The 144179-nt window shown below is 43.0% G+C and overlaps 7 protein-coding genes across 9 annotated transcripts in view; 3 read left to right on the forward strand and 4 right to left on the reverse strand.

Annotated features, from left to right (window-relative positions):
• gpt (glutamic--pyruvic transaminase) overlaps positions 1-636 on the forward strand; it is a 14295-nt gene extending 13659 nt beyond the window's left edge. For all 3 annotated transcript variants that reach the window (XM_063219697.1, XM_063219696.1, XM_063219695.1), the window contains one exon: positions 1-636. This exon is cut by the window's left edge and continues 60 nt beyond it. In XM_063219697.1, the coding sequence (XP_063075767.1) occupies positions 1-31 (31 nt within the window). In that variant the 3' untranslated portion in view covers positions 32-636.
• Positions 637-7964: 7328 nt separating this feature from the next.
• c1ql3b (complement component 1, q subcomponent-like 3b) lies at positions 7965-10081 on the forward strand. Its single transcript, XM_063219700.1, has 2 exons — positions 7965-8974; positions 9166-10081. Exons 1-2 carry the CDS (start codon positions 8366-8368, stop codon positions 9343-9345), a joined length of 789 nt encoding a protein of 262 aa, XP_063075770.1. The 5' UTR covers positions 7965-8365; the 3' UTR covers positions 9346-10081.
• Positions 10082-10418: 337 nt separating this feature from the next.
• Positions 10419-15365, reverse strand: pter (phosphotriesterase related). The gene is made up of 5 exons (XM_063219698.1): positions 15252-15365; positions 13838-14274; positions 13172-13437; positions 11970-12110; positions 10419-11649 (listed from the first exon to the last, which is right to left on the reverse strand). Exons 2-5 carry the CDS (start codon positions 14267-14269, stop codon positions 11439-11441), a joined length of 1050 nt encoding a protein of 349 aa, XP_063075768.1. The 5' UTR covers positions 14270-14274; positions 15252-15365; the 3' UTR covers positions 10419-11438.
• Positions 15366-19955: 4590 nt separating this feature from the next.
• LOC134466104 (voltage-dependent R-type calcium channel subunit alpha-1E-like) lies at positions 19956-89272 on the reverse strand. The gene is given in 50 exon segments (XM_063220001.1): positions 19956-22625; positions 23019-23194; positions 23743-23875; positions 25101-25202; positions 26650-26655; positions 27666-27759; positions 28073-28185; positions 29118-29218; positions 29813-29920; positions 30284-30389; positions 30821-30917; positions 33463-33590; positions 34162-34336; positions 34647-34738; positions 35386-35451; positions 35787-35906; positions 36082-36162; positions 36303-36413; positions 36978-37142; positions 38255-38456; positions 39790-39927; positions 40267-40427; positions 42058-42154; positions 42680-42691; positions 43082-43188; positions 43403-43462; positions 43552-43681; positions 44113-44251; positions 46475-46767; positions 47163-47805; positions 47884-47981; positions 51157-51221; positions 51577-51644; positions 52212-52329; positions 53592-53661; positions 54090-54221; positions 54612-54724; positions 54990-55102; positions 55809-56018; positions 57571-57654; positions 58732-58785; positions 62679-62794; positions 63482-63585; positions 64724-64914; positions 66309-66467; positions 67472-67575; positions 78054-78193; positions 79159-79264; positions 81550-81804; positions 88866-89272. Coding segments are annotated over 50 exon segments (7263 nt in total). The 3' UTR covers positions 19956-22025.
• Positions 89273-98577: 9305 nt separating this feature from the next.
• Positions 98578-114588, reverse strand: abcd4 (ATP-binding cassette, sub-family D (ALD), member 4). The gene is made up of 20 exons (XM_063219701.1): positions 114193-114588; positions 113955-114067; positions 112268-112395; positions 111613-111752; positions 111160-111276; positions 110820-110945; positions 107921-107971; positions 107700-107794; positions 106859-106980; positions 106597-106688; positions 106409-106498; positions 105693-105746; positions 104803-105014; positions 104522-104613; positions 103674-103710; positions 103382-103431; positions 103131-103183; positions 102167-102243; positions 100299-100414; positions 98578-98741 (listed from the first exon to the last, which is right to left on the reverse strand). Exons 1-20 carry the CDS (start codon positions 114228-114230, stop codon positions 98676-98678), a joined length of 1869 nt encoding a protein of 622 aa, XP_063075771.1. The 5' UTR covers positions 114231-114588; the 3' UTR covers positions 98578-98675.
• A 237-nt stretch (positions 114589-114825) lies between these two features.
• Positions 114826-118328, forward strand: pak1ip1 (PAK1 interacting protein 1). Its single transcript, XM_063219702.1, has 10 exons — positions 114826-115085; positions 115327-115489; positions 115617-115737; positions 115859-115933; positions 116733-116785; positions 116940-117085; positions 117242-117339; positions 117429-117528; positions 117637-117769; positions 118184-118328. The coding sequence occupies exons 1-10, from the start codon at positions 115008-115010 to the stop codon at positions 118306-118308; spliced, it is 1092 nt and encodes a 363-aa protein (XP_063075772.1). The 5' UTR covers positions 114826-115007; the 3' UTR covers positions 118309-118328.
• Positions 118329-122068: 3740 nt separating this feature from the next.
• Positions 122069-137899, reverse strand: klhl14 (kelch-like family member 14). The gene is made up of 8 exons (XM_063220504.1): positions 137004-137899; positions 132497-132618; positions 125403-125492; positions 124880-124958; positions 124468-124658; positions 123856-124014; positions 123574-123731; positions 122069-122379 (listed from the first exon to the last, which is right to left on the reverse strand). Exons 1-8 carry the CDS (start codon positions 137879-137881, stop codon positions 122239-122241), a joined length of 1818 nt encoding a protein of 605 aa, XP_063076574.1. The 5' UTR covers positions 137882-137899; the 3' UTR covers positions 122069-122238.
• Between the last annotated feature and the right edge of the window lie 6280 nt (positions 137900-144179).

A 144179-nucleotide genomic window follows, 5' to 3' on the forward strand; every position in this document is an offset into this window, starting at 1 on the left:
CCACCAGAAATTTACCCAGCAGTACTCCTAATACGAATTAGGGCTCACTGAGATCCCCTTTACCGGATGTTTCCGATCATACCCGGCCTTCTTAACTGACATGACTTGACCTGTCGCAAGTGCCACAATCATTAACTCACCAAGTGCCTGGCAGTGGTAATAGTTGTAATAAATGAGTCTAGATTTCTTATCAGCCATTAGCCTTTGGGTGAATATGCATATGAGGTGGTGTCTTTGTTCAGCAATGATAGTCAAAGATACATATTTCTATTTCTTAACATATCAAGACAGAACTGACTGATTACATGAAGTAGCATAGGAAGCCTATGCCAAGAATTGCACCAACGTACTTACAAAAGCTTAAGTGTGAGGTGTGTGTGAGTGTGTTTGTTTGTTTGTTTGTTGTGTGTGTATGTGTGTGTGAGGGAGAGACTTGTGATGGCATTCTTTTGGTACTGTGATGAGGTATGTGAAGAGTAGCCTCTATTCCATGAAGAGATTAACAGTAGGGCCTAAGCAGATGGCTGTGGAAGATAGTGTTAACATAGAAAATACTATTGTGGCATTATTTTATTGTCCAAATGTGCCTTCTATAGTCATTTTGTACATTTTTGTGATTAAAAATGTATGACTGTACTATCTCTCTGGGCTTGTACTTCCTTTTTTAATTTATGAAAGAAGAATACAAAAAGTGATCCTTCAAATGTAGAGAGATGCTGTTATGTCTTTCTGCCACTAGGAGTCAGCCTAGTCACAGCCTAGCCAGCTGCTGTCAAGAATCCAATGCGCCCACTCTGGAATAAGCTTTGTATTTATTTATCACTAATCCTTTCAGATCTTATTCAGAAATTGGGTTCTCTCTGGTCCCTTTGAGTGAATTTGTAATTGTTTTGACATCCTCTGAACAGTGAGTGCACCTCTCAAATGTGGACAAAGGAGCATCCAACCACAGCTTACCTGCAAAAGGAAATAAAAATGGAGTTCACATTACAAAGTTACTTTCTGTTTCTACATTAATATGTTGACAGATAATATCCAATGCTTTTACAGAAAAGAAAACGATATAATGGATATACCAGAGCATTTGGGGAACCACTTTTTGAGCTTGATGTGCACGAGTGACATTGTTGGGAAGGCTGAGTGGATAATTTAGTGCAGAACTATCTATTCTGATCTGATAAATGTCACAAGAAAAAACTGTAACAACAACACAGCATTTCCCTTCCCCTGGAAGACAAGTGTGGAGAAGCAGGCAGGCGTGCATTCTCAAAAAGCAAATGAGTGCAACCAGTGGTGTAGTCTACTTTTTTATGGTGGGTATACTGTATATTTGAGATTTTTTTTAAGTGGGTATACTGTATATATTTGTGCCATTCAAAACAATGGATCAATCAATTTTAAGTGGGTATACTGAAATCCCTGAAATTTAGAAGTGGGTATACTCCGTATACCCGCGTTCTACGTAGACTACACCACTGAGTGCAACATTTTATTAAGGAACATCATTGCCACACATCTCCCGATGTATAGGCTGTTTCACCAGAGAGACAGAGGGTATATAAGATTATATATATTAGCACATGCTTCATTTGGACTTGCCCACACAAGTCTGTGACCTCTGCCAGCGCTGATTAGTGTTGCTGGGGCAGAACCCATCACTTTAATTAGCCAGCAGCTTGTTCTGGCCCCCTGCTGCATGCACCTTTGTGCTCAGCATTAAAAGTCAATTTTTTTCTGTCTTTTTTTGTGGGAAAACTTCTCAAAACTGATTGTATGGGTTGTGCCAAAGATAATGAACATGCCTTGAGATTTCAGTCAGTAATAGTTTGATTGCTGCAATCACGTGTGTACAATTAATAATTAATGAATTAATAATAAGACCCGCCCCCCCTCCCCCAACTGCTGTATTTTTACATGAGGCAGAAAGCTCAATTGTTCAGAGGGAACCTAGAACAATATATCAGTCGTCACGAGTCTATTAGAGAATACCATGGTATGTTCATAACTACTTTCCTAAAACCAATGCACATTTTGTTTCAGTCGGTAGAACATCTGTCGTGATCCTCAGTCTATCAGGTATACACTCAATCAAGAAAAGAAAACAAGTCTTGTAGGGCCACTGCGGTTTACCGGGCTAAGGTGTCAGTAGCAGGACAATTCCTGACCCTTCCCCATCTCTCTCCCCACTTGTTTCCTGTAAACTATACTAAAGGTGTAAAAGCCCAAAAGATATCTGAAAAACTGTCTAACCAATAAGCAGCAATCAACAAAATGTTCTGATACTGGCTCTGAAAAACAGAAGGAGGCCAATTGGCTCAGCTGAACTCCTATTTTAAATCAGTCAGAGGAATAATTTGATTTGATTCAATGTGGAGATCAAATATCAGCAATCAAATATCCTCTGCCCAGAACATAGACCACCTAGTCCTGTGGCTTTAACTTCCTTGTTTATTGTTCCAGATATAAAAAACAAATGAGACTTTCTGTATTGCATTTGTTCTACTACATGCTTGATTACTCTGGTTGAGATCCCATGTTCTCTGCCTGTCTCTGTCTCTGTCTCTGTCTCTGTCTCTGTCTCTGTCTCTGTGTCTGTGTCTGTCTCTGTCTCTGTCTCTGTCTCTCTCTCTCTCTCTCTCTCTCTCTCTCTCTCTCTCTCTCTCTCTCTCTCTCTCTCTCTCTCTCTCTCTCTCTCTCACACACACACACACACACATGTACCCACACACGGAAGGACAGACGCATGTACACACACACGAGCACGCACAGACACACACACTTAAACTCACTATATTGTCAAATCTCCCTACAATTAAGCCAAGGCATCTATAAAGCTTTCATACGGTGTATCTTTGGGAACAATCAGGACGCCTATTGTTCTCGCTGCCTTTTATGTTTCACTATATCCAATAGGTGTGTTTTCAATCCAGTCCTGAGTAGCAATTTCAACATGCGCTTATCACTTAGGAGTCGTAAACCAGTGATGCAGCCCAAACTAGTTTCTCCCTGATTGCATTGCTTACAACATCCATTTGTCTGTGGCTGTGTCTGGAAGCTCTGGGATGATTTCCCCCCTCTCAACCTTGATGGGCAGACATATTTGTACAATCACATTTGTGACTAAAAACTGTGAAGTGTGTGTGTGCGTGTGTGCATGTGTGTGTGTGTATGTGCGCGTGTGTGCGTATGTGTGTGCGTGCACGTGTGTGTGCGTGTGTTTCTGCGATTCTGTGTGTGTGTGTGTGTGTGTGTGTGTGTGTGTGTGTGTGTGTGTGTGTGTGTGTGTGCGCGCGCGCATGCGTGCGTGTGTGCGCGCATGCGTGCGTGTGTGCGTGTGTGTGTGTAACATAGGGACCCTAGACAAAACCTTATACAACTGTTTTCCTGTGTGTCATTTTTTATAAACAGCATGTTTCAGTAAAGTTGTGTGCAGCCCTGTGCATCATGTCCCAGCGCCTCCACATGCTGAGCTATACATCACTCCTATAGCAGCAGCCCCAGTGGTGATCCTCATGGTGCTTCTCCTTTCTTTCTCCTCTGCAACCCCCTCCACTCCTCTCTCTCTCTCTCCCCCTTCTCTCCCTCTCTCTCTCTCTCTCTCTCTCTCTCTCTCTCTCCCCACACAAACAAGCAAACAAGAAACACACACGCACACACGTGTGCGCGCACGCACACACACACACACACAGACACACACACAGACACACACACACACACACACACACACACACACACACACACACACACACACACACACACACACACACACACACACACACACACACACACACTGCACAGCACAGCACAGCACACACACTTCACAACACAGCACAGCACACAACACACTGTTAGTGGTAGATTAGTAATGCCTCCCCTCTGTCAGTGACTGGTGCTTCTCCAGAAGGAGAGAGACATGGCGAGCAGGCCTGCCAGCCCTGAGCCGCTCTCTGGCTCCGCGGGGCTCCGGATCCTCTTCATACATTACATAATGCCTGGGACAGAACGGCACGGTGGGGAGCACGCGCGGGCGGCAATGCCCCCGTCCACCCAGGTGTTGAGGCACGACTGCAGCGCAGTAATTAAAGCAGGAAGGTTAACGTTCCTCCCGTTTCCCTCATCAGCCTGTCATTGAAGTACGTCCCAGCACTGGACTGATACATTACAGGGGTGCACGCTGGTAGATGGGAGACTTACAGTGTACTTCCCTGTCCGGAACGGTCCTGAAAGTGTTGTGTAATACAGGGCCGGTGATAGGTATAGGCATTTGGTGCCTAAGGTGCCAAATGTCATGGGGACAGAATTATGTCAAGTGAAATAAAACATTAACATTTACCTTGTCACTGATTATTCAATGGCACTCAGCATATGTATATGATCATCAGCTGTGCTCAGATGTACGATACTACAGTATATCACGAAAGTGAGTACACGCTCACAGTTTTTGCAGATTTGTAAGTAGGCTATATCTTTTCATAGGAAAGCATTACAGAAATTTCACTTTGACACAATGATTAGTGACCTTTTAACAACATATTTAACCACTTACATTTCTTGTTCACTCAGAAAAAAACTAAATACAGCCATTAAACCATGTCAGTCCCATACCATGCTTGGCTATTGAATAGAACTTTTTTGTAAAACTCACTTGTTTACCACCGCACATGCTTGACACCATCTAAAGTAAATGTGTTTATCTTGGTCTCTTCAGATCACACGACATGGTTCCAGTGATCCATATCCTTGGTCTGTTCATCTCTCTTGAGATAAACAAATTTGCTTTAGATGGTGTCAAGCATGTGTGGTGGTGTAGTGGGACTGACATGGTTTGGGGATGCATGAATGCTGTCAACATTGGCAATCTGAAATACACCTACAAGAAACATGCATGTCAACATGCACTGTGACTACTGAAGCAGATCATTGATATTCTCCATAGGATTGCATTCAAATCTCACACCAATCTTTTTAAGCCAGGTGCACACTCAAATGTAAAAGTTCAATGCAAAGAAAGGTTGAAACGCACACTGATGACCTCCCTTTTAATCCCTTTTCATTTCGAGACGATTCGAGCCAACACAGCCCCTTCTACGGATTTTAATCTGGGGTGTACTCACGTTTGTGAGTACATGTTCAAACATGAATGGCTGTATTTTGTTTTTTTCTGAGTGAACAAGAAATTTAAGCGGTTAAATTTGTTGTTAAAAGGTCACTACTTATTGTGTCAAAGTGAAATTTCTGTAATGCTTTCCTATGAAAAGATATACTCACAAATCTGCAAAAACTGTGAGGGTGTACTCACTTTCGTGATATACTGTATGTTTACAGATGGCAATTTGGAAATGCACAAAAAGGAAAGGGGTTGTTTGCCTAGGGCACTAAATTGACTAGAACCGGCCCTGGTGCAACATTCTAGCTATGAAGAAGACTAAGATTGAACAGTGCAGACACCATATCATAACAGTGTTTCATAGAGCAGAGTAGAGAGAAATATTTCGTGGAGTTAGAGAAGCTTCACAATCTGTCATATCATGATTTAACTGAGTATTGGCAGAATATGACAATAGTCGTCATGTTGAAGCCAGTTTGATTAATTAGAGTAGATGGACTCTCTGGACAACTTATTGGCACAGATACAGGTCTGAAGTATTGGGTCCCACGAAGGATCCTGTAGAGTAGAGTAGCGCCAACCTTTTGTCATACCCATTGATCATTTACCCTGAAGGCAGTCCACACAACAAGTGATGAATCCTGCGTTTTTTGTGAAGTGTGAAGTGAACAAAAATGTGACGAACACCCATGGCTCTGAATCGGGGCTCTTTTCTTGGATCAGGAGGATTGTTTAAGTGTCTGTAACTCATAGCTCGGCAGGACACGCTTTGAGGGGGAGGTGTGGTTGCACCTTCTCTTCCTATCTGCTGGGTTCATCTGTGAAGGCTCTATTCTGGCATGGCCCTCTGCCTCTATCCAACAGGGTGAGAAAATGTACAAAGACTTCAATAGAAATGCTGCCTGTCTCAATGGGAGCAGAAGGCACAGAAATTAATAGACATCTGATCCATCTTGGACCAAGTATTGCCATTCAAGAGTAAAGAAGCTTTTGTTTTGTTCAAAACAACGACACTGATGTCCTATTGAAGATGTGTTCATAATTACACTCTGTACCATGGATGACAGTAGAAAACAACTGAGTTTCCAAGTGATATTTTTATTTATATTTTTTGTGTGGTGTACATACATGTGTATACAGTATGTGTGCATACTTGTTTATGCAATGGGAATCAATCAAAATGATTAAAATGCTTTGACGGAGACAAATTAATGACAGAAGTTAAGTGGTTTCTTTACCATTTCCCAAAACGACTTGCTTTGAGTTGGATGACGCAGAGCAAAAATGATGTTGGCTGTTCAGTTTGAGGTAGGGCCTACAATCATCCATATTTCATAGAGTGATCCTTAAAGCTGACAGCAGGGCTGGGAGCTGATTAGGGCCGGGCTGCTTAGCATATTAACATGTAGGCTAGTACTCCAGTCAATGGCTGCCCTAGCATGTATAATTCATGTGTTCTCCTCTCCGGTTTGCTCATCCACTTGTCAAAACCGAGTCAGAGCTCAGCTTTCGGTCATGGACATGGACAATGTAAAAAGTGACAACAGAACAAAAATAATTCCCCTGAAATATAACCCTCCTGTTTTGATTTAATTAAATAAATATATCAGTGTCTCCTTGAAAGTAATGGTTTTGACAGAATGGTGTACACAACTGACACATATACACAAGGTTCCCTTGGGGTGCAGCTGAACTGTATGGTTGCGATTGGATGCCAAGGGTCTGTTCTTGGCTAGGGGCTGAGATGAAACAAAGATAGCCGAGTGGTGTATGGCAGATATGCTGTCAATCAATTGTCAATCAAAACCTCATGGTAGGCCTATTCCGACGTTCAAGCCTGCCCACGCCTCCCCATTACAGAAAGATTCTCAAGACTGTCTGCACACCTTAGAAAGACAGTAAACAGCACAACATAAAACAAACAAAACAAACAAACATGTAAATAACAAAGTAGCCATTGACACTCTCTTTCCAATCCAGACTTAGTAGTCGTTAGGTGGTAGCACAAGTGAGAGAAAGTTTGAAATGGCACAGACAGTGTCAGCATGGTTTCTGTTGTGCAGCTGAGGAGGCCATGTGACTCATGATCAAGAGGATGGGCCAATAGAGCTGACTCAGCCATGGCCTGTGCTGTGCTGTGTGCCAGCCTCACTGGTCCAGTCTGTGCACACTGAGTCACTCACCATACATACAGTACAGGCACGTGTGGAGCTGTGGCCATTCAATGGTATGGTGGATGGCAGGCACACCGACATGGGGGGACAAAGGGGTATATTGCCCCGGGCCCAGGGAGAAAGGGGGCCCAGATTTGGGTCCCCATTACATTATCTATAGTGGGTAGGGGGCCCTTTCAGATGATTTTGTCCTGGGCCCATCAAAAGCTGTCAGCGTCCCTGGTGGCTGGTGTAATGCGCAGGGCACCTTTTCCCCTAAGTTTGCAAACACCATTATGCAGCGACATCAGACTGGTCTCATTAAAATGTGTGGTCAGGTGACACTGCTCTGTTGAGATGTTTCTAAAGGTATTGTAGTGGCAGCTGGAAGGAATAATATAGCATTCAGAGGAGTTTGTAGTTGAAGGACTATGCACACGGCATAGAATTATGCCACAATATCCCCAAGAATAAACCATTGTTGATCTCCTCTTGAATTCCACAGGGGAGACTGAACTGGCTGTAATAAAAGCCAATTACTGTATCTAAATATTGCACAGGAAATGCTTGAGTTTGTACAATGCAATAGGTGCAGGCGGTTTAATACAATATGCATGAGTTTCTCTGGCAAATCCTTCAAAATTAACATATACTCAAAAATCAGTTTTCATGCTAATGCAACCTGATTCAAAATGACTATTAACAATAGAGACTTAATTGCATGGACCCCGAGTCTCTTTCCTCTGCCCCTCCTTCTCTCTCCCCCTCCCTCCTTCTCCCACAGAGTCAGAGGCAATGTGATCAACTTGTTTTCTGAAAATATTTAATCGACGCGCCTGCTCTCACCTCTCTTAAATACGGACTTATTTTGTGAAAATTGCTCAGTGCGTTTCTGGATCTCTGTGACGCACACGCGGACCTCAAGTTTGACTTCTTATCAGGCTGAAGACCTTTACCACTGTTAACGTGGTTGGTTCAACACATCGTTTAATAACTCTTTGGATTGTTTTTCATTCAATCTGGGAAACAGCAAGAAAGCAAAATTTCGCGCAAAACCATTCAGGGGGAGCGCCCCGCTCTTACAAGACTGGCCAACAGGGCGCGAATGATAACGACCGGAGTTTTCGGCGTTGTCATGGTACTTGTGCTAGTGATTTTAATACCATTCCTGGTAAACTCAGCTGGGACCTCCTCAAGTTATGAGATGCTCGGTGCCTGTCGGATGGTGTGTGATCCTTACGGAACTAAGTCTCCATCACCTGCCACCGCCAACACTGGGCGGGACAATCACTTGATCCAGTCTCCACCGCCGTATGTCAGGGGCCCCAAGGGCGAGGCAGGACGCTTAGGAAGGGCTGGCCCCAGAGGTCAGCCGGGTCCACCGGGTCCACCAGGACCACCGGGGGAAATGGGACAACCAGGACCCCCCGGATTGCCGGGACCACCGGGAGAAATCGCTGCAACTAATGGCATTAGCGCAGCAACTTACAGCACTGTGCCCAAAATCGCCTTTTACGCGGGGCTTAAGAAGCAACACGAGGGTTACGAAGTGCTAAAATTCGATGACGTGGTGACCAACCTCGGAAACCACTACGATCCAACTACTGGCAAGTTCACCTGTTCAATTCCTGGAATCTATTTCTTTGTGTACCACGTACTGATGCGCGGGGGTGACGGAACCAGCATGTGGGCAGATCTCTGCAAAAACAACCAGGTGAGTGCGCGCGGCGAGGACCGGCATCACCAAACAGTCCTTTGGAGAGCATAATTAGAAAATCAGTTTAAACCAATACTAATAATGTTCTTAGCATTGTTATTCAGCTTTAAAACACCTCATCTGATTGTTCTAAAAGTGAATCCCGACGGACAAAATGATGAAACAAAATGATTTTTGGTGTTTTCCAGGTTCGGGCGAGCGCAATAGCGCAAGATGCTGACCAGAATTACGATTATGCCAGCAATAGTGTCATTCTTCACCTCGAACCTGGTGACGAGATTTACATTAAGTTGGACGGCGGCAAAGCTCATGGTGGCAACAACAACAAGTACAGCACCTTCTCTGGTTTTATGATATATGCCGATTAAAGGACATTCTTTCATTGCTTAGTACCTTCTTGTGCAGCGGTGGGAAATAAAAGCTATATCAAGTAGCTGTATCGACACAGGCACCATGCCCTGATCACTGACCTTCGTCACTGGAACTTCATTGTTCCAAACTGATTGCACATCACGGTCAACAGATCTAACATATTTATAGTGCTATTCAGATGGGGTTAACAGTGTACATTCCAGTTTTCTTTATGTCAAATGATACTGTATAACCTACAAGAGTAATTCTCCTTTCAGTGAAAAGCATATGCACCTTCATATGTACCCTGGCCATTGGGCCCAGCATACAGGTATATATTGCTAATGTCAGATGATTCCACTTACAGGTTTGACAGAGTCTGTGGTATTCCAATGGCCATGGCATACTTTTAAACATGTTATTTTAAATGCCTATGGAGTCAACCGAATATTGTCATGCTTGTCAACAAGACAGCATAAAGGGAATGGTAGTTCCATTGGCCGTTATTGTTCTTTCATTCTGTTTCTCATGAAATGTAGCTGAAAGTATTAGATTACATACTGTGTGCGTACCAGTTAGGGCATTGATCAATGGACTTGTGTACATTTCTATGAACCTTTCATGGTGAGGTTTTACTTTCTATGCACAGTACTATGGTGTTAACATAAAAAAAAATCCATGTGTTGCAATTGGTGACTTGTTCCATTGGTTTGTTTTTACTGATAAATGGACATAACTTGTTCTATGTGTGCATTGCAACAAGCCATTCTGTATGCCCACTGAGTGAACATGATTTCCCAGCCTTTTCCACTCTGCAACCTTCAGCCAGTTTGAAAATATCCCCATCGAATATATTTCCACTACTTGTGGTGTAAGTAGGTGCATAACAAGTGCTTTGTTTGGAACTGGCAGAGACACTATTTGTTGCTGTCATCAAGAGGCGTTGTGGACCGCTCTGCCAAACTGATGACTGCAGCCCTCCACCGGTTATATTTGAGGACTCACTGATGAAATCACTGTCAATGAATGGAGTATGACAAACGATGTTATGTAATACTGAATTCATAATAAACACACATACACAAACAGATTATATCAGAATTGTTTGTTTATCATTTCTTGTCAGTAAAACCATCTTTTCTAATGATTATTCGTTTTATGGGTAAAAAGTGAAACTTTATATAAACTGCAAATTTAGACATAACTCAAACTACTCTCTTACCCTCTTGGCTTTGTCTTAATGCACAGGAGGATTACATAGTGCATGTATTTTTTTTTTGGTGTAGTGCAAAAATCATGATCCCTCATCATGATGCCAGCCAATACAAATACAAATAAAATGGTTGAAAATAATACATTACATTTAATAGACAGTTTAGGAGAAAACAACAAAGCTACAATTGGATGGCATTTAAAAGAAGTGCAGTCTCGGTTCAACTAGAAGAATTAATGTTAGAAGGTCATGATGACCAGGTGGGTGTAGTTTTGGGCTGAACATTTTGGGATGGTGTGAGACAGTAAGGTCTATCAGAGGACGCTTTTAACCTTTCTTTAAAAAAAATGAAAAAAAGAATATCCTCTCTGTTCTCTGAGAAACTGGTAACCCCTACATGAGAACAGTCTGAAGCGCTTGACTGGCTCAGATGATGTCCCTGAGCATGGCAAATAGCCATTATGATTGAATTCAGATACATTACTTAAGATCACTAATGATTTGTAATTAGCGTAATTTAAAGAGAATTAATAATCAAAAGAGAGACGTGCCTCTTTGGGTTGATTTAATATGAAAGTGCCACGGTGCGGACCACACTCGATGCGACATCTACAACGAGTAAGCTAGACCAGCTAAATGTACAAACAATTTCAGAGAATTATGTCTTGAGCTGGAACCCACTCAGGTTAAGTTTGACTATTACATAACACAGATTGAAATAGATTGAAAAAATTACTGGTCATCATCAATCATGATTAATTTGTAACCTTGACTGAAAATGTGTGATTTAGGTTGATATTGTGACAAGCTGGACAGAATGACAACCTGGAATAACTCTGTCTGCAATTTTACTTCCAATTTCACTTCTGTTACAATTTGATTTCAGATGACTTCAGTTCATTTGAAAGTCAGCCAGTGCTTGGGGTTATCAATCAGAATCTTGTCCACCTGGTTCTGTGAGATGCCTCTGGACAGCATCTTGGGGACGATGTTCTTCAGGATGTGTGAGTAGCCATGCCCCCCGTACTTGGTCAGCCGGTTCTTCGTGTGAATGTCATGAGCAACTAGAATCTTGTCCTCATATCCCTCCTTCACAAGGAAGGATAACCTGAAATAATACAAGCCCATGTGAATAATCAGCCCGTGTTGACAAGTACGTAAGATTATCACGAGAAAAATATTTAAAAGCAATGTAAATAATGTAACCATTGTACAACAAAAGTCAACAGAGGTGACATGTTCAACAATAACAAATACTTGACATCTGAGCCACCAGTGGTTGAACCTACGAAGTGACAGATATTTTAACACACACTGGCACAATGTGACATATGTTAAGGAGTGAAAACAGATGTGCAGACTACGGTTAAGGCTCTACCCACCCACCCCGCCTCATCCCCCAAATAGACGGAACTCCACATTACTCACATCTGCACCCTCTGACAGTCACTGGGCATGTCGATCTCCAGGTTGAAGGGGTAGTCCAGCATCTCCGTGCCAAACAGGTCATACTCCAGGTAGCTGCCCAGCTTGGCGAACTCCAGCAGCTCGCCGGTGTCAAAGATGGTCCTGAGGAGGAGAGGCAGGAGCAGTAATGAATGGGTTACAGCAGTGGTTCCCAACATTTTTTTGGGCCACGGGACCCCATTTTCACGGTTCAAATTTCTGGAGACCTCATAAAAAAAAAATTGCCACCAAAAACATTACTGAGCTAACTTGCTGGCTATTACGTAAACCAATAGATTCTTTTATATTATATTAATTACTAATATTTATTGGTATGTTTTTTTCTTCAGACTTAGACATTTCAGGGGACCCCATTTGAATTACAGGTGACCCCATATGGGGTCCCGACCATAGTGTTGAGAAACACTGGAAGAGAGAAGAAGAGAGGCAGGAGCAGTAACGAACGTGTTATTACAGCCTGATTGGTGATAGTAAAGAGCAGGTAGAGAGTAGGGGGAGGCTCCAATTAACACTTTACTGCTTCCACTGCCAGAGTTACTTAGCCTGGTCCTGACCATCCCATAATACTACCATTTCATTTCGTATTTATGGTCTGGCATTTCTTTATTCTGAAGCGATTGTAGGAAGCAGGACGTTTGCACTCAGTTATGGTTTGAATACCTCTCACCCAATCGCTGGCAGTTACTCAACAACAACATAGCGCAGACCTATGGCTCTGGCGCAGATGTGTACGTCATTGTCACGAGCGTCCTCCCCCTTTCGCCCCCACGTGGGGGGCGTATTCGTTTATTGGCTGTTTTCTGGTTGGGCGTTGCGATCAAAATTCTACTGCTCCAGGCACTCCACAGAGAAGCACGGCCAGACTACAGTAGTGGAGCCAATCCTTTGGCGGAAGTACGTAGGATGGCTCGCGAGGCTAAGAGTTACTACCATTGGCTGCGATAATGAGTTCCAGGGAACAGCTGTCAGTCTTGAGCATTTCCTTAACATATAAGTCTTTTATCATGTCTGTATTTTTCCATTGATTTCGTACCTGCTTAAGGGCCGTTTACGTTTCACTGTTCATAGTACGACCCTTGAAGGACTTATATACGAACCTTAGAGGAATTTGAAGTGTCCCCTCGAATGAAAAAGGTTCCCCACCCCTGCCATACAAAACTTGCCTGTCCAGGTGTGACATCACTGTTTTGGAGATGTCTCCGCCGGCCTCCTGCAGGATGCGCACCACCTCGGTGGGGGCTGTGGGATGCCGGCCGGGGTGGATGATGACGGGGCAGCCCAGCTCAGACTGGGCATGTGCGGTGGCCCGCAGCACCTTCTTCTCGCTGTCTGTGATTGGCCAGCAGGTGCCGATCTCGCCGATGACGCCACAGCGGATGTCTGTGCCGTCCGCACCGTGAAGCACTTCACTCACCATGATGTCAGTCAGCTTTAAATAAAGGGAAAGTTTGAATGTGGATGTTTGTGCGTTGACAAATATGTGTTGACTGGTATGAGCATCATCATTAACAATGAAAAATGGGCAACATAAAGGTATTAGGCCTATGATCACGATCACATAACCAGTCTCTACAGAGACTTATTTTCTTCTTAGAATCAGCAGTGATAGTCCCTGCCGTGGCCAATCGGTAGGGCACTCGTCTACAATGTGGCCGACCGGGGTTCGATTCCCGGCCCGGGTCATTTGCCGACCTCTCCCCATCTCTCTCCCAATTCGCTTCCTGTCTATCTCTCTATCTCTCATACTGTCCTGTTATCAATAAAGTAAAAAAGACCAAAAAAAGTGATAAGTGGTCTAACAATCAAACACACTCATTATTTCCACACACCTTCTCCACAGTCATTTTCCTTGTCTCGTCCGTATGAGTCACGTCGACGTAATACCCGGCCCCCGCTATGATGTGAACACCCGTGTCCTTGGCCAGCTGCTTGAGTGTGGGCAGCTGCCGGGCGATGCCCGTGGTGGTGTTCTCCACAATGGTGCCCCCTCCTGCCTGCCGGTAGAGCTGCAGCTCCTCCCGCACGGCGCTGATCTCCTGGCAGAGCAGCAGGTTCTCCTGGCTGCTGTAGGGGTTCTGCTGCAACCAGTGCAGGTTCCGCATCTCGATGGGCGCCTCGGACAGCGCCTTGTCTTCGGGTCGAGGAGGGACGTAGCAGCACTGGAAGTTCAAGGTCAGGTGCTCGTGGGTCATGGTGCGACCCAGCATGCCCGGGTCCATCACCCCAAGCACCGTCTGGACCTTGCCACTGAGGGCGGCCATCTTGCCTGTGGTGGAGCAGGGGGTATGTCATTAAGTTGGAATTCTCATCAGTGTGCAGTGTGTGCACACCTTAGTATCACTGTTTTCGAAATGAAGGAGAGAAAACTCTAAGGAGTATTGTATGCAAAACCTAAGTTTCGAAAAAGTGAGACTATAGTTCCGTCGAGTTTACATTGAACTTTCATTTAATAATGAACTGTGAAGTGTTAAATGACGTTTTCAAAGCAGAATGGCGCTTTATTCAGAATTAAATTGAGCTGTAAATGTAACGAGGCCATTGATAAGCCTAGGCAACATGACTTCTCAATGCTTTTTATTCTTTAAATAATGAAATCTCATATGACATTTAATTGCTAGTGGGGTGGGACATTAACCTCCCTTGTAGGGATATATTGAAATTTAGGCCCCACCTGGAACAGTCAGGTGATGATATATTGATCATGGCACTGATTGTGATTGATTTGCAAGCTTGACCAGTGCTCACTCCTGTGCTATTTAATCATTCACCAGCTGTATACGATTCACGAGACAAACAGGGCACACTGGGGGTCAAAGGGTAGGATACTAGGCTACTCTGCAATGCATTTGAATATCAGTTTGCCTTCTCACCAACGGTGTCGCTGTTTAAGCGCAACGTGTCCGACGTAGGGTAAATTACTGTAACACAGTAGCTAAATAATACCATTACTTTCAGCGTACACTGAAACTGCTTTTGTGCTGTTTAAGTCACACGCTCTGTTTTTAAATAACACTTATTTATACCAAAGTAACCTAGCCAGCAACCCCGTATCAATGATGAGAGACACTTTGATTTCTATGACAGACTAATGACTAAACCAAACCAAGGGTGTGCAAGAGGAGCAGCAGGAGCAGTTTCACGCTTGATAAATGCACATTGCATAGCGCAGCGATCTAGTAATTAAGACAAATATACACGTGCAAAGCTTCCAAAAGTTGCAGGATATACAGCACTAATACCAACCTGCAAGAGATTCCTTTGTTGGACTGCACAAATCGAAACACTGCACCGTCCTTGTTGCAGAAGCAACAAGTTTGGCGCACGGAACGTAGGGCTAATGCAAACGGAGATATCGCGAGAGAAGGCTGACACCCATGGGTGGCCACAAGGAGCTAGAGCTCAATATCCACTTTCTGTTACACTGTGGTCCATTAGGTTTGTAGGCCTACTGTGGAGTGGCATGACTTTAGAAATGACAAAATATACGCTATTTAGCGTTTGTTTTTCACCTAAATGGATATCCATGTTCTGCAAGGCACCATAACTCAGTGCGTAAAAAGTAGTAGGAGTCAGCGCTATGGACATAAAACGTTATAAAGCTGCTATGTATATAAATATATAAATAGCTGTTATAAAACGTCTGTGGCCAATCATTTCTGTAGTAGCCTATTAGGTGTAGTATTTGCAATTTTAGGCAGTGAGTGCAACATTTTGGACATGTAGGCTACATATATTGTTAACATATTGCAAAATGGGAAAAGCACTAGCTGGGTTGCAGTTTTGTTAAGAGGGAATAGTAGGGTGACCAGACGTCCCGGTTTGACCGGGACAGTCCCGGTTTGGAGTTGTGTGTCCCATGTCCCGAGCAAACTCTCTCGGGACACAAATATGTCCCGGTTTTGGCCACCCACTACATTACGCCATGTCTATCATGATAAATATATGGAAAAGATTACATGTTTACCTGCCACAATTAATGGCAGCCAGCGCTTGTATAGAAAGTCTGAAGGAGTCAGTTGCAATTTGTCATTCCGACCTCTAAAATTGCTTAGAATGCAGGAAATTGCATCTAAAAAATACACATTTTCCTGGGGGAGGACCCCCAGACCCGCCCGCCAAATATTGTCCTTCAGTCACGCACGAAGTGTCCCGGTTTTAGACTACAAAAATCTGGTCACCCTAGGAAATGGGGATAATAGTTGGGGCCCTTTGGACCTGTGGGCAGCGGGCCCTAAGCCTGGGCTGCTAGGCCTTTTTATTAATCTATTGCAGTGTTTCTCAAACTTTTTCAGATCGAGGACCACTTTGTCCCCCCAAAAATGTTCAGGGACCACCAGTCAACTGAATTGACAGTTGACTGGTGCTAATTTTGATGCAGATCACTTACTACTTATTCACATTTACAAGCCTGATTTATTGTGGTGAAATGAGACTTCAGCTATGGTTAGCTTTGTAATTATCTTACAAATATTGTCTACTGCTAGCTTGTCTTGGAAAAGTAGAAATCCCCTCGCGGACCACCTGAGCTCTGTCGCGGACCACTAGTGGTCCCCGGACCACACTTTGAGAATCACTGATCTATTGGTTCAGCCTCAGTATTAGGGGCTCCATATACTGTACATATAAGGCCTTTCTTTAATTATGCAGCTGGATTATACCATCAGGAAAATGGGCCTAGGCCTACTCTCAGCTCCAAATCTCTGTTCTTTTTCACTTGCTATCATATGATGAAGCCCAGAATATATTCGTGAGTGAAAGAGTGAAGGTCTCAAATGACATGATTAACACTAAGAATGCCTAATATAAACTGCTTTGTGCACTCAATCTTGTTACAAATCAAACACACCGGTGACAGTCACCACAATCCATACCCTACCCGCTTTGTTTGAATCATTTATCTAGCAAGGTCTCTTTTGCAGTCTTAAGGTCATGCATGTATCATCGCAACAGATTTACTTTAAACCTGGTGCATAGATTACAACCATGGGAATTGACAAGTCTTAATTGTTTCTGTTTGTCACGAGGCATCTTTAGCTATTGCCGAATACCGTCCTGAAAACATTTGGTGTCACAGATGGATACATGAGGTCCAGATGGCGGCAGAGCACGGTGATTGACACTGAGCCGGTCTTTCCCCTGTCCATCCATTACTCTTGTGGAGACTGAGAGAGACAGCTAGGCCTACCACAGTATACACTATACAGTACATGTTCACGAGATGCAATAATATGAGCCATGATGGAAAATGAAAGACGAGACATTATTTTTGTTTTATGGTCCTTGTTTAATCATTTAATATTCATATATTTTCATTTGTTTGTCTCAAATCATTCTTTGGAAAAAATGGAAGTTTTAGTATCCAATAATTTCTCTACTCTACACAGTATAGGTTTGTTCTATTCTATTTATGAGATATCCATTGGTGAAGGAGCCCTTTTCACATGCTTGGCCTCTGCTTCAATTGAGGATATACTGTCTGTAAAGTGCTGCATAGCAACATGCCCTGCCACTTGATGACTTGTTGCATCTCATTGGTTGGTTATAGGCCGTTACAATAAGTGAACTGACTACTTGCAGGATGCTATGGATAAAGCACAAACCCTACTTAACTTTTACTGTGGTCATTATTATACAAAATTATTGAACCTCTGAATATTCAAGAGTCCCCCTCAGTCAATGCAATATAATCGCAATATAATCAGCAATATTACATTACATTGCATTTGGCAGATATAGCAATATAATAATGGTCTTACTTTTCACATTTCACAAAGTCCTCTCAACCCATTATCACCTCAACTTTTTCGAAACAGTCATAAAAGTGCTCCTCGCTGCTTCTCGGGGTTGAAGCAAGCTGTGTTCCAGTACCCTCTAATCCCACTGGTTATACATTTATACATTTTTTGGCCCAGCTGGACCTTGCCCTGGGGGTCTCATTTGCCCTGTGTGTTCATCAGTCACTGTGAAATGTTTTCAGCAAGACTAAGGAGAACCGCAGCAGCGAGGATCCGAAGCCAAAAAAAAGAGATAGCTTATCCATGCTGTGTGGTCCCACCAGTACTGAGGTCTCTGTTGGTATAAAGCAACTATCAATCACAAACAACTCTTCTCTACTGAGCAGTGTTATCAGTCATTACTTTAATAGGGGTGTGAAATGTAACTCTACATACGGGATGGGACATGGCACAGTTAAGGGGGAATATTCCACTTCTGAATTGATGTACTGGCATTTCCTTCACGTTGCATGCATATGCATATGCATATAGCTATGTACAGGGAAGATGACAGGGATGGATCAGTTGTCCCGTGCCCAGGGAGAAAGGGGGCCCAGAATTGGGCCCATATTATATTGTATGTATTGGGCAGGGGGCCCTTTCAGATGACTTTGTCCTGGTCCAAGCCAAAACTGTCAGATACAGTACAGCATCTAACAAGCCCAACTTCCTACTCTAATCTCATCTTATGCAGTGCTATCGTTTGATGTGTGTGCCAATGTCTGGTGTTTTATTTTTTGTCTGTCCGTATGTCTTCTGGCAGCCCTTTGCATATTGGTCGGTGCTCCACCAGTTTTAAACGTTTGTTCAGATTCAGTGAGATTTCAGACAAATGAATCCAGGTAAAATAAAGATGTAGTCTATTGTTTGGGCTCTACTTGTGTATTTTTGACTGGGTTCAGATGCACGTGTGTGTGTTTGGGTGAAAGGGAGGGAGGGAGCTCCCAAAAAAGCCACCCCAAATCTGGAACCCTATGAACCAACCAAATAACAGTAACAGGAGACAGGCATCACTCTAATCTCATCAGACAGACAGGACAGGAGCAGCAAAGGGTACTACGGCTGCTGCTGTACTGTAGTGGTATCATATGTGTTGTCAATTGTACCCCGATAAGCCCCAAGGGCAGAGCAGGTCTATTTAAATGGAGATGATATATATAAATATATATATAATATCTGTTCCACATCCAGTCATGTCCGTCCCACTGACAGGCAGAGGCTGTAGGCTGTGTGGGATGGTGGGGCTCAGGCACCGAGAGGCAGCTGCAGCTGGGGGAGGACACGGCACCCACACTGACACGAGCAGGGCAGCATCCAGGGACTGGAGCGGGGTCACAGTAGGCCATGCTGGCACACACTGGGCCTGGTGATGGGGGTGGGGTGTAATTGGAGTTCACACGAATCTGCCTAAACCAGTGATTATCAGCTGTTGATGACACGGCGTATAAAATGCACTAATGCCACACTCTGTTTTTATTAGTCAGAGCCTTTGCAGATTATGCATTGTGCCATATCACCTAATACAAAAGTTGTTCAATTTCTCTGTTTAATACTTTTCTGACTTTGCCCAGCCCACTTGACCATGTACGTATATGATGTTTGCTTTAGTAAGCTATATGTGTGTAATTTGCATGCTTCCAAAAATTATATAAAATGTATATATTTTATATAAAGAATAAAAAAATATATATTTTAATATTTTGTATTTGCTTGGTGTATCTTGGTCAATTTGTTACAATGTCCATATAGGCCTATAAACTGTTACTAACGTACACATGCTTTTGCAACAGTAAAGGAGCCTAGACTAAGGCACATGCAACAAGATGTTTGAAGTTGATCATGGTTGCGTTTCCCAAACCTCTTAAGTAGTACTTAAGCCTAAGTAGTCCTCAAGTATGAGGGGCCGCCTAGGCAATATATCAGAAATAGGTCTCACATCATCACTAAAAGTTTCTACAGACACTATTTTACTTCGCACATGCACTTGACGCAACCATTTTATTTGCATGTGTGAGAAAAAAAAATGTATGTAGACTTATAAAATGATTGTATGCATAAACTTGGTGACGTGGTATATTGCCTAAGCAACCCAGAGCAAGAGTGTCTCCACATCCAATAAACAGCAGTCTCTGCAACAGGCAGGGCTTCCACTTTTTTTTTTTTTATTACCGGGCATCAATTCACTTAGTTGGTCCTTTACAATGAAAACTGAAACACAGAATCACCACAGAAACATATTTCTAAATTTGCACTGCACAATCCCATTCCTTCAAGGTCACAGTGTCTTCTAGCTTTTTTTTATTGGCCAGCGCACTTGATGGACCATTCCAACATCAACAGTCAGTCAAATAACAGAATTGCATTGTTCTTCCATGCGTCCTGTGAACGACTGGGCGGAAAAAGTAAGCAAGGGACTGAGTTCTTGTCCAGCTGGAGCGGATGCTCCATCTGTCCATGGGTGCGTTGCAATATGCGACCTTGCGTCCTCCACTTGTGCTTGTGGCCTTGTACCAAGAAGTAATATGTCAGGATGACATCACTGACAACAACATTATATTTCATTATCTCGCAAAGTCATTTTCTCATTTGCAAACTGAATGATGAATGAAGAATAGTCCCCAAAAAATGTTTTGGCTAGACTGACAGCTGGAAAACTATATTGTTTTCTTCATGGAGGTGGGGCCAGGAGGTGGGTTGAGGCCACAAGCACAAGTGGAGGACGCAAGGTTGCATATTGGACTGCACCCCTTGTCACAGATTAAAAACAAGCATGTAATATCTCTATATAGGATGAGGTGAGCAGCTGAAGCTATCCCTTAAAGAGCCCTGTATTTTTTTTAACGAACCCCTCCGACAATAAGCTCTGATACCTGGCGGTATAACCAGGACACAGGAAGCTGTTGATTGTGCAAGTTTGTACAGAAGAGAGAACCAAAATGTCAGAATAGTCAACAAGCAAAAGTCTTTCACTTAGCTTTTATACATACATAGGGGAGCTGTCAATTTAAGTGGTCACACATAAAGATACGAAAGTATGTGATACTGTACAAATAGGTCAATAGGGGACCAGTGGACAGCAATACCTCTGTTTATTTAACAACAAGAAAATATGGACAAAATGGAGTTAAAGCACGTATTTACAAGGTGCCGCTCAAACTCGAGCTGATAAAGGCTATTGCAGGTTTGGTCCGACTTCACCACTGGACACATCCATAGATAAATCGAGAGCCATTCATGAACGTATCCACCTTGTATTGGTTACTCTAGCTTTTCAAATAAAAAAAGATATATTTTAGAGGCAGTGCTCACACTTTTTTTTGATCTTGTCTACGTGTCTAATCAGAGTGGAGACTGGATGGGGATGTGTCCCAGTGTAGACCATTGCTATGTATGGAGATTGCTGATCGAATCAGGTAGATGGCTTGCAAACATCTAGTCTATATAAATAATATCCATGGCTTTTAGTCTTTAATTCCCTTTATGTGGTGTATTACACAATACACATTCACACTCTCCTTTTGTCTCAGAAATGTACACAAATGTACACTCTCTCTCTCCGGCACATTCTCTCTCACACACATACACAGACACACACACGCGCAGACGCAAACACACACACAATATCTGCACATTAACCCTGAAGCAGAATATTACATGAATACCTTCAGAATTTAATTGCAATGTATAATAATAATAATAATAATAAATATACTTCATCTAATGCAACACCGCACTTCATTCTATCCAGCATCTACATCTATGTCACCTGTTGATACTATTCATTGGATGGGCATTCAATGCATTTTGTGCAATGCCATGTTCCAAAATAAAGTTTTCTAGTTTTATTAAATTTCCTCTCAAACAGCTTTAGCCATTGGAGTCCAAGGCCGTGGGCTGCAGCCTCTTCACATAAAAAAAACAGCAATATTGCACGACATACATTTACACGTCTCATGCCTCATGCCAACAGACACTATTGCCTCTCTTCTCCATATCTCCCTCCAAACCAAACATTGGTTTTGCATTGATGCTTTGTGTGAACATGACAGGTGAGTTTAGTGTTGGTGGTTCAGTTCTCTTATATGATAATATGCTATGTATACATGGCATCTTCTCCGAGTCTGACTGCCAATTTGATTTTGTGGGTGTGCTATGCTTCTCGCGCCCCCTCTCTTTGATTCTCTCGCTCTCTCCTATTCTCTCTTTCTGTGCCCCTCTTTTCTGTCATCCCCCCATCCCCTCTCTATAATTTGTCATCCTCCTCCGTGTCGCTGAGGGCTCCGCAGCTGGCGGTGGAGGCGCTCTGGGCCAGCCGCTTCCGGAAGTGTCCGTTGGGTATCTGCCAGCCCATGCGAGAGCGCGTGCGCACCGAGGCGCTGACCGTATTGGAGCGGCCGAGGCTGGTCGCCATGGCCGCCTCGAAGGTGAGTGTCTCCATGGGAGCCGAGGGGTCTGGCTCGTCGTCCTGCAGCGCCAGGTAGGGTTCCGAGGGGCAGCGCCGCGGGGCCCGCGAGCACAGGTACTCATCGCTGTCCCTGTCTGTGTCCCCCCCCCTGCCGCCCATTGCCGTCTCCTCTTCCTCCTCCTCCTCCTCCTCCTCCTCCTCCCCTCCTGCGTCCCAGGAAGCCTCCCTGAGTCGAACCTCAGGCCGCTGCGCGGCCCTCTCATCCTCGTCGTCGTCATCGTCGCCGCCGTCTGCCATTGACGAGGCCTGCGTGCGGCACACCAGGGGCGAGTAGGAGATGTGGGGCCGCGAGCGCGTGGGGGTCTGGGACGTGGGCCTTCTTACACTTGGGGTGCTGGACTCAGACGTGGAAGGGACCGGGCTGTCGGAGCTGTTGCCCTGTGAGCACAGACAGAAAAAAACCACAACAGATATATCGTACAGCAATACAGCCTTGTTTTTAGATGCAAATTGTGTGGTAATTGTTTTTATTTATATAGACTTTATATATTGACCTTTTTTTGCAGATACTGATCAAAAGAAGTAATTCTGTGAGACAGTTAAGTACTGCTGTATTACTGTGGAAACCAAATGAATACCAACAAGAAACTCAACCATCAATCAATTAACACAACAAACTACAGTATGGTGACTAAAAAAACAAAAATTCTCAACTGAACTACTTGACAGTGGGAGGTAGAAAAATAAAGCAGGTTTGGGGGGTGTGCAGCTCTGGTGTGACAGCAGCCAGCAGCCGTGCGGGTGTGTGCATGCGTGCGGTGCCCAGCCCACCTGTCTGTTGCCGGGCCGCGGCGGCCTCTCGGCGCTGGGGGAGCGCGATCGGGGCTGGGGGCTGCGCTCCTCCGAGTTGCAGCGGGAGGCGTCTGGGGAGAGCAGATGGCGGCGCTCCTTGGAACGCCCGCGCTCCCGCTCCCGCTCGCCCTGCTGCCACGGGTCCGAACGGGACACTGCGGGACGCGGCGGCAGCAGCAGCGTCACGGGCACAGGAGGGACAACAACAACAACAACAACAAGCAAATAACGGCGTTAGACACGAAAGGACGTTTGCACCTCATGAGGTGCCTTCAGCACAGTGGTCATTCATACAGGCTCCCAGCATGTCTGTCTGAGGGAAATATTGCAACATGGACTGTAGACACCATACTCCAGCTTCTAGCCAGAGGGATGCTTCTGCTACTGCCACAACGTCATCTGGCTCGAAGAAATCACTGGAGAATGGTGGTGTGAAACTGAAAATTTCTAAAAACTAAATGTTTAAAAGGACAGTGAGCATATATTTCTCGATAATCATCTGTCTACACAAAGTCGAAACACAAAAAGGTATTTTACAAAATGTCTAAAAACTAAACATCTAATAGGACAGTGCGCAGATATTTCTCGATAATCATAAAACATTTTCAGCCTCAATAGATAGCTTAGAAAAACGATTGTCATTGCAGTGTGACATGAATCACTATTTTCCCACCACAGTGTCTTCAACAAGAGTGCAGCCCACCTGCAGCCTTGTAGCTTTTGTGTCGCGGACGGTAGACGCGCTCAGGGGAGGAGCCCTCCCGCCACAAGCCGTTCACTCCCTGCTCCCCCACCGTGGAGGAGGAACGCTTCATCACCCCGCTGTCAAGGTCCACCTGAGCCACGGAGAGAGCCACACGGAGAGGGTGATGGAAGACAAGAAAAGAGAAGAAAATGAGATGCGGAGATAGAGATAGAGAGAGAGAGAGAGAGAGAGAGACAGAGATAGAGAGAGAGAGAGAGAGAGAGAGAGAGAGAGAGAGAGAGAGAGAGAGAGCGTTGTTTCCATTTACTGTATATCTGCTGTGTTTCTCTAACAAGCTGGGAAAGTAATTGAGGCACCTGAAATGGTGTGTAGCTCAGTCATGCATGTCTACATCAAAACAAGGTCAGTTTTTAACATGTCCTGTTTAAGATTTGATATAAAAAGAAAAAAAAAACATTTTGTGCTTATACCTTCCTGACAACCTACTCGATTTAGGCGGTCATGTTCCACACAGCAGAAATGTCCACTTCTAGACCAAGCCTTTGGTTTGGTATAATAGACGCACACCGAGTGATGTGCACACGGCGGTCAAGTTAACTTAGTAGGAAAGCAATTGTCGTCGCACACTCAGAACTTCATGCAATGTTTTTTTAACGAGACCAACGTTTCGGCTTACGCCTTCATCAGGGTCACGATGACCTCTAGACCAACCCATCAGACCGACCCAACACCCGTGACTCAGCACATAGTCCAGAACGGCACTTTCAACTCCCGACACTCAGATGTCATTAATCACGGGCAGAATCACCCACAAACCGTACAGGTGTGGGTAATACTCTATCTGAGGTACAGCACGGAGAGGAGCAGCGTGGTATAGTAGTACTGTACTCATTGAGAGTAAATAGAATGGAGGCCAAAATTCTATTTCATTGTTGAAGCCAAGTTGGAGCCAAGGTTGGACCCAAAAAGACCAAAAAATGGCCAAATCCCATTCATTCCTATGAGAGACATAAAACCCTGTATCTCCCTTAAATGCCACTCCAGGGGGATAATTTTTCGCTCAACTAGTAGGTCCCCTTGCTCTCCAACTTACCAGGGTGGTGATTTTTTGAGGTGATGTTTTGTTTTAGAGAGATATTAAAAGTTAAATTGACCAATGAGCATCAGAACATGGTTTGATTGACCGTTAGAAGTCTTGTTGTTGTCCAATCAGCACCTGCGTTTGGCGTTGCTAAGGTGGAATGTAAGTTGGAATGTTCCCAAATCTGGCTTCAAAGCGTTGAATGGCAAATAGCGTTGATTTGGCGTCCATTCTATTTACTGTCAATGACTGTACTGTATGTCGTAGGCTCTACCTGTGCGGCTACGGCCAGGCGGGGCATGGAGGACGCCCGCATAAACAGCCCCCGTCCGGGGAGGGCCAGGGCCGCACCCACAAACCCACTGTACTCTCCCACCTGAATGGGCAGATACAGAGAGAGAGGCGGGTTGAGGGAAGAGGGGGAGAGACATGTCATGAGAGAACAGGAACCTGAATTGTGACTGGCAACCATCAGACAGTGGGACTGCCTGTGCTCTGACAAGTCTCGCGGTCAGTTTAGTGGAGGGCAGCATTCCAAAGGTAAAGCAGAGACTAGATACAGCATCACCAGGGACTGGCAGTGGAAGTTAGTGCACCCCAACACCACAGCAACCTCAGCCATTCCAATCCAGTCAGAACATAAGCCATTCCAGCAGAGAGACAGACAGAGAGGGAGGGAGAAAGAGGGAAATACAGAGATAGAGAAAGGTTGAGAGATAGAAAGGAGAAGGAAAGCACGGCAAGGGCCAAGGGCAAAGAAAGTGTGGTGGTTTTTTGAGAAATGTATAGCTCAATATAACCAAAAGCATGCTTTCACACAATGAAAGTCAAATAAAGAAAACTAAATCTGACATGAAAACTGATATCAAGGCTAAAAGGGAAATAATATTTGCACCAATAAGTACAAAGTTAGTAAAAACTAGTATATAATGCAATATACTTGTATATCACATGTATGACATGATATTTGTATGTTGCCACAATGTTGTTACTAACAGTAGGTAATAACATACCTGTAATAACAGTTCAATTTATGAAGCAACTAAAATGAAAAAGAATAAAAAAGTACAGAATGTAAATAATTTAAAAAAAAATCTGGTGAGTGACCAAAAATGACTAATGGCAGGTCATAACGTGGCATACACTTCCACTTTAAAGGTGGGGTTGCAGGTTAACCATTCTAAGAAAATGTACTATTATGACATCACGTTGGGGGTTCCGAAGGCTCATAGGAGTATGTAGAAACTTAGAATCCTGGGGCAGTTCCCCCAATGTGATGTCATACCTGCAACCCCATCTTTAAACCACCACCCCTTCATGTCCTTCCCACCCTTGGTGCTCAATGACCCTCCAGGACAGCACTGTGCTCCAGCCCAAGAAAAAAAAACAGGATATGACATCAGACAAGCGCAGTCAGCGGCCAATAGGAGTTCAGAGGGGTCATCACCACTAAGACCTGTCCGCCATAAAAGACATCCCAAAAATGTAGTCATGCATACTCAAGCTCCTCCGCATACACACATACACACACATAAAAGCCATACTGAAGTGCCCACAAGCCAAACCCTAAATGTGCCTTTCAACAACAGAGTGCAGCATAACAGGGAGAGAAAATGATGGACGAAGACCTCAAACCCAGTCATAGGCAAGAATGGACTTCAGGACATACTATAAAAAACACCATAATTGCAGCTTGATTTCTATTAAACAAGACTTCCCCCTGAACAGACATCACCCATGACAAAACAGTGACGCCCCCAGTCAATCAGGGCTGAGATGCAAATATCAAAACACATCTGGAGGCAGTGCTTCAAGTGCTTCACAACATTCTCCCCCTTAACAAGCACACTCAACATACAGTAGGACATGTCAAGAGGTGGTTATGCTTCATGTGAGATAAACTGAACATGCAGAACATCCTTGACTAAAATGTGTTAATGTGCAATTATAACACAGAGTGGAGAAGGGAAAGCAACACTGATATGTGTAGAGAAATAATGATCAGTCAGCTGAAAATGATACAGTACAGTATTGATATTTAAAATCAATGTGTCTGTGGGGGAAATACTTACTCAAGATTCAGACATTATGAGGCACTGTTCGTCTTAGAAAACAATTGCATAGTTGTTACTAGTGAGCTTCCAGGGATAAACTGTGCGAAAGCTACGTTGGGCAAAAGCACTATATACACTGTGAAAATGTGTTCCTTAATGAACCTTTCATTTCTGTGTATGAACCCCTTTAAATTCTCTGAGGAATCTAGAGGTCCCCAGAGGGAACTGTATGTTCTGGGAAGAACCCTGAGCTTTTCATGAATATACTCAGAGGACGGAGAAATCCAAAGGCTCTTTGAGGAACTTCAGTTGTGGAAGAACCCATAAAAGGTTCTCTATGGAACTTCAGGGTTCTTCAGAGAATGTTTAGGTTCTCCCATGATCCAACAGCAAGTTCTATGAGTAACCTTCACATTTGCACTTGTTGTGTACTGTGTTGGATGCTACATAACAAGTTATTAATCCACACATGTAGTGTACTTGCACTGTGAGAGAGCCCCAAAACCGAATGTACATGGTACACAATATACATTGTGTATATTTACATTCAGGGTTCTAAATTAACTTTTTTTCACCGCCAGCCAAAATGGCTGGTAGATGTAAATCTTACTAGCCAAACACAGACTAACTAATGGGTAAAAGGGGCTAGTAAGATTGCTCTTTACCAGCATTTGGCCGGTTGTCTGGTGTTAATTTAGAGCCCTGTTTACATTGTATACACCCTTTTTGTTTTAATGACAGTGAAGAGTAAGGCAGGTGGGAGCATGGCAGGTGCTTCATCTTACTAGAGAGTGGCTCTCTTCCATGTTTTGAGCTATGGGCTGCATGAAGAGCTCCTGTGGCGATATAGGGCTCAATGCCACAAAACCTCCTCTTGTCCTGGACACACAAACAGAGATAGACAGGCAGTGGCGGATAGTGAGGGACATAGAGAAAGCAAAGTTTCATTGCAATAATTTAGCTAAACACTCAGACATCTGAGACACACACACACACACACACACACACACACACACACACACACACACACACACACACACACACACACACACACACACACACACACACACACACACACACACACACACACACACACACACACACACGTACATACACACACATTCATGCACGCACGCACGCTCACGCGCGCACACACACGCTCAGACACACACAATAAGAAAACAAAACTCACAAGGCTGAGCCTGCACTGTGTGTGATGAGAGGCAGAGTTGGGCTGCTGTTGCTGTTCTTCTGCAAAAGACAGAAGAGGGACAGTTGCATCGCTATAATATCGAGGGCTTAGAGCTAGAGGGGCGTAAGTGGCATTTGACCAACTTTACAGGAGAGCCAAAACAAAATTTTGACCACTATTTAATCAACTATATTTATTTACCTTTAACCACAACATCATAGCCATGAACATACTTAAATGAGGCAGTCATGGATTCAAAATATGATGTCATATTGACATACTGAACATGTTCTCAAATTTAGAAAATTGCTAAAAATACAGAAAAATATGGCCAAAAATGCACGATACGCCTTTTGGGCACCAAATATTTTGAATGTTAAGAGAGGGAAAAGGACGTATCTGCTCATTCTTAGTTAAAAATAATGTGGTGAATAAGTCTTGATTTCTTCCTTTTATTTCAGATACTGTATACAACAAAGACATTCTGATGTGTCAGTACCTCCACTTCTCAATTTAGTGTAAATGCAATGTACCCTGGCCATTTCCATCCTATTCAAGTACACAATCCAATGCTCACCCCTGTTTTCGCATCAATTTAGTGCTTCAATCTCATTTATTACTTCCCATTCATGTTTTTAATTTCAAACACTTGAACAGTGTAACATTTGCTGTACTTACAAGCAGTTCAATGTCAATTCTATAGTTTGTATGCACTTCACTTTAGCATAGAGGCCTTCTGAGCCTATCTAGCCATTGGTGTGAATGGAGATACGCCCTTTTGCCTCCAACACAGATGCCCACTTCTGTGTTAGGTCTTAAATGTTTTGCTCTTTTATTCAATATAGGTTGGGTTCTGATATGTATTTTTGGTACAGTTAGATAGAGCTCATCAAGACCTTTAATTTGATATATATAACTCATTTTTGTCAAAAATGCCACTTACGCCCCTCTGGCTCTAAGCCCTCGATATGCATCCGTCTGATTACGGTCACACTAAAAGACATTGTCACACTGTTCGTATCTCAGCTACTGCGTCTGTCTGTACCTTTGCCTCCACCAGAGCCTTGAGCTTCTTGGCTTTGCTCTGTTTGAAGTAGTCCATGATCATCATAGAGGCGTAGATCTTCCCGACTGTCATGTCTGTGTCTGTGCACGCATCCAGCCATCCGGCACAGGCAACCAAGCATACAACACATGATGGCATCTCACAACCAACAGCAATAACAACAACGACAAGCAGAAGAAACATACACCCACAGGGGGTGCTCAGGACATTATACAAATACACAGTGTTGTAATTAGAACACACGCAGGAACAACTAATGGAGTTCGTGTAGACAAGTTTAAAAACCTTTTAAAAAGTAACTTTGGGAGAGGATACAGGGCAGCAGGATTTAGACTGTCAGCATAGTGCCTGATGTGGCTCTATTACTGGGATGCAGGTAAACACATCATGCAAATGAACTGCCTTGTAAATGACCTCCTGTCATTACAGAGGGTTGTATGGTAAATCTCGACAAAACAGTAGCTGGGGATCAAATAGACAGACAGACAGACAGACAGACAGACAGACAGACAGACAGACGGATAGATAGATAGATAGATAGATAGATAGATAGATAGATAGATAGATAGATAGATAGATAGATAGATAGATAGATAGATAGATAGATAGATAGATAGATAGATAGATAGATAGATAGATAGACTAACAAAGAAAATCAAACATTTTTGTCAGACCTTTGTTGATGGGTACCAGCAAGTCGAGTGTCTTCTGAGAGAGGTGTGGCCAGATGATGCTGATCTCCTTCTGGAGCTCTGTGTCCAGCTGCACGCGGTCCTCACCTCCTGCATCAGCACCACCACACAGGTCATCGCCATGGAATACACGCCATACAGTACATCACATACCACATACACCACATGTAAGGCCCTTTTCCACTGCCGGTTTTCTGGAAGGCCTACAGTGCGCATCGGCCGCCACTTTTTGTTTTTCGATTGGGGCTCAATCGTAAAGCAAAAAGTGGAGGCCGAGTCGCGCTGTGTCAAGCTGTGGGCCTTCCAGAAAACCGGCAGTGGAAAAGAGCCTATAGACCACACACACGCAGCACACCTCACACTTATGGGAGCACCAATGCTCAAAGGAAAATAATTTCACTGGGATCTTAAATGTGTAACAATAATGTAGCTGTACACACACAGAGTACACACCTCGGGCTATTTTGATCTCCAGAGCCGTCCGTATGAGAGACATGAGGGTGGAGGTGAAGTGTACGGTCATGTCTTCATCCACAGGCATGTTCATCAGGACAAGCCTCTGCGCTCAAACACACATAACAAAATGAGAAGATGTCCATACAGACTTATTCTTTCTTCGTCAAATGAAAAGACCAGGCTTCATTTACCAGAAATGGTTGGATTAAGTCCATCATCAATTCCAAAGTATCTGTCAATCTGGGTTAATTTCCTATTCACTGTATACCAATTTCAGTGATAACCTCACTACCCCAACCTTTTCCAACTTGGAGCCTACTTGACATTTTCACAAATGTCCGGGGCCCACCCACCTCTGACCCAATAACAACAAAACAATAAAACTTACATAAATAGCCAAAATAATCAATAAAACTGTAACAAATTAACAACAACACATACAAAAATATGTTTTTGATTTTTACTAAATGATTTCAAGGCCCACTTGGAATACCTTCAGGGCCCACCACCACAGTTTGAGAATCACTGCTCTACCTTGTAGGCCACTTTGGCGGGACACTTCTTCCCCAGGCCCAGTGGAGGGGACATATGGGTCAGCATCTCATACATGGCCGTGTAGTGAATGCGGCCGCTGCAGTAACAACACAGGAGAGGAGAGGAGAGGAGAGGAGAGGAGGACAGGACAGGAGAGGAGAGGAGAGAGAGGAGAACACAGAGGAGCAGGAGAGAGAGGAGAGGAGAGAGAGGAGAGGAGAGGACAGGAGAGGAGAGGAGAGGAGCAGGAGAGAAGAGGAGCAGGAGAGGAGAGGAGAGGAGAGCAGAGCAGAGCAGAGGAGAGGAGAGGGGAGGAGAGGAGAGGAGAGGAGAGGAGAGGAGAGGAGAGGAGAGGAGAGCAGAGGAGAGGAGAGGAGAGGAGAAGAGCAGGAGAGGAGAGAGGAGAGGAGAGGAGGAGAGGAGAGGAGAGGGAAGAGGAGAGGAGAGGAGAGGAGAGGAGAGGAGAGGAGAGGGAAGAGGAGAGGAGAGGAGAGGAGAGGAGAGGAGAGCAGCAGGAGAGGAGAGGCGAGGAGAGGCGAGGAGAGGAGAGGAGAGGAGAGGAGAGGAGAGGAGAGGAGAGGAGAGGAGAGGAGAGGAGAGGAGAGGAGCAGGAGAGGAGAGGAGAGGAGAGGAGGAGAGGAGAGGAGAGGAGAGAGAGCAGAGGAGAGGAGAGGAGAGCAGAGCAGAGCAGAGCAGAGCAGCAGGAGAGGAGAGGAGCAGGAGAGAGGAGAGGAGAGGAGCAGGAGAGAGGAGAGGAGAGCAGAGGAGCAGGAGAGAGGAGAGGAGCAGGAGAGGAGAGGAGAGCAGGGGAAAGGAGAGGAGAGGAGAGGAGAGGGAAAGAGGAGAGGAGAGGAGCAGGAGAGGAGCAGGAGAGGAGAGGCGAGGAGAGGAGAGGAGAGGAGGAGAGGAGAGGAGAGGAGACGGCAGAGGAGCAACAGAGGAGCAGGAGAGAGAGGAGAGGAGAGGAGAGGAGAGGAGGAGGAGAGGAGCAGGAGAGAGAGGAGACGACAGAGGAGCAGTAGCACTATGAGAGGAGAGGAGAGGAGAGGAGAGGAGGAGAGAGAGGAGAGGAGAGGAGAGGAGAGGAGAGGAGCAGGAGAGGAGAGGAGAGGAGAGGAGAGGAGAGGAGAGGAGAGGAGAGGAGTGGAGTGGAGAGGAGCAGGCAACGGGCTCATGTTGGCATCAGCGTTGAGAAAGATAGGTGGAGCAAGGGAGATGCAAAAAGGAAAATGTGTGGTTTAGTGATTTAGAGTCAAATCATGTAAGCTCCTAAACAATGAGCCAATCAACGAAGCCCTCTTGCATTGTGAGACAAAATGCTACTGCTTTATTGCCATTGCTGGGTTATACGCAGAGGTGTATGTATCATATGAGGTACAATACTGCTCTCTTCTGGAGGATTAGAGTATAGCATCCCTCCTGTTTGCAAACACAAACATTTCTTCATTCTTCATTTCAAGATTTTACCAAATGTGCCAGTGAGCAGCTGATGCAGGAGGGCTTGATCATCCAGTGGCCCAATCTGAGGTCAGAGTTACCTCTCAGGCCCACATTTGCATCTGCCAATCCATGATGGTGGACATCACACAGAGGCATAGCAAAAAAGGACTGTGGGGATCTATCGAAGTTACATCAACATCAAAGTCCATCAACATTTGTCTCATTTTTGATGGAGTCAATGTATTCCACATCACACAGCCAGTAGAATCACATTTCGGTGCACCAGTAAGTGTTTTAAACCACTGCAAAGTGTTAAAACGCAACATGATCTCCAAAAATTCCGTGCTCCTGGACTCGGATGTTAAGGACACGAAATCCGTGTCCAGGTGCACGGATTTTGCCAAAATTCCGTGCTTTTGGACACGTAATTATTTCCTGTGATGGACACACAGAAGTGCTCTCTCTATACTCCCACAGTTCTATGTTTCCACAGTCTCGTGTTTTCTTGTGTTTTCAAATATTTTTTCTCAAGAGAACATTTCTTACTGACAGGTTAGGGTTAGGGGATGTTTTGGTCTGGGCACAGCTAGTATTCTTTCATTCATTATAATAAGTTGATAGCCTATCAACCAACTGGAAAAGGTATTTCTCAAAAATATGTCTTGAATGACAGGATAAGGTTAGGTAATGTTTTGGTCAGGCACAACTTAAATTGCTATAGCATTATTTTGTTTAGGATTAGCATTTGGTATGTATTTTCTAATGATAGAGTTAACACAGTGCTGTGGGAATATAGAAAGCACTTCCGTGTGCCCATCACGGAAAACAATTCCGTGTCCAGGAGCACAGAATTTTGGCAAAATCCGTGTACGGTTTTCGTGTCCTTAACATCCGTGTCCAGGAGCACGGAATTTTTGGAGATCAAGCTGGTCACAACACAAGAGCATACCAGAGAGAGTAGAGAGAGAGAGGTTCCATTGGCCCATTGTTTCCTGGTTCTATTATGGCCCCCCTTAGGCAGACCTAGGCAGACCTAAGGACTGTTCTATTCATTGTAGGAGCATTATGACACGGCCCTTTAGGCAGACCGGAACCTGGTCGCGTTAGGTGCCCATAGAAACCTATTATGTTGGCATATCTCTATATACTTAAAGAATCTCTGAGAATACTGTATGATTCCGATCTTAGTGCTTCTCACTCACCATGCGGCGCGGTCATACTCGCCCCAGATGCGCACAAACTCATCCAGGTGGTGAGGCCCCAGGATGGACGAGTCCCGTGTCAGATACTCAAAGTTGTCCATGATCACAGCGACAAACAGATTCAGCATCTTCATTAAAAAACACAAGGTGTAATAGGACTGAGTGAGCAAGATAAAGGAGATTCAACATTTACATGACATTACCCGGAACAGACATTGACGTCTCTCATTTAGCATTTCCATTCACTTTTCCTTTAAGCCATTGACGCCTAAAGCACCTGCACAAAAGGCTCCTGAATGCCTAAGACATTTTTAAGAAAAGCTGCCCTCAGCCTATAAAAACCTAAATATCTCAGCCTCTGAAGCACATAAAAACATGCAATGAGTTGCATTTAAATGCCAAGACTCTCATCTTGCATTACAATGTGTTCCTTCGGGTCTACCATAGCAAGATTTTTAGATAAAATTGTGTCAAATCTCATGAGCCTGAATGTTGTGTCATGCAGCTCCAGGCGCCAGGGCCAATGTTGTGCAACGCAACATCCAGCATCAATGGGTTAACACACAGTCTGGATGGAGTTGACTGATGTTGTGAATGACATTAATACAGAACCACAGGGTTAGATGTGTGTATTTCTATTAGCTTATTGCTGTCCATCCAAACGGTGTGTAAAAAAAGCTTCTCTGCGATTGTAGTTACCAGGAATGAGCTGAAGAATATGAAGGACACAAAGTAGAAGTAGGCGAAGTCTGTGCCACAGCCCCCCAGGTGGTCGGGGGAGGTCAGGTGGGGGGCGATGGAGGGGTCCGGCTCACACCCCTTCCCTGCCAGACACGACAGCATGATCTCCTGCCACGACTCACCGGTGGCACTCCTGCACAAACCAGAATAGAAACAAATACAATCATCTTCAATTAAACACTAATTAGGGACTTGTAAACACTCCCCTGGCAGTGCTCCATTATCATCATCTGTCATGGAGTAAACACAGCTCCAACACAACACACAAATACACAACAGCAAAAGCAGGAGCAACAATTTAAAAAGCAGCAGCAGCAGCAGCAGCAACCGCAGTAACAACAACAACAACAACAACAACAACAATGACAACAACAACAGCAACGACAGCAACAGATTATGTCAACATTAATTAAGTAATTATGGAATGGGAAGGCAAGACGCACCTGAAGAGCAGCATCAGTGCACTGAAGAAGGTCTTGAAGTTGTTGTGTTGGTTGATGTGGCTCTCATCATTCAGTTTGATGTTTCCAAACACCTACAGCACACAGACCAACTCCTAGCCATTACTTACATCAAACCTTACAGTACAAGCAGTAACACTTCACCTCGCCTATGTGTGACAAGATTCAAAGGACAACAACCCTTTCATGTTTATTACCCACTAGCTAAACAAGTAATATAATCATTGTTGTGAAAACTGATTTATTTCACACCAAACTATGGCTAAACTATTAAAAAAAAATATTGAAATTGCGATTTATCTGACAGATATTGCTATTTCAATCTCCACCACGATTTTTTCCCTTTCTTTAAATCAAGTTTCATTTAGTGCACGGGGCTCTGTTCTCATGCTCCACAAAAGTTGCACCAGTTCAAGAGACTGTCTTTGCTAGTGAGTGACCTGTTGACACGCAGCATGGCCGTTCTGTCAGAGCTACTGTACAGTATCTGTTGTTTTCTACACCACGCACCAGGGGCAATAGGCAGAGCATACATGAGTGCACTTATAGACAAAGCAAAACATGGATCTGTTTAGGAGCACGTTTTTTCTGGATTTGACGATCTCAAACTCGGGTTGTCTGAGATTGCGATTTTCGGTCTAAAACTAGATCTTTCAGCCCTACACCAAACTGAATTGGGCATTCACTTCCCAAGTGCATCTTGTAATCTGTGACTGCTTACCTGCATTCCAATGATGGCATAGATGAAGAACAGCATGGCAATGAGCAAACACACGTACGGCAGTGCCTACAAATAAACAGCACAGATAAGAGGGAATTACATGGAGCAGTTCAACAGTGGTACTTAAGGCTACACTAAAACACTTTGTTGCCATGGTGCTATACTAGCAAATATTGGGTGACTAATACACTAATACACAATTTCGGGTGACTAATAAATGAATTGGTGCGTGTGTGATTACTGACCTGCAGTTTTTAAGTAACCACACACACACTTAGCTGAGCCTAAAATTAGACAGCACTGAATACATTGAATACAAAAAGGAGTTCAAAAGCAACAGTATATTTGCTCATGCATTCAGCTACCGTGGCAAATGACCAGAGTGGGCCAGCCAAGCTTACCTTGAAGGACTGTACAAAGGTCCAGAGGAGAATGCGGATGGTGTATCCCTGACGCAAGAGTTTTATTAGTCGAGCTGTTCGAAACAGCTTTAGGAAACTCATGTTGAAGCCATTGAATGACTGAAAAACAAGATGAAGATGTGTGAAAACGTGCAATAAAATGTGTGAAAGGCAAAACAAACATATTCAAAACAAACGCCTTCAGTTTATAAAAGAACGCTACTAGACTTGAATTGGACACACGTATACGTATCTCTAAGAAGAATTCTGTTACCTGCAAATCCACGACAAATACCTGCAAATCCACTACAATCTCTGTTATGCTTCCCAACACGGTGATGAAGTCAAAGATGTTCCATGTGTCATGAAAATAGTTCTGAAAAAAGGAGAGTAAGTTGTCAACAATCCTTCCTCTTCCTCTTCCAATATCTTAAGACATTGTTGACAAGTTATTGCTAGATCATGCTGCCATGACTGTCCAAAGTAAGTAAGGTAATGCCAGGATGGCAGACTCACTATGAAACCAAAGGCCATGATCTTGAGGATGCACTCTAAAGAGAAGAGTACAGTGAAGGCTGTGTTGAGGTGCTTCAGGACCGTGTCATAGGCAGGGGGAGCAGAGTGGTACTGCACAGGGGAGGCAGAAGAGAAACCACAAAATCAGAATCAGGTAGACAAAAAAACACAATATTGGGTGACTAATAAATGAATTGGTGCATGTGTGCTTGTTGACCTTCAGTTTTTAAGCAACCAAACACACACACAGCTGAGCCTAACTAACAGTATTGATTGAATACAAAAAGCAGTTCAAAAGCGACAGTATATTTGCAAAAAAAACACATAGACATAGTAATCATGAGGTTTTGGTATGAGAACCCTTTCTACCCCTTAGTCATTGCATCTTTGTTGATCATGACATGTTTGCATCCCAGTAATGAAATAATTAATTATCCCAGCTTTTTATTATTGGGTCATCAAGAGAAACCTTCATCGGCCCTGCTGTGGGGCACTGGCTTACTGTGCAGGCAGCCTGGGTTCGGTTCTGGCCCGGGTCATTTGCCGATCTTTCCCAGTCTCTCTCCCCACACTCAATTCCTGTCATAATCTTCTCACTTTCCTATCAATGCAGGCACAAAAGCCCCCTAAAAATATCTTTAAAAAAAAGAGAGAAATCTTCATCTTCATCTTCACCTTCATCATGAGCACCACTGTGTTGAGGGCGATCATCACCAGCACAGTGTTCTCAAACGAGGGCGACACCACAAAGTGCCAGAGGCGGTACTGGAAGGTCTGCCGGTTCTGGGGCATGTAGCGGGTCAGGGGCTTGGCACTGATGGTAAAGTCAATGCAGGCTCTCTGTGTGCAGCAGAAGGACAGCAGTAAGCAGAGATACGAGAAGGCAACAGACAGTGGTGGACAAAGTAAAAGTAAAAGTACTTTTGTGCTGTAATTACAACAGTAGCACGTGATATTACATAGCTGTTACACCGTTTGCTCCATTGTACCTACCTATTGAGATAGACTGTGTTATTACTGAAAAACAATGCAAACCTAACAAGGATCCACCACAAACTCACTCTAACCTGTGCAGAATCAGCTTATCGTAAGAGACAAGTACATTGGTCTACTTTTTACTCAGATAAGTTACCTGTGTTGGAAAGAAACTGAGTTTCTTTTTTTACTTTTACTTTTACTTTGTCCACCACTAGCAACAGAAATCCACATGTGTGAGACACAGGGAAGGGTACACTATATAGATAAGTCAAGTCAAGTCAAGTCAAGTCAAGTTTATTGTCAATTTCTTTACATGCACTGGTCATACAAAGAATTTGAAATTGCGTTTCTTGCTCTCCCATGCAGACATAGACTAATCTAGGTAAGGACATAGACAGTATAGACATAGACAGTACTCATACATGGACATAGACAGTATGGACGTAGACATTGCTCATACAGACATTTAAAGTGCAAGACTGGACAACAGAAGACTTGTAGAGAAGTCTTCTGTTGTCCTGTCCATAAACAGCCTCACAATCACAGAGATCGATGGACTAAAAAAAGGAAAGAGATTAAGACAGAAAAGGGACTTCTTAGATCAGTCTTTCCCAACCAGGGGTACGTGTACCACTAGGGGTACGCAAGCACACTGCAGGGGGTACTAATTAAAAAATGTATGGAGCATAGTCACATTGGGATATAGAGCATGAGTGAGGGGGTACTCATGGTATGACAAAAAGGCTTAGGGGGGTACGTAAGACAAAAAAGGTTGGGAAACACTGTCTTAGATGACAAGTGAATCAATAGATTATGGAGACAGGGAGGGAAGAAGCACAGTTGGGGGGGGGGGGGGGTGGGGGGTGGAGGCAAGCTGCATATGATCCATCGTCAAAACAAGCAGAGCAGAAGTGCTGACAGTAGGCAGAAATAAGACGGATGAGCTAGAGCAGGCAGGGAGAAGGGGCTGACACCTCGTTCTTCTCCAGGCTGCACTCCTCCATCATTTTGTCTCCTTGCTCCTGGAAGGTGATGATGATGAGAGCTACGAAGATGTTGACGAAGAAGAAGGGGAAGACCACGAAGTAGACCACGTAGAAGATGGACATCTCCATCCGGTTGCCGCGACTGGGCCCATGATCCTCCTCCGTCACGTCCACCGAGTGCTGCAGGACTCTGAGAGGCGATAGATGACGAAGACGCACGCACGCACGCACGCACGCACGCACGGACGCACGCACAGGCACAGGCACAGGCACAGGCACCGGCACCGGCACAGGCACACGCACACACGTGATAAATATCGAGAGAAGAGTGTGACAAACACAACCTCACACACAGATAAAACAGTCCATCTGGTCTTAACGCTCTTTTTTCTTTTCTCTCTTCTCGCACGCTTGCCATCACTCCTATGCACACTGTCTGGCAACATGTTTTATGACTTGACTGTGATCTCAAGTCTGGTCAAGTGCTACGTTAACACTATTCCACACACTGAATTAATTGAATGTCATCATTAGTGAAGAAGATGGAAATGAGAGGCTTAAATATGGCACAGATCATATGTGTAGAGTACACTGATTTGGCTACTGAAACAGTAGCTCCATTGCAGAGTTGTATAAAGTAGAAGTAGAAGTGCTCTTAAGGCACAAATAGACCAAGCGCGACATGAGCGACTCCTGCCACGGAAGTAATTGACTTTGTATTGAGTCGCGCGACAAAGGCGATTAGGGCGACTAGAGGTAATTCGTGCGACTTGAGCGACAGTTTGCGGTTGGACTTGAGCTAATATTCTGCAAATTAGCTATGAGCCGGTTCGGCGACAGCCGCCACAGCCAATGGGAATGTTGGAATGCTTGCATTCTGCTTTTAACGGACATACTCTGTGGCTTCTATTGCTTGTATCGCTCTTGCTGCACGGTGCAGCGATTTTCTGTCGCTTGATCTTCTCGCCGACAGTGTATTCGCCCGGTTACAGATGTAATCACAACACTAGTGGTATGATTTTACATGGTTTCAAATTTGCACTAGCATACCACTAGTGTTGTTATTACATCTGTAAGAGTGCTTCTACTTCTACTTTATACACCTTTGCTTTAGTGTTAGTAAAGAGAACATGACTTTCAGCAAAGTAGTTACACTTTCAGTTGTGATTCAAACAAACACTACTAGTCTTCAGTAAACCCCTAAACCAACTGCTACATTTAAACACATTGTTGTCATGCCGTTATCCTAATTAAGTGGAGTTTTGATCTGTGTCTTTGTAGCACTCAACAGTCATTGGGGGGGGGGGGGGGGGTCACGAAACATGTGTATGCATGCATGTGTTCAGAGAGCTACAAAGCAGTGCAGGACCCCGTTTCTCAAAAGCGTCATTGCTAACCAGTTAGCAACTAAGTAGGTTGCCAATGGGAAATTGCATTGCAACAAAGTAAGTTGCTAACTTGGTTAGCAACGACACATCGAGAAATGCACCCCAAGTCTGGCGTGGATGTTGCTGTGTACTCACTCAGGCCAGCCCTCCCCGGTGGACACGGTGAAGAGGGTCAGCAGTCCCCACATGACGTTGTCGAAGTGGAACTCATGTCTCTTCCACTCGCGCCTCTTCACCTCCTTCCTGTCCCGCGAGTAGTCAATGTAGTAGCCCCTGTGGAGATGCAGCGGGGTGGCACAGGGACAAAACCAGCGTTATAGCAGAACTGTGTGTGTGTGTGTGTAGGTGTGTAGGTGTGTGTGTGTGTGTGTGTAGGTGTGTGTGTGTGTGTGTGTGTGTGTGTAATGCCTGTTTTCCACTGACGGTTTTCTGGTAGGCCTACAGCTCGACACAAAGCCACTCGGCCACCACTCTTTGCTTTTCAATTTGGCAGAACACAGCTCAATTGTAAGTCAAAAAGCGGCGGCTGAGTTGCGCTGTGTCTAGCTGTAGGCCTACCAGACAACCAGCAGTGGAAAAAGCGGCACAAGTGCACTTGAATATCTAACTTACTGGCATTCTTTTTGTGTGTTCATAGACCCATCAGTGCAGTAGAAGAACTTCCCCTTGAAGAGTTGCACGGCGATGACGGCGAAGATGAACATGAAGAGCTTGTAGACGATCAGGATGTTGAAGACGTTCTTCAGGGAGGTCACCACACAGTCAAACACCGCCTGCACCACACAAGCATGCCACACGAGGGCAGACTAATGAGTCACTTAATCACTCATGGGCAGAGCATCAACAGCAAGATAATGCTCTACACTACACTATACCATGAAGGGTAAGGAATGGGCAACTTTCCTGATGAAGAGGGCCATATTTTTTCATCTGCAACATCGGAGGGCCATATGACCACGGATCTGACTAACTCTGAGTTTGAGGTGAAATTGGTTGCTCACTGGCTGCCGATATTCTTTGGAGGGAATGGGAGTGGGGTTCTGTATCGAACATAATTATAATTACAGTGGATTAATTCAGTAGGGATTTAAAAAAAAAATCTGGTCTTTATTGTTATTTTTTAAAATGATGTTTTAGCTACGGGCCGCACTGAGCGAGGAGGTGGGCCACATGTTGTCCCCGGGATGTGGTGGGCCACATGTTGTCCTCCAGTTGCCAATCCCTGATGTAGGGTAAGGAAAGAACTGCACACCGATGAGCTACCTTTTCAACTATTTCTATTTCTGTGACTGAGAGAGCTATGGTGGCCCGAAACGTCACGGAAATAAAAATTGATTAAAAGGGAGCTAATCGGTGTGCGGTTCTTTCCTTACCCTACAGGAACTTTACGTTTTGACCCTGCACCCTGTAAAAAAAAAAATAGGGTGTGTGTGAGATCTGACTGGGAATGCACTATACCATAGCATACATGCGCATGATCAAAGATGCCCACGGATGCCTTCCACTGGTGAGAGACAATTGTTAAGGTGTGCCTAATCATTGTGGAAAAGTATGCATCGTGCAAGTATTGGTCTTAGGGGGATAGGGGATCTTCTAACATTATAACACATTTTTTGACAACAGAAAAGGATTCCACGGGACATTGAGATATCTTAATGGAATGACTAGTAAAAGGACACTGGTGTTAGATTACCAGATGTAATACACATACTCATTTCAGCTCCTGTACTCAACAGCTTTAAAGCAATGTGGCATTCTCCATGAAGCATTCAGGCATAAACTGAAGTGGCATATTGACCATGAGAAGACTCTCAAGAGCTACGCATGAGTAGAATGAAAACACACTTTTGTCTATGAAAACTCACTTGCATCAAAAACCCAACATCCCTTTAGAGAGCAGTGATGGACAAAATGGATTCATTAGTCGCAATCTAGTGCCATATATTCCAAATGACACTCTGTAACTGTACAGTTCAACCAGAGATTCTTTAAGTATATAGAGATATGCCACTGTAATAGGTTGCTATGGGCACCTAACATGACCAGGTTCCGGTCTGCCTAAAGGCGCGTGTCATAATACTCCTAGCATTGAATAGAACAGTCCTTAGGTCTGCTTAGGTCTGCCTAAAGGGGGATTTCCCTGGGCGTCAACACATAGCTTCTGGTTCACCAGGAAAGGATTTCCCCCCCTCCCCCTTGCAATAATAGAACTCGGAAACAATGGGCCAATGGAACCTCTCTCTCTCTACTCTCTCTGGTTCAACCAGATGACCATTCAACCAGCCAATCACCTGACTGAATCGGACAGGTAAAACCAAGTCGTTTGGAATATGTGGCACTGGATTGTAACTAATGAATGCATGTTACCCATCACTGTTAGACAGACACAGGGGGCACAGGTACCTTCAGTTTGGGGAGTCTCTTAATGGTCTTGAGGGGACGCAGGACTCTGAGAACTCGTAGGGACTTGATGGTCTTGATGTCCCTCCCCTTGTTGTTCCTGCAGGATCAGACACATCTATAACTATACTGTAGACTATACAAAGAAAACACTGACTTATAGATAGATATAGATATATACACAATGCACATGCCCACATGCAAACTAAAATGCTTGTGGGGAATAACTTGTGTGTGTGTCTGTGAGACACACACACACACACACACACACACACACACACACACACACACACACACACACACACACACACACACACACACACACACACACACACACACACACACACACACACACACACACACACACACACACACACTGTATATGTGCATAGTGTATAATAAACAATGAGAAATCAAGAGGTAAAAAAAGTTTGCTAATTTTCTGTGCAAGTTGTCATTAAGTGAGTGGGCATTGCAACAGTTCATTCTCGATGCAAATGTCTAATTACTGTGAAAATGGATATTAAAAAGTAGCATTGCATACAGCACAAGGGAATGAAGCCGTGAAGTTAACCACAAACAGAGATGGATGAGGTATTACGCCATATGAAAAGGAACAGTTTACCCCATCACATTGCTGTCATCCCCACAGTGACACAATCCACAGGAACGACAGACGAGAGAAAGAAGCATTGAAGAAGAGAGGGAACATTTATATTCAAGAAAGAGACAACAGAGAGTCAGAGGGAGAAGAAGAAACATTTATATTGACAGTAAGACTTTAGAGCGAGACATCCTTGGTAACATCCTCCACAACATTTCCCATTGCTCATTTCTCTTCAGAGGTAAAACTGAACCTACAGCAGCATCAACAGAATACACAACATCTGTCTTATATACACTGGACCAGCTATGTAACAGACTGACACACAAAGAGGGTTTAGAGTGAAAGCACCATTCAGGAAATTGTACAAAGGTAACAACCTCGGCTGAGTGAAGGTTAGTTTACCCAACAAAGGTGGCTTACGTCAGAGCGAAGGCTATCAGTGCCCCCACTACCACAATGAAGTCCAAGAAGTTCCATGGGTCACGAAAGTACGAGCCGTCATGGAGAATCAGGCCCTGGTCGATCATCTTTAAGACAGGAAACAGACTAACATTAGAGAAAAAAACATGGCAACAATACAGAAAAATACAACCCCCCCCCAAGAACATACAGTGCTCACAGAGAAATCCTAGGGTGAGAAATCCACCATACTTACACAGAAAATATTGAAATTTGATTGTACATGCAGATAAACATTAACGCACACATGCACAGAGGAGCATATCAGATAGAAATACATACCTTAATTATCATCTCAAATGTGAAGACACCAGTGAAGACGTAGTCAAAATATCTCAGAACCTGGAAAAAATATGCAGGTAATTGATAAAGTAAAGGAATCACACATCTCAGTATTTTGACAGAGATCACGCCGCATATGAAGATCTCACTTTGTTCCTGTCTGAGTTTGTGCAGACCGGGTCCTCTGCTGCCAGAGCAATGCTGCTCGCCACAATCACCAACAGGATGGTGATCTCAAAGTAGCGCAGGGTCACCACATAGTGGCATATCCTTCTTAGCCTAAAAGTACAAAAGAACATCCACAAATAAATATCATTGACATAAAAAGAGAGCTCAGCTTGTCGAAGGAGGAGGAAAACTTTGCTTTTGGAAGACCCTGGTTGCGTTCCAATATGCGACCTTGCGTCCTCCACTTGTGCTTGTGGCCTCACGTTTTGCTGACGCCCCGCCTCAGTGGACAAAACAAGTAAGTTTACCTGCTGTCAGCCTAGCTACAACAATTTTTGGGGGACTATTCTACATTCATCATCCAGTTTGCAAATGAGAAAATGACTTCACAATTGAGCTTTTGCAAGATATTGAAATATAATGCTGTTGTCAGTGATGTCATCACGATGCATTACCTCCTGGTACGAGGCCACAAGCACAAGTGGAGGACGCAAGGTTGCATATTGGAATGCAGCCCAAGAGGAAGTGTTGTTTGTCCTTACGGGTTGGAGGCCTTGAAGATGAACATGCTGTCTGGCGCCACTGGTTTGGGAGGGCTCGGAGCCTCCTCTTCCTCCTCGCCATCCTCTTCCGTTCTCTCACTCCGGTCCGAGTGGGAAGCCTCCATCTCTTTGAAGTTCACTGTTGTGAACAAGACGGTCATAGTGAACATAACATAACATGGAGGTAAATATTGTATGTCCAGATGGCTCAGGAGCATGCTTGCTTCCCTACTATTTCCGGGTTGTATGTAATGCATGTCTGTATTAGTGGTGTCAACAATGATCGAGTTGGCGATCCGAATCGATGCGGGGCATGGACGATCCATAATCGATCCGGCAAGCTGCAGAATCGATCCGGCAATTTATTTAAGTTTCAATTACTTCCATGGATATTTCGGGAGCAAATGAATGTTAAATTAAATAAAAGCACTTAAAAACATTGCAAGACTGATACAGACTGATACAGAAAACAGCCAATAAATTGTTGCTCAGTATCTGACTACTTGTATTGCCTCATCATGACTGAGTAGCCTGCAGATGGGGTCGCCGGCGGGCCTTTTCACTATTTGTTGAACATACTCAATTACATCATAACAACATTGCTATGACAGTGCCGAGAGCCTTAAGTAACAGATTAAGACATAGACATTACAATTTTGGTGACAGTAAGGTTATAACATAGGTGCTGCGCTAAGGGGTTAAACATTTGCTTTGCTTTCAGTAGAAATGTAATGCATTGCAATGCATTGTAGAATTGGATCAGATCGGATCGGATCGGATCGGATCGTATAGAATCGAATCGAATCGAATCGCTACCTCACGAATCGTGATCGAATCGGATCGTGAGGACAGTGCCGATCCACACCACTAGTCTGTATATAGGCCAGTGTCCTCTGTTTTTGTCAGTTGTGCAATAGTCTTGTGATGTGATGTTATGTGTATGTCCTGTCTGAAACCAGTCTTGCTCAGGGATGCAAAATGAATTTCAGTGTAAACTGACAATAAAGTATAATCGTATCGTATCGTATCGGTTAGTATTCCCAATCAAAGACAGGCCTGGGATGGAGAGGGACGATCAAGAGTACTGGAGGATCTCAAGTGAATGAATGGCCATGTGCTGCGGAACAACATGGGCTGTTAATGACAGATATTCATTCAATGTTGTTAGCTTCTTCAAGAGAAAAATACGCTTCCAGCGCCTTCATTGAGTGAAATTTCAAGACATTAATATATTTTCCTCTCATGTATCTCTTTCAATATAATCAGAGTACATTTAATTCTGAGGAAAACGGAGTGCATTCAGACTCACAAAGCCTTGTAATTACAACAGATTTCTATTTCACAGGAAATTGTGCCAATCACATAATTTCTAAGGCAGGCGTTTTTCTTATTGGCCTTAGATAACCATCAACAACCTTACCTTCAATAATCTAACATATCATTTGAGTAAATTATTTTACTCTCATATCATTCATTACATGAACAGAACCATCTGCTGTAATTTCAAGGATCCTCACAGACTCTTCTAGTGTCTAGTGTAGTTCATGCGGTTGTATGAGACAGGGGATATACAGTATACATCTCTCAGGCAGGTACGGTTGATGTGGTTGGACCCAGTGGTGTAGTCTACTTTTTTCTGGTGGGTATACTGTATATTTGAGCATTTTTTGAAGTGGGTATACTTATATTTGTGCTATTCTATATAATGGATCAATCAATTTTAAGTGGATATACTGAAATCCCTGAAATGTTGAGGTGGGTATACTGCGTACACCTGCGTTCTACGTAGACCACACCACTGCACCACTGGACCATGCATTGGGAAGCTGCTGAAGGTGTCTACCTCTCTGGTGTCTCTGGGCTAAGGCTTTTCTGGGATGACCCACTGTGCATAAGGTGAGTTACAAACACACAAAATGGAAAAAAATAAAGCAAGTACTACAGATCTATTCATCATATACAACATTTCAATTTATTTGTTTAGGGGGATAGCCCGTTGAGATAGGATATCTCGTTTTCGAGGGGGTCCCCCCCTAAACCCTAAAGCCCAGTCAAGCGGCTTTGAGTACCTAGAAAAGCACCATATAAAACTGATCTATTATTATTATTATTATTATTATTATTTGACAGATTTATAAAATTCCATTTGTAAAAAAGTACAATAACTATGCCAAAACAGTGCTATTGTCCTTACACACATTGACAAGTCATCTCTCATGCCTCCATTTACTATGATGATTATCCAGAAACATTTCCACTCGTAGCCACTCAGAGTGCATTCCTGGCCTGCCTGGATGAATGGGCCTTGTCACTGCTGAAAGGCACTTAGGTGCATTAAATCATACAAAATGTGTCACATTACCAGTCATGGGGGCGAGCTCCAGCAATGGCTGGGCTCCAGACATCTCAATGACCACACTGTTGTCAGCAGGGGGTTCCTCCTGGTTCAGATAAGCACTAGTGTTCTCCTGTGTGTCCCTGGTGCTGCCGGTCAGGTAGGCCAGCTCCACCCCTTCCTCTGGCCCCTGCTGCTGGTCTAGAGGGGCCTCCCCGCCACCCTCCTGCCTGGCCTGGTGGCCCTCCATCAGGGGCTGGGCCTCCGCACTCTCAGCCGATGGCTGCACATCACCCACCACGTCGGGTAATGGTTCACTGCTGCTGTCGCAAGGGTACACACATGGGGAATTTGATAACTTGTGAATTAAAGAATATTATGGGATATTTGTGACAAGCCTATCAGGTTATATTAAGGTACCTAAAGGAGCAAAAGTGAAGATGGTGTAAATATTTGGCAATGTATGCTAGTTTTTTTTTTTTGTATGACAACGATGAACGCAGTGTTGCTGCCCAAAGCACACATGATTTCCATAATCAAATTCAGAGGACCACTTATCTAAGGGTGTAAGTGACCGTTTCCCAATGTCTAGTGTGCGCCCTTCGAAGTGTGTTCCTTAGTGAACTCTGCAGAGTATCCAATCATTAGGCGTTTCACGCACTCCCAAGGCTTAGAACACTTGACATTGGGAAATGGTAAGTGTCTTGTTGCCTACCTGTGGCCATCTCCATCCCTGGCTCCTGCCTGGCTGCTGGCTCCCTCCTCAGGCTGCCTGCCCTCCTCAGCACCACAGGCCTCTGGGGTCTTCCTGTCCGCGCCGCCCTCCGCCTGCGTGGGCGAATCTCTGTGTCGCCCCTCGCGATGCCGGTGGTGCTTCCTGTGCCGCCCTCCCTCCCCTGCCGTCCCTTCCATCCCGGCCACCATGGCCGCCGCGCGGAACTTCCTGGCCACGCGGTGCCTCCGCTCGGTGTTGGACCGGTGGCTGGTCGCTCCTCCCCCGCCACCTCCAGACCCCGTCCTCTCCTCCGTCACGCAGCTCAGCAGGGGCAGAGGCTCCGACTCGGGAGGCTCAGGGATGGACATGGGCGGCTCCGGCATTTCCATGCCCACGGACATGGGCGACTCAGGCAGGTGCCCCGGGCTGGTCTCGGGGGAGAGGGAGGGCGCGTGGGGCAGGTGGTGGCCGCCGCCAGTGGGCGTGTCCATGTTGTCCTCGGTGGGGCTGCCGAACAGCTCCTCGCGGCTGGCCATCTGCCGCCGCTTGCGCAGCTGGTTGGCCCGCTGCTCCCACACGGACATGCTTGTCTTCTTGCGGCGATCGCGTCGGTTGGAGAAGGCCGAGTTGACGGGCTGCTCATCTCCGTCGTCACCGCCGTCATCACCGCCGGCGGCGGCACCGCCACGGCCGCCACGGCCGGCGCCGCGCCTGGCCCGACCTCGGGGCGGGGGTGGTTCATCCTCCTCCTCCTCGCCAGGAGCTGGCCTACCGCGGTGGATGGCTCGCTTCCTGTACAGGTATGGCCTTCGTCTCCTTCTGCAGAGGAGGTGACAAGAGGATATCAGCAGAGGGCAGCAGAGAGCCTTCTGTCTTCACAGAAGAACAGCAGCATCACTGGGTACCAGGCAACCACAGAACATGATACAGAGGTACTGGATTGCCCAGGCCAGGTATTTGTATTAACGGTCTCCCGCTGCTCTTGATAAACTGAGTCTTTTTGAGCAACAACAACTGTTCCATAGGAGAGACCCAGACATCAAAGGTTCCATCAAAGGACATGTCAAAGGCTCCCTGACACCAAATCAGGCAAGCAATATTACAGAATCAGAGATGGGACTAAAACCACAACTGAAAATATAACGGTTTCAACTGGCTTAAAAAAAAACCAAAACAAAAAACAAAATCTGACCAAAAGAATACCCAAGAGATGACGTGAAGTCAAAAACCCAAAATTAATAAACATACCTGGGAGGAAATGCCACATAACAACAGGCCATGACAACCAAAGGAAAAAAATAAGGGGAGGGGAGAGGTAAAAAGGCAAATATGTGTCAAAATATCAAATAATGCACATTTCCTTCAGAGCAAGAGGAGGGATGGGACAGAGTAGGCGGGTGGGTCAGAGGGATGAGACATGACAGAGAGGAGGGCAAGGAGGAGTAGAGATAGACTGCTATTTACTTACACGAAGCCACAGTCTTGTGACATCCATGTGATAAATGAGCGAAAACAAGACATTAGTGTATTCAACTCACAACAGAAGGACAAAACAGCTGGCATTACTACGTACACAGTCCAAAATTAATTATCACACAGATCAGTAAATGTGAACGGCTCCTTAAGAAAAGCTTGAGCCCAACTGGAAATAACATATGGTGTTGTATGCTGTTATTTTGAGGAATCCATAAAAATCCTCTGAAGTTGTTATACACTGAGAGACATATTTTGGTTATTTTTCTACATATCATTTATTTTTAATTCTCAGCATTTGTCTTGTTAATTAGCTATTCAGATGACCACACAGTGTTTGGTCTGTGCACCATAGGTGAAGTACTGTATACTAACTCAACAGCATGATGGGAGCACCGTTACTGTACATTAGCGTAACACTGGCTTGAGCCTTGTGTCTGATCTTGACAGTCCAGCGGGGGTCCTAAATATCAAACAGACACATATATCAGACACACAGTCAAAAGCACACATGACATAATGAAACATGTATATATGATTGTATGCATACGGTTATCAAAACAATCAGTCTGCACTGCGACAATGTCTTGCTAGGCTAATTGCTGTTAATCACAGCAATAACAAAGTACTACGAAGCTTCTGATGCATGCTTATGGAATAAGCTGGTGTATGTTTGATTTGCTCTGAGCACAACATGTATCAAGATGTACAGCTGAAGGTATAATGTTGAAGGAGGCTCTACGCTGCTCTTGTGTGCATATGTGACAGAAGGGAATAATTCAGTTCTAAACGTCCGTCTAGGTTGTACCAGTAAATGACAACATTCAGTGAAATAAGTTTACCACTGCATTAATCACTTTCGTACCAAGCCGATCTTGCTTTTCTTCCCACACAGGTGGAACATATTTTCATGCCATGCATCCATCAAACTGAGGCCTGCTGAAGCCTCACATACACTGAGCCTCATGCCTGATTTCTCATTTTCACATCATGCGACATCGTGCAAGTTGGAAACGTTTGTTTGAGTCATTGTCTGGTAGGCAGTAGCAGTGGACTACACTGGTGCAAACACTCATACACCTTCAACAAGAGAGTCACTCTGCTCACGGTTGAAAAGCATTCATCCATGCACCACTTCAAACTCAAATACATAAAACGTAATCATAAAACATCACCCAAGGTATCATACAAACACAAAAAATAATTACCAAAACACTGTCAAAACACAGGTGTAACAAAATGCTATATGCAATGCGCAATGCTGGACAGAGCTTTCCATACGGAACTTACTGTCGCATAGACTGCACCAGAGGACAATGAGGAACTGTGCACAGAAGCAGCAAAGTTCTATAAAACAGCATTCGTATTGCTAAAGAAAGGCAACGTCCAACCAAGCGGGCGGCCTGCGGGAATCTGAGTCAGCCCTGGGTTGAGTTCCTCTAGCCCTGATCAGCATGTGTTGCAGGGCCAGGAGGTGTAACTAACGTGCGAGGGAAGCTGGCTCGGAGCATAGCAGGACATTCGCATTCGCACTCTCAGAGCAGAGCGAGCATTTTTTCCACCTCACAGGCGAACCGTGCCACAGTTCGCAACAGTTCGGCTGATGCATTTCCATCTGAAAGTGGCGTCTTGACCCACTGCCAGAGTGAAGACAAAACTGCCAGGTCATGCCAGGCCAAGCGTCTGTACTGTACATGCTCACCATACAGGGCCGGATCAAAATGGACTGGGGCCCCTACAGTAGGCTACAGGCTGCTGTGGGCCCCAACAGAACGGAATTTCACAACAAATTTACATAGACAATGTCGTAATTACGAGCAAGAATTACAATTTTATTATTCTTAACTTTTGGCTAATCAGGGGGGCCCCTGGTAGGTGGGGGCCCCTAGGCTGAAGTCATGTCTAGCCTGTGCGTTAATCCGGCCCTGTCACCATAGCATTCACATCGCCTCAGCCACAATGCAGTAATGAGTCCTGGGTAATATTGTTTTCTGCCCCTCTAGTGGATAGGAGACAGTCTGGCCATTTGATTGTTACATAAACAACATTGCGTAAACAATATTATTTAGGTGCAAGGCAAACAACTGCTTATGCAATCAAAATAATTTCTGTTACATTCAAATAGCTCTATAAAATACCTGGTAATTACTTCTGTACAAGTCCTTATGTGTTAGCCCTAACTTGCGTATCATTGGTTTATTATGCAATGATATTACTGTCGAGACAAAAATATTAAATACCTTTATATGGCTAAAAATAACTAAGCATAAAAAATGCTCAAGGAGAATCCGATAAACATACATTGCATACTGGAGCAACTTGATACCTTTTAGCACATAAGAAGCCATACATATTTTGTTTCTATAAACAGAAAAGACCATAAATACGTGTCCTAGCTTGTTGTATACGGTATGGTATTAAAATAATCCCAAAGTAAATTTTGCTTACAGAGCTTTGAAAACAACCCTGAAATAAAGTGTTACCAAAGCAGCATTTATGGGGTTATACATGAGTGACTTACTCTGATAGGCCAAACTCTCTGCCTTTGAACCTCTGGTTGAAGAACTCCTCTTCCTCCTCTTCATCCTGCCGCATGCAAGAAAATAGCAAAATTCTGCTCAGATACACTCAGACACATTTTACTATACAGCATTTTTGAAGACATCTATTGCTGAATATGAAAAGTTCATGAAACACCGCACACTGGATACTGTTCTTTTTTTCTCTTTATTTTTTGGAGCTCCAAAAAATAAAGAGACAAAAAGAACAGTATCCAGTGTGCAGTGATTAATTAACTTTTCATATTGATCACTTTTTCCCGCCTTACACCTGCACCTGGACAGCTGAAGGGTTGTGCACAAGGACTTTCATGCACTTACATCTATTGCTAAACTTGTAGTTAAAGAATCGGTTGACCACACAATGGTTTATACTATAGTACCTTTGTTAATTCCTGTGCGTTGGCAAGATTGTCCACAGCGATAGCCAAGAAGACATTCAGCAGTGTGTCTGAAGCATAGTCAAGGCACAGTATAAATTCATTAGCTGACACACAAAAATGACACACATACTCCTCCATAGCACTGCTGCTGGTGAACAGCATGGTCCTGTCCCTGGGCAGTTTCCACGGCGATGTACTGAACATGAAGCACAAAACCATCTCACACATGGAGGAAAACATCTGACCCAGAGGTAGGCCTTAATCAACACCTCACTTTTAATTAAAGCAGGCGTTCCATTGACCTGGTGGTCCAGGGCTCTAAAAGTAATTAATTATATATTCCATTGAGTGCTGCAATGGCCTTCTCTGGAAGAGGAGGGTGGAGAGGGCTGGAGGGTGGAGAGAAGGCTGAAGGATACAGCTTCCGGGGGGCGCTGTGGTGCAGCGCACTAAGCCCCCCACATTTGGGCTTGCATGCCCACGGGGACCCCGGTTCGAGTCCGACCGGGGTCATATTGCGATCCCACCCCGTCTCTCTGTCCCACTCGCTTCCTGTCACCATCTCAGACTGTCACTGTCCTATCAAATAAAGCCATACAAGCCCCTAAAACCATATTTTAAAAAAAGAAGGATACAGTTTCCAAACAGAGTGAGGATGATGAAGTAGATGGAGGACCACATGCCGTACTGCACGCCCCCCTGGGACCGGATGCCGTTGTACATCACGTCGTTCCAGTCCTCTCCAGTCAGGATCTGAGGCAATGGAGTAGGCAGAAGATATGAGATAAGCATTACACAGTCACACTCGCATACTGTACTGCACGCACCCATGCATGTGCGCACACACGTACGCACGCGCACAGACATACACACACGCACACACAGCAATGCGCTAGAGATGGTCAGTCACAAACTATTTAAAACCAAATCCATAAGTGCTAAAATTACAGTTGACTCCGTGACCTTGTTCATGTAATAGTACGCATCGCTCCCCAGTGCCACCTATAAAGAGCTCTGTGTTCTCTCTCTCCCTCTACTACAGTACACGGCACGCAGTAGATGTAGTATCTAGGGCTGTGCAATACATCGAATTTATATCGTGATACCAATATTGCTGTCAAACAATATTACATTTCATAATATCGAGTTAAATTAATATTTGTCAATACTGCCAAAAGGTAGGCTACGCTAAGCGCAAATTACATTCCCCTCCATTTGAGCCATTGCGAGCACAGAGCAGAATTGCTATCCAACACTCATGCAGAGCACCACTGTGTGTTTCTCTATGGCCCTCCACTCACACTGCTGAAGGGAGGGAAGATTGGGAATTGTTTTGCGCAATTATTTGTCTTTAAAAGAAATATCGTCTGGGGGGCGCTGTGGCGCAGCATGCTAACCCCCCCACATTTGGGCTTACATGGTCCACGAGGACCCCAGTTGCGGGGTCATTTCACAACCCTGCCCCATCTCTCTCTCCCAGTCATTTCCTGTCTACTCTCACACGGTCCTATGATAATAAAGGCCAAAAAGCTCCCAAAAAATATTTAAAAGAAATATCGTCTAAAAAAATCATGATCTCAATATTGACTGAAATAATCGTGACATTGATTTTTCTCATAATCGAGCAGCCCTAGATATTATATCCATCAGATAGTGCAGACTGCACAACACCAGCTGACACAGACAGAAAAGGTATGCTAAATTAAAGTGTATAATTAGCCACATCTACAGTGTGATGCCAGAGAAAGCGAGGGGGTTGAGTCATTTCTCACGGATACGAATGTTCCGCATAATATGCATTTGACTCAGTGAGATGAGAGGGAGCTGGTGGGTGGAGCAGCGTTCACCCGATCCTTTGCCAGAGGCCGTGTGCATCCCACCCTCAAGCACACACACACGCACACACATACGCATACGCACACCTACATGGACGCACGCACACACACACACACACACACACACACACACACACCGCAAGAGACGAGGAGGCCTGTCATTGATTATGGGTGCCAGACCTGAAAGACTGTCATGATGGCTGCCGGAAATGTGTCAAAGTTGGTGGGGGTGTAATCTTCAAAGATGAACCTGCAGAGGGGGATGAAAGAGATACCAATAAATAAACTCCTTTTCTCTTTCTCTTTGTCTCTTCTTGCTTATTTTCTCTGCCTCTCTCTCTCTCTCTCTGTATGTGAAGGTGTGCCTGTGTGTTTAATAGGCGGTAGGGTGCTTTGTTTTACTGATTAGTACACTTCTTACAAACAATACATTCTAGCCATTTAATAGTATGATGTCCATTTCCCAGACTGTATCACCTAGACCCAAAGTAAAATTCTATTTATAATTTGCTGTACATACAGTTCAGTCATACTTGAAAGACTGTTGGACCAACACATGGTGACTCACAAGATACATATCTTATTTCATTCATTTTACTCACAAGATAAATTTTTCATCGGATCAGCTTTGGGAAATACGCAGATACATACAAGGGATAATAATTAAAAAAGACAGACCTGCCGCCAAACAGCTGCATGCCTAAGAGAGCGAACACAACGATGAAGAGGAAGAGGAGGAAGAGCAGGCTGATGATAGACTTCATGGAGCTCATGAGAGACACCACCAGGTTCCTCAGGGATGCCCAGTACCTGAGCACACACACACACACACACACACACACACACACACACACACACACACACACACACACACACACACACACACACACACACACACACACACACACACACACACACACACACACACACACACACACACACACACACACACACACACACACAAGGCAGCGCAAAACAGCATGCTAGTTTATGGATGAAGATCCAAAGTACATAACACTCCTCCAAAGGTTCCTGTTGGTGGGGTGCGGGGGGATGGTTGGGGAAGGGTGGTTGTTCAGATATTATACATGTATCCATCATTAGTACAAAATAAAAAAATGTACAATAGCCTTTTGTTTGCTGAACTCTCAAATGACGGCGGTGTGGAATTGTGGGGGATGCAAAGCCAGCAGCACCTACTTTGTTATCTTGAAGATCCTCAGCAGTCGGAGTGCCCTGAGAACACTGATGCCAAAGGACACACCTGGGCGGAAGAATCCCCACACTACTTCAAAGATGCTGCCAACAATCACCTGCACAGGACGCAGCAGTTACGTACACATCCGGACCTGAGACAGGTGAGCTTCAACATCCAAGAAATAATGCTGTCCGCATCAGAGTACTGTAGTAGTAGTGTCATTCACTAGAAGGAGTCACTGAACTCTGCATGCAAAGTAAGTCATTAGCAAACATCCACACTCACCTCACGGTCTATGCAAATAACATAACATAGTTCAGTCATACTATGTTGGCAATCATGTTATTTTAGACATCGTTGCTTGTAGTTTGGCTACTTACCCCGCAGTCAAAACAGTTGAAGGATGAGTGGAAATAGAGTCTGAACCCCAGGCCGTACATCTTCAGGAACATCTCCGCAAGAAACAGCCCCAGAAACACAAACTCAGCATAGTCTATAAGCACAGCACACAGGATCCTTAGTGCAATAGCCCGGCTACAACAACACATGTGTCAAGTTGCTATAGAGGGGCCAAGAGGCTGCTACACCCCAACACACAGTATACTTTAGCAGAGCCATCCTTATGACACTTAGGTACAGGTGAAGAGTAGTAGCGTAAAGATTCATCTATTACCCCAAAGTAAATTCGGGAATAGTAACATTAAGATTCATCTCACATAACATAACGCACGTGTGCACCTGAATTTGAGCATTTAGGAACACCTCTGTTACTCTGCTCACCTGGCTGTACCAACCCAAGCAGTCACACATCTTAGTCATCCATGAACTGTAAACACTAACTGGCAACAGGTCAGCTACTCTCCATGCAGGTGTCGTCACACATAACATAATTTCCTCTCCCACACTATCTTAACTATCTCAGCACTTGAAATACAACCCTGCCAACAACAAAACTATGTAGAGCCAGACCAACAAAACAGCACAAAACCAGTGACCACAACAAGCAAAGCTCGACATTGACAGACTACCTCAATCAATCAAAAACACATTTCCAGACAACCGCAATCAATCACAAAACACCACAGACAACCAACAGGAAGCAAACTTGCTACCAGCAGGACAATATTGGTATTAAAGCAAAGACCCAGCAAAACAAAAACCCTGACACACTGCTCCATACACAGACACATCCGACTTACACAGAAATATGGTGAGCCAGTCGGGCTGATTGTGGTGGACGATGGCTACACAGATGGTGTTGAGAGCCACCAGGCTGAGCACCACCCAGTAGAAGGAGTCCGTCTTTACCATACGCCGGATCGAGATGCGCAGCATGCGCTCCTTGCGCCTCAGGTACGCGGCCGGGCCGCGACGCGCCGTGCGGATGCCCACCCGTGGTCGGGGACCACCTGAGGTATAGGTGAGAGGAGAGGTGGACACGGGGGGTGTGTTAAAGAATGGCATGTGTCACATCTGGGCAGGAGGAATTGTGTATTGCATTTTGGGATAACAGTGTATCCATGGTAGCCTAGTTCGCACGCAGACCCTCGTGCATTTTCGCCCAACTTGGTGAGCTCGCACGACCATCGCGTGAAACCAGGTTATATCCTCTGAGGACCCCCTCGAAAACGAGATATCCTATCTCAAGGGGCTATCCCCCTAAACAAATAAATTGAAATTGAAATCCATGGTAGTTATAACACAGTTTCCTGAAAATTAAAATAATTGATGAGAACCCTTTAACACAGGTGTGTCAAACTCAAATCAACTGAGGGCCAAAATCAAAATCTGGAACAAAGTCGTGGGCCGAACTCAATATTTATTTTAATAAATTGACTAAAATTGTGTGTGCGTGCACTTAATGCTCATAGTTAATTTCACAAACACTGTCCCATCATAAATGGTTATTCAAATGTGCCTGCACATATTGTGTTGCATACAGTATGAGTGTGAGCTGTTTCACTGGCCTGGGCCCACTCATTTTCCTCTGATACACCGAATTTCATGTTCAAGTCTTGTATGTGGGACAACTGCAATAGAACTTTGAAATGGTCTCGCGGGCCAAAACAAACGGCTCCACGGGCCAAATTTGGCCCCCGGGCCTGTGTTTGATATCCCTACTTTAACACATGAACAACTGGCCCAGTCGTGTCTCTAACAGCTGGGCACTGGACCACTACGGCGGCGAGCCGGGTTTGATTCCGCCCCAGGTCCTTTGTCGATCCTTCCCATCATTCTCCCCCAACTCACTTCCTGTCTCTCCTCCACTGTCCTATTAAGAAAAATAATAAAAAGGCTTCAAAAAATCCCCAAAATACTACTTGTAGACTGTACACCAGATTGGTCCATTCCATTAGTTCTCGATTTAAACCACTTTTCCCAACTTGCTGGAAAGTAGAAAAGTATGACTTTTGTTCTTCACCAGCTAATTAATCATTGAGACCAAGCATGAGCCATGTCGTTGGTAGCTCCCAGACATACGAACTCCAAACTCTGCCCTGGACAGCTCATGCATTCCCTAATATAGGCTGTCTAGCAGGGCGGTAGTCAACTTTTCACCTGAATTCCATTAAGACATGTGCCTCAGCAAAGATCCCACACTACTGTCTATGTTCCTAGACTATGTTTGTGTTCACAAATATCCTGCTCATGATGTGAGGGCAATTTGTGATGTGGAGTGAAGTAATTATGTGTTCTGTGTACAAATCGTCTGCAAACTGGCTGCGTTGTCTGTGTTTGCATTACTGTCACTGGCTGCAAACAGGCCCGTCGACAGGGGTGGGACAAAGGGGTACGTTGCCCAGGGCCATGGGAGATAGGGGGCCCAGAATTGGGTCCCAATTACATTGCATATATTGGCCAGGGGCCCTTCCAGATCACTTTGTCCTGGGCCCAGCAAAAGCTGTCAGGGGTCCTGGGTGCAAGGATGACTAGCAGACAGGAAAGGGCACCTTTACTGACCGACTGTGGAGATCTCAGAGTACTTGGAGTCCTCTCCAGGCCCGCGGCGCCTTGCGTTCTTCTTGCTGGTGGCTCGTTTTAGAACTGCATGCAAACGGAAAGTGGGAGAGAGGAGACATTATTTCAAATGTACAGTAGAAATCATGGATTGTAATGGGCAGGTGATGAAACACACGTAGCACTGTGAAACCACCATCTGAACAATGTGTAGTCTGGTCCCTGTGAACCTGTTGGATTCCGTGCTGAGGGAAAGTGGAGACTAAATTACCGTGGATTAAACCTCTGCGTTCATTACTTTTCAGTGTCAGAGGGAGGCCGAACCAATTTAATGTAGCACTTCTGATCCCATTAAAACTGACACTGTTCTGTTGGGACAGTTGGGCTATTACAGCAACATGTTCTGCACATGCTGGCTATTTCCCAGTACACTCAAAGCAGTTCAAACAGTTACACTGTCTGGTGTAAGTCTCAATCAATCAGCAAAGAGTTGGAATCCCACAGTAAGAGTGATACATCTCTGTCTACATCTCAGAGTGCAATATTGTAATTTTGGCAGTTTCTATGCACGCCATTGCAGGTGACATGCTATTACTGAAGGGAACTGTGGCACAAGGGCATATGTTCTCATGAGGCACATGGAATGGAAATATTTGCAAGTGCAGTACATTAAATGGATAACTATTAACATTGATCATATATGAAGATTGAGAGCTGATGTTAAACAAATGAAACAAAACTTGAAAACGAGAGCGGAGGAAAGAAAACCACAGAACGAATGACCAACAGCTAGAAGACGATACAACAGTGGTCATGTGTACATAAAAAAAAGAACTATTCACTTCACAGTTACCATGGCAATGATGATGGATGTACTCAGCAAGCGGGGTGAACATGCTTGTCATCCCCTCATCCTCTGAAGCACATGATGGCCCCTGGTTGCCATTTTGAATTCTCTGCCAGCTCCTTTTTTAATGGAGGTCAGTTAGACTGCCATAGTTCCTTCTCACTGTGTTTTGCACAGTACTCGCAGAGCAAAGGAGGGGGAAAGAACAGACGTAGAAGGACAACATCAGAGTGAAAGAGAGGTGAGTGACAGGATTGACAGGATGGGGCCATGGTCTGTTTGAGTTAGGTCACTTTGCGGATAGGAGGAAATCATACCATCTAAAGCTGACCTCCCTGAGTTCTTATTCTCCTCGGCGAGCATCACTTCCTCTGCACACAAATGGAGAGAATCAGAGTGTTAAGAAAGAGTATGCAACAATGTCCCACTCTCTGAATGTGTGTACTGTAATACAAAATAGATAATGGATGCTGGTATCTTCATAATGGGCAGTCATTCAAAGGACACACAGACACACACTTACTTATTGCTCATGTACTTCTTTGCACTGTATTGCCACGTTAGAGTGGTCAAGGTCGAACCACTGTGCAATATATTACCAGTAGGGCTCTAAAGATATTGTATCGAACTGAATTGTGATACACAGAGTTACGATACTGTATCGTGATGCAAGAAGGCAGTATCGTGATACACCTTTTCAAAGTACTGTTACCCTTCAGTCCAGAAAACAACCACATGATATGATGTGATAGTGCTACAAACCTACAAAGGATCATCAAAAAGATACATTTAAAAACCGGTGGGTGTATCGAACTGTAGGGCAAAAATCGTGATATGAACCGAATCATTTTAGTGTATCGTTACAGCCCTAATTACCAGTGTTTCAAATGAATTGCATGGCCAGTACATGACAGATAGCTGGACACTGAGCATTTTAAATTTGATGGTACTGTATCCTCTATTTAATGAAATGACATACAGTATATGATGTATGAAAGCTGTTCAATTGCCTGACACATAGTCTTCCTAATAACATTCTTTGATGTCTTGTTTTCATGAAAAAGTTGATAAAACACACATGATTTTCATTCCTGTTACAACAGTCAAGTCAGGAAAGCTGATTAAACAATGTCAATGAATTTTGTCTGGTTGGTATAAAAAAAAGAGAAAAAAAACTGCATGGCATTTTTCCTTGCAGTTACCATGGACACGGCAGTGGAGAATTACAATAGGGAGCCTAGTCTGACCTTAGAAGCAAGTAGAGTTCTGAATAAAAAAGCATTTTAACATTTAGAAGGGGGGGTGGAGGTGCAAATGATATGTTTGGCACTTGTGTAGCAATTTGTGTGAGTCAGCAAGAGTTACACACAAGAGGGCTCAAAACTGATGTGAATGACTCCCTAATATTTGTAGGCCTGTTGCCATTGCAAAATAGGCAATTACCTGTAGCTCACAATGACACAGCTTAATTGACAACAAGTGGTTAAGCATTTAATAATAACAATGGCTAAGGTGTCTACGGTCTTCTAATATGGTTTGTAATTGTGAATTCTAAAGCATGAAGAAGTTGAAGAAGTTCATACAGCAGCGTAGTTAGTGTTTCTAACCTGACTGCACCCATTTTTTTCAAAAGCATCTGAACATACATACTTCAAAAATATCATACCAAAAGTTACTGCTGTGTTGTAAAGCGTCTGCAGACATTTGACAGCCCCCTCCCCCCATCATCAAACCTCCATACAAATTATGTCGGTATGATACCACACTATGTTTCAATAAAATTAATGACTGTGAAAATCATTTACAATCACTCCATGGGTAGCCCTAGTACAATGCATTTTGGTTGGTTCTATTATGCCTCTTTTCCACTGGCGATTTTCTGGTAGACCTACAGTTCAACAATGCGCGACTCGACTGCCACTTTTTGCTTTTCGATTGGTTATGACACAGCTCAATCGAAGAGCAAAAAGTGGCGGCTGAGTCGCGCTGCGTCTAGCTGTGGGCCTACCAGAAAACCCCCAGTGGAAAAGAGGCATTAGACATCCAAGGGGAGAGAGTTAATGACCCTTCCACGTTTTGTGTGCGACTCAGTCAGTATTAATAGTCTCCAGTATTTGAAGAGTTCAGATGCAAAACCCCCTAAGTGCCTTTTCAGAAAATAATCTTAATTCATTTTTATTTAATACAAAGCTATCAAAATTGCATATTTTTTATTTTATTTATGTAATAGAACTATTTATATGTATTATCAAGTACATGAATGCAAACCAAACCAACAACAGGGTTCTCTAAAAATATAGAAGTGCAGGTCTTCAGAAATGGAGTTAGGGGGTTTTGCATCTGAACTCTTCATTTCTTTTATGGATCTGAAGTGCTAAGCTTGAGATGGAAGCCAGAGAGAGTAGAGAGAGAGAGAGGTTCCATTGGCCCATTGTTTCCGGGTTCTATTATTGGGGGGGAAATCCCCCTTTAGGCAGACCTAGGCAGACCTGAGGACTGTTCTATTCAATGCTAGGAGCATTATGACACGCCCCTTTGGGCAGACCGGAACCTGGTCACGTTAGGTGCCCATAGAAACCTATTACGTTGGCATATCTCTATACTTAAAGAATCTCTGTGGAAGCGCCTCAGTCAGAAAGACTAATTATTTCCATTGTTTGGTGTGCCACTCTTCTATGCAGTGGCTTGCTCTGAAAAAAAGAACTCTTTGTAATTGACTGTATGCCTGTGTTGTGAAAACATGCACAACCATATATTCTCTTTCCCTCTCTCTCCCTCCCATCCTCCCTCCCTCCCTCCCTCATTCGCTCGCTCCGCTCGTCTTTCCACTCTTTCTGCAAACACATACATTTTTGTCAGTGAGTCAGCTCACCTTCTTGACCCAGAACTGTGTGGGAGTCAGAGAGAGCGAAAGAGAGAGGAAGAGAGAGATCTTTCCATGTGGGGTTGAAACTTCATGGAGCTATACAGCACCTGAATGCTCGTTTTTTCTCTCTATTTCTCTCTCTATTTCTCTCTCTATTTCTCTCTCTCTCTCTCTCTCTCTCTCTCTCTGTGCGTGTGTGTGTGTGTGTGTGTGTGTGTGTGTGTGTGTGTGTGTGTGTGTGTGTGTGTGTGTGTGTGTGTGTGTGTGTGTGTGTGTGTGTGTGTGTGTGTGTGTGTGTGTGTGTGTGTGTGTTAGGGGGTGGCATTCACTGGGGACTTGGCAGGTTCTGAAGCTGAAAAGGGGAATGTAGCCAATCTGTACAGTACACCAACCCATATATTTAAACTTTAACGACGACAGATTGTCATTATGCCAAACAGTATAATTTACTGTATATCTTCAAAGTCACTGCGTTGAGAACATCACCTCCATATTCATAACAAACAGCCCTTCCACAAGTTTTACACCTCAGATGCATCCTTTACTTGAACCTCACAGCTAAAATATCCAAACATCTAGTGCCCACTCAGAGGAGGCGAGCCACAGCGTCACAATATTTTGATTGCATGATTTGGTGGTAATTACTTTTTCACACTGGTCACAAAATAGCCAAAGACACTACCAATTAAATTGTATCCATTAATTGCTAAGTGTTTACTTCTATTGACATGCCCACAGCTTACATAACGGTACAGTAAATGGCACTCCAGTTTGCATTCATAAAATAAGTTGCAAATAGATAGCTATTTGGTTCATGATTCGCTTGTAACGTCAACTCATTCAGGATGTGCTTCCCCACAACCTAATCCCCACACCACCTTCATCTCTCTATGCACTTAAGCTGTACATCCCTACTCCATTCAAAAAGTCAGAGAATGAGCACACATCAATAGGACAGGTGCTCTTCTGCTTTTAACAGACATACTCTGTCGCTTCTATTGCTTACATCGCTCATATCAGTCCAGCGATTATCTGTCGCTTGATCTTGTCACAGCCGGTGTATTCGTTCGGTCAGAGAATGCGAGCGCATCAGCAGTACAGGTGCTGGACCAAACAGAAGATCACTGTGATTTAGGATTGAGAGTCTGAGACGTCGTGCCATTAACCCCTTAAGACGCGGCTTTATACATTTGTTGTTACCAGTATGGTAATGACCAAGTTGTGGTGCATTACTAAAGGCCCTGTGTTGTGTCATAGTATTGTAGTGCTAAGGTAGTTACATTTCAATGACTATTACAGCGTGCCACTGGAGGTACGGCGCGCATTAAGGGGCTACACTTTGTCTGGGAGCCTCTAACAATGTTACGAACCTATATTTTATAGGTTCTACAGCATTACCTGCTCGGTCTATCCAGGCACGGTATCCATTGAGCTCCCTCTCCACCTGCTGCTGCCGCCGGAGTTTCATGAAGGCTCGCCGGTTCTCCACACGCTCCCTCTCCTTAGCAAACTCTCTGCAGACAACACAGCAGGCCTCAGAGGTGATTACAAATACCAAAGAGCAAACGTAAAAACACACCTTTATGTCTTCCAGCTATGGGTCATGACACGGGTGTAAATATGGTGAAGAGCCCTCAGCTTACTGTGTGGATAGGCTTCGTCATGCAGTAGCTCTGTGTTGTTCAGAATGTGTCAGTGGTAGGGTTTTTAAATCACAGCCTCCATAACGATACGATTCAATATCAATTTCTTAAGGCAGTGATTTGATTATTTTCGATACTTATGAAAGCCCAACGATATGATACGATTCGATTCGATTCATAGGATTGATGCATCAATACATATCGACTATTATTTACAACCCTAGTCAGTGGACAACAGCCGCCTGCCACACATAAACCCTTCCTCCCCGTCTCTGTGGAATCAAACACAGGGCCATCCTGTACTGGTGCCCAGGCAACGCTAACAGAGAGAGTAGAGAGAGAGAGGTTCCATTGGCCCATTGTTTCCTGGTTCTATTATGGCCCCCCTTAGGCAGACCTAGGCAGACCTAAGGACTGTTCTATTCATTGTAGGAGCATTATGACACGCCCCTTTAGGCAGACCGGAACCTGGTCGCGTTAGGTGCCCATAGAAACCTATTATGTTGGTATATCTCTATACTTAAAGAATCTCTGACGCTAAGGGTCAGTCTCACTCACCCGGACAGCACTCCCAGAACCAGGTTCAGCACAAAGAACGATCCGATAATAATGAGGGGAATGAAGTACATCCAGTTCCATGTTACTCCCAGTGCATCATTAGTCTGGGAGAAAGAAGGGGAGAAAAAAAAAACAGATTTCAGAACAAACCACTTCTGGATATTTTGTCTACTCTAACGGGTCATAATGTAAATTGGAGGCACAAGAAAAGGTATACTGTGCAGATTTTTTTAGATTAGAGGAACTTGTGCTCCTTTTGGTAGCCTGGGGGTTGACGTGAACCACAAGAGAGATGATGTCCATAATCTAGTTTTTATCCAGTGATTCTTGCACTGCTGGGAAAAGAGATTTGCATGCATGTCCTTCTCACATTTATATATCTTTTGATTTATATATTTTTATATATTTATATCTTTTGAGCTGCAAACTAAGTTCAGCCAGAGATCTAGGACACTAAGCCAAGCCCTAGATATATATTCCACACACACACACACACACAGACACACACAGACACACACACAGACACACACACACACACACACACACACACACACACACACACACACACACACACACACACACACACACACACACACACACACACACACACACACACACACACACACACACACACACACACACACACACACACTCACACACACACACATGTTCATGCTGAATTGCCTGCTTCTGTTTTGCCCTCATTCAAGTTTGTGTGTTACGCGTGGAGACGGGAGGACTGAACTCGCTAAACATGCCTGCAGAAAGCTTGCCAAAAATACTTCCCCAGTGAAACGAATCTTACTGGAGCATGAACATGAGGGATGAACTACCCATGCATTGACTATGGACATTCAAAACAAAGACTGGCATACATAGCTAAAAAAAACCTACAGTACGGCCCAGCCGTGGCCAAATGGTAGGGCACTAGGTTACTAAGCCGGCGACCCGGGTTCTATTCCAACCCGGGTCATTTGCCGATCCTTCCCTGTCTCTCTCTCCCCACTTATTTCCTGTCAAAAATAATGGCAAAAAGCCTTTAAAATGTATATATATAAAAACCCTATAGTACAACAATGAAGTGCACTATTGCAGTAGGACATTTATTCATGCTCTCGTGTAAACCATTTTACTTTTCACAGCAATCTCTTGTCTCGTGTGGGTGAGATGATACGAGTTTTCTCTTTTTCCACGGCACGACACACACTCTCTGACACTGTGGGAGGAGGGCCAGTGACTCACGTTGTAGAGGACGGCCGTCCAGCCCTCCATGGTGATGCACTGGAACACAGTGAGCACGGCGAATAGGATGTTGTCGAACTGCGTGATGCCGTCGTTGGGGCCGATCCAGGTGCCGTTGCAATCGTACTTGTCAGGGCACTTCCTCACCCCACAGGCGAACTCCACCTCCGATGAGTCCACCGTTTCGTTCTCTGAGAGAGAGAGAGAGAGAGAGAGAGAGAGAGAGAGAGAGACAGAGAGAGAGAGGGAGAACGAGAGAAAGAAAGAAAGAGAGAGAAAGAGAGAGAGAGACAGAGAGCGAGAGACAGAGAGAGAGAGAGAGAGAGGGAGATCGAGAGAAAGAAAGAAAGAAAGAAAGAAAGAGAGAGAGAGCGAAAGAGAGAGAGAGAGAGAGAGAGAGAGAGAGAGAGAGAGAGAGAGAGAGAGAGAGAGAGAGAGAGAGAGAGAGAGAGAGAGAGAGAAACAGCAGCAGTGACACACATGTAGAGTGTGGGAATGGAAAGTGGGGCATTATTCTGGCTGTGGCCTGAAATCAGTTGCTGCTCGTTTGTGCCGACTACAAGCAATATTAGCAGTTGCTACTACTTGTTGAAAGGGGAAAACATTGCAATCAACTCGGGGACAAGGGCTCTCTGAAGCATTCGGGAGGCAAATCCATAGAGTCTAATACACACTTACAATGCCATAGGTCCATAGCGCTACAGAAGCTCTCTTCCAACAGTGCATTTCACCTCTCTAGTTCACAAGCTGTCCAAGACTAATGTGATAATGGAAAATGTCCTCCACAACCCTTTGCCATTTTGGCTGGTGGCAGGTCCAAAGGGAACCTTTAGAGTGCTAATTTGAAGAAAAAAAAAAACAACACCCCTATAACTGTATAATAAACAGGCTTCAACCATACTGCAAGAGGACACGTTGACTAAACATACAGGAGCCAGAGGACAAGTCGACTAAACATATAGGAGCCACTTTTTCCCCCCTTCCACGTGCATACCATGACACTTCCAAAGTATTTCGAGCTGGAACTTGCAAGGAGAAATGATGGCGCAGTCAGGAACATATGGTACAAAAGCAGTGGCTGCTGTTATATACATGTCATAACACCCATATATTACTGATGTGGAGATCCCTATTAATACTGCTGCTAATTCTGGCAGTTCTTTCCTTTGCTGAACTACATATGTAGTGCTATGCTCCACTTATTCCGTTGGGAAAATCCAGTCCAAATGAATAAAAGAATATCTTATTCATATCAGCACTCACAGGGTTATTTATGAAACAGTCATTGCACCTCATGGCGGTCGTCTCATGTTGACATGTCAGTAAACAGAGAGGCATGTGCATTGCCCGGTGGAATGTAAAACCCACATGTAAAATTGGCTAATTGGTGCCTTCGTTGCCACTGATGCCATTGTCTAGGACTAAATCACAGTGGTGAGCAGAGAAGTGTAGGAGGATGTTTGGACGGCTCTGTCTCAGTGCATCCACAGGCATGTTTCAGGCCTTTTGTTTTTGTTTACTTAAGGGTGCTGCCTGCCTGTGAGTGCACAAAAGACAGCTTTGCCTGCTTTGCTTGCTGGCTCACCGAGGATGTCTGGCACTGGCAGGCAGGTGTGGTGGAGCTTGCCGCTGTAGAACTCCAGACCGATGATGGCAAACATGAGGATGGCGAAGAACAACAGCAGGCCGATCTGCAGCAGGGGCACCATGGCCTTGATGATGGACTTCAGCACGATCTGAAGACCTTCAGGCAGACAAGAGACGGGGGCATAGGGGGATGCTTTTAGTTAAACTGCACATTGGAGACTGATCAAACGCAATTTCAAACTTCTATGCTAACCCTGTTACATAGTTTTTTGACAATAAAGTACACTTGGCTTGATTGATGCTGACAGGCCTTTCTAGTACTGGGGCAAAAGACAGTTTCATTGCGCTCGCCAACCAAGATGGAACTGTAGGCTACAGCATGGACTTGGCTCTCAAATCAATGTGACAATTTTGCAGAATGAAAGAAAGAAGAAAACTTGTCTGAGCAATCGATCAATTACATTTGAACAATCCAGTGATCTTCTCAATTACCAATTTTTTGACTGTAGCAAATGGCAAATTGATCAATAGCAAATTGATGGTTTGCTATAATGCAAAAGACGACCAAGTGTGTGAAGAGTACTCAATTATTGCATTCAAGGGTAGTCTGCGCTGAAATCCTACAACAAAGAAATAAAAATATCTATCCTGCATTGAGATGCCAAATCCCACAACAAGCATACAGCTCTTAAGATGATTAAAAAAAAAACGTGATTTTTTACGCAAGGGATAGTATACTATCTCAGTACAGAGTCTCCATGCCAGTGAGTACTGGCAAAGCTCAGTATACACACTATACACATACACAATGGTATATTTATCAGGGGATATCGGTGGATGCTTTTGACTCATATGCTTCATCATTGATGACGTAGAGATAGAGATGAGTTGCCTCAGTAACATTCTCAGGCGACATCTCTGTGTCGTGCTGGTCCTATATCGACCTCAAAATATGCACAGTGCCACTGAATATCAAGTCACTTCAATTTGAAGTCTGACCATAAGTTCAAATACAAAATCAAATACAAGCTTGACTTCACTTGGAGATTGGACAAGCTTCACTTGCATATTGGAGACTGGTCAAACGCAATTTCAAACTTCTGTGCTAACCCCGTTACCCTGTTAGATTTTTGACAATAAAGTACACTTGACTTGACTTACTGGGGATGCCAGACACCAGCTTGAGGGGTCTCAGCACCCGTACAGCCCTAAGCGTCCGCAGGTCCACTGGGATATTCATGTGAGCGCCAGCTGTGGCTAAAATCCTGTACATGCAGAGAGGGAGGGGGAGAGGGAGAGAGAGAGAGAGAGAGAGAGAGAGAGAGAGAGAGAGAGAGATTGGACACCCATTTATTTTGAATCGTGACACTACCGTAGTTAAAAGGGTACATTACACATTACACTCCACAGAAATTGACACCTTGCAGTGAGTCTACTACCATCATGAACTGCCCAGAGTCCCTTGTCAACACACCTCCCTGGTCAACACATCTATCTTCAAACATTGAGAGAGAGAGAGAGAGAGAGAGAGAGAGAGAGAGAGAGAGAGAGAGAGAGAGAGAGAGAGAGAGAGAGAAGAGAGAGGGGGGTGGAGAGAGAGAGAGAGAGAGAGAGAGAGAGAGAGAGAGTGAGAGAGAGAGAGAGAGAGAGATAAAGGTGGATGAAGAGGAAGAGAGTGAGGGGGGGGCACAAACAGAGACAGAGACAGGGGCAGAAGTAGTTATAGGCTGTTTGGTTTGTTATATGCTTACCATTGCCATCCTTTAAATGTTTTGAGAAAACTTAAGATAATGAGGAATGAATTCAGTGCACACATATAAGAAATGAGCTAAGAGATGTTAGGCTGTATTTTTTTCCAATTCTTTTCACACACAAATCCACATTCACAACAGCATTTAATGGATATGGGTGCTTTGCATCCTGAATAACTAACCACAAAAGGACTCAAGTCTTAGACCAACCTGAAGCGCCCACACAGACCACAACACAATCTGCTGTACAGTGTGAGCATAAGAAAACAATTAAGATAACCACAGCTGTTTATTGTGACTGCAACAGAAGTACATTTCTCATGCATTTCAATGATTTTTGCTGTTTGGTTTGCAGGAACACGATGCCACGTGACGGAGGCTGAGGCTGGCGGAATGGAGTGGCCTCGCTGCCTTGAGCTGAGTGGATGTGCCCTTGGGGTGGGAGTGCTGGTGGGCGTGCAGGCAGAAAAGCAAACGGCAGGAGCTCGAGAGCCAGCCCACGCAAAATGCACACAGCATCACAGGAGCAAAGACCAGAGGGAGAGCGAGGGAGTCAGAGAGAGAGAGAGAGAGAGAGAGAGAGAGAGAGAGAGAGAGAGAGAGAGAGAGAAAGGGATAAAGGTGAAAGAAAGGGAAGAGAGAAAGAGAACGAGAAAGAAAAAGAGAAAGAAAGAGAGAGGAACATAGGAAACAAAAGATGTGGCGTAGTATGGAAGTATCGCAGTATGGCACATACATGTACGTATACTGCATTGAATGACAGAGTCAGAGTATGTGCATGGGTGCAGGTGTTCGTATTACCTTCCAGAGCGAAGGAGAAGTAATGGAAAGCAGGTAACAGTGACAGTACAGAACGACAGGACGGAAAAGAGAAACAGAGAAACGTTTCCAGGCTGATTGTACCTGCAGCTAGCCACTGACATGGACAGAACTCCATTCTTGTGGAGCGGAATCGTAACAGTGTGTTCCGCCGGCCTGACTTTTAAGTGGCTGGATGGATTCATGGCATGAACAAAAAAACTCACCCTCTCCCACACACAAACTCCCACACACAGCCACTGTAGCAAGCGATGTGAGTAGCAGTACGAGGCTCGGATATAATAGAGGAGAGAAGCAGGAATGCCAGCTTTAGAAAGATATACCGATCACGTCTTCGTGGAGGCTTGTGCAACGATACAGTGTCTATATTTTACATCACTCAAACACAGTAGTGGAGGAGGTTGCAAGGCTGTCGTCACTGTAATGTCCAGCACTTACAGTAGCCATTCCTGGCAAAAAGGAAATAGTGGCAAAATGAACCACCAATGATTTGAATGGCAAAATCAATGAGGCAGTGTTTGTGACTACTGTTTGCATATCATGTTCGTAATACAGGGAATGCACACTTACACAGTATGCTTAAACAAATGTGGTTCTGGTGTCATTCATGACCACAAGGCATCTCATTATAAAATCAGCACTACCTGCCTGCCAACCAAACATTTTTGTAGGGCAATTACATCCCCCTTGAAGAGAGAAAGAGAGAGAGCTTATGTCTAGTTCATTTCTTTTTTCCACTGACAACATGAACGCTCAGAGATTCGCAACAACAGCGGCACCAATTCCATTATTAGTCACTGCACAAATAGCCCCGTCCACATTTGCTTGTGGATTACTCACTGGGGACAGGGAACAATGCATGCCCTCATTCAGAGTTGTATGAAGTAGAAGTAGAAGTACTGTTACATATGTAATTACAACACTAGTAGTGTGGTATTACAATAATGAAACCATGTAATAGAGAGTCAGAGACTCAGTGGCATGCACAGACATTTTGGGGGGCAGGTGCTGAAAGGGGGTGTTGGGGGCATGTGAAACATCTGGCTGTTTTAAAGGCTATACTATTGGAGCATTATTGTAACATGCTTTTGATCGTGCCACATTTTTAGATTATCATGTCAACATAGACCACAGTACATTGTGACAAAAACATTAAAAAATAACTTTCAGAAAGGGGCGCCACCACCTCATCCTTATCTGTGCACGCCTATGCTGAAAGCACTTCTACTTCTACTTCATACAACTCTGCCCTGTTTCCACCACTGAACCCCAACCTATTCTAGCAGATTCAGATGGGAAGTGGGGAGAATGGGCCTCTTGGTGTGCACTGGATGTACAGTAAAGCCCTTTCTCAAGGGTATGGAAGAGGCATGCTTTAATATAGCGCAACGTTTCGATCATAGATCTTCTTCAGGCATCTGAAGAAGATCTATGATCGAAATGTTGCTCCAAATAAATGAAGTCTTTTGCAAGCAGTGTGCAGATCCTTTCTCGCTCCTACATGTGACAGTTTTTTGATTTGGCACCTGCTGATGCTTTCTTGCTGGATGTGCGCACTTTCCACTACACTCTATGCTTTAATATAGCCCCAAATGCTGCTGCTGCTGCTGTGCCCTGATGCTGGATCATTACATAGTCTAGTGGTGCAGAGGTGCTACAGGTGCTACAGTTCAAACCTAAGGATCTTTAGTTCAAATTTAAGGACGTTTCGTAGGCTTTTGCGGTAGACGGAACGTCCTCGACGAAAGATCCCATGCTTTATACGAATGGTCCCACGTTTCATACGAATGGTCCCCTCTCAAGAATCCATTCGACGAAAAGACCTGTACCCCTACAGGTTCCTCTGCTCAAACATTACTTCTGGAGAGGACCCTCCTCATCACACTGCCAGGCCGAGTTGGAGGTAAACTAAAGACAAACAGCAAACTATGGCAACAGCATAGGATTTGTAGACAACACGATGTGTGAGACAACCATTGCTTCAACGAGTAAAAAGTACTAAAATGTGTGTATGAGTGGCATAAACAGTCAAGCAAGCACAAATTCACATTAACAACACATTGATACCGAAGAATCAGAGCAACCCCCCACACACAAACACACACACAGATACGTACTGAATTCGTACGGACACAAAAATGCATGCACACACACACACACACACACACACACACACACACACACACACACACACACACACACACACACACACACACACACACACACACACACACACACACACACACACACACACACAATACTAATTTAACCGAGAATTATCTCGTTCTGAAGCTACTGTCTTGATGCCAGATGGCTAATGAATCACTCATCCGCCCACCGTATCAATTATTCATCGTGGCTAAAGAGCAGCTATTCAGCCATTTAGCTAATCCCTGACAAAGAACGGCAGACTAGCGGGGTCAGAACCGTTTTCCACGCCACAGCAGATTGGATTCCTAAAGACCTACTACATGTACTACTAAAGTGGCCGACAGTACAGTACCACAACGCAGCCTCGTCGGCACTGTGAGACAATGGGGAACTGGGAACTGAGACGATGTCCTCTGAGGAGGGCTTTTGTTTTACTGTACGTCCAGGGCAGAGCCACACTGACAGAGAGAGAGACCAGCGTTCTCCCTTAAAGCCAAATGGAAGATGTATGTGAGCTTGGTGTGAACGGCATTTCAAGGTATCGTGTGTTACTGTCCTAATCAGACACGACATGCACACAGACACAGACACAGACACAGACACAGACACAGACACAGACACAGACACAGACACAGACACCGACACCGACACCGACACACACACACACACACACACACACACACACACACACACACACACGCACACGCACACGCACACGCACACGCACACACACGCACACTTTTACTACCCAGATTAGAGAGGGGAAAAGATTTTAATTGAACAGTCTGTCTCTGAGGACCCTGTTCCAGCGATTCATTAATTTCAGATGAAATGACAGCCGCAAGCTCTGGCCCAGTGGCCTTGTTTGGATTCCCTGGGGTGCCTTGTGACACATGTGTGGCTTTCTTTTAAGTCTGACTTACTTTCCCTTGGTTGGATGAGGTCGAACATGTGTGTGTATGTGTGTGTTTGTGTGTCAAAGTGTGTCACATACATGAAGGCAGAAAAATGGGTTAAACTTTGGGAGTTACTATTTATCTCTATGATGCAATCCAGGTTGCATGAAATGTTTGTGTACTCCATCCGAACACATTTGTGCTCAGAACATTGCAAAGCAAAGAATCAAGAGTGGAGCACAGCACTCTAGAATGTTTGCTGCACATTTGGAACCTCATGACATCACCTGAGCCATTACCGCAGAGATACACCAGCGGCGATCTGAGCGAGTCGAGCGACGGAAGTAATTGACTTTGTATTGAGTCGAGAGACAAAAGCGATTCTGGAGACTAGAGCGATTTGCGCGACGAGCGCGACAATTTGAAGTTGAAATCTTTTCAACTTTCTATGACGCGGTTCGGCGACAAGCCGCGACAGCCAATGACTGTATAGAGGTCAGTGACCACAGCCAATGGGAATGATTGAATGCTTTGCCTTCTGCCTGTAAGGACATACTCTAGTCTCCTCAATCTCTCGTATCGCTTGCTGCTACACTCTGTCGCTTGAATCGCGTCGCCGCTGGTGTATCTCTGCGGTTACTCAACCCTTGGCTGCTCTCTGAGCTTGTGGACACCCTAGTCAATTACTTGATCATAAAAATGGTGTTGATTGTGTTTTTTTTTAAATTATTCAACAAGAATGAACAAACAAAAACAACAATGCAAAAACAAACCAACCAACAAACAAACAAAAACACACTAAAACAAAGCCACATCACAGAGACCAGGCACTTTCACCCCCGCACCTCCCACCCCGCCCACAACTTCCCAAAACTCCCCATCTGCAACCTGTGACAGACTGTGATTTTCTCCATTAAATAAATGTCATTGACCAGATCGGTCCATTACGCTACAGTAGGCGGGTCTGGTTGCAGTCGATTGTGTTTTTAAGTGTATCACAAATGGACCTTTTCCACACTGACCCATATAAAGGCTTGTCAGGCTGGTCATCAGACAAGATGACACAGTTTCTCAGCCAACCAAAAGAGCAGGGCGGCACAGCATCCTCCAATATATTAGCTCTAAGACTGATGGATAACAGAGGCCCTGTGCACTCTGACTAACGTACATCAATTACAGTACTCAAGGGAAACTATGAGTGAAAGGAATGGATTTCATCTTTGTTACATGATGTTTTTGGGCTCAGACGTTGGGCGGTACAACCAAAGCTAATGCCCATGAATTAATTAGTAATTGGTAATTCCTGTATTGCAATGAAAGTGCTTCTTAGACATCACTGACATCAAATCAAAGAATAATGATATAGTCAATATTATAGTGGCATTAGCAGTGATTGACCACCCTAATGTGTGCTACTACTAAAACGTCAATGACCCACATACAAGTTAAGCAGTCAAAAGATCAGAGTTTCTCAATTTAATCTTACCATTAAAGGTCAGTGCTGAATGAGTAAAATACAATGTTAAGTTCCTGTATCATTCTAAAACAGACCATTATGATAGTGTTGATAGTGTTAGATCATACTGTATCCATCTTGTCAGATGAATGTATACTCATTCTGTACCCTCTGGAAAAATGCATCTGCTAATGCATCTGGACTAGTTATCAGTGATGTTCCTGAAATCACTGGGTGATTCAGGTCTATCAAACATCCTACACCCTCACACAAGTGACCTAGCTGGGGTTGATCCAACCCCAGCTTGTGTCCAGATGCCTCGTTAGCTACCATGTTTCCATTGGCAGTTCTCCTCTCTTTGATAGTACATAGCATTCCATACAGGTTCAGGAGGACACTTGAAAGTGAAGAGGCACAACCATCCAATTACCAAGAGGGATTACAAACATGATGCCCCATCTGACACCAGAAGTCAGGTGATGAAAGACATGAGTTAAAAATATCTTTCACAGGTACATGCAAGTGCCAACTCCACTCGGAGTCCCTGAGGAAAGCTACAACCAGGAACCATCCCTCATCTGAGTAAAGTGATGACAGCAGTCACACAGATTGATGGAACTCACCATGAATAGCTACAGGTATATCCACCACTTCTTAGATTACAAACATCTCAACAGCAGGTATTTATCAATTTGCAGCAGGGCTTTGAACCGGTTCAAGGAACGAAAACGAAAACCGGGAACTTTTTGTATTTTACAGGGAACAGAAACGAAACGGAAACGTTATTATTTTTTATGTTCAGGAACAGGAACACTTATTTAAAAATAATGGTAACCGGTTAATACCGGCTAATACCGTTCCTCAAACAAACAAAAAGAAGTTATTATTTTCCTGTTTCCTATTTTCATCATTGAGGTTTATTCTCCGCTTCTCCGCTTTGGTCGTCCCTAAATTACAAAATTCTGGAGGATATTCTTTTCATCTGCTTGAATAAACAGTTTGGAATGTAGGCTGACTCATTTGCACTTCCGTCTTTCTTGATTAATTCTAATAAATTTCTTAATTAACGTCAGTTAGGTCTATGGGAGTAATCAGCTGACAGGAACGAAATTAACCGTTCCGGGAACAGTATTTTTCTGTTCTAACCGGTTCGGGAACGTCAATTTATTGGTGGAACGCATAACCGGAAACGTTATAATTCCGTTTCTGTTCGGAACGGAACGTTTGGAAAAAAATAACGGTTCAAAGCCCTGATTTGAAGTCCTTTCTTTGACTGTGAGAAGTGCAATGCATGTGGCTAGCTGGAGCTGTTGGCAAAAACACAGATTGTGTTGTGCCATGTACTGTATTTGACTAGGTTCGTCATGAGATCGGCCAGTCCCACTATAAAGCCTGATTCGGACGGGACTTTTATTACCTATGGACCCCCGGTAATTCTGAATAATTACGGAGAATGCCTGAGTTCTTAGTCCTGTGCGAATGTACCATGTCCGCCATTTGTGAGGTAATAATTCCGTGGCGAATTACCTACTGTATTTCGGCGAAACACAGACGTCCTGGGGTAATTTCACATAGGCGCGCTGTCTGCACCCCCTTGTAATGTGGGCAGTCATGGGTGAGCGGTTAGGGCATCAGACTTGCATCCCAGAGGTTGCTGGTTCGACTCCCGACCCGCCAGGTCATCAACCAGTGCTCTCCCCCATCCTCCTCCATGACTGAGGTACCCTGAGCATGGTACCGTCCCACCGCACTGCTCCCCATGGGGCGCCACTGAGGGCTGCCCCCTTGCACGGGTGAGGCATAAATGCAATTTCGTTGTGTACAGTGTGCAGTGTTCACTTGTGTGCTGTGGAGTGCTGTGTCACAATGACAATGGGAGTTGGAGTTTCCCAATGGGCTTTCTTTCACTTTCACTTTCACTAATGTCTGTGAATTGAGTAATTAACAGATTACTGGATTAATTTATCCCGTCCGAATGCGCCCTGAAAAATCACGGCGGTCCGGGGGTAATTGCGAATTACCAGGGGTCAATAGGTAATATTTATCCTGTGCGAATCTGGCTTAACACAACTAACCTATTCAGCAGTCATGAAGTGCACTTCTCATTTTAGTTTTTTCCTTTCAGTACACATCATCAAAAAGAAGACATCCGTACACTTCAGGTCTTTTTTGTGCAAAGCTTTACTTGACTGGCGAGCTTTCGGTCCTAGACCTTCATGAGGAGCTTTCGGTCCTAGGCAGAGACTAGGCCTGATGAAGGTCTAGGACCGAAAGCTCGCAAGTCAAGTAAATCTTTGTACAGACACTTCAACTGAATCCTGCACATTCGTGAGCGGTGACCCATCACCAGTACACATCATCAACGAGTGAAAGGCAAACCAAATACTGTATGTCTCCCATTACTTTACTTATGGGCGCTGCTCTTGCGGCGACTGCACCCTGTGTGGTGAGAACGAATTTCCCCTTGGGGACAATAAAGGCTACTACTACTACTACTACTACTACTGCTTTCAAGCCATTTTGGGGTGCTGTGGCGCAGCGCGTTAACACACCATACCATTCCATATCCGGGCGACCCAGGTTCAAGTCCGGCCTGGGTGATTTCCCAACCCTGCCCCTTCTCTTTCTCTCACTTACTTCCTGCCATCTCTTCAACTGTCCTATCTAAATAAAGGCTAAATAGCCCCAAAAAACATTTAAAAAAACCAATAATTATTTCAAGCCATTTCGATGTGTACACCCGTGCTGCTCCAGCCAAGAGGCATGGTAAACCAAACAACAGTTTTGTGAGAATGTTGCAATATCCTCCACACTTCAACAGTCCCGATTGCCAGTTTCTTGCACACTGTCCCATTTACATAAGATGGGAATCCGTGGGTGTCTGAGAGGCACTGTGATTCATCACATGCAAAACAACATATTTCCTTCCACATATGCAGCACAGTGCACTTCCTTAGATCGTCTAATCCAATTACACTGAATTTCATTTATGTTCACATCACGGGAAGCAGAGTAAATGGTCAAAACTTTTCCTGTTATTACAGCATGCAACACCCCCTCCCAGCAATTGCATTGCACATGTGCATTTTTATTCACTGAGGGACTATGGAGGCAAAGTAACAGGTTTTGGACATGAATGCCAAGCCACTTTTCCACCCACCTATCTGATGGTGCAACATCTACTGTCTATAAGGGAAGCATATATTTTCTTTGCAAAAGCAGGAAGTGGACAACGATCAGCACGATCTGTTTTGCTCTCTCACAAACACACAGACACACAGGCACACACAGGCACACGCACACGCACACGCACACGCACACGCACACACACACACACACACACACACACACACACACACACACACACACACACACACACACACACACACACACACACACACCATGTCTTTATGGGTTCTTGTGAAATGCTTTTAAAAGCTCAATAGGAAGTAAGCTTAAAGCCTTGAAATCTGTGCAGAATGTTTTGCTGTCCTGTCTGAGCATATCGTTGGTTCAGTCAGGTGTGGACTGACCATTTAGTCTTAGTGAGTGCACACCTTCCAAAGAGCGTTTGAGGACCATAAGGAAACATCAGCTGAGGTTAGCAAAAAGATGAGATTCACTGAATCACTGTCACTTTTCTTTGGCTTGGTAAAACCTCACATGTGGAGAGCAAAAGGTAGCAATTTGGTAGCAGAAAGTATGGTAGGAGGCCCCCATTCTTTACCGATCTCACAGCTTGGACAGTTATGAATGAACTACGAAAGGATACCAAAGTGACAGTGGCTGATGCATCAGGTTCCTGGAACTCTCTCCTTACTGCCCTTAATACCACTACATTCTGCATACTTTTATTTTCTGTTGCTAACAGAACAACATAGACTGACATGTCATTTTGCCCTGTTGTATTACAATCACAAAGGGGCTAAGTGCATTTTTAGCAGTCTATGTAACAGAACCTTCACACGTTCTATTTACAGCCTTCAAGCCTGCCCTTTAGCTCTCTGGGAATGAATGGTTGGCCAGTGAAAAGCGTAGTGAATGTCTTGCCCGCATGCAGTGACGTTGAGTGGTATGGAGACTGATGCAGAAGTGCCAGTCCTGGGTTCAGAACATAAAAAACCCTGCCAAAGAAAGATTTGATTCATCCAGCTCTGAATCAGGTGATTGTAATGTATATCCACAACAGGTAGACGACCAGTTATTCATTGGAGTTACCCATGTTGGGAAGAAACTGTGGCAGGGTTTTGAAAGTGAAAAAGTGAAAGAAAGTGAAGCCCCATTTGGAAACTCCAACTCTCATTGTCATTGTAAACACAGCACTCCCTCCACAGCAAACAAGTGAACACTGCACACAACGAAATTGCATTTATGCCTCACCCGTGCAAAGTGGCAGCCCTAAATGGCGGCCAAAGGGAGCAGTGTGGCAGGATGGTACCATGCTCAGGGTACCTCAGTCATGGAGGATGATGGGGGAGAGCACTGGTTAATTACTCCCCCCACTTACATGGCGGGTCGGGAGTCGAACCCGCAACCTTTGGGCTACAAGTCTGACACCGTTTCCGCTTCCCCATGACTGCCCCAGGGGCACCAGGTTTTTGACAGCTCTGGATAGGTGCCACTTGCCCGACGAGGTTGGGTACTATGGAGGTATGCAGTTTGTCACTTACCCACTGAGAACCACAATGAAGTCCATGACGTTCCAGCCGTTCCGCAGGTAGGACCCCTTATGGAATACAAAGCCCAGAGCGACCAGCTTGATCCCAAACTCAAAGCAGAAGATGCCTATGAAATATGGCTCTGTTTTCTCCTGCGGAGGGAAAAAGACACATTCTCATTTGAGGATAACAGTGGAGGCTGGGTGGGTGCTAAGGGACTGATGTCTGCTTATGGGTGTGATAAAGCGCATGCAATTCACATCTTCTCATTATCACCATCATATACAGCAGTGGTTCCCAACATATGGGTCGGGACCCACCTTATGGGTCGCCAAAGATCCACAGGGGGTCGCGGAGCCCTCTTGATTTTAAGGGGTTTCATTTTAAATATATATAGCCCATGTTGAATAAAAGACAAAGCATTTAACTAATAAATGCATAGAAGCAACAAATTGTAAGTGCTACATTAAACATTTATTCTGTTTTTGAACAAAGACGAATTGAGGAATAAAATAACTAAAATTAGTTTTCGCAGGAAACAGAGGGCATCTTGTGACTCCGTCTCGTGCGGGCGCTCGCGTGGTTGGGTCACCAAAGCTTACAATAGTAAAAACATGGGTCCCTTAAGAAAAAGGTTGGGAACCACTGCAGTATAGCACTGAGTATGGGTGTAGGGTGGGCTCTGGGGAATGAGTGAGTCATCTGTGTAAAATCGCAATGCTCATCTGACCCTGCTAAACACTACATTACAATGGACTTTTAGCAAACATGACTTACAGTATAACAGAGAACACAAATAAAGCTATAATAGTGCTTTTTTTCAAATATGCAATCGATAAACACATGAAGATGAAGGTGATTACTCCTAGAAGAGCTGAGAAAATCAATGGTGAATAGTCTGTAGGGGTATTGTAATGTAATGTAATCCACATACACATAGGGGAGATGATTGTTCACAGAAAAGCTTTACAATGCTGTGAGAAAAGGCAATAGTGATCAGTCTGTTTACGTCGATACTGCTGACAAAGACAGAGGTTAATGTACATTAAAAAGATGGCACACAGTTGCCATTGAGCACAGCGTGGTTGTGAATGTTCTGTGAGTGTGTCAGTCTCACCAGCCGTTTGGCCATTGGTGTCTTATCCTCCCCTGGGAGATGCTGCTCCAGGGCCAGCACGATGCAGTTTGCTATGATGGTGGCTAGAATCATATACTCGAATGGAGTACGGACAGGAGTTAAGGCAGGTAAGCAACACAGGGTTATGGATGCATATCCACGCACACACACACACACACACACACACACACACACACACACACACACACACACACACACACACACACACACACACACACACACACACACGTCTAACATTTCATACAAAACACTATACTGCAACTCCTATATCATAGACATAGAATATACTTTCCAAATCATGCTCAGGCATCCTTAAGCGTTAAATCAGTCCCGCTGTTTTTCACTATCACAACATCAACTCGACACATCAGAAACCTTCAACCACACATCAGTTAGACTGTGTGTGATGTGAATATGTGTCCTTTTGGGGGTGAAACTATTCGGAGCTCCATTATTAATTCCTTGTCTTCGGCTGAAAATTGTGTCATTAACTCGCTGAGGGTGGCTCAGGGGGGGCTTCTGGGACTTTCAGTGACTCATATTGAGGAGCCCACATGGGCAAGGGCTGCGAGCAGTTTAAAAATAGACAGGGCTGCTGAGGAGGACTCCCATCCAATCCCCTTCATCCTGACCAGAAAACCCACTGCTGGCACTGACCAGTCGTTCGATGGCCATACCGAATATGAACGCCTCCACAAGCAAAACAAGTTCAGCCAATGACTGAAAGGTGTCAAGCGAAGGCGTCGAGCCCATACTGGCCAACAAAGCAAAAAGGCAGTAACCGTGCAAAGCTCTGAACTGCAAAATGGCTTTAACATTATTCTGTGGACCAGCCTAAGTAGATTTCGGTACACAGTAAAAAATGCAGTGTTAATTCAACACTTAGAGAGTGAATTGGGACCAAATAAGCTCTAGAAGGTGTTAAATCGACTCTGTTAGTGTTGCATTAACAAAGCAGTTTTTACTGTGTAGGATTGTTGAAATGTGGCTGCTTTGTTACTCTATATTACCACATTCTTTTGCAGATCAATCATTGTATTCAACATTATATTTTGATATACAGTACGTATATGCTCTTAAAATCAAAATAACCCATTTTCAACATCAATGCAGCTACTGCCTTTTTGCTTTGTAGAGCAGTGTAGATTCCCAACCCTTATTGTATAACTTTAGAACTAGCACTAATCATTTAACGTTTGCCAAGTCACCACTCAAAAGTTACAGCGTAAAATGCACAACAAAGCAATATTCCTTGACAGTAAGACAGCAATGCAGAAAAAAGTCGACATGATAATTATTATGGACAAATGGTTAAATGCTTAGCTATACAGCTTTACTCTGTGTTATAATGTTAAATGCTTAGCTGTCCAGCTTTACTCTGTGTTATAATGTTAAATGCTTAGCTATCCAGCTTTACTCTGTGTTATAATGTTAAATGCTTAGCTATCCAGCTTTACTCTGTGTTATACACAAGGATCAGCAGATGATGGGAGGAAGCACAGGCTGTCCTAAGTATCTCATGATGATGAGAAAGTGAAATGTGATCTGCAATGCAGTAAAAGCAGAGTCCATCAGGCTCCTCCTGATGTGGGAGACACTGCAACCGCTGTGATTTGTCCATCAGCAAACTTTCAAGCCTGCTATCTAAAAGAGGTACATTTCATCGATACAGCAGGCTGGCCAACTTACAGAGCAAGGTAACGGTTGATGTATAAAAAAATGGCACTTTACTATGAAGGAACACTTTTGCATAATTATTAAATTGACAGTGTTGTGATTGATTCTCACAGAAAACACATGTAAACATACATGCATTAACATCAGGCAGACAGAGGGGGGTGGGGGGGCAAGTGGTTTGGGTGGGGGGAGGGGGTTCAAGAGACAGAAAAATATATTCCAGTCATAATAAAGACAAAGTAACCACCCGTTAAATCACAAAAAAATCAGATCTCAATAAAATGATTCTTAGTTTGTGCTCAGGCGCCTTTTGTTACTTGTGTCTAAGCAATGGGTTACTCTGATGCCTCGGGTATGGCACAAATACAGACATTTACAAGTCAGAAAAGTTTGTTGTTTTGTTTGCTTTAAGAGAGTTACTGAAGTAAGTAAGCCACAACACATTTCTGACTTTAAAACTCGGGGAAATGTTATAGTATACCACCGGGCAGCAGCACACATTATACGCAATTGATACACCAATGCGCTGTCCGTGGTGCTGAACTCGTACTTTTTTCAAATGCGGGTAATTGCTCCGTCTATCGCGCAGATAAAACACAGCTCAAATGCAACACAACCTAGATCTTCTAGTCTATATTCGGTAACGGGCACCAAACCAGAAGCCCGCTAGCCTACTTGATAGTGGAAGGATATGGCCATTCTATGATCCGCCTTGCAGATCTACGGATGATGTTGTTCTCGGCGAAAATGAATAGGGACCTGTTGACAGTGAAGCAGTTCTGCCTGTGCGGGATGGGGTTGTAAAGGGCCATAGTGCGAGCCCGCTGGGCTTTTGCTTGTTTCATCTCCCCCGTTGATTCGGCGTCTCCCTGACCCTCCAATGCAGGCTCCGTGGCACTCTCTCCGGACTCCATCACATTGGGCACGTCCTCCCCAAAACGGGCCATTCTGCCACAAAAAACGAGGACAAGTCACGAAATCAAGAAAAAAAATCTTCAAGATTTTAAAATAATCACCGGGTAAAACAAAGTCCTAGCCTTAATCCATAGCCAGTTCCTCCTTGTCTGATAACAACAAACCACTTCTGAAGAATACTAAATGGATCCGGTCGCGATGAAGTCCTCATAATTATATTCCGTTTCACGGTCCTTCATTGCAAAATGGCTGTGCAAATCAAGCAGTAACAAACACCTAAACTATTACTCCGATGTCGCATATGCAAAAAAACAACGCTCAACTGACCACAGCATTTTCATGCGAGTGAAACTGTCCAAGGCAAACACGGGACCGCTGCTCTTGCGTGACACTCACAGACAACTCCCAAAAACTGTAGTTTTCATCATCCCGTGTATGTGGTCAACCAGATTACCTCTATCAATACAGCACCCTCAGCCCGAAGATCTTCAGACTTAATTTGGAGCTATGCAGAGCATAGTTTCTGTTTTTACCACAATCGATCTCAGTAAGTTACATGTAAGCTGATGAAGAAGTTGCACGGCTCCTCTTCAAAACTTTCCAGTCAGACATTGAAGATTATTTTAAACGTGACAATGTCACGCATGCATAGCCAAAACTCTATTGCGGAAACTTTGCGCGAAAAATACCGATAACTTCATGAAAAAAGCAATGTACACCACACAGGCAGCTTCCCTGCATCTGCGAGGCTTCGAACGCTCGCGCGTCGCCACCGTCACCTTCTGCTCCTATCCTCTGCTTTCTCCCACGTATTTCGGCAGAGCATTTTCCCCGAGGATGAGTTGAGAGAAAAAAAACCGTAACCATGGCAATGCGTTTGGACCAGTGAAGTACAAATCAGTGCTGACATTTCCCACTGCCTTACAATAATGGATTTGTACCGGTAAATTCTATAGATATTAAAAATGTATCCCTGAATGGGTGTGAAAACTGCAAGTCTGCAGATAGTAGTGTATATGCTCCAGAAATGTCTAAACTTACTAGTCTACGCCATTCGCCCACTGCAAACAATTGGGCACTTTGTTTTATGAATGGTGAGATGGGACTTCAACTGAATATACTAAAATAGCCTACATACTCAAAGCAAGGAGTCGTAAAAAATATACACAAGACAGCCTAAATAGCCTAGTTTAATCACTGTAACAACCATACATATAGAGCATTCTTGTATACGAATGTAGGCTGGCCTGTGTAAAAAGCATCATGACATGTGCCTGCTGAATGGAGAAGGCGTAGGCTACATCTATGAAGAATACCAAAAACCAGGTCATTGTGCCGATAATACATGACAAAAATAGATCATGAAATAGTTCTTAAGTTGCTCCAATTTATAGAAAAGAAGAGAGCTATTGCCGGAGACCCCACACAGTGGCAAATCATACAGACTTGTCCCATTAAATCAGATAATAGGCAATGATCTGGTCTATCATTAGTCCTGAACAGGAGAGTGTCAGTTGTGAATAATGGCACTGCTGTAAGTCAAAAGCAATAGTGATCCCCCTTCTTTGAAGTTTAAGTTATATGCTAATATGTTAATATCACCATGGCAATATAACCCACTGTGAACATGTGGGTTGTATCCTGGCATGTACAGTAGGCTACAAGCATGCCTGCGTTGAATCATTTTGTGTGGGTGTCCCCACATTTGTAGCGATCAGGGGGATTTTCAAGGTAGCAAACCAGAATTTAAAGTGACAAGCAGTCCACATTCAGTATTCACAGCCCAGTAAAGAAAGATAAAAGAAACCCCATTCAGCCACTTACAGTGTGTATAGATGTTTAAACAAGAGCTCAATGGCTACCGTCACAGAATGTGGCACATCTAAGTCTAGGCTCTTTTTCTTACAGTACAACTAAATATGATCTCTGATCACTGCAGAGTGAAGTCAGGGGCTTGCAATATACTGTAAGCACAAAAAATGTATCATGTTTTCAGGTTTTTCTGCCACCAGCAGAAATAGTGCTTTATTCACCAGCATCCACCGCACCCTTTTCAGTAAATACAATTTCTTGAGGTTTATAAAAGATTCAAATTATGATGTTGCCCTTCACCATAATCACACATTCACATTGCTTTAGCGAAGCAATTAAGTCTAAATGGCATGCAAAGAACGGTCAGAGTGAAGTACTTTACAAGACAAAGCTCCACAAATCAAGGAATTTATCGTGAATCACACCGTACTTCATTCCCATGGCAAAATAGTAATTACTCCTATCCATGATAGGATTTGTGAGCTGATTTCCTTTCTGCTCTGTTATGCAAACACTGAAGCTGATAGATATAAACAGTTAGCTCAGCTGCACGCTGTGTAGTTCCCTTTAGGCAAGGCTTGGAAACAACCCTGCTTTAAAACCCCTGCCTGTTTGTGGCACAACTGGTCTACATATTGCTCATATGACAATGAAAAAATGCATTGCAATTAATTCACAAAATTAAAGGTTTTGTCACCAGTTGCGCTACTGAGCAGAATATGCATGAGTGACGGAACAGAGGATATGGTGGATTAAAATAAGACAAGTGCATGAGTGCATGGGGGAGATCGTCTGCATTATTTTCAGACGGTAAAGGGAACTGTGGATCCTGGTGAATGTTCAAGATGCGTGTGTCCTCCAGCGAGATGTGGAGTATAGAATACTCAAATCCGAGTTAGCATGCTGTTTTAAACTGCCTGCCGCGGTGGCCACCGACTAATAACGGGGGAATTTGTGATCCCTTCACCATATTTGCCATCCCAGACTTCTGCGCAAGAACAATTACGCGCGAGGCACCTGGCATCAGTAAAACTGCGTGGAGACAACATGCAAAGACGGTAGACACAAAGGTTCGTAAGGCTGCGAGAAGTGCGCTACTACAGCCTGCTAACGATTATGGTGATATTACGATACTGAACAGGAATACATAGGTTACACACGCATCGAGTAGCCGCGCTCCTAACTTGGTCCCGAAGTTGCCAACAGCAGGCGCGCGTTATTGCTTGGCGACGGTTCTATCAAGTTTACGCGCGAAAGAAACCTGCTCGCCTAAACCTACTCAGCGAAAGAACTGTTCTCTGGTATTCCATAAACTTCTAAGCCCATAGCTTACTATTATGCCGGTCTACATATTACATTTTTAAAAAGTAGTCTTCTGCTGGCTACTTGGCTACGTCATGCCTTAACGCCCTCTATTCTATAACCAAGGTCGTGTGGAGGAGAATGGTGCTTGCATATAGAAGAGATGTGCATCATGTAGCCTACACACTGAGCCAATGTGTTGGCCCCTGTTTGCACTTTCACTGACTATTGGACAAACTGGTGTATAGGTCTTGCCATTCATAGAAAACTTTTTTGTGCTAAATAAGTTTAAATAACGGCATGAACGCATGGAATGGTAGCCATTTTCATGAACTAATGGAATGTCTGACTAATGAAATACTACTATGAAAGAATAACCTATTAAAATAAAATAATGAAATAATACTTATGAAATTAGTTTACTTTAGTTTGCATGCATGGTGTGCATCATTGTGGTGGTGTCTTTTTACTATTCAATGTTTAATTGTCACTAGCCTACCTGTTTGTATTTTGGGCAAAATACATGTGAATGCATTAGTTATAAAATTATTTTCTGTATTATGCAAGTTCTTTTATAGCCTACTTCATGTCCTATAGCCTTTCTCCTTAACACCACGAAAAACATCAAAAAACAATTTTTACACAAGCCCACTCTACTATTTGCCTGGTTAACACCAGACCTAATCACAAGTGAGATTAGGTCTGGGGAGTTGCCTATTGTAAATTCCGTATGGGGCCGGAATACTTGGCTATTATGACACACTGCCCTGCTCTCTGATTGGGCAGAGAAACTGTTAAGGTCGGAATGCTTGGCCATTATGACACAGATCCCATGATCTTGTACGTTATGAGTCATCCTCGCCATACTGTCTTTCAGATCGAAACGATTGTGTAGAACTAAAGGCAGTATGGGAGTTCCCAGGCTACTCTACTATGGTGACAGTCTAAAATATTTGTTGATTTCCATAGACAACATTCCTTTTTCTCCCCCCTTAACAGTTGTTTCCATGGTGACAGGGCTCAGTTGAATTTCTGCTATGTTCTTTTCAATTTGCCAACAAAAGTGTTGTGGTACAATAGAGCATCCTCTTCCTACAGAAAACCTTCTTCCTCCTGAGGGCAACTGTGGCTCTAGCACGCAATGTCAAGGTTTTCATTCGTCAATACCAACAGAAAGCCGAAGAGGTCTTTGAAGAGGATTTTCATCTTTCCATAATGGCATGTAATACCAATATACCCTAGTCTTAATTTACTCCCAAGACTAATCTGAGACATCTATAAAGAACATAAATATAGCCTTACATTGTGAGATGTTGATGTAGATGTGGATGTTAATGTTCATTTTAGTGTGCATTCGAAACAGGCAGAAAATTAGAGATTAGAAGAATGGGACATTTTTGTCATGGTCAAGTATGTTTGGATATATTTCTATGCTGGCTCTCATGTACATGTTATACTGAGTAATAGCTGGTACAATAAAAAAAAAAATCAAGATCCCTCAGAAAAAGACTGGGTCAGGGAACATGCGCAGGGTGAAATAATCCTTGGTAAGAATCGAGAAAAGATCACAAAGAGACCACACTTCCTGAAAAGCCTCCCACACCCACCTAAAGTTGACTCTTGGATATTCATAGGAGAAATGATGTGGAAGTATGTTCACAATGAGAGTCCAGCGAGTTGAATGTTCATCGCCACAGTAATCTCCAAATAACTCTGAAGAGCGTTTATGTAATTGTCGACAGGTTTTCACCTCAGCTTTGATTAGAGTGGCTTCAGTGTTTTCTTCCACTTTGTTACCTGGCAACAGACTCTCTATCCCTGAGTTTCGCCAGCTCTGTCCTGGCTGTAGCAGAAGCTTATATAAACACACACGTTCATCACAACCACGACAGCAGAATAATCTATTACAGCTGTAGCTATCTCAGAATCAGAAGAGTGTCATTCATTATTCCAGGGGTGTAACAACATGCACACCAGTAAACTACACATCACAGCGACAGCCATTACTCCAGAATTCTCAAAGGCCATGCATCAAGCTTCATGCCTTTTTGGGGTACCTCTGGAATCTTTGAGAGAGCAACCTGGTAGGCTACAACTGGAATAACACAGATAACCTTGAGCAAACGGTGCAAAATGAATGCCACTCTATTGTTACGGTTAAGCTACTTTTCACTGACATTCATTCATTTAGCTATCAGCTGCCATTCAGAACCAACCATGTTAATTTCACCCTATATACACAGTGGGTGTTTTTCTTGAGGTGGGTTGTCAAGAAGTCATAGTGTGGTCAATTGTCAGATTAATCCCATTTTGATGATATTGTCACTGGGGATTTAAAAATAATAAACACAGGTGTATTCACAAATAAACCACAATCTGACATAATTATACAATACACTGTTTTGTGACAAAACACTTTCCACAATGTTTTGTTGTGTACAATTGTGCAAGGATGCCCTCTAGAGGGGAACAACAGCAGTGAGCTCTACTGTCACTTGGCTCGGTGAATGAGTGAGTGACACATATGATGTATTTGTTTACCGCCATATTGCCATATAATATTAGTACTGTCACTTTTCTCCAACCGTCCAAACAACCCCTCGCAGGAATACGTCATCAATCACTCTATGCTGTTACAGGACATGGAGATTGGAGACAAAAAAACAAAAACACAAAAGCCGTAAATCAATTGAATTTCCCTTTGAAATCCCTCTCCCTCGTCCACCCACATAGCCCTCATATACTCCAGTGGTAATTATCCCTAAGCACTCTTATCCCCTCAGTCAACAATGATAATTCCTTCCTGTTTGAGTGTTCCGACATTTACAGTATATGAAAGAGAAGAATAGAGAGCAGATAGAACCAGATAGAGTGAGTAAGTGGGAGAGAAGGGAAGGGGTGGGGGGGTTGGTGAGTGAGACATTGAGAGAAAGAGGGCGCGAGTGAGTTAGTGAGCAGAAGAAAGAGAGAGATTGGAAGAGGGAGTGAGAGGATGAGTGTGTGTGTGTGTGTGTGTGTGTGTGTGTGTGCGTGCGTGCGTGCGTGCGTGCGTGCGTGCGTGCGTGTGTGTGTGTGTTGATGGGAGAGGTGGTGGGAGGCAAGGATAGTACTACACTAAGCTGCTGCACCATGGGAAGGTGGTTCAGTGGTGCCATTATTAAGACTCATCCTCTGAAGCCACAGTAACACGTCCACTCACTCTGATTTCGTTCGTGGTCAGGCTAATAATTGGCAAAAAAATGGTGTAATTTAAGTATTCTATTCAGCAGCGGAGGGACATGTGTTCACAGCATGTGGTCTAATGTACGCATCCCCCATGTGTGTGGGAGGCATGGAAGAGTGACAGGTCCAAAAGCCTCCATTTAGACATGTTTTTGGCCAGGGTCCTGCTATACTTAAAAACTGACAGTAGGCCTACTGTTCTGTCCATATTCACCACAGTGCCAATTGCGACCCTGGTAATCATACACAGAGGAATAGCCATAACAGTTAACAAACAAAACAGTTGAAATATTTTACACATAATGTAACGGCAGACTGAGGGAAATACATGTCATTATGTATTCATTGTTTTAGTTCACGGAAAGATATTGGGTAATATTGTAATGCAGTTGTCATACCATTGTGTCTGCTGAAAGTATCTGCAAAAAGGTATTGATGCAATCGTTATACACGTTGGCTGGATTAATGCGTTGAAATGGACTGACCAGGAGTTCGTTTCTCGAAAGCATAGTGGTTAGCCAGTTAGCAACTTGGGTAGTTGCCAATAGGAAACTGCATTGCAAACTACAGAGGAGCTAATGTAGTTAGGAACTTTGGTTTCGAGAAATGCACCTCAGTATTATCATAGGTTGTTAGTAATCACAAGGATAGGAGTTAGGGTAAAAAAATATCATTAATTCAAGTCAGACATCTCCTCTGAACTTATTGTGCATCAACATGACCATAGTGTCACCTACTGCGCTGCTTTGTATACTCACTCCCATTCCTTCCTGCGTGCCTGCGGTGTGCTCTGGATCTTGTGTGCCTGGTGTGCCCGCACCACATCCCGCTGGTCCACGATGCCTCCCCGCCTCCGCATACTGACACTGCCGGGGCTCTGCGGCGGCGCGCTGAGGCCAGCCGTCGCCCCGTCCTGTGTGTACGAGACGTCAAAGGTGGCGGCCCGCGGGAGAAGCAGCACGCTCCCGGAGACCGTGGGCGGTACCTGCAGGGAGCAGGAGCGCGACCCCGGGGTCAAACCCTGGCGCCCGGCCACCCGCCACGCCTCGGGCTCCGGCAGAGGCAGGTAGGAGTGGTGTAGCGTGCCCCCGCTGGCGGCCCTCTCGCTGGGGCCACCACAGGGGTCGGGACAGGGGGACAGGGCTCCATCTGAACCGCCATGCATCTTCACAGGCTGCACCATCTATCTCACCCAAGAGCTGCACACCAGAAACGTAGAATACACACACACACACACGCATTAGCAGAAAACCTTACTCTTAATTAAATAATTACATCACATTCACATACTGTAAATATGACATGTTGCAAATTGCATACTGTGATTACATTATGTAGAACATCATATACACAACTTTTGTAGTCAAAATTTAACTGGAAACGATGGAAGAAGATTTTCACAAAAAATCCTGGTGGAAATGTTTCTGTTACAGCTGCTAATCAAATATTTAGTTGCGATTGATCTCATAAATGCCAGACTTCACTCTCGATTATACATTTTAATCGCATAATTATCCCATTGAAAATGATGTTAATACTCTTATCAATGCACAAAAATAGACAAAGTGTTATAGACACTGACCTCTGCCATAATAACATATGGCAAAAAAAGGTGTGTGTGTGTGTGTGTGTGTGGGGGGGGGGGGGGGGGTTAAAAAAAGGGTAAAAAAAAGATAAATATGTATAAACAAAAGAATTTGACCTGGTATGGAAACAAATTGGTTAATAAAGCTAACAACTTTACAAAATGTCTCTTTCTGAACAGTGTCCACTTTAGATTATCATCAAATTAGTGAAAATTTTTATTTAATACAATGCTAGCTGTCAACATCATTATTAAAATGTTAACTACTTAATCACGATTAACGCATTAATTTAGATTTTGTTAATTTCACCCCTTCTGCTTTTGACTCTGATGTCCAATGCCAAGACAAACCCACTGTCTTAGTCATTAACTCTATGGATACATAATAGGCACAGCCAAACATAATGAATGGTTCTTCGCTTCTTTTTTAGGGTCCTTAGTTTTGGAATTGTGGCCATTCCTATAAGAATGCCCCCACATCCCCCGCAGACCCCACAGTAACGACCAGCAACTACATTTCCATTGTATGTCATGCTTTTATAGTGTTTGTGTGCATGTGACAAATGCAAATCCGTGTAATCTTTGTACTGTTTCATGTTGCATTTTGTTTGTCGGGACGGGAGTCTATCACTTGGAAGGAAGTCCAAGCTGTTTGATTACAGGCCTACATTGATTGTAGTGCAGCTTCATTCAAACACGCTGACAAGAAATGCCACACTCTGTATGGGAAACATTAGAATAATGCATGACATAACGCTCTCTTTTAAGGCATAATTGACTTGACAGCGACGTGACTCATTGTTCCACCTCACATGTGCAACAATGCCTGCTTATTGGGTGCGTGTGATGCATGTGTTACTGTGGTCTAAATGTCTAATGTACGTATATACATGGCAGGGAAATCATACAGCATAACCTCTTGGACTGAACATCTTCTAAATGTCTATTTCATATGCCCGTCATGGAAATTATATAACTTCTTGGACTGAACATATTGTAAACTTACTGTCCATTGTTTACAATTACTTGATTGTTGTCCTTTAGGCCTACTACTTATGGCATATTGTAAGTCGCCTAAAGATCCACTTACAAGAGTTATTGGCCCTCTACTTGTGGTCACTTTACGACATAGAATTCCATATGATCATTTGAATTGTCTGACAGACATGCTTCATTTCTCCTTTGATATAGACACAGGCTGGGAGACCCAGGAGTTCAAAAGGTGTCATCGCAAACACAGCATCAGCATCTTGGCTTCCTATCCCTCATTAGCCAAACAACACTAAAACATGAAGCTAACTGGAACTGACTGGATTTGGACAAAGCTCAAGACATTACTCTGGCAACAGCCAACGATGAGGGGAGGAGTGGGGGGGGTTGGCTTGAGAGCTGTCAGCAGCCAAGCACGCTGGCTTGGACAGCATGTGTCAGGTTTTTGTCTGCTGTTGGTGAAAATCAATATGAAATTTTGGAATTTCAAATGATTGAAAGACTCTGAAGCTGAGCACAGTTGGTATATGTAATATGTAGTTAATTATGCATTTACTACACTACAAAATGCATCCACTACAAAACTAATGTTTTGAGGACCCATGCTGATACGAAAAGGCATGGTACTGGCTCATACAAGTTTCTCCAACGTCAGATCTACACCTGATGAAGAACATGTAAAGTTTGCAATGTTGTGTACAATAAACTGGAAGCAGCACCAGTGTGCATATCTTTCTTTTCTGTTCTGGTTGAATACCATGAACTGGACTTAACCCATCTTTAATTTCCAAATACCTCCATCATTCATTCATCATTCACAGCAATCATTTACATGCCTGAAATGGATGAGAAATTATGACTTTGCCCCCCCACCACCGTGTCTAGTGTTGAAGATATTTCGTGTTAATGTAGTAACTTTGGAACAGATGCTTTAGAAAGTGAAAAGTGTGTATTAACCCAAAGTTTGGGGGCTTTTGAGAAAGTCTGGCTGTCAGTTTTTTAAGGTGGGGATGACTGACAAACCACGGAGAGGTCATTTTCCAAACATTGCACTAGTTTACACTTTTCTTAGCTTCTTCCACTTACTGACGTTACCTTGAGGAGCAGCCCACCTATATGACTGGGTGGTACTTGAAATCATTCAATTTAAGTATTTTGTGTCTGATGATTACATTCAGTTTATTTCATTTGCCTTTTCAAACACCTAAGCATGTGCAACAATCTCCATACACGACTGAAAACCAACTACACATTTGTTGACATTAATAAATTAAGACAGGTTTGTCCCATGTCTAATCATGGCAGTCAACACTGTAGCCCATTTGAATGTGCCCCAAGTTTTGGTGCAGTGGCAGGGGGTGGGGAGTCTCATTACCAATCAAAGCAGAGTGGGTGGGGTTGACTATTAGGACTGTGTGTCAGGCAGAGGCTGGGTAAAGGTACACTACAAAGCTATGTGTCTGGGTCTGATGGAACATGCCACTCTACTTTTACAGCTTGACAGAAAAATAATGAAACAAAACGATAATGAATAAGAAAAGAAGCATGTTAACTTAAAACTATAACACCTCAGTGAATAGTTTGCCACAAAGCTTGCATTAAAGCTTTGATATTATTTGTTTGGTTTATAAACTATATTATGAAACATATTTGTTCACCTATCCAAATGATCAGAATCCGGTGTCCTAATCACTTGGCCTGGCCACAGGTGAATAAAATCACTTAGGCATGTAGACTGTTTTACAAAAAATTGTGAAAGAATGGGCCGCTGGAGCTCAGCGAATTCCAGTGTGGAACTGTCATGGGATGCCATCTGTGCTATAAATCCAGAAATGTCCTTGCTTCTAAATATGCCACAGTCAAAAGTCAGCTTTACTATAAGACAATGGAAGAGTTTGGAAACAACAGCAACTCAGCCACAAAGTGGAAGAGCACGGAAACTGACAGAGAGTGGTCAGTGGTCAACTTTCTGCAGTCAATTGCTACAGAGCTCCAAACTTCATTTGACCAGAGGTTCGACTCTAGGTTCAGCTGGGGTACCAAGTGAAATTTCAAGAGTGAACATTTGAAAGAAATTTGCCACTGCTGTACCAAAGTGTAAGCTGTTATCCATCCAGGGTCTTGGTGACGAGATGAGACTCTGCATGTAACCCTCAGATTAGCTTAAGTGCAGTACATAGAGAACTTCATAGAATGGGTTTCCATGACCGATCAGAGGCACCCCATACATCACCAAGTGCAATGCAAAACTTTGGATGCAGTAATGTAAAGCACGCCACCACTGATCTAGTGAGAACTAGTGAAAAGCAGTGAAAAATCGTTCTCTAGAGTGATGAATCACCCTTTTCCATTTGGCAATCTGGGTTTGGTTCCAAGTCTGGGTTTTGAGTCACCACTAGAGTGCTACATTTTGAACTGCATTCTGCCAAGTAGGCCTATGGAATTTGGTAGAGGAGGAATTATGGTGTGAGGTTGTTTTGGTTTTTTTGGAGCTGGGCTTGGCCTTGGCCATTTAGTTCCAGTGAGAAGACCTTTGAATGCTTCAGGAAACCAAAACAGTTTGGACAATTCCATGCTCCTAACCTTGTGGGAACAGTTTGGAGCGGGCCCCTTCCTCTTGCAACATGACTGTGCACAGCAAGGTCCATAAAGACATGGAATGACAAAATGGTGTGAATGGACTTGACTGGCCTGCACAGAGCCCTAACCTGAACCCAGTAGAACACCTTTGGGACGAATTATAGTGGAGACCCAGAGCCTGGCCTTCTCGACCAACATCAGTGTGTGACCTCTCCATTGGGCTTTTGGAATAATGGTCCAAAAGTTCCTATAAACACGCTCCTCAACCTTGTTACCATAATTTGGTAATGTAGTGTATGCCTGTTCTGATTTGTATAGAACCTCAGTAAAAGCCTGGTCAAATACATGACCATCAAAAATATTTGTCTGCACTTCACAAAATTCTATGTAGGCCTACATTTCATGTTAATATTGAGAGTGACAGTAATTCATAGGATTCAGACATCAGTGCATGTGCAAAAGGGCATTGTCCTTGGAAAATCTGATACCACACATTTAAAGAAGGAAGAGGTGGGGGAAATACATTGTAAAATACATTGACAATGCATCAGGTAACTTAAAGTATTCAGATTGCATTACACACATTGAGTAAAGGACGTTCTGTTATCTGTAGGGGAGTACATTTTAAAAGTAACCTTCCCAGCACTGGTTATGATGTGATAAACACAAGTGCTGAGCATAAATACAAAAAAAAGACAAATTTTCACATAGATGTTAGGTAGAGAGGAGGAATGGATACCAACCACTCTTACAGGCATTTGTATTGATATGGTATTAGCAACTGAAGCACCCAACCAACCAACCAACCATCATGGCTGCAGCAGAGCCGAGGGGCTTGTGCTTTCAGCATGACTGCGAATAGTGAAACAGAGGCAACAAGGCCATTCCTATTCACCTGAGGCTGAAAGGAGAATTATCAGGAGTGGGTGAGAGAGAAAGTGACTCACTCATCATCAGTAGGGCTCTTAGGCCTCCGAGAGTATGGCGGAGGAATGACAGGGAAATTGTCAGTCTAGATACCGCTGCTGTAAGTTGCCGCTGCCGTGTGTAGGGCAATCAAGCCTGGGTTTTAAGGTCTTGAGCACATTGTCAAGAGCACATTGTCAAGGGCATGCTGCTACTGGAGACAGAGTATTTAGCCTATTACTTCACATACGGCAGATGCACAAATATACTTTCACATTTAACTCTCTTACACTTGAGACTAAATTCAGCATGGCCGTTGATTACTGTAGGCAGAAGCATGACAGAATTCAATCATGCCATATCTATCAAAGTGTCCAAATGTAATTATTCAACAAGGACACAAAATGCTGTTTGGCAGCATGCACAGGTGGCACATGTTACCTTCTTCAGTAAAGTTGATCAAGTGTTTATATGAGTGGTGTTTATAAAGAATTCTGTAAACTACCCCAGTAAGATACTGTAAAATTAGCTCCCTGCATGGAGGAGAACTATCTTCATTATCATTAGGCCTACATACGCCACTCTGTCCCCAGATTGGCGATGTGAAAATATGTGCCTTGCATTGCCTTCGGGAGAGAAGCAGAGCCTTTTGTGTTCAGTTACACCCCCACAGAGGCAAACTGATCCAAACGTCAGGCTGTTTGTGATTATGTGTCATCGTTTGTTTCTATTGCCAACATTATTCTACATCCTTTACAAATAGAAAATAAGTAATTCTATCGTGTAGGCCTAGTTTACCTCTGCATAAACCAGGTGATGGTAAGGGAATCATGATCCATAATAACCTAACTTCCCTACTTCAAAGGGAAGTAGTAAAGTAGGCTATTACTGCCAGTGTCATCACAGCAAATGTCAATTAAAATAACCTACACATTGCGAAACACATGACTTCATGTTGAATTACAACTGAGTAAAAATTACACTCCACAGCGCCGCGTCTTTAAAATAGGCTAATTAGTTTATTTATTCAATGACCCCTGTCGTCGACTTTTACGCAACACACAATTGGCTAACCAAACTGAGAGACAGAGTCAAGTCATTCATTCCTTGGGTCCTTACTTTCTACTTCCATTCTCAGAAATAGCCAGCACATTTTTGAGATATGGGAGGAAACTTGCTGCTCCCAGTTTTAAGTCTGACTGTTTTGCTTCCAACCTACCTTTGCTGATAAACGTTGCGTTTCAAATGGCTTCAGACCAAAGGAATACACAACATTGAAATATCACAGCAACTGAAACGGCGCTTAAAAGACAAATTCACAAAATGAATTACCTAAAAGTGCATGTTCTGCGGCCGTCATCTTGTGTTGAAATACCCCAAGGGTTTGAATATTTCCTTCGGTTCGTTGAGTGTCCCTCTTTGAGTCAAGATAACTCCGTGCAGACTCCGGATGAGAGAGATGCTGCTGAGCCAGTTGCCAGGTATAGCCCATCACATGGGTATGACAAGCGACTACAAGCTATTGTAAATACTGTGGGCACGGAAATGATTCATGAAAATGCGTCCAGTCTCTTTCTTCACGTGCGCTGCTAACGCTGTGAAAATACCGAGGGCAATGCGACAAGTAGTCTACCTCGCCGTGTGACACTTCTTATCAGACCTAGTATTTTTCATGTCTGGATCATATTAAGTTAATTTCCCTTGCCTTGAGGGGGGCAGGGGGCTCCTGCATGTAGTCTAGTCTAGCCTGCCTGTAAAACGGAGTGACAATGCCAGTGCTACTGATTCAGTGGGCAGAATACATAGCCTAACTCACTGAATAGTCATGCCAATTTAATTACTCATTTTAATTTCAAGGACTGCACTTTTAATTTTACTGATTTTAATCGTAAGGACTGCATTTAATTTCGTTGTAATTGTTAAAATGAATAATTTTCTTGTTATTCATGAATAACATGAAAATCACTGAAAAAACAAAACATGCTTAGCCTACAGGCCTATAGAAAATGCTGATATCTGGTAAACTCACTGAATTTAAGCCACATTCATCCATTATTTATTGAAATTCCCATAGCTACCATCCATCCAATGTTGCAAATTGCTTCAACCAGCCAGATCAAAGTCACAGTAAATCCCCACAGTAATTGATTGGACAGAAATACTGTCCACTCCTGATAAACCTTTGGCCAAATGTTTTTTTGTTTTTTTTTAATCAAGTGTGAATGTGCAAAATTTTAACAATCACTTATAATACGAGATTCACCATTACATCCTTGTACATATTGTAAATAGGGCCAACTAGGCCTAACTTAACCCTCCCATTTAAAACATCTATTTAATAGCATTTTATACCTCCACTGAATGGACTTGTGTAGCCTATTGTGTCACCTTATGCAGCAGCCTTTATGGGCGCCATGTCAAAGTTCCCTTGGGACCGAATCAGAGGCAAATCTAGGGTCAGCTGCATGGGGCCCCAAGCAAAAATTCAAAGGATTGAACATTTGAACCAAAATCTCCACAATCGTAGTAACGTGTCAGCAATTATTCGCCATCTAGGGGGCCCCAAGTGGCTGCCTGCCTAGCCTGGTGACAAGGTACACCACTGGACAGAATAAAGTAATCTTGATTAGCTATAAGCTTTAAGTCTCTGGTTCATGCAGTTTATGGTTCTGGGACTGAAAAGATTGCAAGGTTGAACTTTACAGGGGTGAGGGGTGGGGGTTGATGGCTGTGCATGTGTCTGTTGATATTCTCCCTGTATTGCAAAAAGACTGCAGGCCATACTCATAGGAACTGTCTACTGTTAACGAATCAGAGGTTATTTAGAGAGGCAATTTATGCATTTATCGGTAGTTTAGGAGGTGTAGTTTAACAATCTGACAGGTGCAACTCGGGGGGGCAACCCAAGTCGGAATGGCGGTATCATTTTTTCCATGAAACGTCCCGCCATTCCGACAGCCTCCCCACATGCGTGGAGAGCTCCGGGCATGCCGCAGGTGTATGCTTGCTCCCCTAAAAGGAACTTGGTCTCGGTATGGCCGTAGGAAAAAGTGAGCACGATTTACCATATTTCAGCACCACATGCATAGACAGCTCCGGACATGCCGAAGGTGTATGCTCGCTCCCCTGAAAGCAACTTGGTCTCGGTATGGCGGTATGAAAAATTGTCTGAATGGCGGTGTTTGTCTGAATGGCGGTGTTTGTCGGAATGGCGGTATGTCTGAATGGCGGTGTTTGTCGGAATGGCGGTATGTCTGAATGGCGGTGTTTGTCGGAATGGCGGTATGTCTGAATGGCGGTATGCAACCGTGCAACTCTGGCTCCCATGAGCAAGTTTTAAATGACACCATTAGCCATGCCCATAGAAAACCCATACACCAGCTACATGTCCAAGATTTTTTCTTTAACAAACAAACAAAAAAAAAGACATAAACCACACTCCTTTACAATTGCTTAATACCACCTAGAATGGGTTTTGGAAAATTAGTGGCATGTTTGGTATTCAAAACTAGCATCTTGAGAACATGCATATTTTACATTTACATGTCATCATTAAAAACACAAGGCAGTTGGCATAAACCAACCCCTTTACAAACGCTGAATACCATCACCATTAAAGTCTATATATTCGGTTTAAAAAGGCAGTTGTCTGTGTGTGGATGTATGAATGGGCCTGAAGGGCATAGGAGGGCACAGATCCCAAGTGGACAGGACAAACTGAAACTTAACCCACTTCCTAAGGTGTCTGACATACTAAGCAAGATAGTGTAGTGTATTTGTGGCAGGGGAAAAGGTGCCAAGGTTGTACAGGGCCACGTATTTGTTCAGTAAGTTACTGCTATTAACTGAAGGTGTATACAAGTGTTTTTTCTCTAAGAATCAAACATTTTGTGGTACTATTAAACTACAAATTATTAGATTAAAATATGTAAACTCTCTAGATGTAGGGTATCAATGCCAAATGTGACAGTTATTTTATAAAGGCAGTCTCTGGCATTAGATGATCAAGAGGTGGGGGACTGGTTTTCCACTGGGGGGTTCTATGGGCATGACTTGCAATGTCATTTAAAAAAGATGCACAGGTCAGAGTGGCACTCGTCAGATTATTAAACTACACCACTTACACTAGCAATACATTGTTTCATACCCTACTTGTTCTACCAACTTCTACTAGACTATATGGACGGAAGTTATTAGGTAGCAATTATGCTGGACATGGCAGGTGAATTCAATAAAAACAACTACTATTTCCACTACATGCCTAACCCCCTTTATGTTTAAATTGGTTGTGATGTGCAGTAGCTTTTAGCTCTTGGCCTTCCATTAGTTAGGTTTTCTGAGAAATTCTGCTAACTTATTAGCTTGCTAGTGCGACTTTTCGGAAGAAAGAGCACTGAAACACAATGACGTACAGTATACTCTCAATGATTTATTTTATACAAAAAGACAAAAAAATACTAATATTTCACAATGGGTGAAGCACAAAACAAGGCAGGGCCTCTGTCAGTCAGTCTCTCAGCTTTGAAAGCTCATAGCGTCCACATCCCACGAAGCGGAGCATCAGGTCATGGTACTAAGGGGAAAACATAAGGAGCATCAGGTCATGGTACTAAGGGGAAAACATAAACGTGCAGGTTACTTTTTCTTTTTTTTTAAAGATATGTTTATTGATTTCACATATAAAAGTACAATTAACATTGAAAGCTTCAGTTTCCTTTTTTTTTCTTTCAAACAAACATTTTCATTCCCCCATCCCCTCCACCCTCCTCACTACATACAATACAGTGTGTATATAACAATATGGTTAAATAAGCTACTTTCACAAATGTATAAACACATGTCCCTTCCACTGGCAACCATAAAAAAAAAACGAAATAAAAAAAAACCCAAAGAAAACCCAACCTATAGACATCCTTTAACTTAGCACATGCAAAGCAGTAGTACTGAAAGTAAAGCACACACAAAAAAAAAACAATAGAGAAGTTGGTTAGGGGGTCAGATTATGCTCTAGCAATGCTTAAGAATCCTCGCAGGTTACTTTTTCAATCAGACTTCATAAACTGTGTTGCATGAAATTCAGCAGAGGAGGTGTGAGGAGCTAGCAGCACCAGAAATATCTCTTTTTGTGTTCAGCTTCCTCGGGTGGCTGGGTCAAAGTAACCCTCAGTCGATACCCCTGCCATCCAATCAGAGGCCGTCTGATGGGGTCACTCAAAATGAAAGAGCCAGTTTGCATCTAGCGTAGTGCCGTGTGTGTTCGAGCCACTGTGCTTCTGTGGGCTTTCAACAGTAGCTATGGTTCCAGAATGTTCTGTAGTCTTCAAGTATCAAACATACAAGCTTATTTTATTGAGCTTGAAGAATTTCATAATATAATTAAAAAAAGATCTAGCAAGCTGGTGGTGGTGCTTTGGAAAATTTTGCAGCAGTCTCAGAAAGTGCTAATGGAAATGTAAAAAGATGGATGAATGTGAATGTAAAACAGTATGAATAGACAGTGAATGGGGGTTGTTCTTCTTTTTTTTTTTTTAGCTCCAGCGTGTATGCATTGTGTACCTTGGCACACAAGACACAACGACAGGGGTTTATGCATTCAGGAGTGGTGCACTGGCTATACAGCAGACAAGCATGGTGTTGCTCACAGTCTCCTAGCATCTATCAGACCAGTTATTAATAGCTGATGTGGATGTCGTTAAACCTCTCTCAGACATTCCAGGCTAGTACGCACTGTGATGCCAGGCATGTGCAGAATCTAATGGATCTCATCCAAAGCTTCATAGAAGACGCACGCAAAAAAAAGTAAAATGCATACAACTGGTGATGGGGTTTGCTTTCTATCTTTATATTAACAGTTCAAGAAGACACGTTTGCACACCTCTGTGGTTGGGCAGGTGCGTAGGATATTATCTTAGTAGGGTTGTCATTCAAGTGTAAAGAAATCCCGCACACTGTCCATTTCACCAACAAACTTTAATACAACGTTTCGGTCATCCAACCTTCTTCAGGTTTACCTGAAGAATCCTGAAGAAGGCCGGATGATCGAAACTTATTGAAGTTTGTTGGTGGAATGGACAGTGTGCATTCTTTACTCTTGAGTTTCTTTATATTAATAAAAAAAGAGACCCGGTACCTTTTCCAGACTGCGTCGATGTCCAAGACTAATCAGGGTCATCCCGAGCTGTTTGCAGATGCAGTACAGCTCCCCCTCAGCCTCCTCTGTCAAAGCACTGGTTGCCTCGTCCAACACTGACAAGAAAACAGCAATCGCACACGCACGCACACACGCACGCACGCACGCACAGAATTGAAAAGATGTCACATAAATACTGTCACATAAATACTTCCCGTTACACTGTAGAGTGAATAATGTTATAAGGTAAGAAATACAGTAAGAGTGGCTGCCTTCATCATCTTTAAACTGAATCAATACATTTTCTCTGCATAGCACATTCCAACAAGAAAGTTACTCAAAGTGCATTGTATCCACACACACACACACACGCTCACACACTGCCAATTGTCTAAAAAAGTCAAGGTGGTGTTGGCTGCACAGAAGAAGATGAATATATCCTGTCTACCTTCACTGAATAGGCTACATGTTCACAGTGATTCGTATGTCACTACTGCTCAGTACAACTGAAATGTCCACTAAACCCAAAATAGAGAACAGGAGAAGGGGAAAAGTTTCGTCCAAAAAGAAGATGTTTCCATGGCCTCGACCAATGCACTACCGAATTCCATTGTATGTCAAAAGTTCAAGGAAACTGTTGCTGAAGGGAATTATGGGAGGAGGGAATTATGAATAGCTCCAAATCCCAGTTCATGCTGCCACAAAAACTTTGGCCTCCGGTTTGAAATTGGGAAGGTTCAGACCTTGTTATAATTCATGACGTGCTGTTTTCCCCCCAGGATGTACAAGGGACTGAGTTCCTCTCAAGACTAGGGCTGCATGATTATGGGAAAAAATCATAATCACGATTGTTTGGGTCAAAATCCTAATCACGATTTGTTTTTTTGCTGAATTTTCTTTTAAATTATAACAAAATGAAATATAACCAAGCCAGTATGTTCTGGCTTCAAGGACACTTGAAGGCAAATCACTATTGCCACGATTAAATACCGATTGAAATCATGAATATGATTTTCGATTATTTTCGATTAATTGTGCTGCCCTACTCGAGACGTTTCTTGCTCTCCTATGCACTACAGATGGGAGATTCATGGGTCTTTCAAAGTGATGGGACACTGATCAGGAGCCATATATTTATCAAGCCACATTAGGCTCATTTTGTTCAAAGGCCGACTCATTGCTCTCCTCCTTCTAAACATGGTCCCTGCCACTCGTATTTTTAATGGAGTACAGTCTCACACGAAGGTCAAATGCTCAAAATGGCCTCCCAACTGTGACTCACAATGTTCACATCTAGTAACTGCTCAAATGAAATGGTTGCTTTGGAAACGTCACAACATTACCGTAACAAGTGGGGACTAAACCAAAACAGCTGACAACGAGTCATCAAGTACTATCAAATACTTTTAGGACAAACACTGTTTCAGTATGCAGAGGCAGGACCTAGTTTTACATGGTCACAATGTATTTGTTGTCAGAACTGAGTTGGGGAAAAAGTAAGCAGTGAAATCCCTGCTCTAGGCTACAAGAAGGGGGATGAGGTTTGCTTATTATATCCAGCCAAGTTCCAGGTCACACATGAAGGTAAAACCACCATAGACAGCTCAGAAAATTTACAATTTGAACTGGGGACAACTGATAATATTAACAGTACAATCATGGCTAACTTAACAGCGTTTGTGCAGAAAGCCCGTCATATGTGCAATATGAATACAGAAAATGTCAAATTCAATTAATCAGAAACAGATTTGCCTTAACACACTGGAAAAGTGAAACACTTTGCTCTTATTTCCCTTATATATAATGACAACAAGAACATATAATTCAAAGGGTGAATAAATGCACAGCAACGAGCTCCAGAAACTAACCTGCATACCGCGGCTGCAGATAGAACAAACGTGCAAAACAAAGCCTCTGCATTTCCCCTGGTGACAAAGCATCATACCTGTGTGGTTCAGGGATGAAAAAAGAGAGGACCCATGTTACTTAGTGGCTGCTGGAGTCAACAAGGTGGAATGTGCCACGTGTTGTCAGTATGCCAGAGCATGTTTATTTTAAACAAAAACTAAAACCACCTTTATTTTTCATACTAGAAATCATTTTTTTGATGGTTTGGCTCATCTTTCGACTTATCTTTCGACAGTTACGACATGTATATCAAATTATACGATATCACATCTGTTATTTCCACACTTATTTCTGGCTGCTGTTTTTGGCTGTTGTGACATCTGCTCAGATGAGCCTTACAGGCTTACACGGGCAGTCATGGGTGAGCGGTTAGGGCGTCAGACTTGCATCCCAGAGGTTGCCGGTTCGACTCCCGACCCGCCAGGTTGGTGGGGGGAGTAATCAACCAGTGCTCTCCCCCATCCTCCTCCATGACTGAGGTACCCTGAGCATGGTACCGTCCCACCGCACTGCTCCCCATGGGGCGCCACTGAGGGCTGCCCCCTTGCACGGGTGAGGCATAAATGCAGTTTCGTTGTGTGCAGTGTGCAGTGTTCACTTGTGTGCTGTGGAGTGCTGTGTCACAATGACAATGGGAGTTGGAGTTTCCCAATGGGCTTTCAGCTCACTACAGTCCAGAAATGACTGTAAATGCAATCAGAATACTGCATCTCATCCACTTCACAATCCAAGCCTTTTTTTTTTCTTTCCCTACTTTCTCCCTTTAGTCTTTTTGCTGTCTGGGCTGCCTCACCCCATCCCATCCCAACCTCTGGACCTTTGTAACCAGTAGACAAAAAAAATCCAAAATAGGATCTCTCTGCACCTCATGATTTAGGTAACTGACAATAACAGTCTTGGTGGGGGGTGTAGGCGTCATCTTACCAATTCCATTCGACTGGTTCATCCAGACCACCAGTTCGCAGGAGGAGGCTGGACTGAAAGAGAAATGAAAAGACTCACAGTAAAGTAATCACCCTTTTCTACACAGATGATAATGCAGGAATTTAATTTAACAAAACTGCTCCTTCCCAAGATGTTAGCCGGAGGCAATTATACGACTCCATTAAAAACTTCATTAGTCAGTGTTAAAGAAGGACCAAGTTATTCTGAAATAAAGATAGCTGGTTTCTTACCAAGCCAGCCAGTTCAAGGTACTGTCTGATTCTTTCATCATCTTTAGCTCCTTTGAAAGCAAATCAAAAATACTTGTAAGCGTATTTTCCATTATTAATAATAAATCATACATACATTGAATTGCAGTTGTGATTTACATTCCCGTATTTACAAAAGGCTGATTGCCCAACAATGATAGAAATAAATAAATGAACTAGAGTAATGGGACACACTGTATATGTTTAATTCAATAATGACAATAATTATTAACATCGAAATCGAAATCGAAATCAGGAGAAATCGCTCTCATACCATTAACTGGATAGATGTCTCTGAGGGGGAAAATGATCTGTAAACAAGGTCAAAGACAAAGTTAGCTTAATTGGCAATTCTCTTCAAATATACTAAACAGAGTACAAAGGAACTAACATCACATTTCTAACTGATAAGGCATCATGGTGCAAAACAGGTCAACATTTTGTAATGAGAGGCATTGTGTTCCAAAGTGAAGAAAGTGTAGAAAGTGTAACAGGTGTAGTAAGAGTAGGGGTGGGCGATATGGGCAAAAACTAATATTGATATATTTTTGTAGGATTTTAACAATATTTTAACTTAAGTTGTGATAGGCCACCGCTCATCTGTTTAGAAGGTGCAGGATTCAGTAGAAATTTCAGTATAAAAAGAAGACAATCCGCACACTTCAGGTCTATTTTTGTGCAAAGGAGCTTTACTTGATTTGCAAGCTTTCGGTCCTTAGACCTTCATCAGGCAGATGAAGGTCTAAGGACCGAAAGCTTGCAAGTCAAGTAAAGCTCCTTTGCACAACAATATTTTAACAACATTTTCAAAAAACATTTGATTAAAGATTACAATAATTGCAATGTTTAAAACAATAATTGCAGTGACAATTAATAATAGTACAGCCCCCCAGGGAGTGTTGGGGAGCACTAGGGGGGCGTTGAGGAAGATACAGTTGAAAGGGGGCTGTGCTTAGTTGTCATTGGGGGCATTAGTCCATTTCGATTCTTTAATAGTAAGGGGGGCTTGGCAGGCTTATGACGAGGTCAAGGGGGTGTTGGAAGGCTTAGGATGAGGTCCAGGGGGCATTTGTTCAAAAAAGGTTGAGAACCACTGATCTTAGCAGTGGAGTCTGTACTCACCTGTTCCCTCAACGTTCCATCTGTGAAGTAGGGCTTCTGAGGTAGGAAGATGACCCCCCTTGGCCCGAAAAACGTGGTCATTTTTACAGTGCCTAAAACATAACCCGCATACACAAGGTTTATGACATGAAGAATCACTACGATGTAGAAAATTACATAGACAAGCCTAAATCTTTCTACACGATCAAAACCAAATACAGTTGATCTGTGTTTAAAAAAAAAATAAAAAAGACGTGTCTTGCCACCATGGTTCTGTCTAGTCAACCTTTTGCATTGCTTACCACTAGTTGGCTCCCAGAGCCTGTTGAGGACGCGGAGGAGAGAAGTCTTCCCCGAGCCCGTGTTGCCTACCACAAGTAGGTGGTTGCCATCAGCAAATTTCATGCTGAAGTCGCTCACCAGTAGGTCATCCGAGTCGGGGGCCTTGTAGCTCAGGTCATCCGTGATAAAGGCCGGGCTCCTATAGCTAGTATCTTCGGCCACAGAATCATCACTACAGCATAAGGAGAACAGTTAATTTGGGTAAGCACTGGTCTAAGGCTCATGGCATTAACACAGCTCACCATCAAAGCATGAGCATTAAAGGTGCACTGTGTAAGATTTGTAGTTGTTTATTTCCAGAATGCATGCTACCCATTCACTAATGTTACCTTTTTCATGAATACTTACCACCACTATCAAATTTTAAGTATTAATTTTGACTGAGAAAATTGCACTTTTCATACATGAAAAGGGGGATCTTCTCCATGGTCTGCCATTTTGAATTTCCAGAAATAGACATTTTTAGCTGCACAAATTACTGTACTTTGGCCATACTAGTAAATGTTAGTTTATTACTTAGTAAACATTCATGAGAAGATCAAATTTGGCAATAGGCATCCCAGTTTCAATGTACAGCATAGTTGCAGTACCCATTCTGGCCACATTCTACACAGTGCACCTTTAAGTGCCAGAGGCCTTCACTTCTGTCCATGTTCTAAGGGGAAGGCAAACATACAAACAAAAATAACTGAACATACTTAGTAGTAGTAGCAGGCCCTGGCAGTAAATCGAAGCAAGACCAATATTATGATGATTTTCCAAAAGAAACCAAGGTGTCAGCAACACAGATACAGGTTCAGCTTAGGTAGCACCGCCCTAGACCATACAGAGTACAATGCCGTATACTTACCTTGGTCTGGTAGTAGTTACTGAATCTGGAAGTTTCGTCCTGGCTTTGAATGCACTGAAAAAAGACCCCAGGTCAATGTAAGCCATCAAACAAAAATGCCATGATATAACCATCCCAATTACAATCTGGTGCAAAATATTTGACAGTATAATACAGCCTATTGCGCTGTATGAAAGTGAGATCTGGGGTCCACTGAGAAGGTTATCTTCCCCAAATTCAAAAATATATCCCCAAATTTCGAATGCCTCCAGGAAGTGAAAAGGATGTTGAATCTACTTGGCGAGGGGCCTTCATCAGATCTTGCAGTACAATATGTGCTTGCATGTCACAAAATGAGGGACACCAGCAACTATAGTATATACAGCAAATGTAACATAATAATACATACACACAGCCACACACCCTTGCTTGCCCACATGCATGTCCGAACACACACACCACAAACACAAACAGATCTCGTGTTAATGAAACGCTATTCACACTTTTGTCTTGTGATTTGTATGCTTGGCAGCACTGTATCTTAAATCATGCTAATTAATAATAAAGTAAATAATAATAAATAATAATAAGGAAGCAGCATTTGAATTTGAATTTAGTTGTGTGTGTATTTGTTCAAGTAAAGACAGAGACAGACAGACAGACAAAAAATGGAGAATCATCTTTGTCTGAGGGTTTGCACACCTTAGGGTATACAGTACATGTGTCTAACAGCATACCTGTCAAATTCATATGACTCGTCACAGTCGGGGTCATAATCTCTCTGCCTCTTTTGGATGTGGACCATCTCTTCACACAGCTCTCCAATCCTGTGTTGACACATAGACAAGGACTGAGCTCCATGCTGTGGGCTAACAAGATGTCGTCTCTTCATTATGAGGGAGGCACCATGACGGACTTACATTACCTATGAGTGTAGCCAGCAACGTCAGAGAGAGCGGTGGACAAATCTATCAACTGTGTGAAGCAATTAATGAGGTATATGCATACAAAAGCATTCTGTGGGGGAGAGAGAGAGAGAGAGAGAGAGAGAGAGAGAGAGAGAGAGAGAGAGAGAGAGAGAGAGAGAGAGAGAGAGAGAGAGACATGTGACTGAATTCTTGGAAGTAGTTCCATTTATGCATAATTATTACAAGCACGTTTTGCAGCCAATGTTTCTCCATACATACCCTGCTAACAAGGGCACTCAGTTCACCAGGAGTGAGACCATCATAAACTCCAGTAAAAATGGGGATGGCAATTACTATGTAGCTAAGAATGCTCCCCATATAGTCAAAGATGTTCACACCAACTGTTGAGCGAGAAAGGAGGAGCAAAAGAGACACAGAACTTGAAATCCTGAAGCACTTATTAACAGACTCAAGATACACAAGTCAAACCCAACCATATTTAAGTGCATAATCTTCAAACACATCATGAGCTTCAATGAAAAGATAAAAAACACTGTTTGAGGCACTCCTTACTAAAGTTTAAAAAGCCTTTATTAAGTACTGGCTACATGCCTACGCGTTTCGACCCATTGTCTTCATCAGGGCATGCCAAACAATTGCAGGTGAAAGGTATATCAGGTAAGGAGGTAGAGCTAGGTCACATGACACAGAAAGCTCGCCCCTCCCCAATCACTCAAGGTAAATACAAACAACCATTTATCAAAGTGTCTCCCACAACCAAAACAAATAATTAAAAACAGTATTTCATTATCTCAATCTACCATCTACATCATGAGCGTCTATCTATAAATGGTTACAGAAAAAGCGTAGTAATGCTATGATCAGAATTATTTTTGCTGACTGTACAGCAAGGGGAGGATGAAGATATTGTTGATGACCTATCACTGCTAACTAATCTTTCGGGGGAAAAAACTTTATCAGATGAAACTTTTTGCAGATGAAATAGAACATCAACAGATTACATAAACATTTTTTGAATTGAATTGAATTGAAAACTTTATTACAGACTCAAAAAGTTCCATATATTTAAACATAAGCATGTAAAGGGTGCAAGACTTACTAGAGAGCCAAAGCTCCTTGTTCATAAGCCTCCTCTGTGTTTGTAGAAGACTTTGAAAGGTTTTGGTCGTTCTCGTGAGCTCTACTTTTCCTGCTCTGAAGTAAAAACAAAAAAACCAACAAACAAAAAAACACGTACATCATTCACAAACAGATTTAACTGCAGGTGCTCCAGCATGCAACATTCACTATCTTCATGTGAAAGCATAGTATGCAGCTTACCTATAAAAAGCCATCGACTCAGCGTTCACTCTGATCTGCATGTGCTTAAATCTGGAAAAAATATTTGCATACAATTTGTTTATATTCATAGCATTAACAACAACCACTAAAATAAATACATGCATAGGGAAAGAGTATTCTCCTTTTCACATTTCTTCAAAAAACGGAATTAATAGCAAGACGTTTCCATGGTAAGGGAGGTAGTCTTAAGATTTGGAGAGTTGCAGGTTCAAATCCCCCTACATGCCCATTCATGGCTGAAGTGCCCTTGAGCAATGCACCTAACCCCATGGCTCTAGGGACTGTAACCAATACCCTTTGGATAAAAGCATCACCTAAATGTAATGCAATTGTCCAAATCCACATAAGACAGATAGTAGCAGAGCAAGACAATTGAACAAAACGCAAAGGACACATTGGATCAAATATGTAATTACATCCCATAGAGTGGGTGGATTGAGTATCTGTTTGCATTTTAAATGCAATGCTCACTGGTTTATGAACACTAAAGTACATTGACTCAGCTTCTTCAGTTCACACACATCCTAATCTCTGATCACCTATAAAGGCTCGAATTTTAAAAAGAGAAACGCCAAATACTAAATGTATTCATGATGGCCAACAGAGTTTCACACTTTGCGCTCGTTACTGTGAGTAGAGATCTCTTCCTTGGGCACCTTAAAAAGGGATCAGATGTAGCTAAGCAATTAGCACCACCACACTCCAAGTCCCCCAAGGCTGATTACTTAACCCTGCCATCTCCCAGCCTGCACTGCTCTCTGGTGCGCAGGCGGGTCTTCAGCCCTCTGGCCAGCAGGTGGTAGCCTACTGTACGAGTAGACACTTCCAAGGCTCTCAACACTGAAACCCACATGACTACATGCTGAGGAGCCGCCGCCGTGCTCCTGCAAGCAAGGGCGGATCTAGCCGTTTTGGGACCCTAGGCAAAATATAAACATGGGGCCCTCAAGTCATTATATAGAAATACAATTTTGTGTTTTGGTGCTATTCAAATGGCTTGTCTCATATAGATCTTTGATTACTTATTTACATAAGTGACATTAAGATCAACCCTACATGTTTTTGGTGTGTTTATTGCGACTGGTGTGACAGTTGGGGCCCCTATAGAGGACAGATTTGGTTGGGGCCCTAGGCAATTGCCTAGGTTTGCCTAACATAAAGTCCGCCTCTGCCTGCAAGCACTTATGGCTGCATGGCCACTTCAGCCTCCAACATGATAATCGGGCTTACTTTGATACAAATACGACACACCTGCACACTTGCCCCCCCAATTTGTTTTTTAATGATCACCATGAGTGAATGTTCACTCGTGGCGATCATTAAAAAAACAAAATGGGAGGAAGCGCATAGAAATTCCACTTTGTTCTACATGTAGACATTTTGCTGGTCAGCTCCTTATTTTGTGTGCGCAGTGCACTACCATCCACTTCGGCACAAAACATGACATGATGTCTCATCTCAAGCAACAATTCCTTTGAACTGTGCAAAAGGTTGCAAAGATGTCCATCAGCATCTCCGTATTATAATTAAGTATTAATTGGTGCCAAGTAAAAAGAGAGTTTACATTTCCCGCGCACCACCTCCGTGAAGGTCTGCCAATGCTGCAGCAAACTAGCCAGGCCATGCCCTCCTAGTGACGCAATGCCTTCGGCGTTGCTTCTAGTCAGGCCAAGAGCAATGTAAATACCGTTTCTGATGTCCCGAAAAATTGGGAACTCCACCCACTTTGTCAAGAACCAATCAAAGAGTAGCAAACCAAGGGAGGCGAGTCAACAATGCTGTTTGGGAAATATTAATTGTTATATTCTAGGTCAGACCAAGTCTCGAAGAGATTTGAAAGTCGACCATAATCAGGCTAGCAGCAAACTACAATCTGATGAGACTTAAACCCCCCCACTCTAAGTGCCCTGGGGTTTTTATTCCTGCACCCGACAGGGCATCCTGAGTGGGAGGACTGCCACTACCTGGATGGGAACACCTGGCACTGCGAGGAGTACTTTGTTTGGCTCAGGGAATGATCCAAACCTCCCTCCCTAACCTGCAGCACTTTTGCACCAACCACAGCTGAGCAGGAGCAAGGGGGTTCTCACTAGAGCAGTGGTTCTTAACCTGGGGTGCGGGCACCCCCTGGGGGTGCGCCAGAGATTTCAGGGGGTGCACGGAATTTAGTTTGTGTTGAGATTGTGACCAAAACTCAGCTTGTGAACATTATAATTATTCCAAATCAAAACCATACAAATGCATGTTCTGGTCCCCATGTAAAGGCATTATGATATTGTTTAGTGTCTTAAGCCAGAATCATTGAAATTCATCACTTAAAATCATTTTTAGTACCTATACAAGTGTAGAAGTTTGGGTTGGGGGTGCGCGGCTAGTCTTTGGCACAGGTAAGGGGGTGCATTTAAAAAAAAAGGTTAAGAACCACTGCACTAGAGAACTTATACATTCACAAAACACAATGTTCTCAATGCTGCCGTGGGGGAGACACTAACGCCAACTGAAGAACAGCAGTGATGTTATGAGAACGAGGAGCTTCTTCCCTCTGGCCATCAGACAGCTAAACCCTGAGCAATAACCTCCAATGCCCACTCACCGCTACTGTGCTCTGTACTCATTCTACCACTGCAACACAGCACTATGACGATATCTCTGTATAAACTGGTGCATAGTGCGGACTGAGACACTGGTCGTGAATATGTGGATATGGGGATATGTGAGTTTAAATACATTATAATTACATTATGAAATTGCATTTTTTATATAAAAAGTATCTGCAGTACTTCTATATACATGCAGATAATGCTCTATTTTTAAAGTGTCAACTCGGTCTCCATTACATGTGGGTTTCATTAAGTGTAGCAAAAAAACGTAATCTTACCTAAAATCACCCTCCAGCTTTTCCTGTTGTACTAGCAGGGAGACAATCGGCCCCATTAGGATTTTATTGACAATACTGCCAATGACAAAATACCCAAAAATGCTGCCCAGGCCAGTCCATCCAGTGCTGTGACAGAGACAATGGGAATACATAACACTAGTTAGTCAGAACTCTACAAAAAAGTGCATCTAAGAAAATGAGATGCTTCACTAAACCCACTAGAATTGGACAAAAAGAGCACTTGTTTCCATTCCCCTTCTCTCTCTGAGTAATCAAGGTGGCGAGTTGCCCAACATCATTTTCAGAGAATGCAGAGGTGAGTGACCAGACCTCCTCTCACCTGCTATAGCACTGGATGGCATAATAAACCATGGTAAAGGGGGCGATGATGACCCTGCCTGTGATGGAGCTAAGTTGTTTGCAGAAACGCTCCACGTCTTGTGTAATCCTTTGATCCCTGCAGTGTTAAGAGCAGCTATTAAGTGCAAACATGTTACAGCATGACTATGATTGCTTGAAGTCAGGTAGGCATGGTTACCAGTACCATCTACCATTCAGGTTGCTTAAAAATGGATTTAACAGAACATTGGTCATCTATTAAACATAGAAATGGAAGGAACTGAAATTTAATTGAATTGAATTGCTTTTGAGATCACTTTTCCCACACTTTTGAGGTTTAACTTAGCTATAGCAGGCATTCTAAAAGAGCAACTTTGTAGAAGATTAAGTAGATTGTAGCTGTAGAATGTATTTCCAAATAAGAATTTGAATTTGTGTGTATTTTCATTCTTACGGATTGTCGATAATCTTTGTTAATACGTTCAGTGTGTAGAAGACTCTTCCATAAAAATATCTGTAATGCAGGTATCCAGTCATTGTTTCCCTCCACTTCACGTACAATATATTGCAAATGTATTGGTCCACGCTTTTCAGCTGCAAAAAGAAAAGTATCTGTTTATTGTATCGTAGAGTAGTGAGGGACCTCCACACAAATGTACGGACTAGAACTAATTAATTATTAGAATAAGCACCCTACAATGGGTGCATTTACGTACATGCACATAAATAAACCATCATTATGTTTTTGTGGTTATTCAAGTGCTTCTGTAAGTAAAATACACCAATAAAAAAGGTATCCAAAAACAGTCATTTATAGTTTTTAGGAATGGATATTTTGATTTCTTTTAGTCATGTAAACACCTTAATCGAGTTTATTTCGTTCCAAAATCACACAATAACATGTTTTGAAAGAGTTTTAGGCAAGAGAGACTGGCCTGACAACTTTAGCTCAGTTTTGGTTATTGCAATTCTGTAAACACCTAATAACGGATCATTTCAGTTACCTGTTTGTTCTGGGCACGTAAACAGACTTAAATGGAGAATCATATAATAAAGCAAACACAAGTCAACAAGCTAAGTAAGTTTCAGCTGAATTAGATTTGACTTACTGTAGCATTGACCGCAATGAGAACTACGGACATTCCAATCAGCGACTTGAATGCCTCATTATTCTTTTCTGTGAGGATGTTAAAAAACCTACTAGGTATCACCCCCACTTGGTAGATTACCAGCAGTTCTGAAAAACACAAAAGTAAAGTTGACTTCATTTACATTAAATCATATCAGATAACTTATAGTAAAACATGAAGGTACATAGTATGCTTAAAAACCTAAGCTTATAACACATTTGGGTCAAAGACGTGCAAAATGGCATTGTCATTCAGTGTAACAGATACCTTCTGCTGACTGTAACTGTAAAAAAACATGACTCTTTTTATTTAGTTTTTTCCCAGTGAATTCATGAAAGCCTCGGCTGTCATCCATTCACTTGAAACAATTTAAAAATCATGTTTTTTTCCCGTTACAGTCAGCAGAAGGTATCCGTTATACTGAATGACAATGCCATTTTGCACGTCTTTGACCCATTTACATTTTGGGTAACGGGTAAAGGGAGCAAGGCACATAAACTCCTATCTCATGTCTCTTATAGAGACACTGGCATGGACCAGCTGGCACTTCCAGAATGCCTAAGCCAAGATCCACTTTCCAACTATGGCATACACTTGCATCAAGGTCTCTGATCACCTGATGCCCTAGCAGTTAATGATGCATGAATTTAATCCTTGAAACTGTACAACACATGTACAATGACATTTAATATTCTGTACATGATATGAGGGAACATTTATGTTGACAGATGATGAGTCCCATTTTATTGAATTAACAAAAGGGGCCACCTCAAATACTAGCTCGGTGCTCAGCTGTGCTCATATCTTCATGGATATAACTGCCCAGCAAAACGTACCCTACTCTACAAAGGAAATGACGTCTAAGCCTTGTTTACTGTTCACGTTCCTTGTTTCAACCTATTCCAGCAGCTGACCCGTCACTCTTTATTGACACTGGCTGAGCTGAGTGCTGGTGCTGTAAGTAAATGTGGAGAGCAGACAACCAACGAGCCATGGCGAGCCAGGCAGATACGGTGTACAAAGGGGAAGAATGATGTGCTGATGCATTCTGTCAATGTATCTTGAGGAGGGCAGAGGCAAAGAAGTCATAAACTTCTCTTAAACTTAACTCTTATTCAGGGGTGGGGAACCTACTGTATGTCTCGAGGGCCGTTTGCAGCCCTTGAGGTCATCTTATCCGGCTCCCGACATAATTTTAATGTTATGCAGTTTCACATGAAATATCACATGTTGTGTTACGACATGTGAGAAATTACATTTGCAATGCAATTAAGTTATATTGTCAGGGGTCTGTTGTAAAGGTCGCCGCCTTCAATAGGCCTAAAGTGCACTGCAAGTTTGTGTTCATAGCACGGTCCTTGGAGGACTTAAAATTTGAAGTGGCCCCTGGAATGAAAGTTTCCCACCCATTATAATTACAGACAGTGACCCTGACCCCTGTCAATGCTGCAAAGTAGATAAAACTGGTAGGCTACATACTAGAAGGAGGAACAGACAGGAGGGAATTGGATTTGGCAATGAAGTTTTGTCTGTATCCTATTCCTCATTAAATAGGAACACTGACTTTATATTTCAGAGTAGAACCTGCTTTTCTCGTAAAGACTTCACGAATGGCCCGAGTTACTGTTGTTTCAGCGCACTTGATGGAAAGAGTCTTACAGCCTACCTATTAGTTTCACTCCCAGAAGTGTGGCCAGCATTAGGGTACTCTTGAACGAGAACAGAATCCATCGTGTCAGAGTAAAAAATCTCGACAAACACTTGCGGTCCAACTTTGGCCTAGTGGCAGAAAATGCAGTGGATTAAAAAAAAACCCGTTAATTATCTAAATGCATCCTGATACCTGAAAACAATAATTGATCATTGATCCTGAAACAAATTTTGCTTAGGGCAACCTGACTTACTTCTTCGGTGTTGACTGCAAGTGTTGATATTGTGGCATTTTGTCCGAAAGCTAGAGACCACAGGCAGCAGAAATGACCGTAGAAGATGGCTTGGAGTTGGGTGTTAAAATTACTGAAGACGTGAAAGAGCGGCGTGGAAATGACGGGTCTAAAGTTTGCGTATTCATGTGACTGGGGAATGACATCCATAAAAAGGAAGGAACTGTCATAACACATTACATCTGAGGCTGCTTTTTTGCCGTAAGACAGTGAAATCGCGATTTTGCGGCGTGCCGCACCATGACGTACCGAAAACAACAAAAAATACAATATATTCACCCATTCGATGCACTGACACTTGCCGTGCTTTTGAGTAGCGCGGTACTTGACCTAATCAGATGGAATAGCACTGGTAGCCATTAGCCGACGACGTCAAGTCAGTAGTGTTTTCAAAATAAAGGTTTGCAGCGTGCGCGTATTAATGGGAAATAGACTGTATGCACTACATATTGGATAACAGACGAACTTATGCCCTTAATACCGCATTTTACAAGCATATATCCGTAAGGACAATTAGATCTTACATATTGATATGCAGATATCATTTGACAGTAATTACCGGATATCTTTTAATTCTAAATGTTAAACACTACCCAGAAACGGACGTCCGGGGGTCTCGTGGACACACACATGTTCGAGCAAAAGTAGTGTGTTTACATGTGCAATGATTAACATTCGTGTAATAACTTATTTCGTGTAGGTATTAGCGGTACAAGGTTTTGTCTTGTCCAACTTATCATACTGTTTGCCAGTGACACTGTCAAAGATAACGAAGCATGGCCTTTGAAGTTAAGATTGTCGCTGGAAGTTATGAGCAAATTTCGTTTGGTTACCGTGTCTGCAGAGATGGAGAGGTAAAGTATTTTATTAACACATTTGTTTAGCTGTTACCCTCTCAATGTAGACTGCAAGCTGGTTGAGTGAATTTGAAATTTGCGTTGGCATTTAATTACCGCAATGTTTGTAGAATAATGTCTGCCATGGGACCTACCTATGCACTGTGACAGTCACCGAAATACACGATATGCTTGGGTCCCCTGTTGGCATAGGCAGCGCAGTAACGGCATAATGAATAGCTTCATTTATGTGTTTTAGGACTGGACGTCAAAACCAGACTTTACTCACCACGCACACACAGCCTGTTTGTCAGCTGTGGCATCCAATCAGAGGTACATTGCCACGGGCAGCAAGGACGAGACCATTCAATTGTATGACATGAAAAAGAAAATCGAACAAGGAGCCTTATTGCACCATGATGGTAAGACTTGACGTGTCAGTGGAATAAATAGAACAACACATGTTTCTTTTGCATAATAAAGACTATATTGTGTCGAGATCCATACTAGAAAATCTTCTAAATCTATCTAAATGTATGGTTTTGCCAGGGACCATCTCTTGTCTGGAATTCTATGGCACGTCTCATTTGCTAAGTGGAGGCGAGGATGGGCTGATGTGTGTGTGGAGGACGAAGAAGTGGGAGTGTCTGAAAACAATCAAAGCACACAAGTAAGTGTTAAGCACTATTCATTATTCACTACACTGTCACCATGTATGTTTCAAAGACAAGTCCAGTCTTCCATATTATATGGCAATTTCACCTCTCAACTTCTCAACTCTACACATTTAGGGGTCACTTATCCTCATTGTCCGTCCATCCATCAGGAAAGCTTGCCCTGACTGTTGGCACAGATAAAACACTGAGGTACGGTTCTTTTCTAATTGACTTAAATCGTTTTAAGATGGCTGCTACTTTTGTAATGGCGTAAAAGTGGTCTTGAGTTTGGAAACCTGTTTTTTCATGCGTGGGATGAAGATGTTGTGGAAACATTTTGATATGACTCTTCTTTCACTGGTCCACCCTGAGAACTGATGGAGACTAAGGAGATCTCTCTTTCGGGGGCAACTATGCACATGTTGAGGACACCCCCCAAACTTTATTGTTAATTTCACACCATTGTCTCAAGCCCTTTAAATTCTTAAGCAAATTAACTCTAAAGTCTAGCGATATAAGTAAGATATGTCCAGGTTTTCAAGTGATCTTTTGATAATTGTCATTCATGCTGCAAAGTTGGCTTTGTAGCAATGTAACTGCTTTTCCTTCACGTGTGACACAAAATCTCAAAACAATTTAAATCGATTTATATCTTTGATGGAAAAATCCCTTTAAATAAGTTAGATCAGAAGTCCACATCATGTTTTCACAATGAGCTCTCAGTACTGAAGAAACATTTTGGATTAAAAGATGAAACGTGTTTCATATCCCACAAATAGACATCCAGTGAGTAGTTACTTGACCCTATCCAGCTTTTTTTTGCTGGGCTTTTGCTTTTTTTACCTGGGCCTGGTTAGGGTTAACTCTGCGTTATGCTCTGCTATGGACTGGAAGAATCTAAACTCAAAGTCAAAGCAATTTGAAATGAATCATTTGATATTGAAAGTCATTAAATGCCTTGTTTGTTTTCTGTCTACTTGGTTAATCTAAAATATTTCTAAATTCACAGAACATGGAATCTAACAGATGGAAGATCAGCATTTATAAAGAACCTCAAGCAGAGTAAGAAAGATGGCTACAAGCTATCAATTCTGGTTTTATTCATAAAATAAATTATCCATTAATCGAATATTGTAATGGCTGATATTAATTACTCACACAGCGTGATCGGCATGGCCTGAAATGTAACTATGTAGCCTCCTGTGTCATTTTCTAGGTGCGGACATTGTTAAGTGGTCTCCCGAGGGAGATAAGTATGTGGTGGTGTCCAATGACAAGATTGATGTGTATAACCTGGAGACTGCCACAGTGACTGCAACCATCACCAACCCAAAGAGAATCTCATCCGTCAAGTTTATACAGGTGATATAGAAACAGCTTTCTCATAATTCTTATGATCTTTTCTTGTTTTTGTTTTTTCACGGTCTGTCAGTCTTTCTCTTCAAAAAATTTGTGCTGCAGAAAATGGTATTTGTGTTATATTGTGCTTTTTCGTGCTTTGGTTTGTGTCCATCATAGAATACCTGTCTGGGTGTGGCTGGTGATGACGAGACCATCCGGCTGTTTGATCTGTCCTCAGAGAAGTGTGTTTGCGAGTTCAAGGCCCACGGCAACAGGTAGAAGCAGCTGTATAACGAAATGTTCAGTTTGATGTTACTTATTGTTAGATTTAAGCATGGAACTCAGTCTTTGTTTTATTCTGCAGAGTGAAGTCTCTTGAGGGTTTCACGGTGGATGACTTCTACGTTGTTGTCACTGCATCAAATGATGGATTCATCAAACTCTGGAAGCTGCAAATGGAAAAGGTAACGTCACTGATTTTTTTTTTTTACTTCTGTGATTTTTAGATCCCAGATCCCAATTTGATATTGCAGTTTGGTATAACGATGTCATGTAACTGTTCTGTGTTACAGAATCCTGAGCCCCCCAAACTTCTGCTGGAGGTTAACACAGCGGCACGGCTGACATGCCTGACTGTGTTCAAGGCAGCCGAAGACAGCGAACCAACAGAAGAGACCCCTCAGCCAGCCTCTTCTAGCCAACAAGGTATGAAACATGACTGTGTGTATATTACAATGGATACCAAGATTCTATGCTGTTCAGTTAAATAGATTTGATAGATTTTCAACTGTCTGTTTCCCTGGTTGGAATTTCTTATCAGAAATTCAAACTTGATATATCAGGACAGGATGTTAAAAAATGGTGTGTCCATAGAACGTACAGTTATTGGATATATAAGACACTGCATGAGATGAAAGCAGTAGGATTATATTGGAATGGCCTGTTTTTTTACGCATCTTTGCCTCTTTTTAAAAAAAAACAAATGCTCCATTACTCTCACTATGCAGACTAATCCTGAAGTGCATTATTTTGGAAAATGTATCATGATATTGTTTAGAGGCAAGTTAAGGGGCAATTTGCCATAGAAAAAAACTTAATTTGTTTGTTTTTGCTTGACAGTAATTGAAGACCTGCCGCTCCCCTCCAAGAATAAGAGAGTCAGGATTGTTACAGAAGAAGTTGTTCTAGAAGAGTGCAGTCCCAAAAAAGTTAAAAAGGCTGTTAACAAGAAAAAGCACCAATAAATCTTTTACACAAAGCCATGGATGAGTGTGACTTCTGTCTTGTGGAATTTTTTTCAAAGGCTTTAAAAAAGACTCAAAATCAGCATGACATAACACTTCATGTGGGATAAAAGATGTGTGTGATGCTGTGAAGGAAATTAATTATGCTGTTTATCTGTACTGTAACACAATGCGCTGCAATTTATTTATGTACTTAGTTACTAACTAACTTCTTTCTCTTTTCAATACATTTTTACTCCCATTGGCAAGAAGTGAGTACTGTCCATATATCTGTGCTGCTGGCCAATGGAGAAACCACACATGATTCATTGTTAAAACACTAGGGGGCAGTATTGGGAAACGATCATAAGGCTTTGAGCAGGGCAACTGTTTATTACGCATGAATGAAAGAAATTTATCTCTGTAATACATATTGCATTAGTTTATGCCCAGTGGTGTTGGGTATCAATATAGCAGTATATTGAAATACCCAGGGCCAGTATTTTCCAACAATCATTGACTGTAAATAAAGATTTATTATTATTATTATTATTTTGCCTGGACTCGCAATGTATAGTGGTACCTTACTGAATGTATCACTAAAAGTATTCATTCACCTGCCTTGACTCACATATGAACTTAAATGCCATTCAGTTCTTAACCCACAGGGTGCAGTGTATGGTACCGGTGCACCTTTTGCAGCTATGACGGCTGCAACTAATCTGGGAAGGCTGTCCACATGGTTGAGGAGTGTTTGTAGGAATTGTTTAACCATTCTTCCAAAATCACATTGCTGAGGTCATGTACTGATGATGGTTGTGAAGGCATGGCTCTCAGTTTTCAGTCTCACACAATTTATCCCACATATCTTTTATTGGGTTTAGGTTAGGAGTTTAGGAGTGCAGGCCAGTCAAGGTCATGCATACCAGATTCCAGGGGAGGAAAGTAATTACATTTATGCAACTATTGTAATTGAATAGCTTTTATGAGGACTTTGTAACTTTCAAGTTGTGTTTGTAAAAAATGGTACATTTTGACCCATGACTAAATTAAACTGGAACCAGGCCTGAGTACTGAGTAAAATTAGGTTGATAAAGAGAAAAGTGACATGCACAACAAAAATGGTTGAGATTGAGTCACGAGCACTGCCGTTTTCTGAGGTAATAAACTCATCCAGCAAGATCACAAGATGTTTTTCTGTGTTTCTTTGGCAACACAGATCAGTCAGTGGGCTACACCAGACTCCATCATTGATACAGTGTCGTCATTGTCCTGAAGGATCCAGTCAGGCTTCCTCTGGTCCCTTGATGGGTTCCCGCATCAGCCATGTAGTTTATGAATCCACCGTCTCAACACAATGTTATATCACTATTATCAAATCATTGCAAATGAGCCTTGGTTTGTGGAATGTTTTTTTTTATACTCGATAATCACTGGTCAGGTGAGGTATCATTATGCCTATGTTTTGACAATTGATGTTGCATTGGGAAGGAAGGGATACATATTAACACAGCGGTGATAGAAGTAGTTTGACAGAGGTCAGCAGCAGTTATTAATATACTGTACTGTATGTTCAGACTCTCACACAGGATTTGAAATGCTCTGAGTTGCGATCTTGTGGCAAGAAGATAAAGCAGCACTCCAAGTTTGAATGCCAGTATCTTGACATTATACATGAGTCATTTTCCCAGCAGGTATGATTTAAAAACAATGTCAGAAAATATGTTGGGTTGAAATAGTAGGCATGGGTCATGTTCAATAAAAGTGTCAGCGAACAAGTAACATTATAAGCAATGGTTTAGCAATATGAGTCAAAATGTAATTCACTGATATTATCCCTCCTCGTGTAGCACATTTCTCAAAAACGTTATTCCAGAAGTCATCATAGTGGTCATTTACAAATTTGATTCAATAATGGCTCTCTCAATTGTAACCAAATTTGTGCACATATGTATCATGCTGGGTGAAATGAAAGCTTTTCAGGGGCACTATTATTACACACTTTGGAGATCAGCTATTTTTCCAAACATTTTCATGGCTCTGATGGTAATATCCAGGGTCGGATTAACACACAGGCTACATATGGCTGCACCCTAGAGGCCCCCCACCTGCCAGGGGGGGGGGGGGGGGGGGCACAGCAACCTGTACCCTAAAGGGGGCCCAGGCCGTCTTAATCAGGCCCTGGTATCAGCTGTGAAAACGGCATGGTTTCATTCTTGTGATCTGCTTCTTCACATGCAAAGTTTTCAGCATCATATACGATACCTACCGCAATGTGCAATATTATTATTAAACTGCCTCTGCACAAACTCATTTACCTTTGACCATTTTTTCATTCTGTATGTGTTTGTAAATACTGCTACGCTGTTGCTGTAATGTACCTACATTCTAAGCCTTATACTGTACATAGTATATGCATTAACATGTAAATCTGCCATACAGTACATATACCCGCACATAGGCTACAGAGGCCCCATACACATTTCAAATATGCATACGGTACTTCCAACAGCTTTGGTCCAGAAGTGCTTTGTTTATTTTCATAATCTAAAATGCAAAGGACAGAAGAGGATTTGAGAATAAATCCAATGTTGAGTGCACAAAAATGTTTCACCAAATGAAATATTTACAATCGTGTCAGTTCTTTTAACTGCTACTTCAGTTAGGCATCAAGTGACATTGCAGTATTGTACATACGATACCATAAACAGTTACTAGAGTAAAATGTAAAATAAAATCAGAATTTTGTCCACCAAACATTCAGTCTGATTCTTAAGATTACATCACTTAACACTTTTGTTTGCAGGTTTTGACTGTTTGACTGGGGGAAACATCTACAGTGTTTTGCTTTTATTTAGACTGTAGAAATTGTGAATCTGTAAAACATTAACAGTCAACACAGAGTACATCATAAAGAGATACAGCATCTGTTTACTTAAAGCCATTTATAGATGTGGCAAAAGGTAAACCATTTTTATTTTTCTGATTGTACAGTATGATCAAATTCTATGCTGTCGTGCCATAGTATTCTGAATTGAACATTTTTATCTTAGTTGTACCTTTAAAAAAAAACATCATAGAGCAATGATACAAGCACAGGGATTTTAAAAAGCCATTTCTACTCTACAACATACCAAGCATCGTGACTTTGCATCAAATGAATATAACGTTGAAACCAATAATTTAATGAAAAGGCTGTTTCCACAGTAATGGTATATTCTGGTCAAACACTATTTTTAAGCGGGATGTTCCCCACAAAATACTAAATACAAATGGACATGGAACCAGTTATATCAAGTCATCTGAACAGTAAGCGTGCTATAACATATAAGGCAAATACCTTTTGATATTTTTTTTAAAAAAGGAATATGAACATGTACATTTGCAGATTCTTAACACAGATGGAATTCAAACACATACACTGTACATGTTGTAAGTGATTATTTTCCCATCATTCAACTCGCAATAAAGAAAGTGCTCTTGTCAAACCAGTAAAAAAATAATTTGTACACTTCCTACTTTCTAAAGGTCAATCCAATCATATTTTTGTCTTTTTTGCTTTTTGCATTTTAAACCTATTTAAAGATGGTTGCTGTGGCCATCATTAAGGGTACATCCCAATATGTGACCTTGCCTCCTCCACTTGTGCTTGTCTCCTCGTCCCGCCTCCTGGCCCCTCCTCCGTGGAGAAAACGATAAAGTTTCCCAGCTGTCAGCCTCGCCACAACAACTTTTGAGGGACTGTTTTTCATTCACCATCCCAATTGCAAATGAGAAAAAGACTTAACAATTGAGCTTTTGCAAGATATTGAAATATAATGCTGTTGTCAGTGATGTCATCATGACGAGAAGCAAGTGGAGGAGGCAAGTGGAGGAGGCAAGGTCACATATTAAGATGCACTCCTCATGTGTACTTCCCTCCGGGCGAGGCGGAGGCGGAGGCGGAGGCGGCTACTTGTTGAAGGGCAGGCATGCTGGTAGGATGACGGTGGAGCAGGCGGGGCCTGCCAGAGGCTCAGCCACCTCGCCCTCCAGCTCAGTCCATGTGCCCTTCTCTGGGCTGTAGCAGATGGTTGACGACTTGTATGCCCCCTATGACAAAATCAATCAAATAACAATGGAAAGAGATTAGAGTTATCATCATTTTACAAAAAAATGAAAGGTGGCCATTCATGCCACCCTGGCTATTGTGACCATTTTCCTAAAAATGTCTGAACCCATGGCATTGTATTTCAAACATTGGTAACATTTTATTTTAAGGTGTCTACCTATGAGGGACATGATTATGATGCTTGGTTATTCATTCATAGCTATCACGCACACCCTTTGTGCATTTCCGCTCAACTTTGTGAGCTTGCACGAGGGTCTGGAAATCTTAGACGAGCCCGAACGGAATTAGAAATTTCACAGCCTGTCCAATCAGAATCGCAAGTCAGTGGTTGAAGTAGTATAGAGTAGGGATGGTACAAACCGAACTGAAAACCGAAACCGTACAATTCACACACCATACCGAACCGTGAAATGCAGTCCGTGGCAAACCGCAATTCATGTACTGCCCAGACAAATATGTAAAACAGAGATTCTAGGAGTATCTTATCCAGTCTCTCTGATTAACACATTAAGATATAAGAGCAATCAGAGGATGACACAATTAAAATCACACCATTTTCACATTATAAGCCTATACAAACCATATGTAGGATATTTAGTGCTAAGTCTGATTCTATTAGCCATTAGAAAGAGGGCATTTGGACAGCGCACATCAGTTGACAACAGCTGATTCAACTTGCACATCATCACTTTATAATTGCAGTTATATAAATATGGTTTAATATTCCCAGTGCACCATTTATCATAAACTGAAAAAAAGAACCATAGAGAACCGAAAACCGTGACCTTGTGATATGAACCGAACCGTGAATTTTGTGAACCGTTCCACCCCTAGTATAAAGCCAAGTGAATTCTCCAATCAGGTTCGAGCTGTTTTGAACACACCCACGCCTTTCCAGAACTAAGCGATTGACAATGTTCCACCATCGCGTGAGAACCAGGTTAATTTATTCATGCAATTAAAATTATCTGTTTCATTCATGGTTATGACTGCTGCAATTAAGCATCACTCAGTTGTTATACATTATTGTTTGAGACAAGTATTGAAATTAGCAGGTAATAAGCAGGAATGAATTTCAATAAATATTTACAGCATGTGTTACCGGTATGTCATGTTTATATAGGACACATGATGTCCCCCACACTTAATGTGTGATACTACGAATGCACACCTACCATGCTCCAACTGTAGCCCCCTACGAGGAAGATGCTGTCATCAAGAACAGCACAGCCGGGCCCACTGCGGCCCTCCAGGATCGGGGTCTGCAGTATGTTCCACTGATCCGCTTTGGGATCGTAGCACTCCACCAGCATCACGTCCAGGTGGGAAAACCCTGCTACATCAACGGGAAAAAATAACAGAATTGAAATTAGTTGATTTGAATCGCACGACACGGCACACTCCTTATTCATCACACGATGCACACTTTGTATACAACGAGAAATCCCTCTTTGTACCTTTCAAGTGATTTCCTCCAATAGCATAGAGACGGTCGTTCATTCCAGCCAAGACATGAATTGCTCTCTTTGTGTTCATATCCTGTTTCCTGGCCCAGACATCCATGATAGGATCGTAGCAGTACAGCCAAGACACATACTCTCCATTGTGCACCCCACCTGCAGAAAAGCAGTGAAGAGGAGGTTCAGGACAGCGTCTACATTTCTCAACGGGGGCTCTACAGCCCCCCAGGGGGTTATTGGGGGAGCCCTAGGGGGTGGGGTTACAGGGGTGCGGTTATAGGGGCGCATTTCTTAAAACATGCTACTCTGTTATTTGCTATTGCAATTACCCATTGGCAACTACCCAAGTCGCTAACTGGCTAGTAACGACGCGTTCGAGAAACGTACCCGCAGGACTGAGGTACAGGACTTGGCCCTGACGTGGCCAAACGGTATGGCATTCCTCTACCATGTGGCTGACCCGGGTTCGATTCCCGGCCCGGTTCATTTGCCGACCCCTCCCTATCTCTCTCTCCCCACTCGCTTCCTGTCACCACCTTCATAGTCCTATCATAAATAGCGTAAAAAAAGACCCAAATAAAAAGAAAAAAAGACAGGTACAGGACTGACCTGAAATGTAGATCTTCCCATTGTGGACAGCCCCTGCATGAGCGGCCAGAGGCTGGGGGAGGGATGACAAGTAGTTCCACTCGTTGGTCTCCAGGTTGTAAGATTCCACACTCGACAGGTATCCAGCTTCATTTCTCCCACCAATCACATACAGGTGTTTGTCCATACAACAGGCGAAAAAGCTTGCTCTTCTGCATGTCCAAACAAACAAAAGGGAAAGAAATTGGATCAGCCGAGCTTTAAAAGATATGGAGATACACCTTAACATACCGTCTCTGGTACAACTAATGTGATACCACGTGAAATCAATGAAATCTTCAATTGTATTTTAGCTAGCATTGAACCAAGTATGGTAATGAAACTGTTGAAAAAGATTTCTCAACAGCAGTCTGGAGACTTAATATGAACTTACCTCTCTTGCATGGGAGGGAGTTGAATCCAACTGTTAAATCTTGGGTCATATCTGCTAACAAAATTGGTGCTGTGTTTACCTGCAGAAAAGGAAACCACTCATTAGTCAACTAAAAGCTTGAATTCATAGTTTTCTCAGCCAAAGTCTGAAATTAAAAATACATGCATACATTAGTGGTAACCATGTTATCTATACCTAAAATGATTGAAACAACAACGTTGTTTACATCTTTTTGGCTCAGTGTTCACAATGTGTTATTCAATCATTGCAATAGGGAGTCAACCTAAAGATTTGTATTCATTATACATCCTGGGATCTTATTATGTGATCTGTATTTAAACAAATTATGCCGCACTCACAATTAAAAGGTGCCAAACAAAAACAAAGAAAGAAAAATGTCTGCACACAGTGAGCCCTGAGGAAGGTCATTGACCGAAAGCTTGGCTATTAAAAAGGAAAAAAGGAATTTAAGTGTGCAGACATTTTTCTTTCATACATTATGTGATGTCTCACACATCCTCACCATTGGGGTTCCACTGGTCCTCTCCTCCGAGTAAGAGCAGGAAGTTCTCCACCTCCACCACACAGTGATGGGCACTGTTGTAAGGCATGACTAGAATGGGAAGGAAGCACACACACACAAAAAACAGCATGTCAGTCTTTTAATGTTCAGTGTCGGAATTAAAAACTTAAACTTTAACCTGTTAAGACACAACGTTATAAATTTGCTGTTACCAGAATGACAATGACCAAGTCATTGTGCATTTCTAAAGGCCCTGTGTTATGTCATAGTAGTGTAGTACTATGGTGGTTAACTTTTCAATGACTATTACAGGATGTACGGGGTGCATTATGGGGCTACATATCTGAATGTTATAAGTACAAACCCCAACTCCGGTGAAGTTTGGACATTTGGTAAACTGAGAATAAAATCAAAATGCTATCATTTTCAAAACATTCAATACATTCCGTAGATGGGGAATAGTGAAAAGACAACACATCAAGTGTTAAAACCGAGAAAAAATATTGTTTTAGGGGACATATGTACTCATTTCTAATTTGATAACTGCAACACGTCTCAAATAAGTTGGGAAGGGGATCCGTGAAATGTTATAAACATCCAAATAAGAAAAAACAACAAGGTAGAACATTTAAAAATGAATTGTACTGATGAACAATTTGAGTGTCCAGGTATAAGACAATCACGGAGAGAATTCGGAGAGTCACTCAGAATTAAAGATGCAGAGGGAACAATTACCATAGTTATTACAGTACATAAAGTTTTGAATTCCATTGATTTACCGTGATTGAGTGTATATAAGACATATTTTTGTCATTAAAATCATTGCATAGGTTCATGACATCATGAAAAATATATTGGTTGTAGTGTCACTCTAGCACTCAGAGAATTACAGCTAGTTAAAACTTGACCATATTTAGGACGCTTCATGTGTGCAAATGATAGAGGGGTTTAACATTCTCCTATGCACCCGAGCTCACTTGAAATAGACCCAGAAGACATGGGAAACTGTCCTTTGCTTACAGAAGTCAGCAGAAGTTGCAGAAGTCAAGAAAATAAATAGTCTTGCACATCCTGTGCTACAGTGAAAATTGACCATGCAACTTGTGTTAGTGCTAACTTAAAAAGTCAGCCTCCGTGATGGTAAGCTGTTCTAACTCACCTGTAGAATTGAATACAGTACTGAATGAAATAAATGGGTTTTAAACAGCATGAAAAGCCACTCATGCATTATATTTTGAAGGGAGATCTTCGATTACTGCCACATAGTAAGGACAAATTGCATTCTCTACTATGTTTTAACAGTTTAACTCCAACATAAGGACCAGCAGGACATAAAATGGCTGGCTTTTGGTCAAGACCTGTCACACTGTAAGCACTACAGAAAGGAAAACATTGAAAAACATGACAAGAAATACGCCTACCATTTAAGCTGGTGAAATCATGTCCAAGATAGGAATCAACACTGTTTTTATATAAAATCATCTCATCGGTTAATGCTATTAACTGTTAAGTGTTGTTCTTTGTTTTGTTTTTAGTCTTCCTCGACATTTGCTGCCTTTTATTGTCCCCGTCCCAACTCTTTTGAGACGCGTTGGATTTACATATTCATGAATATACCCCAAAAACAATAATTTTGGTCAGTTTTGATGGCTGATATGTTTTCTTTGTACCGTTCTCCAACTAATGTCAGAACCAGACTTTTTGAAAATGGCAGTATTTTGTTATTATTCACAATTAAGCTTGCGTCCCAACTTCTATGGAGTTGGGGTTTGTACATTTGAAGACACAGTAGTACATTATTGGGTGGTGGTAGTGTACTGTATATGTTCATGAAATGAAAAAATCTTTCATAAGCTCTGTTATTGGCGACCACAGCCAAACCCCCTAGGACCAATGTCTGTACTGGTACTTCTGATCGCATATAAGGGCTTTGGCACAGATCAGCTGTTGAATGACAGCTTGTGAATCATGTTCATGAGGAGAATGCTGCTTTGATTTGTCCAGCTGCTCAACAGATGATGTGAATCATCTCTACTACTGTCATTTGCATGCCCCAGTCCATGCCCTGTGTCAACCACGGCAGCCTATAAAGCCCCCTCTGATTCACCTTTACCATCTCGGAAAGGCTTGCCAGCCAGCCAGGCTGTGGAGGCTTTTATATATCTGCTTGACAGTAGAGGCCCATATAGCTATTAACCTGGTAAATGAGGCTAGTTTTTCACTTGCACACTCAAACACACACAGACGTGTTCACTTAAAGAAGACCACCACCACTACCACCATCCACCCTCCTCATATCGCACACATGCACAGTGGTGGCTTGTGATATAAGCTTGTCTTTCCCATTCGCACTCCTCCTTCCGTCTGTACCGATCGTGTCTTACTTTGACCACCCCCCCCACTCCGCCCCCCTTTCCCACCCCTTCCCTGCAGAAATGGAGAGAGATGGCCGTAATGAACATGCTCATGCTCACTCAATAAATCTCGGGGCCTCTGTGCTTTTGAGTGTAAATCAGCGGAATGGCAAAGCCCACCTGTCTGTCTCTATCCGTCATTTCCACTGTCACCGCAGCGCTGGCTGATGGATCACAGTTGCTGTAAAATTAGACAGCCTTGAATCTCATTCCTTTCCAATTGGCCTCTTCCATGCAATCTAACTCAACTCAGTGACTGACATGCCCAGGCCCTCTATTGAGGCTGGTCTCAGTGCAAGGGATAATACAGCTTTATCTTCTTTCTCTTCCTCAGACATGCTCTCTCTCTCTCTCTCTCTCTCTCTCTCTCTCTCTCTCTCTCTCTCTCTCTCTCTCTCTCTCTCTCTCCCGCTCGCTCACTCTCTGGCGCGTGCTCTCGCTCTCTCTCTCTCCTACTAGCACTAAAATATGTGTATGTGTGTATATGTGACAGAGAGAGATAGATAGAGACACTGAAGGAAAGAAAGTGAGAGAGGCGAGAGCATGAGAGTGAGAATGACACACACACACACACACACACATACACTCACCGAGCAGTGTGGCACAGACAGACAGACAGACAGGTAGACAGAACAAGAGAGCTTATGCTGCACTTCATGGCGCATGTGTGATTGACAAAGATTTGCTCCTGGGACTACCAGTCCAACCCTGCATGCCATGCTACTGAGAAGGGGGCCATTTGTTTTCAGAGGCTACAGTACCTATCTATCTGTGCATGTGAGATTTCACATGTTTCACAGAATACCATCATTATCAACCATATGATCTTTATTATGATTATCCTATGAGACAGGTACTGGCTTGAATAATATAAACTGTGATCTATGTGTATAGCTCGAAACAAATTCTAAATTGGTTGATAGGCACACATCACATCTCTACATATTACTCAAATCTGACATTATTTCAAATTCAAATTCAGACTGCTAAATGATGATGATATTTACATTTGTTTTATTTCCCTTAAAAACAAGACTGAAATCAGCTAATCTCTAGAGCATAAATCTACAACTAAGTGAAATATGAGTCATGGAGGAAACTATATCGCTGTACACCGGACGAAATGTATGCATTCAGTGACCTATATATTACATTTATGACCGAGCAAGCAGTGATTAATGGGACCCTTGGACTGCCTCTCTGCTTCCCCCTCCATCCCAGTGCTACAACTTCACCATGCTGACACTAGGTGGCAGCCTGCACCCACAGAGAATAGATGCACAAAAGAATAAATTAAGCAAATTGAAGTAATGGCTGAAATTAGGTCCAGTTCAACTTCTGACCGGCACTGTGCTCAAAGACTCTAGTAATATTGTGGCCCTTTTTGGCCAGAGGTCATTGAGATGTCGAGATAGGCTGGACATTTTGCATTTTCTGCATTTTCACACAGCTTTATGCAATACTGTAAAATGATAACTTTTCCCTCTCAAAATACTCAACAGACAATGGTCAACTTCAATAGGCTATGGAAACCTGCTCTGTCAACCAAATGAAAGAAAAGCTTCAATATAATTTGTCCACAGAAGGATGCAAATGGATTTATCATGCCATTGCCATAATCCCACAGTTGGTTTCATATTAATTTTCTTTTTTATGTGTGACTTACTGAAAAATATTGCTGAAGTCAATTACAATACAATAATGTTATGGTTGACTACATGAACTAATAAACATAGACTCCACTGACAAGATGCACAAGTTGTATTACTAGGCAGAGTAAATCTGTTATTATGAATTCCAACATTTGGTTGTAAACATTCATATTTCCAGGGTTTGTCTGTTTCATGCACAATAGTTAAAAAAAAGATCCTCGTATGACAGTAAATAGTGGGTCTTTTGCCGCCCAACTATCAATACAGTGAGATCTTAACACATTGAAGTTAATGTTGAGTAACCAGCCAGTCAGCATGTATACCCAGAAATGCTGTGATGCTGTAGTGTTGGACATAAGCTGCTCTGGATCCGTTAACCCCTTAAGACACAGCGTTATAAATGAGCTGTTACCAGAATGGCAATGACCGAGTCGTAATATATTACTAAAGGCCCTGTGCACTGTCATAGTAGTGTAGTACTATGCTAGTTAACTTTCAATGTCTATTACAGCGTGCCACAGGAGGTACGGCGTGCATTAAGGGGCTACACTAATTCAGTTTCTTTATTGTTTCTGTGGATCATGACTAGTTTGGTGTCCAAAAAAGCTATGTATGATCACTAAATGACTCGAATGTGCCCACTATACTGACATACAATATTGTGTTTTCTTTTGGACTAGTGCTGTATGTATTTTGGACATAGCATGTAGTGCGTGTGTGTGTCTGTGTGTCTGTGTGTCTGTATGTGGTACTGGGGTATGTGATATATTGGTAGAGTAGCCTAGACCATGGTTGAAACTGCAGAGATGGCAGGGCGATACACCTATCGGTTTCAACTGGCAAACAGAGCGAACAAAACCTTCTGGACTTCAAAAAGGGGTGATTGTTAAGACACATTTGGCAATGCCAAGTGAGGCTGCCAAAGCCCAAGAGAAACAATGTGCAGTGTAGCTGGCAAGGACTTCTGAAGGGAAGATCCAATCAGAGGCTTGTCGCTGTACAAAGCACTACATACATGTTGGAGTGTAGAAAAAAATATGTAGTGTGACAGTGGCATAGTGTGAACGCCTCATGTGTAATTTCCACATTAAATTCTTTTTACATGCTTGGCTATTACTAGATAATATAGCACATATATACTGTATACGTTTGTGTGTGCGTGCGTGTGTGTACGTCTGCATGTGTGTGCATGTGTATATGTGATGTGTGCAAGCGTGTGTCTGTGTGCTTGTGTGTCTAGTGTACTAGGCGCGTGTCTGTGTGTGTGTGCTTGTGTGTCTAGTGTGTAGGCGCGTGTCTGTGTGTGTGTGTGAGTGTGTGTGTGTGTGAGTGTCTGTCTCTGTATTCGGGGGAGGGGGTAGAGGGGGAAGAAGAAGAAGAATGGACCAGTGAGGAGTGGAAGAATGTGATATGGTCAGATGAATCATTTTTCATCATGTTCCCAAAAGACAAACGGATGCCCATGTATCGCACACCTAATGAAGCCTGCATGCCTGAGCGGCCGGCTCGGGCGGCCGGGGCTCCGGGTGCCCCTGTAATCAGATAGAGTGCATGTATTCCTGCACAGCACCCGCTCTCCCTCCCCTCTCCCTCACACCCGTACGGCAAGGTCAAAGGCAATCATCATTTCATGATTTTGAGATATCATCATTGTCTCGTTAGGCAGCTTTTTTGCTTCCCCTCTCCAGAGTTACTGTAGGGTGGGGGTCTTGCCGCCTGCTAAAGCTTGGAAATTGCCCCTATTCCATTATATTTGTGGATGGACAACTGTCTTTTGGCTGATTCCTCTGTGTTATCTGGCAATGCTCCGCTGGTTTTTTGAGGGGTAATGTATGTGTCTTATACTTACACATATAGTAAGTGTGCACATGCTCACAGCTGATATTATATTCTATGTGTCAGGGCATAATACTACCGGCAAATCTGGATACACATGACTGCTCAACGTTCCTCTAAAACTATATTAACTATCCAGAGCCCTCCTCCTTCAAATGTCCTATGTAAATTGTGTCTGAGCAGCTGAATTTCGCTTAAATATGGTAAAATATAAGCACGGGACGGTGCATAGATACGTATGGTTCTTGTGTTTTCGGTCAGTGACATTGGATCAATTCAAGCAAAATGCAGAGAAAAGATGTCATATTTTTGACCTTTACAATTTTCAGACAAATGGTCCTGGCAAAGGTCAAGGTAGACAGGCTAGAGATTGTGTTTCATCCAGTGTAATTATCTATGTTATGTACAGTCATTAATACTTACAGGCAAGAATAATACACAGATATGACCCTATATCAGATTCTGCATCGTGGTGCAAGACGCCAGCTTATCAAGTATGATTGTCATGAAGTTGTCTGTATGTGCATGTACCAGTTGATATTCAAGCATAGCAAATTGCACAGCTGATAAACAGCAATGTATCATAAAGCAGTAGGGCATTTAGCTTGAGCGGTTCCATTTGTTGAGGACATTGTTCCTTATTTTGACATTGTCTTGTTTCTCCTAAATTATTTAACCACATCCATTTATAACTGCAGTTAAAGTCATTTTCCAAAAGTGCCAGAAGACTCAATTTTTTAAAAATGCAACCCAAAATATTTAGAGGGAAATCAATTGGCTTGACACCAGTATATCCATAATTAGTTCCTGGCTGAGAAAAGGATGCCAGCCACCCCAAATGTTCCCCAGCAAGCGTTCACTCTTTTTAATAGAGCAGTTCAAAAAGACTATGTGTGTCATCCTCTGATGATACATCCCCACAATATCATTAGATTAAAATGGATCTTGCTGGGAGATATCAGCAAAAACAAGGGAATCCAGGCATAGAGCTCCAGTGTGGTGTAAAGTCACGCTCTGATTAAAAACTTATATTAAAAGTGATAGTTCTACATCATTAACTCCAGGATGTAGATGGATCCTGTGAGTGAACATGAAGTCTAGACAAAACTTTAGCGCTTTAGCCGCCACGCTTCCCTCAAGAAACTTTTTCTAATGTCGTCGTCGATGCAGAGGGCTCTCTGGCTTAACTTACTTGTGAGGATCTTCCAAGTTTTCTTCTCGTCGTCGTAGTACTGGACCAGGTTGCTGGGCAGCCGGTCAGGCCCTGGTGGAAGCCCGCCCACGAGCAGAAGCATCCTCTTGTTTGAACGGATTCTGGCGACATGCAAAAAAAAGAGAAAAGCACTTACTTCCATTTCTCAGGCCCCCTTGGGCACCATAAAGCCACTCAAAGTGCACATCATATCTTCATTTTACTAGCTTCTGCACAGCCAAACACAAGGTGGCTTTCATCTGTTTGTAATCTTTTTCTACGTTGTTGCATAGAGCATTACAAAATCATTATGGTCTAAAAGAATATTTAATCTATCAGAGTGCCAGGGACATCGCTGTCATAAAATATTAGTGTACAATCTGTTCATCACTGAAATCCCCCTCCAATCAGGATGAAGTTCATCACTCCTGTTTCCTTCCAGGCCTTTTGGTAACAATACTTCATCTGTAATATCATTATTACATACAGGGCTTAACAGCTGATCCTTCAAAAACAAGAACTATCGGTCCTTTCATTGCAATCAATTATTGATTTCTAAAATATCCAACCATTCTAACCAATATTTTGGGATGAGTTAGGCAGGATGCTCAGGAGTCCTTCTCTAGGTGACATACCTGTACGTTAATGCCATACGTTTGGAGTGGTTCAAACTCTTAACTGATACTCCATAAACCAAAGCTAATGCTGATAGACTAAACATTTATTATGCATTGAAACACATAAAATGAGCCCTGAAGCCATATTAATCCTAATATCTATTTTAAGCTTAGACATGATATTAAGTATGCAGGTAAACAATCATTTATAAACCATTGTCTTTTTCCAATTAACACATTTTAAATATTTTTAAAGCGATCCTATGCAACTTTGACATAAACACATAGATATAAACAACTTTATAGCGGCCTCTAGTGGTTCTGCCGAAAATGTGCATTGAACTAAATTAGACAGACATTGGCTTCGAGATTATGTGCGAATTAAATTTCGTCGTCTTCTGTAATTAACCAGATTCCATTCCTTGCATTCAGTTCTCTCCACTTCTAAGGGGCTTTATCATATGTGAGATTCCCCCCCTTGCTTATGAGTTGGCTGCTTCGTAATTCACTTCACACAACTGCAATCATGTTTGCACTTCCCTCAGATGGATATTATTTGATCCACTTGTTCTCGGCAGATATCCCCGTCTTTATTTCACATTTCCAGTAACTATATAGTACCTGTAGCCTACATTAGAAGAACGAGGAAACAAACGGCTAATTTGTTGTCATAATAACGATTTCGAAGTCGAGGTGACAAGACGCGGTTTTATCTCCTGTGGTGTTGAAAGTGAAAGTGGACATCCACCGACTAGAGATCACGTTTCGTCTCCTCTTGATCGGCAACAACATAGGCTATATTTTTAGCCTCGTTCGACTGATTGTGTCCTTTGACATCAAATAAAATGTGCGACATCAGATTTCAACTCGTATACATTTGTGTATCTTTGTAAACTAAACGAGGTGGCGTGGGTTTTGAGAATGCTAATGCATACATCCCAGTGTAGTGAATGAATGATAAAATCCCCATATTTTGGCGTTCGGCTCTCTCCGGTTTGAAGCCCTTTTCCAATGTTCACACAAGCGATTTATTTGCCTGTCCAAACCTTTCATCTCAATTATTTCGTGATTTATTTGCAGTCCCATTCGTTGTTTTCACTGCATGCCAGCGTGATATTTTACAATCAGCTAGCCAGTAGCCAGTAGCCAGCTTTCAGCAAGCTGCTGCCTTGTGTAGACCTCCTTGGCTGCTGCTTACTTAGCAAACGAAGGAATAGGTCTCGCTCCGCTCATACAGCATAGAAATCTAGACGCCCCTAGCGGCCACAAATTGCACAACAACAAAAGGCGCGGCGCCGCCAGGCAAAACTGCAAGTGCTGTTTCGGAGCAGGAGCACTAGGCGGTGATGGAAATATTGCCATTTTCCCCATTACGGGTCAGTCAAGCAAAATCTTGAGTACCAAGCCATTTCATGACTATGAAAAAGTTGCATAGTGTCTCTTTAACATTAGAAATTGTAATTCTTTCCCATGTCTCTAATTTCCTTGAAGAAAGCAGGGACAGACCTCTTGTCTTCCATGTACCAGCCTCTCAGATAACACCTTGCATCCTCACGCATTAGCCTAGCCATTGAGTGGGGGTCTGATTATCCATTAATGGCCACACCACACTGGCGAATGGGCATCCCTGCAGTACATCCACTTCCTATATCATGCTCTCAGTTGCTCAGCCTTGGGGGAGGACTGCTCTTGAAACATATTAATTCAATTAGCCATGAAGAGTCTAAACCACGAGCATGAGGGGGTACATGCTGAGGCATAGACCAGTCTAGGCCAGCTTAATGGACACACGCTCCATATGAGCTCAGCTCTCAGATGCACCATATGCAAGATGTGTTGGACAGTCTTACAACACCTATTTACCGGTACACTCACACAATAACACACACCATGTTTAAAAGCACAGGTTCTGTCCTATGTCAAAATGAATGTTGCTTTGATTATTCAACAAGCTATAGTTGCACTCTGTCAGATTTGCCATGCTCCCTTTAAGGTTATGGGTAATGCTAGCTAGCTCTAACAGATATCATTTATGCGCACAAATTAGCCACCCAATGTTGCCCCCAACATGTTCTTTTCTGTTGATTTTGGTGGCTGAACGGACAAAGTGAATTCTATACAGCCATAGACACATTTTTCATTACAAAAATAGTCTCGTGAAAAAATATGGAAACTAATGCTTCTTTCATTAAATGTATGCTCTGTGAAATGTATATAATCCTGTTAGGATGTGGTTCTGTGGTGGTTAATTGGGTGCACTACAACACCATCCCAAAAAACAGGCACTGTAAGAACACCACATATATTAGGGAAATAGTTTAATTTATTCATGGTGTCACTAGGGCATGTTAAGCCCACGCAGAGCTTATCCTGCCCCCCTGTCCAGTGTGCCGTAAGCCTAACCCCCGCCACACTGACACACTGCCACTGGCTGCCTGGCTGGGTACAGGAGGGGAAAAAACACACACAGCCTGGAACTAGCTGTCTGACCCTTGACTCTCAAGACAATACACTGGCACGATAATGTCACATTGCAAAACAATAAGTGATATCCTTCCCTCATGTCACACCCCCCTCTTCACTAGTGCAGCTGCTTGAAGAAATATTGAGCCGATATTCTGGGACATTTAAAATACATGATAGCCATAGTGCATGTCGTACATGTTACGAGTCTGAATTTAAGCTGTGATGAAGAAGGCCTGAACAAATCCCAAACAACAAGAGAGGCATGAGAGGAAATTACACAGTGATGATATCAGTGTCAACATACAGTAGCATCCTCTGCTGAGACAACAATGCCAACACGGAATCTGGGGGAGATTGAAATATGAGAAGCAGGGTGAACTGACTAGCCGGCAGTGATTTGACTCCAGTCTGGAGGCTGGTATTGCCACGAGCCCATGGGCCTCCTGGCTCAGGAACACTGCACTACATGGCCATATTACTGGACATCAACAGGAATACATGCGGTTACATGGGAAGCCTAAATTTGGGGGTCCTGCCATGGCCAACCGGTAGGGCACTCGCCTGCCATGAGGCTGACCCGGGTTCAATTCATGGCCCGGGTCCTTTGCCGACCCCTCCCCCGTCTCTCTCCCAATTCACTTCCTGTCCACCTCTCACACTGTCCTATCAAATAAAGTAAAAAAAGACCCTTTTTTTTAAAGGAAGGCCTATTTCAGCATTTAGCATAACCACAAGTGACCTGTCTGTTTCTGTCACTGTGCCAACTATGTTGCACAGCCACAGTTCATGTTGCCCACTATCAATCTGCAGGGAAAGTCTTACCAATCTGTTGATGTGACTGTCAAAATATTTTATGGACACTGTGGTAACATTAACATTTTGGTAGTATAAGAGTGACTGAGCAATAGAGGATAAGTTGACAATTCCCATGTCCGAATTCTGAGTGTGATTTCAGTTAAGTTTCAGGTTTCAGCTTACCTGTTTCCAGGTTCCAATATACCTATCTTCTCCCCTATTTCTGTCCTTAGAACTGAGCATACAGTCATCCCCATGCCTTAGGGAGGAATGGCAAAACCAAAATATTCATTTCATATGAATTCTGATCTCGCATCAGATGACTACTGACCAGATAGTGTCCTGGTGGAACCCTGCAATAACTAGGGCCGTGACAATAGCCTGTTAAAAAGTTTGGATGGCACAACTTGGGGACTAATTCACACTGTCAATGCACCAGCACTGAAACAGTCACACGTACACAGTAATGAGAACACATGAACACTGCTGTGTAATTTAGACAGCACAACACAACAACCACAACCCTGTTTCATGTCACAGACATTAAAAATCACTCAGTTAACTCTGAAAGCAATTAACAATCAGCCTCAACACCCCACGGCAGAGACAGCAGAGCCATGCCTCCTCACCTGCTTGCCACCGTCTGCCTGCAGTGCTGCCGAAAGGGCATCAAGTGGTAGTTCATGGCATCCAGCAGCAACTTCTGACACACAGGGTCAGTTCTCATGAAGTCCACCGACTGCACCCTCTCCACCAGCTCCGGGGCAGGGATGAGGGCAAAGCGCAGCCTCTTCATGAGGTCCGGGGCATAGTGCATGCGGGTCTCCCGGTCGTGCTCCAGCCACAACACAGACATCTGGAAGAGAGCCAGCTCTGACTCCACGGGCGGAGGCAGGGCGTCCAGCATGGCACACATCTCCTCAAAGTTCAGCAGGAGCACGTCCTCCACCAGGTACTTGTTGGCAAGCTTCTTGGTCTCGTCCAGCCCGTGCAGAGCTGCAATCTTGCAGATCTGCTTATAGTTCTGGACCGAGATCTGGTCATTGAGGAACTGCACACTGAGCTTGGTGATCTGTGGGATGTTGAGGATCTTGCTGACAGAGAGTACCTCTTCCACGGTATCCAAGGAAAGAGTGACATTGGCAGTGTAAAGGTACTCCAGCACTAGCCGTAGTCCAATGGAGGAGCATCCCTGTAGCACCAGGTTGTTGATGGGTCGGGTGCTCGGCAATGGCTTGTCGTCAGGGGAAGAGGAGGGTGTTCCACTGCTGCCTTGATCATTGTTGGAAAGACCCTCATTGTTGTTGATCATATGAGAGGAGAACAGAGACCTGAAATACTGTGAACAGGACGCCAGCACTGCTTTGTGGCAGTGGAACTGCTGTCCCTGGGCTGTGAGTGTCACATCACAGAAAAGCTGTTTTCTCCATAGGAGATTGAGCCCGTGCAGCAGGGTGTCACTGTGAGTTGGGTCAAAGGTGGATGTTCTATCACCCGATCTGGACATGACTTCCGGACTGCTTACGCCACCTTAAAAAAATAAACAACGTGTTTCAGTTATCCTAACAAGTATGGTCATACATACATAACTACAAGGGACTCCGGATAAAAATAAGTCTTCTCCATGTCTGTTTCATCCTTCCCAAAGTTTCAAAGAGGCAAACCATATTATGAATGTACATACGTTAGAGAGGGGGACTACCAAGTGGTACTGACGCTTTCCAGAATCTGTAAATGTTTCCACGGTGCCATGTTAACTTGTATTCCTCTGGCTCGATTGGCGCACAGTGTTCTCTTTCCCATGGTGGGTACATGCTATTTCCCTTCCGTCAAAACAAGACTGTTTGAAATGGACACTGCGGTTTAAAGGCTGCTGTCAAAAACAAAGTATGATAGGAGATACTGCAGCGGCTGCCACGATAACGCAACTTAACTTGGCGAGAGGAAATGGAGAGGCTACGGTAGGCAATACAGATTATGCCGTATTCGAGCATCTTACGCTTTACTGGTACGCTTTCCTTTAATATCGCTAGATTCTTTGTACGGAGATATACAGATATTACGCACATTTACGCATGGTGATACAAAAGCAATTAGTTTGTCTCCGTATCGGTATACACATAGGCTATGGGCATTCGCGTCTTTTGTAGGATGCCCGAGTAACAAAATCAATTCCGTGCCATCATGAAACAAATTCAAAATAAATACCATCATATCGACACGATATAGGAAGGATACAGATACATTCGAATGATCGCTATAAAGGCAAACTTGATACCAGATTGCTACAATGTAGTTTCGCGGTCGCCACATTCTCTCAAAGCGCCTGTCACAACTAAATGATGTGAGCAGCTAGCCCCAGAACACAAGCAAAACTTACCTGACTTAAGAGCTTGACAAAAAAGAAAGTAAGCTTCAGGTCTCCAATATTTTCACTGGACTTTCCTTTGTTCTCCTTTGTTAAATATATCCGTTTTCTGAAAAGACTATGGTCGATGCCTCAAAATAAACATTGATTTCCAACTCTTAAAGACTATTTTACGTTATTTGTTGACGTTGATCATTTGTTCTCCTGAATTAACAAGAAGTGTGTGAGTGTGTGAGGGAGCTGTGCTTTCTGCAAGAGAAGAAGAAGAAGAAATATACGTGTGACAAATTATGCTACCAAGAAACAACACATCATTATCCTTGGGCCTGGGGCTCAGTGAGTCGTAACGAGAGTAATAGGAAATCCACGGTTGGGGAGAGAAACGGTCGTGCATGGCCGGTGGAGAGAGACCATGCAGGGGTATGGATGCTGGAGAGACTCGCAAAATTATGGCTCAAGGCTATTGTAAAAACTGTCGAGCGTAAATGACTGCGATTTCAAACATCTATGGAAGAAAGAAAAGAGAAAGGGGGAGAAAAGCGAGTCTTTCCCTCGCTGTTATAGAGAGAACCGTCAAGTTTTAGTGCGCATTGCTAATTAGTCAATTTCTCTCTGCCTTCACAGCCCGACGACTTTGCTGCTGAGCTGAAACTGCTAATTTCTGGGACCAGCCTTTTTTTGGCTGTGAACTGGATGGATGAATGGCTTGTCTCGCACAAATGACAAAAAGCCCCTGCCTTAATCTCCATCGCCAAAATAACCCCTCATCTCATTCTCCTTTTGCTAGTCCTTCAGAAAGAAGGTGCTCCTTGCAAACTTTTGACGCGCATCAACACACTATATTTGGTATAAAAATAAAAATTATTTGAGCCTTGACATGTATGCCATGAAAGTTATTTTTATATTGTGATAGATCAATCTTGTAGTTATAACAAACATAGTCTAGATGTGACAGATTTGTATTAGGGTTCAATGTTTTTCTTTGCTTTTGTTTGTATGTTTATTTATTTATTTATTTATTTTAACAGGGGATGTAGGCCTACATGCAGTGACCCAGACAGTGTTGACGTGTTATGAAAACAAGGTGTCTGATATGGCACATTGTGAAGTAGTCAATCCATACCAAGAAGTTATGCAGTGGAAGTGCCCATGCACCTCCTTTACACTGAACACACTGTGAGGAACTGTTACAATGACCACTCCATGTGATCAGAGCGACAATACACAAAACCAAATTCAAGTATCTACACAGAAGAGTCCTCCTCAGCATTTAATGAAAAACTCTGAGGCATGAACATCAAGCCCCCATGTAACAAACAGGTAGAGCTAGTCAGACACACACCCACAGGGGGTAGCAGAAAAAATGGACCCTAAATACAATCAGCTCCAATGCCCCCCACCCCAATTGGACTGTGTGGGCCACCTATATACATGGGGCCCTGATGACTCAGTCACACTTTACCCCTCTGAATGACACCCCTGCACACTCCCCTCTGTGTATGAGTGACCCGCAGAGGTTGTTGTGCCGACCCAAAATCTGGTTCCAGTGAATGTAATATTTTTCCAGGGTGTTGAGGTCATATAGGTAACAAATGAACTCCAAATACACAACTTTTGATTTGTGATGGGTATCACATGACTTATTTCCCCACCTTATTATTGATGTATATAGTTTTAAAAAAAATAGTTATTTGATTACATGTTCAGAAGTCAGCTGCGCTATACTGTGCTTTGATGTTAGGGAAGTGTATGTGCTACTTGTAACTGTGAGAGTGAGAGGGTCCTCTTAGTCTTTCCTACATCCAGGAATGTCAAAAGTAAAAACAGAGTTTAAAAAAAAACAATCTGCTACAGTGTCCTTCCAACACAAGTAGGCCTAACTTCACTGAGTGACTGGTCTGCTGTTACTGTTGACCAATGCATCTTAATCTGTACTGTTTGGACCAAATCTGTGGGTTTTCTTTTTATTTTATTCTTTTCCAGTAACAACAATGTCTATCCACCTCATTAGGTGCAATGGAATATGTGGTGTAACAGCTATGTAATATCATGCGCTAGTGTAAGTGCTAGTAGGTACACCATAGATTTACGTCTACTTTTACTTTTCACACCTCTGCCTAAGCATATCCTCCTCATCTATCCTCTATTTCACAAGTACTGTAGTGGCAAGTCATGCATATATCATGTATCATGAATGTACTGTATACTTTTTTTTAGTCATTTCCTCTTACATATATAACATTTTAGGGTCACTAATGCTTGTTTTCCACTGCCGATTTTCTGGTAGGCCCACAGCTCAACACAGCGCGACTCGGCTGCCACTTTTTGCTTTTCGAATAGGCACGACACAGCTCCATCGTGAAGCAAACAGTGGTGTCCGAGTCATGCTGTGTCGAGCTAGGCCTACCAGAAAACCAACAGTGGAAAAGAGGCATAAACGGGCAGCCAGTGTTTGCAACACATCATGATTGATTGATTGAATGAATGGATAATTCATTAGTGGTGTGATTGACAGATGATTGGCTAACAGATTTGGTATGTGGAGGTAAAATAACTGCTGTATGTTATTTCATAGAGCAGGGGTGGGGAACTGTTTTCATTCGACGGGCCACTTAAAAATTGTCCTCCAAGGGCCATACTATAAACACAAACCAGAATTTCCACCTGCACTTTAGGCCTATATTGAAGGTGGCCACCTTTACAACGGGCCCCACCTTCACTAGGTACCCTGAAAATAAACATAATTATATTGCAAATGTAATTTCTAAGACTCCTTCACTTCACAAAACACGTTCTATTTCATGTGAAACTGCGTAATATAGGCCTAAATATTATACCAGGGGCCGAATTAGATGGCCACAAGGGCCATAAATGGCTCTCGAGACATGGTTTCCCCATCTCTGTTTTAGATAAGTATTGCTGCCAATATAACAGCTGCTCGATATCTCCAAAATATGGTCATGCAGAGATAGGTCATTCATAGTGGTACAGCTTTCCTGTAATATTCATCATAGCCCAGTCTGCATTGTGGACCAAAACTATTGAAACACAACAATGCATCCACCGCCACAAAGTCATCGAGAGGGCTCTGAAGGTCACCTACACTATTTAAGATGGATATTTTAAAATTGAGATCACTCACATGCAGTGTGTTGTGTTGTTTTGCATATCTCACTGTACTAGGATACGTGTAGGCTACTGTATTTCTGTAATTGTTCAGCCTTTAACTGTAAACATCTTTATTGTCAACATGCATTCAAGCATTTATTTGCCTTGATGGGATATGCTTAGCAAAAAAACGAACTGGAATAATAATAAAGGCCTGCAGTCACCTACTACTGCCAGAAGTATACCCCCAAAATCCCCCAAACCAGTGGTGTAGTCTACGTAGAACGCGGGTATACGGAGTATACCCACTTCTAAATTTCAGGGATTTCAGTATACCCACTTAAAATTGATTGATCCATTGTTTTGTATGGCACAAATATATACAGTATACCCACTTCAAAAAATTCTCAAATATACAGTATACCCACCTTAAAAAAGTAGACTACACCACTGCCCCAAACCTCAGGTTAGTACTGGAAGCTGCAGCCATGCAACCATTTGGTGGAAATCCATCTATCCGCTCAAAAAATTATTGTGCAAATAAGACTTTGGCCATCCTGAAAGTCAACCATTTTGAAATGTAATTAGTTCATGCTCCAATTAGAGAGTTAGAACACAAATTCTACCTGTTCAAAGGTCAAGGTCCAAAGAAAATGTTGGGTAATCTTGATAGTTGGCCATTTTTAAAGTGGTCGCATCCAAAATGTATTTTGTTCATGTGCCTTTTATAGAGTAATAGCACACAAGATTTGATGCAAATCCGTCCACCCCATTCAAAAGTTATTGTGTTAACACAAAATACTTGTAGTGGATGACGCTGGAACGCCAATCAGGGCAAAATCATGATATGACACACCGTGTTTTGGGGATGTAATGATCATGTACTACAACATAATAATGCATAATAATATATATCCAGGCAGGATTTCACAGATTTTAATCCGTTACTGCTACTGACAATACGTAGGCTACATCTGCTAAGCAACAGTATTTTCAATACTCAAAAATGCTTCATCACACTACTCATCTTTTAGAGTGGTTTAAAACAATAGAGAATGTTTTCAATAGCATGCTGTACCATATAAGATGCATACAAGCAGTCTTCTGCATGAGCCCTGCAGTGCCTCACCAGGTAGAGAGGTACACAAAGGTAATAGGGTCATAAAGGGCAGTGTGGGGCATTTCGGAGTTAATGACTTCCAACATCCACTAGAGACAAAAAATGGTTGTGTAGGAGTGTTTCTTGAACCCAAATTGAGTTTGGTTGAAGAGCTCATTGGTAGGGACATAAACAAACTGTGAGCTGAAGGCCCCCCAAAGACTTTGCACGAGTATAATAAAAGCATTAAAAAAAATGAAATCAAAAGAGACTGACTTAGAGAGTAGCCTACCTGTAGAAAATGCATCAGGGGTAAATCTGGAAGTTGAAACTATACCCTGATTATGACTGAAGTGTTACATTAAAACAGTTTTACCTACTTAATATGCTGTTCTATTGCATTGTTCTATTGTCAACTTTTCACAACTGTTACTGAATGGTTTCATCCATTTAGTGTGTTAGTGTTGTACAAATGTTCAAAATCTGGAAAGAAACCAAACCATGATTTATCAATACAGCTGGTTGTTACTAAACCATTGGATACCCGGTTAAGCTCCTATGGTTTCATAGTTGCATCATTAACGGGCAACATGTCTTTTCACAAAAAACTCTGAGTGTCCTTTATGGCAGAAGGGGATTTTAAATTTCCATTTGAAAGAATTATGATTGTGTTTATTGTCATTTTTTTGGTCGTTATTGCTACTGCTGTAGCAGTTATTATTTCACTCGCATAATTGTTAGTGTACTTATTATAAAGACTTTTTCCCCCCACTTTTGTGTCTCCAAGTATCAAAGAAGCAGCAATTTACAATGGTGAAAGGGTCTGTTGAAATACAGTAGACTTGTTATATGAAGTGGCCGTCTCCAGTTCTTTAAGCTCCGTGTAGCAACTGTGTCTCCTGAGGCCAATGGACTTCAAATTGTAGGGCACTGTGGTTGTTCTGTGGTACAGGGAGGGAGTGGAGGAAGGTTCATCAGATAAGAAAAGAATCTCCAGACTAATTAAACCCTTTGAGACAGAGAATCACACTACAGTGATTTACAACTCTCTCTATAACTGTTCTACCAACTCATATTTATCTGTCATATTACACATATACTGTGTCCTTCTGTGGGGGGGGGAGAAGCCATATATCTGGCTGTATGTGTACACCAGAGGATTGCCCGAACACAAAACCGGCATACGTACCAGCCCTTTTATGATAGCAGGGCTTGATGTCCATGTGACAG

This window comes from Engraulis encrasicolus, chromosome 16 (assembly GCF_034702125.1).
Source record: "Engraulis encrasicolus isolate BLACKSEA-1 chromosome 16, IST_EnEncr_1.0, whole genome shotgun sequence".
Classification (NCBI taxonomy): Eukaryota; Metazoa; Chordata; class Actinopteri; order Clupeiformes; family Engraulidae; genus Engraulis; species Engraulis encrasicolus.

Bases quoted from the DNA above. Each gene is read 5' to 3' on its own strand.
- abcd4 (XM_063219701.1), bottom strand. From the start codon at position 114,230: ATGCCACAATATCAACACTTGCAGTCAACACCGAAGAA. The intron at 106,981-107,699 runs GTAAGTCTTGCA...CTCGCTCAACAG, and splicing joins CAAGGAGCTTTGGCTCTCTA to TTGGTGTGAACATCTTTGAC. The intron at 102,244-103,130 runs GTAAGATGACGC...TGAACCACACAG, and splicing joins GAACCAGTCGAATGGAATTG to GTATGATGCTTTGTCACCAG.
- pter (XM_063219698.1), bottom strand. From the start codon at position 14,269: ATGGCCGCCCTCAGTGGCAAGGTCCAGACGGTGCTTGGGGTGATGGAC. The intron at 12,111-13,171 runs GCAAGTTTTGTA...TCTCCTCCTCAG, and splicing joins GTGATGTCACACCTGGACAG to GACCATCTTTGACACCGGCG. The intron at 11,650-11,969 runs GTGAGTAATGTG...GTATTATTTCAG, and splicing joins GACTGTCAGAGGGTGCAGAT to GTTATCCTTCCTTGTGAAGG.
- pak1ip1 (XM_063219702.1), top strand. From the start codon at position 115,008: ATGGCCTTTGAAGTTAAGATTGTCGCTGGAAGTTATGAGCAAATTTCG. The intron at 115,738-115,858 runs GTAAGTGTTAAG...CTACACATTTAG, and splicing joins AAAACAATCAAAGCACACAA to GGGTCACTTATCCTCATTGT. The intron at 117,086-117,241 runs GTGATATAGAAA...TGTCCATCATAG, and splicing joins CATCCGTCAAGTTTATACAG to AATACCTGTCTGGGTGTGGC.
- klhl14 (XM_063220504.1), bottom strand. From the start codon at position 137,881: ATGTCCAGATCGGGTGATAGAACATCCACCTTTGACCCAACTCACAGT. The intron at 124,959-125,402 runs GTGAGGATGTGT...CCTTTTCTGCAG, and splicing joins GGACCAGTGGAACCCCAATG to GTAAACACAGCACCAATTTT. The intron at 124,015-124,467 runs GTCAGTCCTGTA...GCTTTTCTGCAG, and splicing joins TGGGAAGATCTACATTTCAG to GTGGGGTGCACAATGGAGAG.
- c1ql3b (XM_063219700.1), top strand. From the start codon at position 8,366: ATGATAACGACCGGAGTTTTCGGCGTTGTCATGGTACTTGTGCTAGTG. The intron at 8,975-9,165 runs GTGAGTGCGCGC...GGTGTTTTCCAG, and splicing joins ATCTCTGCAAAAACAACCAG to GTTCGGGCGAGCGCAATAGC.